The sequence below is a fragment of the Sarcophilus harrisii genome, chromosome 2, assembly GCF_902635505.1.
Source record: "Sarcophilus harrisii chromosome 2, mSarHar1.11, whole genome shotgun sequence".
Lineage (NCBI taxonomy): Eukaryota > Metazoa > Chordata > Mammalia > Dasyuromorphia > Dasyuridae > Sarcophilus > Sarcophilus harrisii.
Genome location: NC_045427.1, coordinates 42,989,476 through 43,133,654, shown reverse-complemented (window position 1 = coordinate 43,133,654; position 144,179 = coordinate 42,989,476).

The window sequence follows — 144,179 nt, the reverse complement described above, 5'->3', positions numbered from 1 at the left end:
TGGATTCTTTCAATGACTACTTTCCCCTCTGGTTCCAGTATATCAAGGCAGTTTTCTTTGATGATTGCTATCCAGGCTATTTTTTTGGTCATGGCCTTCAGATAAACTGATATTTAAAATTGATATTTTAAAATTGTCCTCAATATATTTTCCAGGTTAGCTGTTTTTCTAATGAGTTATTTAACATTTTCTTTCACTTTTTTATTCCTTGTCATTTGTTTTCCTGATTTCTGATGTCTCATAGAGTCATCAGCTTCCATTTACCCTGTTCTAGTTTTTAATGTGTGGTTTCCTTCAGTTAGTTTTTCTATCTCCTTTTCCATTTGATTAATTCTACTTTTCAAGGTGTTATTTTCTTCAGTGGATTTCTTTTTTGCATTTGTTTCATTGAATTTTTTAAGGAATTTATTTCTTCCCTGGATTTTTTTTGTATCTGGTCAATTGTATTTTTTTTAAAGGAATTGACTTCATTTTCCAAGCTGATGACTTTCTGTTACATACTTTTCATTTCTTTTCTCATTTTTTCTTCCATCTTTCTTGTTTGCCTTTTAAAATCTTTTATGAATACTTCCAAGAAGTCTCTTTGAGCTTCAGACCAAATTACATCATTCTTCGAGGTTTCTTCTATGAACATTTTGTCCTCATCTGAGTTTGTGTTTTGGTCTTCCCTTTCACCATAGTAGTTTTTATAGTCAAGGTTCTTTTCTGTTTCTTGCTGGTTTTTCTTCTTTTTCTTTTAGTATTTCCTCTTTTATGATTTTTATGGTCAAGCTCTGCTCCTGGGGTAAAGGCAGCACAGTTCCAAGTTTCCTTTGTGCTTCTGAGCCTTGGCTTTGGGAGCACAGAGGTCCCTTGAATAGCTTTACCAGCTCTTTCCAGGAAACAACCTGGTTTCCCAGAATTTGCCTTCTGAGCTGGTATTGGGGACTAACCCACTGAGCTAAAACTACTACTGAGCCAAAACTAAGGTCTCAGTTGCTGATATGCTATGTTTAAGACCTCGCATTAGCTTTCTCAGACTCTATCTGACCTGAGCTAAACACCCCTTTAACCTCAGTGAGACTGACCTTTTTTTTGAAGTCCTTCCAATCTTCTTGAGTTCAAGAGTGATTTTGTTCCATCAGATACTGTCCAGAGGCTTGGTTTCTTGTGGTTTTTGAGGGAAACTGGGAAAGCTTGAGCAGCTTCTTGGCTTCAGTGTGCCATCTTGGCTCCACTCCCGGAAGTCCAAAACATTATTTTATAGATCTAGAAAAAACAAAATTCATTTGGAAGAACAAAAGGTCAAGAATATCAATGAAATTCATGAAAAAAAATACAAAGGTCAGTGACCTAGAAGTATCAGACCTTAAATTCTATTATAAAGCAGCAGTCATCAAAACATCATGCTACTGGCTAATAAATAGAGTGGTGGATCAATGGAATAGGTTAGATACACATGACACAATAATCAATGACCATAGTAATCTACTATTTGATAAGACTCCAAACTTCAGTTTTAGGGATAAGAACTTAAGATTCCGTAAAGATTGGTGGGAAAACAAGTAAATAATATGCCAGAAACTCAGAATAGACCTATATAGCATACCCCATACCAAAAAAAGGTCAAAAAGATTAGATGATTTAGATGGAAAAGGTGTTACTATAAGCAAATTAAAAGAGCAAGGATAGTTTCCCTATTAGATCTTTGGAGAATGGAGATATTTATGAACAAAGAACTAGAAGATATTATGAAATGCAAAATGAACTTTGATTATATTAAATTTAAAAATTCTTGCACAAACAAGAGCAATGCAGCCAAGATTAGAAGGGAAGCAGAAATGTGGGGGAAATTTTTTTGTCAGTGTTTCTGACAAAGAACTCAGTTTTAAAGTATATAAAGAACTGAATCAAATTTATAAGAATATAATTTCCAATTATAAGAATATATTCTTCAATTGATAAATAGTCAAAGAATATGAACCAACAATTTTCAGATGAAGAAATTAAAGCCATCTATAGCTATACAAAAAAATGCTCTGAATCACTCTTGATTAGAGAAATTCAAGTTAAAACAACTCTGAGGTACTACCTCACACCTCTCAGATTAGCTAGAATGATAGAAAAAGATAATGATAGGGGGCAACTAGGTGCCAGAGTGGATAATCAAGCATCAGTCCTGAAGTCAGGAGGACCTGAGTTCAAATCTGGTCTCAGACATTTAGCACTTCCTAGCTGTATGATCCTGGGCAAGTCACTTAACCCCAATTGTCTCAGGGAGAAAAAAGTGAATTCTACAGTTCACAAAGATCAAAGTCAAAGTACATTTTAAGTACATTTCAGAACTGTATTTTTTGGAGGAATGTGATTTCTGGATATCTAAAAGATGATTGTAATCTGATGATAAGGTGGCCATATAACAAGATGCAATGAAATGTGTTCTATATTTGACATCAGAATACTTTGGTTTGAGTCCCATCTCTATCACAGACTAGCTTTGGTGCCTGTGGAAGTTCCCCTGACTTTTTGGTATCCTATATGTAAAATGGGGTTAACAATCACTGTTTACCTTGTAAACACCTAGTTATTTATGTGTTCTTTCTCTCATTACAATTCAAGTCCCTTGAGAGAAAGGGACTATGTTTTTTATTTTCTTTGTATCCCTAGCATTTAACACAGTGCCAGGTACACAATAAATTTTTAATAAATGCTTTTGACACTTATTTTCATTACATTTTGAAAAAAGTTGCTTTTGTAACTATAAGCCATTATATATAAATAACTTGCATAAATGATGTGTTTGAACAATTCAGGGATCTATCATGATACTGTACTAGACAGAAGTGCTCATTCTTTTGGCATTTTTGTTGCCTGGATTAAATGAAAAAAAAAATCTCTTGTGTAACTTTTTATCCCTGCTGAAAACTGACTGATAGATCCAGTGCTGCTCTTTGTGTTTTGCTTCTAATCAATTTGATTCCAAAGTTTGCTTGAGTTTGTGTCTTTTTTTTTAAAGTTTGAATCAAAATCAAATGTGGCAAATCAGAATCAAATGTTGACTGGGTGTCTGAATACCAGTGTTTTTATGTGCAAATCAGCCTAGTTTGGCTGGTCAGGAGGCTGCTGTTTTTGATTCTGACCTCTTAGGAGAAGCTTCAGTCTTGCTGTACTATGAATACTGGTCTGGATTATTCTGAGTTTCCCCCATCTTACATGATGCCATTGAGAACTTCCTAGTGAGTAACATATCTGGATGGTATATGCCAGCCACCCTCCATCATCACATTGAGTTAGTGAAAATAATATAAGTGTGAAATTTAAGGACTTAACCTACCAAACAATTTTAAAAGCAACCTTTTGATAGGCAGTTAGGTGGGACAGTGGATAGAGTACTGGACTTGTAGGTAAGATCTGAATTTGAATCCTCATTCAAACATTTATTAGCCATATAATCTTGGGCAAATGGGGATATCGCATATGGTACCTGTCTCTTGGAGTTGTTGAAAGACTCAAATGAGACAATATTTATAAGTTGTTTGACAAACTTTAACGGACTTTATAAAAGTCTAGGATCATCACCACTATCATGTTTACTATTGAACTTTGGGCCATAACAAAGTCTTGTTTGATGGAAATGCACTTTTCCCAATATTGACATCTGGTTTTCAACACATTTTAAGATATGGGGGACATATATGTGTATGTGTGTGGACTTTTGTTCTTAGTGACAAGTGTTTGGCTGGCAGAATTGAGGAATGCAGACCTATTTAAAGACCCTGAAAACAGAATATGACAGCAGTGGCAACACAACCTGACTCGTGTAATTTGCCTCCACTGCCTTCCATTCCTGCTTGATCCAAAGAGATCAATTTTAGAGTAAAATGATGAGCAATTCTGTTGTTATCTTCACTACTGTGACTGACAATAAGGATGTTGACTCCCCAATGGAATATTACTGTTTCAGCACCTGCCCACTGGAAAATTGGATGATAACCAAATGAAATTCACACAACATTAGGACTAAGCCTCCCCTTTTAGAAAAAAAAGGAAATACTAATTACTGGAATTTTTAAAAAGGTCAAAGGCTAAGGAAGGTCAGTTTGCAGGGTCAACAGAGACCTTAATAAGAGGTAAAACCTAGGGAACCCAGCTGCCCCATTGTTCCAAGGAGACAATGGTATTTCTCTCAGGATCTGTTTTGTAATTTCTGTGGTTATGATGACTATTCCTGACCCTATTCCCCTTGGGCTTAGGCTTGGGAAAGTTCAGTGGTGCCTGAAACAAGATAGGTGTGACTAATCCCTTTTTCCTGGATCTACTTAGGAGGTATGGTGTTTCTCCCACCTCTATCCTTTCCCCCATTCCTTGAAGTCTGAGCTAAGAAGGGATAATTGTTCAGAGATTAATGATCCCGGATGGCCTCTACGGTCCCTCCCAATATTGAAATTCTATAATTTTAAGAAAAGGAAAAAGCATGATGATTTCTAAATAGTGTCAGAGTGAAATGTAGATTCATTGTGATACTCAGTGAATCTGTCATCTTGTTGATGAGGACATTCCCTCCACCAAGGCTGATGACAAAGAACCCTGTCCATGTCTTTATACAAATCCTCCATAGAGACCTCTCTTCTAGAGGTCTTCCCCTGGTCTTTTGAATATTCTGTTGTTAGTAGCAAAGCATTCAGTTAAACAAAGTAGCCGATGAGCAGTTAGTAAGTGTCTCCTATAAGCCAGGCACTTTGCTAAGTTCTGGAAATACAAATATAAACAGAAAGTGTTGTACCACAGTTCCCTTCTCATTCAGCCCTGGGACCAAACCATGGATACATTTGGTCCCAGTAAATCTCTCCCTTTCAAATAAAATATTAAAAACTCTCTAATCTCTATCTTGCCTCAGTTTCTCCAGAATTACAAAAGAAGGATGATCCCTGACCTCAAGAAGCTTAAATTCTAACTGGGAAGATAATACACAAAAGGAGTTAACCATATTTCATTCAAGATTGGTCAGTCTCCATTTATGAATATATAATTGATGCTTTTTAATTAGACTTCTCATGTGTAAAACCTCACTGGTAACATTTTGCAGTTTATGTCCTGTGATCAAAGCAGTGGGAATTCAAAGCTGTTTTGGGCCACCACTAAGAAGCCATTGGAGTTCCTGGAAGCTGAACCCTAGAAAATAAACATGAATTTTTGTTAGCAACAGTTATTAAATAAGAATTTTTATGCTTTTGGATACACAGGGAATTTCTTAGCATGGTGGTGACTATACATCCTAAAGGCTGCAGAAGGAGTATGTGTAGAAGGATTTTAATCTTGATCCTCTTTCCATTATCTCCAGGCCATCTGTGGATGGCTTTCTACTACCAGTGGTTCCACTGCCCTGTGGGAATCACTTCTTGCTCCATTCCTAATTTGTACTCTTCAAAGTTAATCTTGGTTTTTACCAAGGTATAACCCCATGTGTTCTTGACCTCTGCTCATTTGATGCCTGTTTTTAAAGACACAAAGATGACCATTACCCACTAGAATATTTCTTAGAGAGTCTTTGAGCTTGAGAAGATTCAAGTCCCCAGCACAGCTGCCAGTAGCTTCCTTGGTTTTCTCATAGGTTCAACATCTAGCAAGCTGATCCCTATCATAGATGGGCTAATATTCTTGGTTCAACCTCACCAATCCCTTAGTCTTTTACTCCCTCAGTTCAGGTGATCAGGAAACCTACAACACTATGGATCTTTCTCAAGTTATCACTGACAGACTCCTTCACTTGTGCTTTCTGTGTAGCCACTTTTTATCTACTCTGATCTTGGTTTTTTCAGAGAACAATGAGTAAGTCCAAGGAAGACTGGACCTCACCTTCCTGGTACATCATGGCTAGTCTACGAGTTCCAGTGACTCTCTATTCCCTCTAGGACCAACTAGAAGACTTTTTTTGTGGTTAATGTCCACATCATGTTTTTCCTCTCTTTCCCTAGTCCAATTGAGTTATCTTCTCTATTCTTCCTATATTGATGAGTTGATTCATTTTGTTGAATTGATTAGAGTCAGGAAGAAAAGAAGAACTGACTTTGGGCATTGCTTCTATAGGAGCATATGCTTTTGGACAGGATAATAATTGCCTTTGACTTCTATCAAGCTTTTTTTCTGTTCTCAGGAAAAACAACCAAATATGATATATACACTTTCTAAAAGAGAACCAATTATGGCTATAGAGGGCATCAATAATGGTGAAGTTCTGTATTTTGAGTTTTGTATGTTGAGTATGTTTAGGGACAGCTGTTGGCTACTCTTGGAAATGCTAAAAGTCCCAGAATTGAAGCAATGAAAAGAAAGTAAGAAATCCTCAACATTTATCTGGGCACTTTACTGTCTAAAGAGGGCCTTTGACACAAGAGTTATATTAAAAGATGGATTTTAGGAATGTATTCACCATCCATTAATCTATCCATCCATTCAAAAACACTTATTAAAAATCTACTATGTGTCAAGATAGTTGTATTAAGACTGTGGAGATGGTGGTCCAAGTTCAACCGCATAATATCTCCAAGCATCTGTAGAGATCAGATTTTATAACAGAATGGAATCACTGAAACTGCTGCACATTTGCCTTTATTTGACCTACTTTTTCATCTTTATAAAGTCTTTATGAGAATGATTTATACATGTATCGAGAGTATTTTTGTTGAAAGTATGAAGAAAGAACAATCAGGCTTTTGCAGGAAATTTTATTTTATTTTATAACATCACATTTTTTACCATTATTGATGACAGGTATGCAGAATGCAACATCCTGCTCTGTTTTTTGTGGATTAAAACTAAATGGCTCAGCATAGCAAAATGCCATGCTAAGGTTCTCCCTTGACAAGGAAACTCTTGTTCATATATTAAGATTGTACAGGTCCCCAAAACATATTTCAAAATATTTTAATAAATATAATAATGTTTGTCTTTTCTTTTTTATTATAAAACAAATTTTTTTAATTTTCCTTCTAAATCAAATCACTTTTACAACAGTGATCCAATAAATGTATCTCAAGATACATAGTGTCATTGATGGTCTAAACCTGATCAATTAGTACAAAGGAATAAATAGGAGAAAAAGAACAAAAAGCTCCCAAAGGAAAAAATGTGTTAACTTAGAAATGGAAAAATGGGTAGGGTTACTGAATTTCTGTATAGAGGTGAAGAAACCTCCATCCCAGGATTGAATCAGCATCCTCAAATTGAGATAACTTTGTTCAAAAATTATTAAATTCAAGCTAGGCCTATAATAGGGAGATAATCCTCCAAAAAAACCCCCATATTTTTTCCTTAATAAACGTTTAACCAATAACCTTGTATTCTGTACTGGTGTTTTATCTTGATTACCACATCTACACTCTTGGCAAAGAAATCAATTATTTGCTAGCTCAGGTTGTTTCTGGGTTCAATAGGTTCTTTACTCTGGTGTTTATTTTCTATCATTTAATCATCCTTAAGAAATGGTGATAATTGGGATCAATATTGGTCTTTCCCCCCATTTCCCATTTTAAAAAAGGCACTAGGTAGTTTAGAGAGTTTAAATAGATTTGGTAATTCTATGCAGCATCTTCTCATTTTTGTCCATTCTTCTTATGTAGTACTAATTTTAATATTTACCCTGATAGATAATTCAAAAATGACTCTCATCAGTAATCAATTATTTCCTGTTTGTAAAGATATGTCCATTTTCTTGTTGTGTGTATGCAATGTTAGTGCTTGTCATACCAAAACTTTCTAATTATTTTCTGGAAGTGTCATTTTCCAAATTCTACTTTATTCTATATCAATTCATACAAGTCCCATTTTTTTGTAATGCTTTCTCAGTCTCAAGACTAGCACTTTCTCCCTGTTGATAATCTCTAATTTGTCCTACATATATCTTATTTGTATGGAGTTGTTTGCATGTTCTCTCCCCTATTAGAGTGCAAGACCCTAGAGAGAAAACAGTCTTTTGTCTTTCTTTGTATCTTCAGCACTGAGCACATTGCCTGACACATAATATACTTTAAATAAATACTAGTTGATTGACTGACAAGTATTAACTGACAAATATTGGCTAACAAATTTATTGATTCTTATAATAAAAATATTTTATTACATGCACAAAATAAAATTTGGTCGGCTATCCCCCACTATTGGGTATTCATTTTGCTTTTATGTCTTTGTTACCCTAAAACTACTAGTATAAAATGTTTTTTATATAAGAGATCCCTCTCCTCTTTCTTGGCCTAATATTATTATTTTGGGGATAAAAGTTATGTATATACATGTATATATATGTGTGTGTAAATATGTGTGTATGTATAAGTGTATCTCTCTTTATATATATATATATATATATATATATGTATGTATATCTGTGTCTATAACTTCTAAAAAATAATTCTAAATTATTTTCAGAGTGGTTGGATTGATTCACAGCTCTACAGTTCCCAGCAACACATTAACGTTACTATGTTCTGATACTCCATATAATATTTGCTATTTTTGTCTTTGGTCAACTTATCAATCTTATTGGTATGACATTAAAGTCTTAGTTGTGTTAATTTGTATTTTTCTTACTATTAGTAATTTTGGGCATTCCTTCATGTTGTTGTTGATTGTTTATATTTCTTCTTTTTAGGAGTCTTTTTTTTCAAACTCTGATGAATTTTTATGGAAATTCTTCCCATATGTTGGATATCTGATCTTTATTAAAGCTATTTGATGAAAAGATTTTTTAAACCAATCAAAAATATTCTTGTTTCATTGATTTTGTCCATGGAAACATCTATAAAGCTTGTGTAATAAAAATTGCCTATTTTTACTTTTATAATAATTTATTACTTTATCTTACATGACATTAGATAGGAAAATTTTATAACAAATGAGGTTTTAAAAGATGGTTTCTTACATTATCTAATTTTATCTAATTTACATTATCTAAATTTTCATATAAGATTATTTGTTCATTTTAAAGTTCTTGTATATGTTATGTAAGGCATTGGTATAAAAGTGTTTCTGCCAGAATGTTTTCTTTATTATCCCTGAAGTTTTTGTGGAATATGGAATTCTAATTTGAAGAGTTTTTGTTCTTGAATTCTTCAAACTCAAGGTAACTATGATCAATTGCTTTTCAGTCTTGTTCACCTATCAACTTATTTTTCGTGTATTACTGTATTTATTTGGAAAACTTCCTTTCTTCATTTCAAATAATAGCAGATTTAGGACTTAAACATATGATTTTTATAATACTAAAAAGTGACCATTCTATGTGTGTTTTTATAAAGTGTTTTAAAGCATAATTGAGTTTTGCTTTGTAAGATGCCTTTTTTACATTTCTTGATATAATTTATAAAAATTTAGTTATTTTTAATATACTTTGCTTTATGAATCATGTTGGGAGAGAAAAATCAGGACAAAAGGAAAAAAATCAGGACAAAAGGAAAAAAACAGCTCTCAGGGAGAAAAAAAAAAAACAGGAAAAAGAAGTGAGCATAGTATGTGTTGATTTATAGTCAATCTCCATAGTTCTTTTTTTCTCAATGCAGAAGGCATTTTCTGACCAAAGTCTATAGGGATTGCTTGGATCACTGAATCACTGAGAAGAACCAAGTTTTTCCATAGTTGATCATCACATATTTTGTTATTGTGTATAATGTATTCCTGGTTCTGCTTGTTTCACTTAGCATTAGTTTATGTAAATCTTTCCAGATCTTTCTAAAATAAACTTGTTCATCATTTTTATAGAACAATAATATTCCATTAGCTTCATGTGCCACAATTTATTCAGCCATTCCCCAACTGATGGGCATCTACTCATTTTCCAATTCTTTGTTACCACAAAAAGATCTTGCTACCAAACATTTTTGAACATGTGGGTCCTTTCCCCTCTTTTATGATTTCCTTGGGATACAGATCCAGTAGCTGTATTGCTGGGTAAAAGGGTGTGCATGGTTTTATATACCTTTGGGCATAGCTTTAGATTGCTTTCCAGAATGGTTGGATTACTTCACAATTCCACCAACAATGTATTAGTGTCCCAGTTTTTCCACATCTCCACCAATATTTCTCATTATATTTTCCTGTCATCTTAGTCAATCTGAGAAGTGTGAGGTGGTACTACAGGGCTGTATTAATTTGCATTTCTCTAATCAACAGTGATTTAGAGCATTTTTTCATATAACTATAGATGATTTTAATTTTGTCATCTGAAAATTGTCTGTTCATATCTTTTGACCATTTATCAATTTGGGAATTATTTGTATTCTTACAAATTTGACAGTTTTTTATTTATTTTAAAAATGAGACCTTTATCAGAAACACTGAATGTAAAGATTTTTCCCAGCTTTGTACTTCCCTTTTAATCTTTTTTGTGTTGATTTTGTTTGTGCAGAAGTTTTTTAATTTAATGTAATCAAAGTTGTCCATTTTGCCTTTCATAATAGATAGGGTCTAGTTCTTCTTTAGTCATAAATTCTTCCCTTCTCCAAAGATCTGATAGATAAATTATCCTGTGCTCTCCTAATTTGTTTATTGTATCATCCTTTATGCTCAAATCATATACCCATTTTGACCTTATTTTGGTATGGGGTGTGAGATGTAGGTCTATGCTGAGTTTTTGACATATTATTTTCCAATTTTCCAAGCAAATTTTTATCAAATAATTATTATTCTAGAAGCTGGAGTTTAGGAGATTATCAAATACTAGATTACTATAAGCCTTGATTATAGTGTCATGTATATCTAATCTATTACACTGATCTACTACTCTATTTCTTACTTAGTACTAAATGGTTTTGAAGACTGCTGCTTTAGATTATGGTGTTAGATTTGGCACTGTGAAGCCACTATATTTTTTAACATTAATTCCTTTGATATTCTAGACTTTTTGTTCTTTCAGATGAATTTTGTTGTTATTTTTTCTAGGAATATAAAATAATTTTTGGCAATTTGATTGGTATGGCACTGAACAAGTAAACCAATTTAGGCAGAATTGTCATTTTTATTATATTATTAGATCAGCCTACCCATGAGCAATGGATATTTTTCCTATTCTTTAGATCTAACTTTTTTTGTGTGAAAAGTATTTTTGTAACTGTGGTTATATAGTTCTTGGGTTTGTCTTGGCAAGTAGACACCCAAATATTTTATTTTGCCTACAGTTATTTTAAATGGAATTTTTCTTTCTATCTCTCGCTGGTGGGCTTTGTCAGTAATATCTAGAAATGCTGGTGATTTGTGTAGGTTTATTTTATATCCTGTAATTTTGCTAAAGTTGTGAATTGTTTCAATCAGGATTTTGGATGATTTTCTAGAATTCTCCAAGTATATCATCATATCATCTGCAAAGATTGTGATAGCTTTATTTCCTCATTGTCTATTCTAATTCCTTTAATTTATTTTTCTTTTCTTATTGCTAAAGCCAATCTTTCTAATACAATGTTAATTAATAGTGGTGATAATGTGTACCTCTGTTTCACCTCTGATCTCATTGGGAATGTGTCCAGCTTCTCTCCACTACAAATAATGCTTGCTGTAGGTTTTAGAAAGATAATGCTTATTATTTTAAGGAAACCTCTCTTTCTCCCTATGTTCTCTATCTGCCCTAGGAACACATACAGTTCTCAAGAGTTACAGATATCATTTTCTCATCTGATGATGTAAATACTTTAACTTCTAAATAATATACATTTCCCCCCTGTTTACTTTTCTATGCTTCTCTTGAGTCCTGTTTTTGAAAATCAAAATTTCTGTTTAGGTCTGCTTTTTTTCGATAGAAATGATTGAAAATCTCTTATTTCATTGAAGATTCATCTCTTCCCTTGAAAGATGAAACTCAGTTTTGCTGGGTAGTTAATTCTTGCTTATAATCCCAAATCTTGTGCCTTTTGGAATATGGTATTCCAGGCTCTTCAATCCTTTATTTTAGATGCTGCCAGATCCTGACTGTTGTTCCCTGATGCTTGGATTGCTTTTGTCTAGTAGCTTAAAGTATTTTTCCCTTGAGATCATAGTTGTGGAGTTTTGCAACAATGTCTCTTGGGATTTTCCTTCTAAGATCTCTTTCTATTTTGATAGATGGATTCTTTCAATAACTATTTCCTTATCTGGTTCTAGGATGTCAGGGCAGTTTTCCTTGATGATCTCTTGAAGAATGCTATCCAGGTTTCTCTTTTGGTCATTGCCTTTAGATTTCTCATGGATCTACTTTCCAGGATGGCTGTTTTTCCAATAAGTTATTTAATATTTTCTTTGATTTTTTCATTTTTTTAGTTTTGATGTCTCATAGAGTCATTAGCTTCCATTTGCCCCATTCTAGTTTTTAATTTGTGATTTCCTTCAGTTAGTTGTTGTATCTCTTTTTCCATTTGATTAATTCTGCTTTTCAGGGTGGTGTTCTTCAGTGGATTTTTTTTTGCATTTGGCCAATTGTATTTTTTAAGGAATTGCCTTCCTTTTTCAAGTTGTAGATTCTCTCTTACATATCTCTCATTTCCTTTCTCATTTTTTCCTTCTACCTCTCTTATTTGCTTTTGAAAGTCTTTTATAAGAACTTCCAAGAAGCTTTTTTGAGCTTGAGATCAATTCATGTCATTCTTTAAGATTTCCTCTGTGGACATTTTGACCTTGTCTGAATTTGTGTTTTGTTCTGCTCAGTCACCATAGTAGCTTTCTATGGTCAAGGTTCTTTTCTGTTCCTTGCTCATTGTCTTTTCTTTTCTTTTGGTATTTCCTCTTTTTAACTCTTATGGTTGAGCTGTGCTCCTGGAGTAAAGGGAGCACTGTCCCAAAATTCCTGTGTAGAGCTGAGCCTTGGCTTTGAGTCAGAAGTCCCTTGTGTTTGTAGGAGGTAGATTTACCCACTCTTTTCAGGAAACAGCCTGGTTTCTCAAGAGTTTGTCTTCTGAACTGGGACTGGAGGCTGCCCCACTGATCTGCTCCTCTACTGAACCAGGACTAAGGGTTGTCCTTGCTGTTTCCCTGTGATTTAGATACTTTCACTGGCTTTCTCAGAGTCTGTCTAAGCTGGCTTAAACATCCTTTTCACACTAGTGAAACTGATCTTTTAAAAAAATTTTCCAATCTGTCTCGAGCTGGAGAGTAGTTTCATTCCATTAGACTCTGTTCAGAGGCTTGGTTTCATGTGATTTTTGAGGGAAATTGGGAGAGCTTGAGCAGCTTCCTGGCTTCATGCTTCCAGCTTGGCTCCATTCCCAGAAGTCGCTCTTCCTTTTTTTTCCCCTTTGTAACCAGTGGAAGACAGTTTTAATGATTATTTCTTTATGATACAGATATTATAGACCTAATATAGATCTTACAATACTATTCTTCATTGATTCTCACGTCCCCCCATTATTTTTCTTGAAATTCTTGACCTTTTGCTCCTCTAAATGAATTTTGTTATGAATGCATTTAGTTTAATAAAGTAATCCCTTAGTAGTTTCATTGGTATAACACATTATAAATTAGGGAATGCCATATTTTGTATTATTTAGTCTAAGTATGAATAGTAACTATTCTTCTAATTATTTAAGCTTTCCTTTGTTCTACAAAACATGCTTTGTAGCAGTATTCCTATAAATCTTGAATGTGTCTTGGTAGGTTAATTTCCAGATTTTTCAATTATTCTGAATGAAACTAATTTCCCCCTATATTTTCTTTATGGATATTGTCAGTAATAAAAAATGTTATTTTTTGCTTTTATTTAATGATCTATTACATTGCTAAAATCATTCTTTTTTTAAAAAAAATTTAGGATTTTCTGGAAATTGGGGGGGGGTTAAAAACAAATCATCCTCAGTCATCTTCAAATATAAATTATTTTGACTCTATGTTTACTTATTTTTATTTTTTATTTTATTGATTTAGCTAACTTTTCTAAAATTGTATCACCCTATTGGAAAAAACTTTTTGGTGTTTTTTCTCTTGAAAATAATGCTAGCAAGGTAGCTAGGTGGCAAAGTGGTTAGAGAACCAGCCCTGAAGTCAGGAGGACCTGAGTTGCAGTCCCATAACTACAAGGCATTCCAGTTGAAAAGTGGTCGTTCAAGCTTTTGCATCAAGACCTGAAAAAAGTCTCTCAAATAAAGGAGTATCTACTTTTTCTTTAGGCAACTCATATTTTTGGACAGTTCTAATTGTGTGGATGGTTTTCTAGATGTTGAGCCTAAACTTGACTATTTTCATGCCTCATGCATTGATATTTGTTTTTTCCTCCTGGGTCAAACAGAACAAGTCTAATCTTTTTTTCAACATGATAGCTTTATACTTTAGTGCAAAGGGATTGTTGCTTCTAGTTTTGAAAAACAATGCCTTTCAATGCAGTCAAAGATCACATTGATCACTGAGTAGTCTCTAAGATATCTTCCAGCTCTAAAGCTTTGAATGAAAGCTATGAGTAGCTTGCAATTTTTCAAATAATGTCTTTTTGAACAACTGCTGTTTAGCCACGTTTTCCCCATCTTATTCTTCTGATGTTGATTTTTTAAATTTTCAAATATAATATTCTCTCTTCCTTTATCCTTATTGCAGTTCTACTTAATATATTTAGCTCTAAACTTGAGATGTTTTTAGATACTGATTCTGTCACTCAGTTGTTTTAGCTACCTTCCCCAGTTTGATGGCATCCATCTACGAATCTCTTGAATATTCACATAGCTTTGGATCATGTCTAAGATCTCCTTAAAACGGAATAGCAACGATATCCTGGAAAGGTTACCAAATATACGAAGTAGAAGACATCAGCTATAGGAAAAAGAGGGAAGGAAATATACATTTATGCCAGGCAGTGTGCTAAATGTTTCCACAAATATCATCTTATTTGATCCTCAACAACTTTGAAGAGAGAGGTGTTATTAAACTCATTTAACCATTTAGGAAATAAAGACAAAAAGAAGTTAGATGATTTGCCTAAATTCAGGTTTTTCTAATTCTAGGCACAGTGCTCTATACATTGTGCCATCATATGTCTCTGGACATTTTTTTGCATTACAAAAATGCTTAAAACTCCTCCTTCTCCTCCTCTGAACTCTTCGATATCTGATTTGTCTTTCTTGCTGCTTGCTATATTTTTCTTAGCCCTGGAAGTGACTGAATGTATTTTATTTTATTTTATCATTTTTTTGTTAATGCAATTGGGGTTAAGTGACTTGCCCGGGGTCACACAATTAGGAATTGTTAAGTGTCTGAGGCCAGATTTGAACTCAGGTCCTCTTGACTTTAGGGCTGGTGCACTAGCTACTCCACCAACTAACTACCTTGAATTTATTTTATTTTTAATATTTCTTGTTGGTCTCATGAAATTATTGTTTTTTCTTTGGATCATTTTAAATTTTATAATATTTGATTCTTGGCTGAAGTCAAGAGATGGTGCTAAGGTATTAATTGTTCTGGTCATTTTCCCCTTAGTATTTCATGCTATATCTCCTGGTGACTGGGATATTTTCCCCACTCTGATGCTCATTTATCCTTCACTGTATACTGCTCTGTTTATCACACTAGATCCTAAGTTCCTTGAGATCAGGGAAGTTTTTTTTTTTTTTTTTTTTTTTTTTTTTTTTTTTTTTTTTTTTTTTTTTGCCTTTTTTGTATCTCTAGCACTTGCACAGTGCTAGCACATATAAACATGTAATAAACAATTGTTGATTGACTGACTGGAAAATCATGGTATCTCAACTATGTTTAGACTATGACCTTGTTCCTCTTTGTACTCTTGATTTCATTCCAGACTGTACTTTTACTAAGTCCAAGGCTTCATTTAGATGTTGAGCCATTTTAAAAACTCAATTCCAAATTCCTTTATTCTCACTTTTCTCTATTGGCTATAATTGCCTTTTCTTCCCCTATTGGGAGAATTATCTATTGGTTGATTATCTTGGTCACTTAGAAGATAAAGAAGAGTTTTTCATAGGAAATGGCACCTCAGAATTAGGGTTCTACATAATGTTTAATTTGATATTTGCAACAACTCTATAAGATAAATGCTATTATGATCAAGCTTTTACAGATGAGGAAATTAAGTTTTAAAGAATCCATATGACTTGCATGAAATCAAACACAATTAATAAATATCTGAGGCAGGATTTGAACTCAGTTCTTCCTAAATTTAATTATCCAGTTTCTTTCTTAAATGTTTGGAAGAATGTCAACTTTGGGATAATCCAGTTTGGCTGGAATGCAGAGTGATTAATACAGCTCACAGTTTCATTTGGTAAGAGATGAAATACAGCTCAAGACAACATGAGGAAAGGACATGGTGAGATACTTTGCAATCATGTAAATCTTGATATATAAAGCCAAGAGTATTGATGTTTTCTCAAAACATAAAACATATTAGAAATTATTGAACTATATTCCTAGTAATTAGTGGAGAAAAGGAATCAAAAGCTTTGTTATTTTGAAGATATACAGCAGGTTCCAAGTTGAATGGAGCAGAGACCTGATTCCCAGTATCCCCCTTATTTTTTAAGTTGTTTAATTCTATGTCACATTCGAAAGTGGACTTTTCTGTTGAAACCAATGAAAATGAAAACCAATGAAGTGTCTATTTCATGATACACCTTAGAATTAAGCAAGTTAAGTCAATGGAAATTGATAGACTGTTAGGACAGCCAAGTAAGCCAGGTGTCAGGAGAGCAGCGAAGTAGTGAATTAAATTTTCTCTCCATTATCAGTGCATTTCCATGGCAGACCTGGGGCTTCATGGGTTCATTCAGGTGAGTAATCTACATGAGCTTTCTTGGTTTGAACAATATCAAGCCAATGTTCTTATATTTTTGCCTCTTGCCACAGGGCCTTCAAAGACTTTAAAGTTTGATTGAGCAGAACCTTCTCCAACAAGCTCACTTTCAATAAGTCCTGAATCAGGGTGTGTTAGAAGCTTCCTTATTTTCAAGGAGGTTTGCCTCCATTATGAACTGGGATAAACAAAAGCAGAGAATTTTTGCATTAGATCTTGTTAGCCTTTATGCTGATGCATTTAGGACTTTGTTCAGTGTTCAAAATTTTTAAAATTCATTTAACTATTAGGCTAACAAAGTTTGAGCAAGAACTCAAAACACTTCCCTGATAGATAAAAAAACTACTTTTTATTTCCTTCCTTCAACCCAACTACTCTATTTGTAAAGAAAAAGGTAGTAAGAAGAACTGAGCTCAGGGCACAGTGTGAAAAATGTAGATTAAATAAAAGAAATAATTTCTTGATAGATGTAAAACATTGTAATGGAATTCTGAGAAAGATTATGTAAAGTTTTTTTTCCCCCGGAGGACTTGAAACACATGATAGATTTCCATGGCTTAAAGAGCTTAAGAATGGCCAGCTCTATGGGAATGTGAGAATCTAGATTGGTGTTTCTCATTCTAAACTATGAAGGCTGCATGGTCTAGGGAAGTAAACTTCATCACATGTTTTTATTGTGCTCATCTATTTGAAAAAAATTTGTATGCTCTTCTCATATATATATTTAACATTTTTATCACACATATATATCACACACATATACATATCATATATACGTACTACTGTTCTAACAAAGTATTTCCATTATAAAACTGATATTAAACCTGATGACATAGATGCAATAAGAATTTTACATATAAAAATTTTATTAACTAAAAATTTAAAACCTCTTTTTTTGCTTTTGCTAAAATTTTATTATTAATTTAAAAATTATTTTAGAATGGCTAGGTAGCTCATTGAAGAGGATATGAGATCTGGCATTTAGAAGACTCAAGTTCAAATTTCGTCTGACACATACTGTCTTGGACAAGTTACTTTATTTTATATGCCTCAAGTTTTCTTATTTATAAAATGATTATAATAATAGATAATAATTTCAGTGCTTAGCATGGTATCTAGCACATAGGACCTGATTAATAAATATTTATTAATTGATTAATAGCACCTTTCTCCCAGGGTTACTGTAAGGATAAAATGTGATAATATTTTCAAGGCACTTTGCTAACTTCAAAGGGCTATTGAAATATTAACTACATTGTTATTATTAACTGTAACAATAATGAATGAATGAGGCCAACATGACTAACTGTGTCATTATTTTCCAAAAATATCTATGGATATTCAGGAAATGGAGCAGGTTTGTAAATGATAATTATTCATTTAATTTGATCAATGAAGCTAACCAAAAAAGTAGATTTCTTCCTTCCATTTTTTTTTCTTCCCTCTCTCCTTCCCTCCCTCCCTCCCTCCCTCTCTCCCTTCCTTCCTTCCTTCCTTCCTTCCTTCTTTCCTTCCTTCCTTCCTTCCTTCCTTCCTTCCTTCCTTTCTCCCTTCCTTCCTTCCTTCCTTCCTTCCTTCCTTCCTTCCTTCCTTCTCTCTCTCTCTCTCTCTCTCTCTCTCTTTCTTCTTTTATGTTTTTATTGAAAGCTACAGTACAACAATCAAATAACAGATCATACCAGTCTTTGAACAAAACAGCAGGAGTCTTGGTTCTCTGTGTAGATATTCACCATACACAATGAAAAAAGAACAAGTAGAAGTGAATTGTCTCTGATTTTAACTCAGCAGAAAGTTTTTAGTCTAAATCTATTCCTCTTTCTCTATATGGCTCTGCTTAATGACTGGTCTCCTACCTTGATTTCCTATTCAAGTTTGGATATATTTATTATGTTTTGGGGTGAGTGTGAGAAACAACAAGGCAGCTAATTTAGCTGGATTGTAGAATGTAAGAAGGGCTTTACATGACAAACAAAGGAATTTATGTTTGATCCTATAGTCAATAGAAAACCATGGGAATTTAGTAAGAGTAGGAAGGTAACATGGTCACACCTGCACTTTAGAAAAATCACGTTTGGCTTGAATCATTAAATGGTGAATGCATTAGAGTTGGGAAAGACTTGAGTCAAAGAAACCAATTAGGGGACCATTTTAACAATCCAGATGATTGGTGATGAAGGCATGAAAGCATCCATAGTTATGTCCGGTAAACTTACAAAAGGGACAGAGATGTGGTAGAGATAAATTAACAGGTTTTGACAGTGGTTGGGATATGTATCCCCACCTTTAAAGACCATTGGTGGAGTAGAAAGAATACTGAATTTGAACTAAGAAGATTTGAGTTCAAATTTTAATTGTTACTTGCTAGTTGTATGTACTTGGGTATATCCTTTTAATTTTCTAGGTCTCAGTTTTTGTAACTGTAAAATGAGGGGATTGGTCTAGATACCTACTAAGATCCCTTCCTGTCCTAAAATCTATGATAGCTTACAAACATTATCTAGTTTTCCTTTATCTTAAAACAAAATAAAACAAAATTTTGCTAATGAAATTTCTCTTTTCTAAGTAAAACAATTTCTTAAGTGTTAAATTTGATGACCTTTATGCAGTTGTCTTCTGCTCCGATTTCTTTTATTGATGTTCAAATCCAACCTTAAACACTCTCTAGTTTTGTGGCTCTGGGCAAGTCGCTTTACTGTTCTCTGCCTTGATTTCTTCATTTGTAAAATGAAGAAAATAATTCTCAGGATTGTCATGAGAATAAAATTTGTAAAACACTTTTCAAACATTAAAGTACTATATAAATGATTTCATTGTTACTTATTACATGTGAAAATAATGATAATCACAATTATTATTATTACTTTAGTTATCTCTTTAGCCTAGTTATTGTCTCTTTCCTATTTTCTTTCTCTCAGTGTGACCTCTCATGGGATCAGAAATTTTAAGACCTGGATGTTACCTCTGCTGCTGTTCAATTCAACATATACATAAAAAGAATCCCCATCATATCATATCTAATAAGTGGTCTTTGAGCTTTTTCCTGAAGACCTCTAAGGAGAAAGAAGCCATCATCTCTACAGGCAACACATCCTAACATTTCATTTTGGGGCAGCTCTAATTGGTAAGAAAATTTCCCTTACATCCACCTAAATTTGCCTCTTTGCAATTACTACCAATTACTCATAGTTAGGCACATTGGGACCAAACAGACTGAATTGAGTTTCTCATCCACAAATATTTTAAGACAGCTATCATGCCCTATTTTGCTGAGTATTTTTTCCAGGTCAAATATTTTTCAAAAGATGTTCCTATGAGATACATTCAAAAACTTTCATTGTCCTGGTTGCTTGTGGCTCTCAGAACCTGAATACAATACTTCAGATATATTGTGACCAGGGTATAGAATCAAGGAACTATCATCTCCCTCTCCTTGGAAGCCATATCTCTCTTAATACAACCCAAAGGCAGATTAGATTTTTTTTGGCTTTTACACTACAACTCTGCTGACTTGTACTGACCTGGCAATTTACTAGGACTGACTTCTCCATCATCCTTTTCAAAACAATTGCTCTCTGTGTTTTACTCTTCTTAGACTTCCAAGTTGACTTTTTGGATCTGACTGTGATAGTTTACATTTATCCCAATGAATTTCATTTTATTAGATTTAATTTAATATTCTAACCTGCAAGCTTCTTTTAGATTGTGGCACTATTATCCATTGTTTTAGTTATCCCTTTTAGCTTATTCATCTGTAAATTCGATGGGCATAATGTATTTATTTAATGAAAGCAATGATAATAATGCTGAAAAAGACCAAATACACAACTTTGGAATGGCCTACTGGAGAACCTCTTACCTCATAGTTCAGATATCCATCTAATTCTGAATCCAACTGATTCTAATCCATATCTTTCTATCTAACAAAAATAAGATGAGGAAAGCTTTTCAAAATTTGGAATAAAGTATAGTCACAGTATTTCCCTTATCTATTAGTTTAGTAATCCTGTCAAGAAAAGAAAATGAAGTTAATTTGGTATTCTCTATTCTCATTGAAGAATAAGCTGGCTCTTTGTAATCACCACTTTCCTTTTTAGATGTTTGCCAACTATCTCTGTAATGATCCATTATAAATTTTTTCCCTTGGCAGATTCTATTCTCTCTCTCCTTTTTAAAAAACTGGGCAATATTTGCCCTTCTCAGGTTTTTTCATGCCTCTCCTATTTTCCATGATCTTTCAAATATCACTGATAGTTCACCTGGACAAGGTGACATTAATTCATGAGTAGCTAGGTGTTCCTTTATAATCTCCCTACTTATCTTGGCTGTTAACTCCCTGTTAGTTATTTCTATTCTGTCATTTACAGCGTAAAGGGCATATTCCTTTGCAACAGAAACAGAATTCAATCTAATTTTCTAAGATTTGGTAATCATTAGCAATACTTTTAAAGCTCTTTTTGAAAGTGTCATTTGTGCCCATGTAAAGCACCCTAAGATTGTAGTTCCCATTTATTTTAATAAGTCATAATAAGTCATATTCTGTTATATCTTGGATACATGTCTCATAGAGACAACAAATATCTCTATTATTATCAGCTTGACAAATAGTTGCTTCAGTCCCCTTGAACAGTAAACCACCACAGTAAACTAGTACTATCTCTTCTTCCTCTGACCCTTATTGGATAATCTTTTACCTAATCGTTCCTATAGTTTTACCATATCAAACTTGAAGTTTCATCTTCTTTAGACTCTCTAGTTCTCTTTTCTTTAGGAAGAGCCTCAGAGTAGTTTTTAAGCTCTTTCTGCCCTTTTTTCTCCATGTGAGACACTCTTTTATCCTCTATCACCCTGGTAAGGGCCATATTTCTCCTTCACCCTCTCAATGCCTTTCCCCTTCTATTAAAACTGTCCTTCTCTATGCTTTAAGAATACTCTCTAATACCTGGAGTGTAGAGAAGCATTCTTCTAGGTGTTTACCCTTTCTTCCAGGAGGGATATTAGCCTATACTTATAACAGATAATAGTCACTTAACTGTGACAGAAACACAAACATGGAACACTGGATAGAAGTCACTGCACAACTTCCCTTACTAAGCAGTTGAAATATTTATCCCTGTTTCTTGAATTAGACTATAAGTTTCTTGCATAGATTATAAGCTCCTTGAGGACCTGAACTATTTTTTTCTTTGTATCTCCAGAGGTTGAGATTGTCCCTTACACATAATAGGTTGTAGAGAATTCACTCATGGCAAGTGTTCACAAGGTGGTCAGAAAAAATGATATAAGGACACTCTCAAGGTCCCTCTTAAGATATTTAGAATTGATTGTATGACTTGGGAGACCTATTCAGTTACTTCTATAGGCTGTATTTTGTTTAGCCATTCCCTAATTGATAGGCACTCCTTTTGCTGTGAGTACTTTGAAATCACAAAAAAGATCTACTATAAATATTTTTGGACATACAAGACCTTTTCTGCTTTCTTTGAGGTCTTTAAGATATTTGCATAACTCTTTTCCATGTTTGGAGTGTGCATCCTCCTCATCTCTACATTCCCAAATCCTTATCTTCCTTCAGGGCTCAGCTCAGATATCACTTCAAGAGGTAAAATTGATAGGAGTGAGGGTTGGGAGTCAGACTGAGAGATGGATGGGGGAGTAGGGCAGAAAGAAGAAAACGATTCAGGTTACTTAAAAAAAATTTATAGGTTTGAGGAGGTAAGAACTTTTGATAATAAAAGTCCACAATAAAAGCTGACATCAGATTGCTTCAGGTTCTGTGGTTGGAAAAAATGACTAGACAACCTCTTTAGGTCTCCTTTAGTCTAAAGAAGCAAATAATTTCAAGTAGAATTATTAATGAGTTGAGAATTAGATAGGGTACTAAAGGCTCTCTTTTATAGGCACTTGACTTATGCACTTATCGTATAGATTTTAATATTTTGCATAATAAAATCACTAGCATTTATATAGCACTTTGTGGTTTTCAAAGAGCTTTAAATATGTTTTCTCATTTGAAATCTTCAACAACTCTGTGAAGTAGGTGCTATTATTATCCTCATTTTACAGATAAAGAAACTGAGACTGAGAGAGGTTGTGATCTGCCCAGGGCTGCATAGCTAAAAAGTGCCTGAGTTTAGATTCAAATTTGGGTCTTCCTAACTCCAAGTACAATGCTCTATTGATTATATATCCAGCTGCCTTGGAGTGTTCACCTTGTGCTTTGAGGGGGTAATTAATATTTCACCAATGATTAAGGATTTACTAAGAAGTGGTATAGATGTAGATAAGTTGACTGGGATGTTAATGGATATAGAATATATTGTTTTTCCATTCTGAAAGGGGAAAGAGGTAAAAGAAGTCGGAGAGCACTGGGTATTGAAAGTAGAGAAATGGAGTTACTAATGAGGAACAAAATGGAGAAGCCTGGAACAAAGACAACAGCTTTCCCAGGAACAATAATTTTTGCCCAATGTACATTTTGTAAATGCAGAGCTGTAATTAGGAATACAGATATTTGGTACAAGTTCATTTGGGGAGGTGGGGAATAGAATCCATCCTGTCTAAAGTTGCCTTGGAAGGTTGATGGTCAATGATCACTCAAACCCTGGAAGACAACTTTGAAAGAGAGGAGTTGACTAGAGAGTGGATATGTTTGTGTGTGTGTGTGTGTGTGGGGGGGTACATGTGTGATTATGAATGTGAGTTTGGGTGGGATGGACAGGAAAGAATAAGAGAGAAAGGCAGGTTCTATGAGAAAGGTACGATCCTTGGGGGAATAGGTAATCCAAAGTCAGGCAAGGGAGCAAGATCATAAACCAAAAGAAGGACGCAAGGAAATATACCCTTGAATGTTGGCACCCTGGGACAAAGAGCTTGTTACCCTGGCTATTTAGGGCACTGTTAGGGTCAAAGTACATTGAAATTATGTGCAATTATTTTTGTCACAGGTAGCTACAAACACAGGGAACTCTGCTTCCCATGATTTATGAAGTTTCCTTGGTTTGTCTTTTTAACATGGCAGACTTCATTATAAAGAAGCCTTGTTCCCAAAGGCTTGGTTAATTGAGGTATTACAACAGTACATTGTTTAGACCACCATGAGAAATTTCAAGGACTGAGCCTGACCTGAACACTTATTGGGCATCTTTTCTGAACATAATGCTTTTTCTTTCTTATTGCTAATTTATAAAATTTAATTATGACCCTGCAGTGGAGCCACCTAGGATTTTCTAACCATGTTCTCATATGCACTTTCTGTTTCTATGTCACTGGCAGTAAACTTTTACTCCACGGCATAATTTGACAAATAAAGTCTAGACCTTGAAAATGGATTTAGTTCATTGTTTTAACACAAAATTTGTTCCAATACTTTTATACTACCATAGTACAAATCAGATTTAGATGCCTTTGGAGTCTTATTTCTGGGAAATCATTTGGCTTTTTCCCTAGTCGATCATTCCTAAGCTGTGTTTGGGGGCAGCCTACTCTTTTCTTCAAATCCTGCCCCCTCCAACTATCTCCTTTTGAATATGAAAGCAAAATTATGAGATTCTGTCTTCGGTTGAAACCCAATTTATTGTTGTAAACTTTGACTAATCTATGTCACTGTTTTAGGATATAAATTTCAAATTATCTATAAAAGATCATAGATTTAGAGAGAGAAAGATTCAAAAGAATCAAAATCCTCCCTGCTTACTACAGATGAAGAAACTGAGGTTTACAGAGGCTAAATGACTTGATCAAAGTCAAAAGGAAGGAAAAATAAACATCTATTAAGCACCTACTATGTGCCAAATACTATGTTAAGTCCTTTACAGGTATTTGATCTTTACAACAACCTTGGGAAGTAGGTACTGATATTATCTTCATTTTACAGTTGAGGAAATTGAAGCAGGGAGAAGTTGAGATTTATTTTTAAATACACAATTAATAAGTGTCTGAAGCTGTATTTGAACACAGAAATTCCTGACCCAAGGCTCAGCTCTATCTACCATGCCATTTAACTACCTCACAAGTTAGTAAATAGTTCTAAGCATTTGAAACCATGTCCTCTGCCTCTATGTCTAACTGCTCTTTTCATTGCTTCAATCCAATGATCCTAGTGATTCCCTTTACTGGGGCAGCTCCTTTCTATCATGTTCTTAACTATGGGGGAATCTGGGGAATCTCATTTCTCCTACTCACCCTTTACAGAACCAGTTGGATTCTTTGAAAAACAGCAAATACTTATGTCAAGTGTCTTCAATAACATTTCCTAATATTTAAACATGATTGTATAAATAAATGTATATGCCTTAATACAGTTGAATTTAATTTGGAGGCAACAATGAAATAAGGAAAAGAATACTGGTTCACTAGGAGGCTTGGGTTCAAATTCTGCTTTGATGCTGGTGAGATTATGAAAAAGTCACTCATCTTCCCTGAGCCTCAGTTTGTTCATTTATACAACAAATAAATTTTCCTGTCTTCTATAAGCCATCCTAATTATAGATATAGAATTACTTTTTGTAAAGCAAAAATCTTATCTAATCCTTCTGTTAATCAAAAAATGCAAAAGCTTTCTATTTCCTGCTAAATAAAAGGTGATGAGTTAGGGTTGTATCTTAGCAGTTCACATAATAGTTCTTAGCTAGGATTGATATGATGGGAATGGAAAGGAAAGGACAGACACAAAAGACATTGAGAAGATTCAAATAGTTGGACTTGATTTCTGACTCCATATTTGGGTGAAGGAGAAGAAAGAATCACAGTGACATTGAGGTCATGATGGTGGACAACTGAGAGTATCATGACACCATAAATAGCAACAGGAAAGTGAGGAGGACAAGAACTGTTTTGGGGGGGAAGATGATATATTGTTTTAGAGATGTTTAGTCACAGATGCACATAATTATAAGTAACAGTCTAGACAAGGCATAAAGGTTTGGGAATCATTTGCTTATGAGTGATTAGGTTAAAAATCTACAGGAAAAGTGATATTGAAAGCCACAAGAGAATATGAAACTACCAAAACAGAGCATGTAATGAATGAAGGGGAAGGAAATAAAGGCAAAGCCTTGTTTAATATTTAGAGGGAATTTGGGAAGAAGAGAAGACAGTGTAAGATTAATAAGACAAGCAAAAATAAAACAAGTACAGGGTGTCCTGAAGTCTTAGTGCAGTTGAAAGCTTCTGTAGCTTTCAACTATACTAAGATTTTTAGGACATCCTGTATAAAGGAGAAGGAGTGGGTAGCTTAGTGTCAAATGTCATGGAGAAGTAAAAGAAGATGAGCAATGAGAAAATGCCATCTAATTTAGCAATTAATAGGTTACCATTGACCTTTGAGAAAGCAGTTTCTATAAAATGGTGAAAATGAAAGTCAGATTACTGGACACTGAAGTATGAATAAACGCTTAAAGAAAGTAGAGGCAATGAATGAAGATTCTGTTTTCTGGAGGTTTGACAATGGAAAAAGATAGTATAGAGCTATAGCTGAAGATATTATGTGAAGCAGAATTTTTTTTTACAGATGCAAGGGAGAAAAGGATGTGTGTGTGTATGTGTGTACTGATGGATCATGATACAGAAAAATTTTAGAGGGCATGGACTCAAGGGTCCGGAAGGAAGGCCACCTTTAGTCAGGGAGAGAGATGCCTTTTTTTTGTTTTGTTTTTTAATATGGAAGGGAGAGAGATGCAACTTGATGAAGGCATTAAGAAGTTAGGAGATATGGAGAAAATAAGTTGATGGAACTCCTGTCTTTTCACCAGTGCCCCCTCAGGAAAGTAAAAGTCATTGTCATCTACTGAGAATGAGAGAGAACACTAAAAATAGAATAAAAACTTGATATCCAATTAATATATTTTATGATATAAATTATTAACCCAACATCCAGATATTATAGCAAGAGATATAGTTTTTGAGTTCATATTTTAGATTTCAGATAGACTTTAGATTGCCTGCAAACTATAGGTCAGTGAGTTTGCTTTGTTTCATAGAAATTTTCTACCATGTGTTATGAAAGGGGTGATTTATGAGAACTTAAGAAAGTCCTTAATGATCACCAGGAGCCAACAAGTCTCCATTGAACATTTTCAGTATGGTAGTCTAAAGGCAAAAAGACAAACAAACAAAAACCCACATTTACTTTTTGGCTGGAAAAAACTGTCAACCATGAACAAAATCCTAGAAGCTAAGATTTGAAAGAAAGCTTGAAAGAATAAATTCTACAGTCAGTTCAGCCATGTTTCAATCATGTCCAACTCTCTATAATCTCATTTCTTGACAAAGATACTGGAGTGTTTTGTCATTTACTTTTCTATCTCATTTTATAGATGAGGAATTAGAGCAGAGTGTGACTCAGGATCACACTACAAACACATATATGAGGCTGGATTTGAACTCATAAAGTTGAATCTACCTGAAGCTAAGACCAGTGCTCTTATCTACTGCATCACCTAATTGTCAAGAAATAGGTACATGGGTTGGTAGTTTTGTTATTCAGTTATGTATGACTTTTTGCAACTCCATTTTGGGATTTCTTGGTGAAGATACTGGCTTAATTTAATTTAATTTAATTATATATAATAAATTAATTTTATTAATTAAAAGATTTTAATTAGCTGCAGATGAGAAAACTGAGGTACACCGGGTTAAGTGATTTTTCCAGGGTCAAACAGACAATAAGTGTCTAAGACCAAATTGGACTTAGGTCTTTCTGACTCCATGGCACCTCGCCAAATTTGAGCCTCTATTCCTCAAGTTCTAGCTATTCTACCTAGTGTCCTTACCCTTTTCTGAAATCTTTTAAACTTAGAACCTTCCACATAGAAACTTCCATGGCCCATGCAACCTCATTAATTAGTGGTTCCCAGCCTGTGACATCAGAAAATAGGACATCAATCAAATGTGCCTTGGTAAGATCTTGTTTTTCCCCAGAATACTCATAATCTTGGATTTCCATTTTGATGAAGTAGAGGCTTCCGTAAAGGTGCCTTGGAGAAGGCTTTGCTATAGTATTTATTTTTGCAATGTGACCCTTAGCTAGGAGATGGTGATTCCCAACTTAGGTATGAGGGAGCGGTTTGTCAGTATACTGCCTTCATGTAATGGGCTGAGGCTTGAGTTGATGCACTGAGGTCCCAAGCACTTGAGGCTAAATAGTAATTGGACTATACTCTATTAATATACATGCTTGGATAAAGAATGGCCCCCACCCACTCTCTGTGCAAGTCCTGATGTGTTGTATAGGAAATGACGATTTTGGTGGGCGGAGGCAGAGAGACAGGAAGAGAAGCTGGGGGAGATTGAGCCTGGGTTCCATACTCCTAGCTGCTGGTCATGTGGCTGCTGATCTAGCTAGCTTCTTGACTCAGCTGCACACATTGCTATTGCCCATTCTCTTCCACCTCCGATCTTTCTTCATTGAGAATAAAGATTGATGATTTTCCCCTAACCTGAATTCCTGACTCCGGCTGATTTTAAAATACGCGGTCTTCACACCCTTCATGTCTTAGAAGAGATTCCAGTTATATCCCCCAATGGGATTAGGAAAAAGAACTAAAGCTCTTAAAATGAATATACTAAGAACAAGGGAAGCCCCTCTTTGGGATTATAATTGAGCATCCTTCCTTCTTCTGCCATGACCCAAAGATCATTGCACCCACTATGGTTAGTTATATCTATTTCTAAAGCCCCTATCTCCCCTTCTGTACTCCTTTTCCCTGATGTCTCCTTAAGTTTCAAGTCTTCATTTATGTGAGTTAAAATATACCAGTAATAAAAGTCCATTGTTTTATCATTACTGGCTTACTGGCTGGTCTGTTGCTTTTATAAAAAGGCCCCTAAGTCTCCTTAAATTGGCTGAAATGGACTGGAAAACAGATTAATGTCATTTCTTTCTTTTCTCTTCCTTCCTTCCTTCCTTTTTCTTTCTTTCTTTCTTTTTTTCTTTCTTTCTTTCTTTCTTTCTCTCTCCCTCCCTCCCTCCCTTCCTCCTTCCTCCTTTCTTCCTTCCTTCTTTCCTTCCTTCCTTCCTTCCTTCCTTCCTTCCTTCCTTCCTTCCTTCCTTCCTTTCTTCCTTCCTTCTTTTTTTCCCTCCTTCCCTCCTATTCTCTCTCTCTCTCCTTTTTTATATTATTTTGACTGGAAGATTGAAGAATGTTATAAATTAATAGTTTCAAATAAATTTTCTCTAATAAAATAAAAAAGAAACTGCTACCTCTCAGATTGTTAACCTAAATTCCTCTCTCTGACCTGAATTTCTTGTCTTACTACTTACCTATCTCTTCCTTATTCTTTCTATACATGCTCTTTACCTTTACCTATGATCTTTACACTTAGAATTTATAATGACAAAATTTTAGCCAAGTATTCAATAAGTCTTTCATGCTATTCTTGGGGAAATGAAGGAGGGAAACAAGCATTTTATTAATCACCTACAATGTGCCAGATACTGTCCTACTGTCTCGTTTGTCATTATCTCATATATTATCTAATTTGATCCTTACAAGAACCCTGTAGTTTTGTACCCAATGCTGTGTGTGTGCATATTCTTCCTTTCTTTGGTTCAGAGGAGTGGAATTGATGTGCCAGCTGCTCCTCTCAATTTCTCCTGGTTTGTAGAAATGTCTTACTTTTGCACTCTGATTATGTGAAATAATTTCTCTAACTTTCCTTTCCTTTCTTCCTCCTGTCTTCTAATAAGATCAAAATATAACAGAACCACTCCTAAACTTTGTCTAATAAAACTCCCTCTATGACTCTTGTCAGAAGGAACACATGCGTTATCTCCTTATATCAGACTATAAGTAGTTTATCCTTGTTTGATTCAGTATAATTGTTCATTCTTGTTTATCTATTTATGTTTCTCTTCATTCATGTGTTTGAACTTTAGTTTCTATGTAGATCTATTTTTTCCATCAGGAATACTTGGAAGCTCTCTATTTTATTAAAGATCCAATCCAACACCCTTCCCCCACCCCACCCCCACATTCCCCATTCCTCCACAAGATCATGTTCAATTTTTCTAGGTAAATTATTATTGAATATAAACCCATACCTTTTCCTTCTGGAATATTGTATTCCAAGTTCTTTGCTGTTTTACAGTAGTAGCTGCTAAATTGTATGTGACCCTGACTGCTGTTCTTTAGTATTTAGATTTTTTCCCCCTGGTTTACTGTAGCATTTTTTTTTTAACCTAAACTTTAGATTTTGGCTATGATGTAACTGGGAATTTTCATTTCTTTTAGGGATGATTGGTGGATTCTTTTTACTTTCACTTTGTCATCTAGTTCTAAGAGATCTTCAAGATTTTTTGGAATATGATGTTCAGGTTCTTTTTTTTTTGTCTCAGTATTCAGAAAGTCCAGTAATTCCTAAATTTTTGCATCTAAATTTGTTTTCCATGGTGATTTTGCTATAGAGTATCTTACATTCTATTTTATATTTTCAGACTTTTTACTTTTGTTTTAGTATTTTTTGTTGCCTCATGGAACCATTTGGTTCATTTTTAGAAAATTTGTTGGTTGGGCAAGATCATGTACTCTTAAGTGCTGTTAATTTCCTTTCCAATTCTTTCTTCATAGACGCTCATTTTTTTCCATTCCCCCGCACCCTCATGTATTCTCAATCTATTTATAAAAAATATTTTGAAACATTTTAAAAAAACCCTTTTACTTCACACCAATTTTTCTGCATATATGGTTCCTTTTTTTCTTTTTCAGAAGTAATCTTTTGGGACAGTTAGGTGGTGCAGTGGATAGAGCATTGGCCCTGGAGTCAGGAGGACCTGAGTTAAAATCTGTTTTTAGACACTTAATACTCACTAGCTATGTGACCCTGGAAAAGTCATTTAATTCCAATTGCCTCCAAAAAAAGTCATCTTTGAAATGGTTGACAAATAAGAAAGAATTGAGGAATATTTTTTTGGAGGGATACGAATGATTTTTGGTTATTGGTTTTATACCTTTAATAGTATTTCATTTTCCCCCAATTACATGTCAAGGCAATTTTTAGCATTTGTATTTACAAGATTTTGAGTTCCAAATTTTTCTCCCTCCATCCCTTGCCCTTTTCCTAAAATAGCAGGCAATATGATATAGATTATACATGTGCTATCATGTAAAACATATTTTCATATTAGTTACAGTTGTGGAAAGAAAATCAGATCAAAAGGGGAAAAAAAAACTAAAAAAAAAGTGTAAAGAAAAAAATTTAAAAGTATGTTTTAACCTGCATTTATAGTCCATCAATTTTTGTGAATCTTTTATATTTGTCTAGAATCGTTACATTGCTAAGAAGAGCTGAGTCATTCATAGCTGATCATCATACAGTGTTACTAATGTTGTGTGTAAGATTTTCCTGCTTCTGCTCACCTCACTCAGCATCAGTTCATATAAGGCTTTTCTGTAATCTGCCTACTCACCATTTTTTATAGAGCAATAGTATTCCATTTCATGTGCGTGTGTATATGCATATGTGTGTGTGTGTATGAGAGAAAGAGAGAGAGAGAGAGAGAGAGAGAGAGAGAGAGAGAGAGAGAGGTAATTGGGGTTAAGTGATTTGCCTGGAGTCGTATAGCTGGTAAGTCCCATTTATCAATTTGGGAATGGCTTAAATTCTTATAAATTTGACTCAGTTATCTATATATTTGAGAGATGGAGTCTTTATCAGAGAGATGTGCTGTAATAATTATTTCTCAACTCTTTGCTTTCTTTCTAATCTGGGTTCCATTGGTTTTGTTTATGCAAAAAGCTTTTTAATGTAATATAATCAAAATGATCTATTTTACATTTTTTAATGTTCTCTTCCTCTTCTTTGGTCACAAATTCTTTTCTTCTTCATCAATTTGACAGGTATATTATTCATTGCTCATCTAATTTGCTTATGGTATGATCTTTTATGTCTAAATCATGTACCCATTTTGATTTTATCTTGGTATATAATATGAAATGTTTCTCTGTATCAAATTTGTGCCCTATTATAGTTTTCCAATTTTCTGAGCAGTTTTTTTTCAAATAGTGAGTTTTTATCCCAAAGGTTTTGAGTTTATCAAACTCTGGGTTATTATGGTCATTTACTACTGTGTCTTGCGTTCTTTTTTAATGAATTTATTTATTTTAATACATATTGCTTTATGAATCATGTTGGGAGAGAAAAATCAGAACAAAAGGGAAAAATCAATGAGAGAAAAAAACAGATAAAGGTAGACTGTCAAGTATTTTATATTGTTTACAGTTATTTAAAATGGAATTTCTCCTTCTATCTCTCACTGCAAAATTTTGTTGGTCATTTAAAATGTTAATGATTTATGTAGTTTGATTTTATATCACAACTTTGCTAAAATTGATCATTATTTCAAGTATTTCTAAATTGATTCTCTAAAGTTCTCTAAATATATCATCATATCATCTGCAGAGTAATAATTTTGTTTCTTCATTGCATATTCTAATCCTTTCAATTTCTTTTCCCTCTTATTGCTAAGCTAACATTTCTAATACTATATAGAATCATGGTGGTGATAATGGGAATTCTTGTTTCACCCTTGATCTTATTGGGAAGGCACCTAGCTTATTCCCATTGCAGATAATGCTTGCTAATGGTTTTAGATAGATACTGCTTATCATTTTGAGAAATGCTCCCTTTATTCTTATGTTCTCTAGTGTTTTTTAATAGGAATTGATGCTATTTTTTGTCAAAAGCTTTTTCACCATCGATTGAGATAATTATATGATTTGTTACTTTTGTTATTGATATGATCAATTATATTGATAGTTTTCCTAATATTGAATCAATCCTTCATTACTGGTATAAATCCTACATGACCATAGTGTATAACTCTTGTTATATATTGCTGTAATTACCTCACTAGTATTTTGTTCAACATTTTTGCATTGATATTCATTAGGAAAATTAACCTATAATTTATTTTCCCTATTTTGACCCTTCCCAGTTGTGTCATAGAAGGTTTTGATAAGACTTTAATTCTACCATGTATAACATATATTGGACTACTTGCATGGGGGAAGGAAGGGAAAATTGGACACAAGGTTTTGCAAGGGCTAATGTTGAAGAATTGTCCACACATATTTTTTTAAAAATAAAAACTTTAATAAAAAAGTGTAGGGAAACAGTTCAGGGTAAAAAATAGGAAGATCACCAAATTTGGAGTAAGAAGACTCAAGTATGAATTATCATCCAATTGCTAGAAAGGCATTAAGTCATAGTGGATGTTAGACATCCCCTTTATAGAAGCTAGATAATTTTTTCTAGGAATATGACTGAAATATATAAGATCTATAGGATAAGGACTGGAAAAGATACTGGGGTTTTATTATTTTGTGATGAATGGGGAAGGACATATTCATGGAAAAGGAACAATTAGAATGAAGACTGGAATGGGGTGATTATGTGGATAATCTGCTTGAGGAGAGGAAATGCAATTAATGGCACAGGTTGAGGTGTTGGCCTTGACAAAGAGAAAGCAGTGACCGGAGTGATGAAAGAGAGAAAGGGAAATGATCTCAAAAAGTAGATGTGGGGAGGGGTGTTATGGGAGTATTGAAGAGGGAAAAAAAATTGATTTGGAATAGCCTCTGTGAGGACTGAGGTCATTTAGAGAAGATCAAAAGAATAACCTTGTTGCAGTGAGGGCCTGATTGAACTCAAATAGCAGAATTTGTAGCAGCCCTCATTAACTCAGTTGTGTGACTTCTTCCATCTTCATTCAGTAGCACATGAGTAGGAGCAGAAAAGCAGATGATAGAAATAATCCAGGAATGGGAATTTGCAAAGCAGCATACATGATAGCTTAAAGGTAAAGGACCATTAGAATAGAGGAAATGGTAAAGTTAAATTGTTTAATTTTAGAGTTGAGATTGGGAAAGGAGAAAAATGAAGTCAAAGTAAGGGTAAGAACCTGAAAAAAATATGGAAGGGCTGGAGGTCCTGATGAGGATGAAAAATAGTTTTAGAAAGAATATGAGATAGGAAGAGATAAGAAATTTTAATCAAATGAGGAAATTTTAGAGCTTTTGAATGGGGAAGTGAAACCTAGTAAGTGACAGTAATACCAAGAGAATGCTCATTTCTGTGTGCAGATAACGTGGAATGGAGGAGAAGATAATAAGAGTTGAATAGACAAAGACCTATCTGTGGGTTTAAGAATATTTGGAGCAGGGAACATCAACATGTATATTAATGTCTTCTAATATAAGGGAAACAGTGATGAGGAGGATTAAAAAGTAGGCACCAAACTCCTTGAGAAAGGAGAATAACTTCAGGGGTGTCTATGAATAACAGACATTTATTCTGGGACTTTGATTGGATAATGAACTTGGATAACACGAACTTGAAAATAGAAGAGATTCCTGATAATGGTGGCAGATGGAAAATATGGAAGTGGAATGACTGAAAACAAAGGTGTTCAAAAATGTGTCACATGAATATGCTCAAATATTACTATACCATAAAAAATGAAGAATTCAAAGAAGCATGGGAAGACTTCTAGGACTTGATGGATGGGGAACAATCAGAATGAAGAAGACAATATACACGACTCCACCAATGTAGATGGAAAGAAGCACAAAAATAAAATTGAATTCTATAATTATAATGACCAAGATTGGCCCTAGAGAAGAGATGAGAAAATTTATTTTCATAACTTCTTTTCAAAAGTAAGAATCTATTATGAACATAGCATATTGCACTGGATTCAGGTAATATAATGATGGGTTTAGAATGGATTTTTAACAAATTCTTTGTTACAAAGTATTCCTCACTGGGGAGAGGTGGAAGAGAAATATATTCAGAAATGAAAAGCTGTAAAAGGGATATTAATAAACATTTTAAAAGTTAAAAAGAACATTTTACAAACAGAAATATAATTTGTTCTATTAGCTAGCTTAGTAGTTCAAAGAGATGTCAGAAGTTGTGATGAAAGCAACATCAAGATTAAAGAGAAGAAAATCTCGAAAGAAATAGCAAATAGCAACTTATGACAAAATATGTGAATGGCTTGGATTCTCCCTTCAAATTAAAGAATTCCAAATGGCTCAAAAAGGAAAACCAATAATTTACTATTAATATTTAATGCCAAAATATATAGTTTTATTAAAATTTTAAAAGTTGATCTAAAATATATAATTAATTTGAATTCAAGTTTAATGAAAGTAGGAATATCAATAATACTATTTGGTAAAGTAAAATTCATACTAGACGTCTTTCCTAGGCAAGTTCCCCAACACTAACCACTCTCTCCTCTTTTTCCTTTTCTTGATACCTTGGTGAACCAGTTCAATTCTATGCTGTTCTCTTCTTGAGTTCTTGTCCAGTTGTTATTTTCCAAACCTCGGCTTTGCCATACTGCCACTACCTGCCACCATGTAATTATTCTAATATTCTCATTGTAGATTTTTGTTACACAACTTCAATGGAATACTCACTGCTTTGAGGCAATGATTTTAAATTTAAATGAATATCCCACCCTCTGCAGCAGCTCTTCTAGACCACTTTATGCCTCCTGGAACCTCTCATTGCTTCCCCTTCTCCTTTCCTTTTCAACTAGAAATCTTGTCTTTTCCTTATATCATATCATTCAGAGGCGTTCTACCACTCTCTCCTTCATCCTTGTAGCTCAAGATGAAGTGGCTTTATTTGCTACCAAGACTAATTCCTCTGTCTGCACAAATAATCCTTATTTCATTCTGTCTCTTCCAGCAGATATGCTTCCCCCTATTATGTAATTCTCTCTTATTTTCAGTCTCTCCCTATCGATGGCCCATTTCTTATTGCCAACAAATATAACCTGTGTCTCCTCCATCTCCCCCAGAACTTCACTCAGATCTTCCATCCCTGCTAACTATCATCCTATATCTCCCCCATTCTTTGTGGCTAAATTACTTAAAAAGAACATTTACAACAAGGTCCTTCACTTTTTCTTCTTTTATTTTCTTCTTAACTTTCTATAGCATGACATCTGACCTTATTGTTCTACTAAAACTTCTCTCTCCAAAGTTAAATATTCTTCTAGTTGCCAGATTCAATGATTATTTCTCAATTTTCATTCTCCTTTCTGGATCCTTTGACACTCCTAATTACTACTTTATGCTCCTTGACACTCCTTCATCTAGGTTTTTGGGTATACTACTTTTCTTGGTTCACTTCCTACTTATGTGGCCATTCCTTCTCAGTCTCCTCTGCTGGATCCTCCTCTAGATCATGCTCTCCAGTTGTAAAGGACTGATAGGATTTTGCCCTGGATCCTTTTCTCTTCTCTTTCCAAGTCATTTTATTTTACAACTCATTTCAACTCCAATGTATATAATTGCCATCTCTGTGTTGAGGAATCTGAGATCCACCTTTTTCTGACCCAATCTTTCTGCTAACTTCCAATCTCACATCTCCGACTGCCTTTCAAACATCTTGACTTGGATGTCTATAAGACATAGACATATTAAACGCACCATGTCCATAACAGAACTCCTTATCTTTCCCCCTAAGCCCTTCCCCCTCTTGATATCCCCATTACTGTCAAGGCAACACACTTCTTCCAGTATCTCACAATCACAATCTAGGTATTATCTTCAACCTCTCCCTGTCTCTCATCCCCCACATCCACTCTGTAGCCAAGACCTATTGATTATACTTCTGCAATATCTTTCCAATACAACCCTTTTTCTCTTCTCATATTTCTACCATGGTTGTTCAGGTCCTCATCACTTTATACTTTTAGACTATTGCAGTAGGCTGCTGGTGCATCTGTCTGCCACAAGTCTCTTATGATTCCAAGTCATCCTCCTTTTGTACAGTGAACAAAATGATTTTCCTGAAGGCCTGACCATGTTACTTACTCAATAAACCTAAGTAGTTACCTATTTACCCCAGGATCAAAAACAGCATTCTATATTTGTAGTACAATGCTCTTCATAGATTATTTCCCCCCAAAATTCCTCACTATTTTAGTTTTCTCATACCTCACTCCTTGTCACTTTTGTTTTCTGCCCAGAGATACTCCATCTCTTAGCTCTGAACATTTTTCTCTGAATGTCTCCCCATGCCTGGAATGCTCTCATATCCAACTACTGGGTTGCCTGACTTCCTTCAAGCCCATCATTTTTATGTGAAGCCTTTCTTATCCTCTCTTAATTCTAGTCTCTTCCCTCTTTTAATTATTTACTTATAGTTATTTTTATTATTTATATTATATATTATGCATATTGTGTATTGATTATAATTATTAATATATTAATATAGTGTGCATATGTCTTTGTTTGCTTATTGTCTTCTGCCTTAGATTGTGTTTCTTTAGTGTAGGGGCTGCTTTTTGTCTCTTTATGTATCCTTAGTGGCTGGAATATAATAGGTGCTTAATAAATGTTTATTGATTTTTAAATCAATAACTAACACAAATAAAATGAAGCAAGGATACTATATGAAAGTAACAGTGAAAGTGAAAATAGAAAAAAGACATTTGTACAAATTGTCAATTTACATTTCTTAATTTCAGTAGTTAAATTCATAAAAGACAGAGTAACTGTAGTACAAATTGAGCAAAAAGTGCTAGTAAAGAACTTCAGCATTCCATTATCAGAATAAAATAAGTCAAAGAAAAGACTGACAGGGAAGAAGTCAAAAAACTAAGCTTCTTGCTTAATATGTTGGGGCTAATAGCTAAATGGCAAGGAATAAAATAGGATTACCAGAGAAGTCATATTCTTTTCAAGTACTCATAGAATACTCCCCCAAACTGATCATTCACTAGGCCATGGAAAAGCCCTACATAAATTTTAAAAGGTAAACATTATATATAGTGAATTTTTATGCCACAATATAATACAATTAGAATTAAATAGCAAAAACAGGCACATGAGTAATAAAACCACGCAGAATCTGGAAAACTATTAAACAACAAGTTGGTTAAATAATAAATCAGAAAAAGTGATAACAGAATTTTTAAAAGACTATGATAACAATAACACTACATTTCAGAGTCTATAGGAGGCAGCCAAAGAGTTGGTAGAGACAATTTATATTATTGCTCAGTGCTTACATTAGTAAGAGTGAAAAGAGGAAGATAAATTCATTAATTTGCACTTAAAAACTCTTTAAAAAAAAGATAAAAGAATAATCCAAAGGATATTTTTAAATATTGTAAAAAACAAGAGAAAGATATTAGAAAATGAGCAATAGAATAAAATAAAAGCAGAAACTATTTTTTAAAAAAGACCTATGAATTTGGCAAATTATTAGCAAAAAAAAAAGAGAGAAAATTCAAGTAATCAAAATTACAAATGAAAAAGATAATAATGGCAAACACAAATTATATCAAAAGAAATTAGAGTTCTTAAGGAAAAATCAATGTTCCAATGTAATGGGATATTAACAATTTAAAGAAACCAATCTCAGAGGAAGAAATAAAACAACTCAAGTCATCAAAGAATTAACTGGCCAAAAACCCCTCTTAAAACCCAAAATTGCCCTTGGCCTAAACTGATTCACATATAAATGATTTCAAGAATAATAATCCTTATCTTATATAGAATCTGTGATTTTTGTCAGTGTAGATAATGCCTTTCACCAGACATATCACAATCTATCTGTGCCTTAATGAATTTATCCTAGAATATTGCTTAAGCCATACAGAGGTCAAATATATTCCCAGCGGCACTCAGCTAATACTAAAAATCCCAGAGGCAAGATTTGAATTCAGGTATTTGTGATTTCAACCTCAGCAATTAATCTACTATTCCTTGTTGCCTCTTCATCTGTATATTCATAATAATGATTCATAAATACAGAGAAATATAAAATACTACTCAGTACCTTTTATGATGCAAATAACGTGCTGATTAAAAACCCTGGAAAAAATCACACTATAAAAGAAAAATATTGATACATTTCCTTTATAGAAAGAGATGCTAAATATTAACTAAATTTTAGCTAACAAAAAGCAGCGAAATGCATTGAAGAAAAACATTCATCATTACCCACAATGGTTTTTATTAGGCGGGTAAGTCTGATTCAACATCAGAAAAACTATCAACATAATAAAACACTAACTTAGAAACTGGACTTTTCTACTCCTTTGTGACTTTCTAGTCCTCAGTTTCCTCATAGGTAAAAGAAGAAGATTCAATTACTTGATCTTTATGATATCTTCCAAATATGATCGTTTTTAATACATTCATGCACATATACTCTTACAAAATATTATTAATACATACAGAAAAATCTTCAATAAAACATAACACATTCAGGTTAAAAACAGTAAAAGAATTGAAAAAGAGAGATATGTTTTCCTCATCAAAGCAAAAAAAAATTATTTAAAAGTATCTACGATAAATCAAGAGCCAATATAATACTCAATAGAAAAACATTAGAAGAATTTCCACTAAAAACAAGGAGGAAATATTTTAACACTTTTATTTTTGATAGTATTGGAATTTCCAGCATATATCAATGTTTTACTTCTAAAAAATTTTAAATGATATAAAAAGATATTCGAGGCATTAATATTGAAAATGGTCAAAAAATGGCCGATAATAATTTGCAGATGGCATGAAAATTTGACTAGAAAATCCAATTGTCTCTGCCAAAAAAAAAATTAATACAAGAAATTAGTTCTTCTGAGAAGGATCAAAACCATGAAGGAACTAGACATTATAAAATAAGCTATTCTGTTTAAGAAAATACAAATTGAAGAAAACTTTCAGGGATATGTTTTGTTTTTCAACTGTGTATGACCCTTCCCTATTGGGGGTTTTCTTGGCCAGGATACTTGATTAGTCATTTCCTTCTTCAGTTCATTTTACAGATGTCAAAACTGAAGCAAATAGGGTTAAATGACTTGCCCAGGATTAAACAGCTAGTAAGTATCTGAGGCTGCATTCGAATTCACAAAGATGAGTTTTCCTAATTCCAGATCCATCACTCTATCCACTGGGTTACTTAACTACCTAGAAATACTAGTTAACTTCAATAATTTAAGGATCAGAGGCAGCTAGGTGGTGCAGTGGATAGAGCACCTGCCCTGAAGTTAGGAGGACCGGAGTTCAAATCTGCCTTCAGACATTTAATACTTTCTAGCTGTGTGACCCTGGGTAAGTCACTTAACCCCAATTTCCTCAGCAAAAAACAAACAAAACAAAAACAAACAAACAAAAGAACTAAGGCTCAGTCATATGAAAGAAGGATTGGACATGTTTTACAGGTTGGAGCTAGAAATAAAGGGAACTAACAAGTTGTAGAGAGGCAAATTTAAGTTTCACTGACAAGAAAACTTTTTTAAAAAATAGAATTATCCACAAGTGGGAAGAGCTACTTCATAAATTAATGGTTACTTGAGGACCTCAAATGAAGGATGGACGAACCTTTGCTATGGATTTTCTTGAGATCATTTCTGTTCAAATATGAGTTGGCTAAATGACCTTGGAGGTCCCTTAGAGTGCTAAGATTTTATGATTCTAGGACTATCCCTTTTGCCTATCTGCTAGAAATCTACTTTTCAATGTTTCTTCCATTGCTGGACTGCTAGATTCTGGATGTAAACTAGCCTTTTGCATTTGTTAACATCTATGATCAGATTTCTCACATACACGAGAAAATATTTTGATTAATCTTTCCTTTGAATCAAGCCTAACTTTATTCCTTGTGCTTTGTGACTTTGTGATTGAATCTACTTTCTCCTTGAATTCCTCCATTGTTTACTTCCTTCTGTCCTTTATGTAGCAAATGAATTTTTCTAGTTTCTTATCATCCACTTGTGTCTAGGAAGGAAGGCTGCCCTAGGTGGAATTGTGCCCAGATTCCTGACAATATGTGACTCCTGTCTTTGTACTGTCCCCATTAGGCAAAGCACGCTAAGGGGGGTGAGGGTGGGGAGTGACAACTCTGCTACACACCCACAGCTACTTGAACTTGATTGAAGGACAGTGCTTGGGGCCATTCCCAGGGAATGTGGTTACCCCTTAAATCCAAGGCATCTCCTTTCCACCAAATCCCTCTGAATCTCTGTAATGCTATACCCGTCACAGGAATTAATGCAAACTTAAGATACCATTTTAACACTAAAGCAGCCTCTTTTCAAATGTCCACTGGATTTAGCTTCAGTAAAAATCATAAGGGTAGTTTTTTTGTTTGTTTGTTTGTTTTGTTTCAGTGGGAACTTGGTTTTAATGTATTTCTGGAAATTGCAAATAGTTGTCCATTGCTAATTATCCACTACCAGGAAAAATTCTTTCTGTACCAAAGTAAGTTATTACAATATAATGTATCTTATTTTCCTCTACAGTAGCAATGGAATTATGTGAGTATACACATATACATAGACACATATGCATGTGCCTTTATATCTATATATCTGTATCTCTTTACTTTAATCTTCCCCTCCCTTCTCCTTTGCTACTTCCATGGAAATTACAAAGAACAGACAATTAACTCGGCTATTGTAAACACTTGAATTTTTAGCACTAAGACTTGAGTAAAAACATGACATTTAAATAAAAATAATGCATAACTATTTATCCTCACCAAATCTTCTCTCCCATAGAGGATGCAAGCTGTCTCTTTAATAATGCAAAGGAGTAGTAAATTTCAAGCTGAGGATGGGCAATAACAAGGAGAGTTATTTCCACAATGTCCTAATGTCAGTGGAGTGGCTTAGGAGCACACCTTATTAGGTCTAACAGGCTGGTTAGCATTGGGTCACCTCTGTGCCTCCATCTCCCCACAGCAGGGTCACTCATCTCCCGGCTGTATTTGGGGAGGAAAGAAGTGAGGGGGAGGGGAAGAAATATATTTAGAGCTTCTCTCATCTCACCAGTATTTTTAGAGCTGTTTAATTTTATTTGTTGTGCAATCGTCATAGTCTCATCATCATCATCATCATCATCATTATCTCTCTCTCTCTCTCTCTCTCTCTCTTTCTCTCTCTCTCTGCTTCCCTCCCTCCTCTCTCCCTTCCTCCATTTCTCCCTCCTCTCTCTCTCTCTCTCTCTCTCTCTCTCTCTCTCTCTCTCTCTCTCTTTCTCTCTCTGCTTCCCTCCCTCCTCCCTCCCTTCCTCCATTTCTCCCTCCTTACTCTCTCTCTCTCTCTTCCCCCTCCACCCCTCTTTCCTTCCTTACCATTCTCTTTCCCTCCCTCCTCACCTAGTATGTCTTTGTGGTCTGCATAAATTCTCTGTGTTGCATAAACCCCTCCCATGTGCCAGTGAATTAAGGCAGAAACCATGTCACTGGGGTTTCTCATCAGTAATTCTTTTTAATAGAGAAACCATCTGAATTAACTTTGGTTTATAAAATCTGGGTGTGGGGGGGAGGAAAATATTTATTGAGCTAAAAATATTAAATGGAAGAGGCACCCAATATAGCTAAGATCCCAATTTAGTTGGATAGCCAAAAGCAACAGAAGAAATCTACATTTAAAAATACATACCTTTCACGGTCTTCAAGATAAGTTTGGATCTGTTCATTTGTTTGTTTTTAATACAGGAAAGTAATGGAACCTTGCTTAATACCTAGAGATCTTTTTATTTTTAATATAATAAAAGGAAATATTTATTAACTGTCTTGAGTTAAAAAAAATGTATATCTGTGCTGTGCATTTTTTTCTGTCATAGCTATAAACATCAGCCCCTTTTCTTTCCCCATCCCCCATCCCCCATCCAAAAATGAATGCAAAGAAATACTATTAGGCTGTCTGGTTATGTATTTTTTATGAGGCCATACAAGACACTGCCTGACCCCTTGCAGCTCATGTTATAACCACACTGAAGATGCTTTTCATTTGGGTTTTGCTTTTCAGCCTGGATGACCTCTATTAAATAAAAAAAAAGGGGGGGGATGGCCTAATATGTGACCCATGGGACTAGTAGCTTCAAGAATTACATTTAATTCATATGATAATATTGAAATATAATGTTCCTGTGCCTAATGTTTTGGATATTTTTCTCTTTCTTTCTCTTTATTTCAAAACTCATTGATGAGTCTTGCCATAGATATTTTTCATCATTTTGGGATAGAGAGCTGTAACTCATGTTCTGTGGTCAGATCCTTAAAATTAACTTCCCCTCTCCCTTTTCTTTCCCTCCCCCAACTCTTGGAAGACTGAACATGAATATAAAATTTCTTTTTTCATCCTGTCTCTTAGAGAGACAGACATATACACAGACAAACAAAAAAATAATTTTTCTAAAAATAAACCTGCCAAGACTTTTGTTTTAAATAAAGGCACCATTTTTATTTTACTGTTTAACCCATTCTAAACTCCTGACTCTCCCTCCCCCAACTTCTCCATTAGTAGCAAGGGTGACATTTTTCTTTTTTAAACTCTGTCCTTCCTTTTCAACAAAATCAGTTGTGCCTTCATTACAGTATGCATGCTAATGCTGGGTATGTCACCATTTAGCTAACATCTTGCATATTTTGAGTCCATAAACAGGGTGTGGAGGCTAAGTCCTGTAATCTATACTTCTAGGAAGGTAGGGGGACTTTTAATGGTGCAATAGTGTTCTTTCATGCCCGTTAAAAGGGGGTTTATATTTTAACAAAAAATTCATTACGATTGTAAGTCTCCTCTCACTCTTTTAAAAAAACCAATTTGCAAAAATATCACTGTTTTGAAATCATGTACGAGCAATTTTTTCTGAAGTTTCTGGGCTTGAGATGTGTCTTCTGGGCCACTGGAAATGAATGCCTTCAGAAATGGAATTAAATCCTCTGAGTGGTTTGGGATCAGCTTTATTTTGAAGGCATTTCAACTCCCTTAATTTAAAGCGTTGATGGTTGATTTCTTTAAAGCAGCTACTTACTGCACACAGAACATGGATTGTTTCCCACCAGTTTCAACTACAAGGGTTTTAAGTGGGCGGAACTAGTTTGTTTGAGTATTAGGCAGGTTGCTCTGATGGACAGTAACATCATACAGGAGCTAATAAAACCTATCAGGTAAATATGATGTGGTGGGAGGCTAGAAAATGAGATGCATTTTAAAACAATTGCCCTGTGTGCTTGCACATACCAATCTGATCCTATATGAGGAATATAGAGAGCTGCTATTGTCAATTGCATCCATTCTGATCCCTTGTCATTTCATACCTCCCCCCACCACCTTTTTTTTTTTTTTTTTTTAAGGTTATTATAAGGAAAAAGGCAGAACATTTTCAGGCATGTTATCCATATTTCCCCAGCACAAAAACGCTGATGAAAACTGATCAAAGGCAAGAGATTCATTGCACTCACTTGGATGAAACCATATCCGGGACCCCGGTCCCTTAGTTTTCAGGTACTGCCATAAATATGATTCAGCAGGTAACACCCCACCCCCCAGCTGTTTTGTCCCCTCTGCAATCCTGGGGCAGCAAAGTGGATTAGAGATGGAGTTTCCACTCAGGCTCATAATTTTCTTGCATTTGTTTCTGTCACTGTCTTAAACTCCCTGACATTTGGACTACTGGTGAAAATATACATGTTTGTGCATATATTCGTTTCATGGGGTTTGGTGTCTCAATTAGTCATTTTATGTGAGAGAGGTTTTCAAAAATAGAGGCTTTGGGCTCTCCTTTGTAAAGCATTAAGCTGTGACCCACCCCTCCTCCTTTCCCTCCCCCTGTAGCCCTAGACTTCATGATGCCCTGACTGTTAGCTTAACATGGAGTTGTCTTTTTATTTTTTTTTTTTTTATAAACCCAGTCACAACACAGAAAGAGGAGGAGGAGGAAGAGAGGGAGTGAGAGAGAGAGAGAGAGAGAGAGAGAGAGAGAGAGAGAGAGAGAGAAAGAGAGAGAAAACTAAAAACCCTGAAGGATGGTTCTCAAAAATTCTAAAGGAACCACAGGGAATTCCTTTTAAAAGCAACAGAAAGCAAGCTAGCTGAGGTAAGACAGATTTAGCTCACCCTTTCTTTCTTCTCTCTCTCTCTCTCTCTCTCTCTCTCTCTTCCCCCTCCTTCTCTCCCTCTCTCCCCCTCCCCCCTCCCCCCCTCTCTCTCTCTCTCTCTCTCTCTCTCTCTCTCTCTCTCTCTCTCTCTCTCTCTCTCTCTCTCTCTCTCTTGCTCTATTGCTGTTTCTTTATGGAACGGGGAGGGTTGGTGGGTGGGGAAGACACCTAACTTCTTCCCTGCTTAAGCAATCTGAGAATGGAACTCATGTGAATATGCAAATAGGACTGGCTGGGCTGCGTTGCTGACACGTGTATGTGTTGTACCCTTCTCCCCACCTCCCTGTCTTAGCGTCTGATCTTCAACAGATTGCCTTGTTTCTTGTGATCACCAGCACTGCGTGCTAGAAAGAGAAATGGGGGTGGGGGGGATCGGAGGGAGTGTTGTGGGGCTGGAAGGCATGAAATCATGACATGATTGCTGTGACTTTTTTATATTAATGTGTGGCTTTTTTTTCTAGCTCATTTGCATGTCAAAGTGGCGGAGGTGTGAGGGCAGAGATTAGTATGGAGATGACATAATGATGCAATGAATTAAATGTGATCACTTCTGTGAACAGGGGGTGGGGTGGGGGGGGGAAGCTGCGAGGGGGTGGGGGCAGAGAGGCAGGGAGGGAGAGGAGGGAGGGAGAGGGGAAAAGAAAGAGGCTTCTGATTTTCACCACACGGTTGATTGATGTCACGGGCTAACAGAATGCATCTTTTTATTATGGTGGTGGCGATGATGATGATGGTGATGATGGTGATTGCAATGATTACACTTATCATTAGTGTGAAATTTGAATTTTAAGTGGTCAGTGCTGGAAACTCAGAGTGCACGGATGTGCTTAGTATATAAATGTAAACCCTCGAGTGTGAAATTAAACTGCCATGTGTTTGTTTTTGTTTTATCATTATTATTATTTTAAAAACCTGCTAGGAGCACGCTATAGGATCCAGAAAATTATTAATTGATGATCCACAGTGGACTGAGTTAGTTACAAAGGGTCCCAGTGCATTCTGAGCATGAAGAGATGGAGTGGGGGGGATGGGAAGGGAATGGAAAAAGGACACGTTCCTTATCGTAAAAAATCTTACTTGGGACAGGAGGGCTAGAGAAGTAAAGATTTCAGTAATTTACAAGAAGTAAAATTTCATTTCTTTGCTCCTCTGAGTGTTACCCGTATTTAATAACAAAACCAAATCATGCTAGTTGCTGAACAAAGCCAATTCAGAAATGGTTAGGTACAGGTCTGGGGAGGAGGAAAAACCTCGAATTTTTCTCTTAAGATTTCCTGGCTATTTTATCTTCAGCACCTGAGAATATACACAGGGTAATTGGAGGCGTTTTTCCAAATAATTAAAAGAAGGGGAAATTTTTGCAACAAAAACAACAAAAAATGACAATTTTAGATTCCATGGACTTTTTTTTTCTTCCTATCATGGAATTAAAAATCATTAAAAATCCTGTTTCCCCAGGAAGTTTTCCCCTGGTTAGTTTTGTCTGCTGATTCTTTATAAGGATTGACTGATTGCTATGAAGCAATCAGTATAGAAATTTAGGACAGAGTGTAATATGGGCAATAACCCTGATGATATAAATGACCACTCAAGAATCCACAGAACATCACTAACATTAATTTATTGAAAAAGAAAATCCAAAGCAACTCCATTAGATTTTCCCTGTTATTGTTAAGGACTTTAAATGGATTTCCTAATTGAATAATTTTATTCACAAGAATGATACACAAATGGAAAAACAAGATCTAACCATTTGGTGGAGAGGAGGAAAACAAGTAGAAGGAGGGGGCTTAGAAAAGTACACACACACATACAAGAAAGTATAAAACCCTTTTGAAGGAGCAAGCTCGTTTAGAAAGAGTGTTTTTAATCTGTTTAAAAACAATTTAATAGATAAATCTACCTTTACTCAGTTCTGTGATTTTGAAAGCAACATCTATATTCTTAGTTCCTTCTTTGATCTCTGATAGTTAAAAATAGGCTCTCTTTTTAAATCTTTCTGAGGAATGACTTTTGTTTTTGAAAAATTACTTTATTTATACTTTTTCTTTTACTCCCATTGCCTATGAATTCTGAATTTTATATCGTTCAGGTCTAGCACCTTGGATCAGCTTTGTGTTTGGTTCTCATTTCTTTTTCTCATTCTCAAGCAAAGTGCAGGTACAGGTGTGTCTATAGAGGGTGAGGGTGGTGAGAAGATGCTGTTCTCACTATGCAACATTTGTTTCAGCTCAGTATGTAGGAAATTCAGCCCAATCTGATGGCTACCTGGAACCTAAAGGTTCTTAACTGGGGGTCCCAGACTCCTAGATTTTAAGGGGTTAGTGAATGTGGATGGGGAAAAAACACAAAAAAAACCCCAACAACTATGTTTTTATTTCAATATAATTGGCTTTCTTTGTAATCCTGAATATTTTATTTTATGAATTTAAAAACATGATTTTGAGAAGAACTGCCCAAGGGGGTCCACACCAAAAATGGCTCCTGCTTTAGCTATAAAAAACAAGACTGCTTTCTATACACCTCTCCTCCCAAAGAGAAGGAACTCATGTCTTCTTTGAGACCAGAGAAAACTTGGGGAGTTCGTCCTGGGTCTGGAGCAGCCCCCTTAGCTTCCAGGAAGAAGCACCTGTATCCTTGACACCTTCCTGGATGCCCAAAGTTCTCTGCCTGTTTGCAACCTCTTTCCCCCCTCTGCCTCAGTGTTCTGTGCCAATAAAGAAGAAAGGCAGGGATGAGGATTGTTCCTATTGATCTGCCCAAGGGGATCATTAGGCATCAGTATCAATCTACAAATCAGTGGGCCTGTGTTACTTGCTTGGGCAGTCACTGCCAATTTGTTCCTATTAGATTGCCCAGCCCGGAGGTGTTTGATGAGGAGATTGGCTCTTTATCTTAGCAATAGAGTGCATGCAGACTTGCAGATAGACAGCAGAGGTTTAAGGGATTTTTTGGGGGGTGGGAGAGGGAATGAGGAGGGGTCAGTGTGTTTGTCTGGCTGAAATCCGTCTGCACATTAACTGACCTTCCAAGGTGGAAGTTTCTCTGTCTGAAATCTGTCTTTAGTTAAATTTAGCTCAGAACATTGCTGTATTAAGCATGGAGAAGAAGGGAGACAGACATTGCAATGTATCTCCTGAATTCTCTTCTCCCCCCCCCCTCCCCTCGATTGTACAGCTTCAATAGGAAAATGCACACACAGAAACACAGACACACACAGACACACACACGAACAACAAAACCTATTCTGGAGGCTTCTTTTGTTATCTTTTTCAGGTCAGGAATCAGAACAATTGAAACGTAAACAATTTTTCTTTCACTCTCCCAGCTCTCTTGTAACAGAAATAAATGTATTTACTTACTGTTGAGTAGGTGACATTTTCAGCTGGTGTTTTCTCTGTAGTTCAATTAGATCAAGTTAAAAGTTAAAACTTCAGATAATTTTGTTTGGGAATGAAGTCTTCCATTTTGCTCTCCTCCCTCACCCCCTCCCACTGAAGTTTAAATGAAAAAGTGTTCTTCCCCTACTCTCAAGCTTTAGAAATAATAATATGGTAATTATAAGCGTCATGGCTAATGATTTTTATCTGTATCTTTTGCTTTTAAGAAAAAAAAACAAACAACTAACTATTGGCCAAAGCACCCCCCCCTCCCCTGCGTGTTGATGTAGAATAACAAAAATTATAGTTCATTCAAAGTAGGAAGGGGTTGAGACTGTAATGGATGAATATGCACAGCTCATGTCAGTATTACTGTGATCATGGTATCTCCTCTTCATTATTTTGTGAAAACCTCCATTTTAAACTGGGTTTTACTCATTCCTGACATGAGTATCATTCAGTATAAATATCTGTCCATTATCAGACCTCAGTGATGCTCCGTTATGGCATTTCTAATTTATAGCTCCAGTTGGGGAGATGGGGAGGGGGGAGGCGGAGGAGGGAGCTGCTGGGGGAGAGGGAGTTGAAAAGGCTTTGTCCACTTCCCTGTTTTTTCCTACAGTAGTGTGCCACCTGGAAATATGGAGCCCTTTCTCCAGATTGAAGAAAATAAAATAACCCAGCCAAACTTATGGATTTGGTCTGTAGGCCTTCTGTTGAAATTTGTATGTCCTTCCAGAGCAATGTGGGTGGGGGGCACATTTTTAATAGCCCTCTTATTTTGAATGTTAGTAGTGATGAGATATATATCAGAAACCAATTTGCAAGGATTCATGGTCTGGCTCTTTTCTTTCTTTCTTTTTCTTTCTTTCTTTCTTTCTCTCTCTTTCTTTCTTTTTCTTCCTTTCTCTCTCTCTCCTTTCTTTCTTTCTTTTTCTTTCTTTCTTTCTTTCTTTCTTTCTTTCTTTCTTTCTTTCTTTCTTTCTTTCTTTCTTTCTTTCTTTCTTTCTTTCTTTCTTTCTTTCCTTTTTTTCTTTCTTTTTCTCTTTCTTTCTTTCCTTGTTACCCAACATACTTCAAGGGACTCTGAAAAATCTAGATCCTCATTTTAATTTTGGAAGTTTTAAGAAATGGTAATTAGTGCTTTTCTATTGATAGACTTCCCATATGGGGTCCTTTTTCCCTTTTTCATTTCAATCTTATTTCAACTCATCTACTGCAAAAAAACAAAACAAAACATTTCCTTCATTCTGTCTGATAAGTACCCGCCTTGTTGCAGAGTTTCTAGCTGTATATCTGTGTGTGGGGTAATTACTGTTGGATGCTAAAGTATTTTTAATTTATCAGGAACTATGGCCAACTAGCCAGCTTTCATCTTTACATTGCAAATATGAAAAAAAAACAATTTGGAGTTAATTCAGGGGAATTTTGTAACAGATAAGTTTTACAAATATTTGTAGGCCTTTATTTTTATAGTGGAGTTCCTATTTTTTTTTTTTTTAAAGATCTTTATACCATTAAGGGCAGATTTCATATTGAGGAAAATCTTGCCAAAATCCATTGTTTGTTTAATTGTGAGGGTTTGGAGTTGAAATTTGTTCAGCCCCTCATACACTTCAAAAGAAAGAAGTATATGAGAAATAAATTCCCAAATGCCCTAGAAATAAATTCAGGGCATTTGACTCTTCTGTGGGTTACCCCCCTCCCCCAACCAGAATGTCACAGTGTATGAAACCAAGAATCCAGGTACTTACCTAGGATTGCATCTTAGTGATGTGGACCCCCTATCTATATTTCGCTTTGGTGCATTGCCTTTCTAAAGAAAAGGTACCATTTTCTCATCCCCAAAGTGCTTCTAAGGATGCTGACAGCATATTGCAACTTTATAGAAACTTTTAATCAGCTCACACTCTGCATCCTTCAGCTCTGAACATTTATAGGTACCAATTCGCCTAGCCCATATACCAGGGATATTACGATGATTTCTTTCATAGTAATGAAAAAAAATTCCTCTTCTTTATACAGTTTGTTTATCTATCCATATATCTCTCTGGTTTTTCTTGTTTTATTTAGTGGAGCTTTCCATGCACCATCTCTCCATGAAACAGTGGCTACATTCTCAGCACGCTGTTGTGAGTAGGAAAAAAAACCCTAGATTAATGGTCAGTGTCTCACACACCCAAATTTGTGTTGTGATACTACAGAGAAGCTGCGAATTACTGACAAGATCTAGAATAATTCCTAATGCTGTCGAAGGCTTCATTTTCTCCTCCGCATGATGGATGAGGCATAAGAAGTGCTTTCTGAGATCATTAATGTGTATCATTCTGTTAAGTGTTATTAAAGTCCGTCTGTCTTAGGCAGCAGAAACAATATCTTATCCCTTACTTTGCCTGTTCATTGTTTTTTTTTTAAACTGTAACTGCAGATCCTCTTTCCTATTAATGTGAGCTTTTCCATGACCACTGGATTACAGATTTGAGCCATAAAATTTGGTCCATTTTCAGGGTAGTATTTTTCTTTCTACTTAAAAAATCTGATTATATTCAGCCAGAAATTGATTCTGGATTTTGTTATTATTTCTCTCTTTAGTGTATATATGTATGTATGTATGTATATATATATATATATATATATATAATATATACTGAGGGAAACAGAACCAGAATTTGGGTTGTAGATTTTTTAAAATCTCTTTGAGGATAAGAGTGCTATCTCTCTGACTTAGACTGAATGGACTGACTGTTCATAACTCAAAAGAAAAAAAAAAAGTTCCCAGAGTTCCTATCTTTCTTAGCCATAATTATCAGCAATATTGTTTACAATTTGAGTTACATTGATTTAGTTATTTCAATTTCACTTTGGGCTTTTTAATTGAAGGACTGCTTGCAAGGATTCTTCCCTTAATACATCTACTAACAACAGATGCAGGGGCAAAACTTTTTTTTCTTTTCCATTCCTTGGTCAGAGACATTTTTTCCCTTATGTGGTATGTACATTTTGGTGGAATGGGATAGGTATATTTCAGTAGGATATTTGAGCACTTGTCCTTTTTGGATGGTGGCTGGAAAGGGGGTGAGAAAAGAGGGAAAGGGAGAGGGTTAGTAGAAGATGCTTAAGGGAATAGACCAGGTAGATTACAGATGGCTCATATTAAATCCCAAGCAATTTTACCGAAACAGGAGAATTCACTTTAAAGGTTTGTAACCTCTCTTAAGAGGCAGATTTCCCTAAGCTCTATGATAATAAAATGCAGTCTAGTTTATAGGACATTTCCCTTGCTGGGCAATCCCCCCACCTCCTATTTTTTGGCAGTCCTTGGAAACATCTTTAAAGCATGAGGATGATAATCAATAGAAAACAAAAAAGAAAGAATTGATCATGACACGATTTAGAAATATTACTTCTCTTTGCCAGATTCAGATCTGCCCAGAAAGCCTCATTTTTATACTTTTAATAGAATTATAGAAGTTTGAAGCACAGCTGGTAAAAGCTCAGCCATCCACAGCACAGCTAGTCCTTGAACGTTTAATTTTATATTTGAATAATTCTCCAGATCAGGCTATAATCATGAATGTCATATAAAAAAAGATTTTTTTATAAATTACATTATTTCACAGATGTGCAAATACTTCTGAGAAAAAAATTACATTGATCAGTTTTTAATACCCCCCTGTCTCACCCTTCAGTCAAAGGGAAAAATAGCTTTTTTCCCATCTTTGTCTTCAGAAAGGTGCTAGATTGTAAACATGTGAAGGAAATGAAAGGGGGTTGGCCAGTCCACCTCAAACTCTTTCCAGATTTTCGTTCCTTTCAGCAACAGCCTTCAGTTCTCAGAAGAGAGGGAGGGACTGGGGAAAGAAAGAAAGAAGATGTCTCTGTTTATTATTAAAATTTTAAGTGAAAAGCATTGATATAACTGGATAATTTGGAATCTGCTAATTTCAGGGGCTTGAACAGCAAGAGGAAAAATTTAGACAATGTGTGTGTGTGTATATTGGAGTAATTTGGAAAGATAAAGCAGTTATAGCTAATTAAGATCTAATTCTGGGCAGAAGACAATGAGCAACAGATGATTTTCTTTTCCCAAACAATAGAATATAGATAGTCTTTTTTGAATATCTAGACAAACAAAAATAATTTTCACATGGAAAAATTAATTTTTTCCAGGGAGTGTTTCTGAAGTAAGCCTTTTCACTCAAACTGATTTCATATTTTTATCAGTTGTGATTGAAATTCAGATTTGAAATTTGCAATTACAATTGCAAATAGAAAAACATTTTTGTTCAGGATCTGAATATCATCTACTAAGAGAATGCTCACCTGTGGGCTGCTTTGTCACTCTGATTGTTTTCCTTACTGAACAGGTGCTTTGGAAAACCCAATAAACAATCACATTCAAAATCACACATGCATTTGTTTCTGTACCCTGCTTTTCACCCAACCAGACTATTTAATGGAGGATAGTTTATGTGGGCATTATACTGCATACTTTTTATTATCTGGATATGGAATATGTAGGTAAAACGATATTTTGAAAGTAGCAAAGATGGCATTCTTGTTCAGCTCAGTGATGACCAGCTAGATAAAGTATATTTCAAGGCTTCCTTAGTTCATACTATTTAACTCTTTAAAGAGAAGAATTTTTTTAAAAATCACCTTTTCAAAATAAAATAAGGTGTTCTTAATATTTGCTGTGCCCACTTGGTCTTAAATCAAGGTGCCCCCTCCCCCTTTATTTTTCAAAAAACAGAAAAAACCAGATGCCTTATGTGAAAGTAATGGCAAAGAAAGTTTATTTCCAATATGCAAGCGGCATAAAAATATGCAAACTCTGATCACAGTGCTATGGAAACCCCTCCACAAAAATGTGTAACGAAAGCCGTTACCCTAAGTGTGGCTCATGTCCTGGAACAGCTGTGACTGCCTGATATAGTTGAACACTTGTTCAATTATAAGAAAAAGACATTCAGAAGCAAACTTGATTTAGATAAGAATTTTAAATAATTGTTGAAATTCTCCCAATAACCTTTCTTTCCCATTAAAGAAACACTTCTTTTCTAGTTTTGAGCCTACCCCTATTCTCTTCATTCTCTTGGTATTTTGGCATACTTTTTGATACCTTAGGAAGTCATGGCTGACAAGTCTTTCTCTGCTTCAATTCCCCATCCAAAGCCTGAGAATGTTATGGTTCCCCCCCCAAAAAAAAAAGGATAGATATTTGCATATTTTTCAGGTGTCTGTTTTTTTTTTTTTTTGCAACCACTTAGTTAATTGTGAGGGGAAAAGCATCTAAGACCTGACCCATAGTTTTCAGTACATCCACTTTTGGGGTTTCCAAGTGATTACACTGTACTTTTGTGACAGATGCATTTTAGTGAATGTAAGAAAGTCTGCCCCTGGCATTGCTACCAAATCTCCAGTCCTGGGAATCAGAGTATGTTACTGGGCTCCTTTTTATCAGATGGATGTTTAATGTGGGTGCCTCCAATGTATGAAGTCCCCTTTTTCTGTTGGGTTTGTTCTCTCCTGAAATGGATGCCTTGAATGCAGAGAACATATGCTCACAAGCGTGAAAGTACTTTTGTTTAATTTTTTCTCTGGTTTAAGGTGGTGTTGCTGATATGGTTTCCTTGCTTGTGTAGGGTTTCACTTTTTATTCTGCCTCTTCCTCATAGTTTCCAAAAGCAGGGATTTGATGTCACTTGGAAATAGCCCCCAAAATATACCCCAAAGCCAGCTCTGAAGTTAACAGGATCACATCTCTATATATAACACTTCTACAGTCTTTCTTTTCTTCCCCACAAGCAGACATTTTGCATCTCTTAAGCCACCATACTTACAAAAAAATCAAACCCCAAATAATCATCTCAGACAGTTTTCCTGAAAATCCCTGTGTTTATGGACATGGGCTGCTGATTGATATTAATGAGGATTCTGGGTCTGAATCAAGGGCAATGAATGGCACCCAAAACCTGCATTTTTAAAAGTTGCATAGGATTTAGCTACCCTGATTTCCCATCAACTTTAATGGAGGGCATATGACTAAGTCATCGAATTTGAGAAAGATTAACCATAGACCATTTTTTGGCAGGAAGGAGAAACTTTTGGGTGTAGTGATATTTCTGGAGGTTTAAACACATGTCTATTCTCTCTAGTTTCAGAGTAGGGATAGAAAAAGAAGAAAGGGTGAAAGAGATCTTTTTTCATTTTTTTCTACCCATTGGTATGGGGGCAATTTACAATGGGATCCTGGAATTTCCAGACCCCAACTCTATCTTCTGAGTAATTTCTGTTACCTGGAACAAAATGTTGCTGCAGAAATTATTGACATAATAGTCCCCATGAGAACTTGCAACCATCAAAGTGGAGTCCCACAATAAATTCAGAGGCCACCTGGAGAACAACCATTAAAGAGCCTTTTTAGTGGAACAAAACTTTAAAAGCTTAATTCTTCCTAAATATAAAGTTCAGTGATCATATTTCTATGCCACTTTTGGAGAGTTTTCATTCTCTACTTTTAGCTTTGTTAAGTAATCCTTCAAAGCTTCTTTGACAGTAAAAAAAAAAATGTTATGTTTTGTATGGATGACATCACCAGCTGAACACGAGCAATGCTGAAAAACCAGGGGTTACCCAGCAATAAAAAATCAGGCAGGATCTCCTAGCGTCTCAGGGCATAAGAGAAGGTGAGCCTCCAGTGATCTGTGGGACAAACAAACACTCTCATTTTTAATAGAAGAAACATTATGGATCAGGGTGGGGAGGGAGAGAGTGGGGAGAAAGGGAACTCCACAATTTTTAAAAGCTAATTAGTCTTTGCAGAATAAAGTAATGAATGCCCTGTTTTACACTTAGCACTTATGCTGGTGGTTTTCATCTTCAAAGTGCTTTGCAAACATTAACTAATTAATCATTAGCTAATTTAGCGACTGATGATAAAAGTTGGTCAGTAAAGAAGCCATATTCTTGCAAGCATTCCGTGCCCCAAATATCCCAGTGAAGTCAAAGGAAGTTATGAGTTGCTGCTTGAGGTCTGGGGGTTGGGCTTGTATCATTTGCAGGGCAAGAGGAGGTGGGGGTGGGAAACTGGTCAGGTAATAAATATAGAGAACTAAAGGGAGATCAGAAAACCTTAAAAACAAAACAAAACAAAATAAGGAGTTATCTTCCTCCCTCCTTCCCTCCCTCCCTCCTTCTTTCCTTCCTTGCTTGCTTGCTTTCTTCCTTTCTTTTCTTCCTTCCCTCTTTCTATCCCTCCCTCCCTTTTTCCTTCCCTTCTTCCTTCTCTCCCTCCCACCTTCCCTCCCTTCCTTCCTTCCTTCCTTCCTTCCTTCCTTCCTTCCTTCCTTCCGTGTTCCTTCCTTCCTTCCCTCCTTCCTTCCTCTTTTCTTTCTTTCCTTCCTCCTTTCCTCCTTTCCTTCCTTCCTTCCTTCCTTCCTTCCTTAACTTATTCTTTCTTTCTCTTTCTTTCTTTCTTCCTTTCTTTCTTTCTTTCTTTCTTTCTTTCTTTCTTTCTTTCTTTCTTTCTTTCTTTCTTTCTTTCTTTCTTTCTTTCTTTCTTTCTTTCTTTCCTTCTTTCCTTCCTTCCTTCCTTCCTTCCTTCTTCCTTCCTTCCTTCCTTCCTTCCTTCCTTCCTTCCTTCCTTCCTTCCTTCCTTCCTTCCTTCCTTCTTTCTTCATAAATTGGTGTCCATGAAAACCATTTAGAGTTTGTGGAGACAGTGGAATTTTAAAATTTGTTTAATTCCATTAAGATTTTTTTTTTAAATCAGGTAACAGCTGAACAGTGATTCTAGGAAATACAATTTTTCCTCTTTGGAATTTTGGAGATTTGTCTTAAAGTGTAGGATCATGGGGCTTTTTTTTCTGGGGGAGGGAGGGAAGGAGTGCAGCACTGAGAGGTGAATATGTGTGATTTTAATTAATAAACATCTCTGTAGGCAAATGCCGCATAATCTCTAAATAACGTCCGGTCAACGAGTTTGGTTTGGGGAGCTTGATGCAGAAAAAAAAGTAAGAAAGTAAGAGAATCTTCTTGCATACTGTGACAAACTGAATAATTTCCAGAACGCTTGTCTGCTTTGCAGCTCATCCATTCTGTGAATGAGATGTGAAAATAGTTCCTTGTTTCTCTGAGATATCAGCAGACCGCACAAGCTGAGTTCCTTTAAAAATACTGGAGCCAGTTCATCTATAGACTTATTCTGAATGAGTGAGTATGTGTGGTCCTGCTCATTTAAAGAAAAGCAGCACTCCACAAAAGCCACTGGTATTACAGAACAGGGGATCCAGGACTGCATTTTTTGAAGATTATTTGACCTCCCTCCTTCCCATTTCTTCTGAATCCAACATATTCTTTCCCTTTTCCTGCCACAAAGAAAACCGAGGTACCTAGAAAATTTTTTTAAATGTCATATGATTGTAATGCAGTAGCCCTTTATTCTAGCCTGGATCATGGAAGAGCCGGTGGTCACTCGAGAATTGGAAAACAAGTTGCTCGCTAATGCAGGTGTTTTATGATATTTTCAATGTGAGTTTTGATGCAAGAGAGTCAGATTGTTGAAAACTTCCCCAACCAGCTAACTTCCCTCTCACATGGAGGATGATGGCATAAAACAATTCAAAATAAATTTCACAATGCATAGCTAATATATATTTAAAGGGACTGCTAAATTAGACTGTGTTCATTGAGAAGGAGTTTAAACGGAGCTTTTGCACATGCATCCTGGGAAGGTGGCTGAGAGACATCACTACCAGTTGTAAGCATTCTAGGTTAAAACAAATCTTTACTATCCAAATAAGGGAATTAGATTAGGATTTGAAGATAATACAATCTTCTGAAAGAATGTCCAGTTCCACCCATCTTTTCTTGGTTTTCTTATTCATCTTTCTTTCAAACTTGTCATATAATGCTGATTTTCATTCAAACAAAATAAAATATCCTAACAGGTTTTATAGGTTTAGAAAAGCCACTAAGTTAGAAAAGACTTTCTTCTTCCCCTTGAAGTTTCCCCCTATCATTTGTATTTAACCAGTACTTACCTTTTGGGGTTACATTTGGTTTAAACTTTTCTATGAAATCTTCCCCCCCTCTTTCCCCTCATTTCAATGAGATTTTTTTGGGGGGGAGGGGAAGGTTTTGCTTCTGTGCTTTTTATTACAAGCTTTTGGGGATATGATGTCAAATCTGACTGACAGCTGACGTCCAGGAGACACCTGCTACTCCCAGCCCCCCACCTAGATCTTGAAGGGGAGCTCTTTGTAAAGGTTAAGGGCAGTGGATAGCCCTTGGGTTAAAGAGACTGTCAGAGAAAGCTGCTTCACTATTCACATCTCTACCTCCCACATTCTTGGGTATTTTAAAAGCAGTGATTTTTTAAAACTTGGGATCTGTGAACTTCCTCTTCTTCCTTTTAATATTTTGATGGCTATTTCAAGAGAATTGGTTTTCTTCCTAATTTTATAAATTTCATGTATTTTAGAAACATTATTCTGAGGAGTCCATAGGCTTTACCAGACTATCAAATGGGATCAAGATACAAAAAGTCAAAAACAAAGCAAAACAAAATAAATATTTTATGGGCTTGTTTTATTCACCGGTGTGCTTTATAATCAATTAAAACCTCCAGTTAGTTATTAATTTTTGCACACTTGTTCCTATACTCTCTTGTTCCTTTCATAATATAGATACAGATTGCGAGTAATATTTGGTCAGTATTGTCTTTAGGTCTTTCTGAATAGATATCCATTTTCACCTTGTGAATCTCTCACCAACCTCCTTTTTAAAGCTTACCACACAGTGCCTATTTAAAAAAAATAAATGAAATGAAATGAAATCCTTCAGCAGGGGATCTAAGTGTACTGGTTCCTGCCTTTAAGTAGAGACTTACTTTCCACTTAATTTTTGCTTGTAAAATAAATCCGGCTTTAATTGAGGTCATAGCCCACCCTTCTTATAGGGTGTACTCATCAGAGCAAATAGTTTCATGGAGAGATCAAGAGACAGTGACCCTTGGACTTGACCATCTCCCAATTCTCTAAATCCTAAAGCAAGGAGGCTAGTATAAAAAGGGTTGAGCAAAGAAGAGGCTACTTAGCATGAAAGCTGTACACCATGTTTTCCCCTACCAAAAAAAAAAAAAAAATGAATCAATGCAATACTTATAATATAGAAAGATACCACATTGGGGTATATCCTCTTTGACCATTCCCAAATCAGAATCAAGCTTGTATCACAGTAATCATAGATAATTTTTATTATTTTCATATTTTGTCAAAGAGATTCTAATAAATCTGCTTGTAGGAAAAAAACCCCAAAACTCAAATTGAAGATTTCAGAAGACTCCAAAGCTACTCAGAGTTATTATTATTATTGTTATTATTATTACTATTATTGTCTAAGTGCTATTAACTTTTTTCTACAATAGTGACTTGAAGGGAATTTTAAAAAGAGACTTTAACTAGAAATTAAAAAGCAAAATGTTGGAGGAAAGCTCAGAACATACTAATCTCTTAAAGGAACTGATGTTTCAATAAAAAAAAAATTCTTTTCTATTTAGGTATGGTTCAGGATAGAGAATTGGAGTCTTCCTTCCACCGCCCCCGCCTCCCCCCCGCCCCCCAGTTAATTCTTTTACTCCTTTAAATAAGTTATTCTAGCTATACCCTAACTCCACTTTCCCAGTAGATGGCATTGCAGTCTGTTTAGTAGCTGATTCTGAGCTTCTCTAACCTGTTCCACATTGTGGTTTATTTCCCGCCTCCCTCCCCCCATCTTTTTTTCCCCCTTTTTTCCTTTTTTCTTGAGCTTCTTCCTTGATAATATCCCCCACCCCCTTAAATTAAATACTAGCTTGGGGTTATAAATAAGAACCTTGTTTTTGCTAGTTACTCGCAACTCTCAAAAGGTTTGATTTTTTAAAAATATGGTATAGTAGATAATTTAATATCCTTATATCGAATGGGGGAAAATACAGAGTGAGTCTGGCTGTATGGTGCGTGGGTAAAATGTGAATTCATGGAAATGTTTCAGGCTTAGGGTTTCTGAAAATAAGAGCTGCCTCTTGCCTTATAAATACACTTTTCAACATCAATCCATTTGCATGTGGCATTTTAGTGTCTCACTGTTGAAAAGGTCTGAAAAAAGTTTGGTTCCACGTCAAGGATTTTGCATACACAATGTGTTCCCCTTGGCTGAAACCCTTAAAACTTCTTTAGATCCTCTCTAGTCATCGTGTGTGTGTGTGTGTGTGTGTGTGTGTGTGTGTGTTTGCTCTTCCTTTTAAAAAAATCTCCATGGAATTGCCTATGGATTATAGGTGGGACCAACTAACTGTATATTTATTTCTGTTGGTGATTAACTAGGTTCTTATTATTTTCTGTTTCATTATTTTGAAGGACCACCCCTACCAATTAAAAAATAAACACCCGGCATTTAGTTCAGAAAACATTGTCTGATGAGAGCAAAAGGTGCCAGTAAGTGGATGCATTACTGTATTTTTAAAATTTTGTTTAGTGTGAAGTGAAGGTCCCCAAAGAGCATTAAACTGAATTTCAGCCAAAGGGAGATATCAAGATATGGAGACTAGATATTTTGCTTCTAAAACCATTTTTAGTGATAAGAATGAGTTTTTAAAATGAAGAGGTTAAAAACTTAAAAAATGAGATACCCCTAAAGGTTTTGTTTTTTTCATGTTTGGGTGGATTTTGAAGTTGAGCCTGATATATATTTTTCTCTCTAACAGAATATTTCCCTCTCAATATTTTTTCAGTTTTTCTTCCTATGAAGCTTACATATTTCCCCCCATTCTCTTTCTTACTATTATTAGAATTAGAAACTTTTTTTTTCTAAAACAAAAAAAAATGTTCTATGGGTCAGATGCAACGTTTTTTTGAAAACCAGCTTCTTGGTGACATCATTTGCTTTCCTCTTATCAATATTACTTCTTTGCATTTTTTAATCACACGATTATGAGCTGTGTATTTAGTTATTATTTAAGCTAAATGGTGTCTTTGACTGTTAGCTTAGAAAGATAATGTCCCAATATCAGGATTAAGTTTTCATCTGTATCCACTGGCTTAAAAAAATACCCAACTTGATTCTGTTTGAATTAACCGAGTCTTATTTTATTTTATTTTTTTTTCAATATCACCTATCACCATAGTAACCACTAGCTGTCAGTTCAGTTTCTGACATTTTTCTCATTTGGTAAGATTTCAGAATTGCCATCCTCCCCGCCAACATGTCATGAACAAGAAAAAAAAAATTGCATGAAAAATCTAATGGGTGTCTGGTCTGATTGTCCTCACTCGTGGCAGGAAAGACAAAAACTGATGAATTGTGAAATGTATTCAGAGGGATTCAAGGAAAGCAAGTGCCTGGGACCCCCCTTCCCTCCTCCCCAACACCTCCTCGTTTTCATCTTGTTATGCTTGATGCGCCATACATGCTTACCCTGACACTTGGCTTTGTAGAAATTTAAGATTAACAGTTTTTACATTCACCCTGCTGATCCCACCCCTACCTTGTTTTTCAAAAAGTCATCATTAAAAATAAAGTTAGCAGGGTTCATATTTAGCATGATTTCTCACTTGTATCAGAGATTTCAGGGAGTCCAAATTGGTTTCAGATATTTAAAATGTTTTGATTGTAAATATACAACAATATTTGGGGGCTAGCTGTGGATTGTGCATCCATCTCTCTCTCTCTCTCTCTCTCTCTCTCTCTCTCTCTCTCTCTCTCTCTCTCTCTCTCTTCATCCCCACTAGGCCCATATGAAATAAGGAACAAAGCTAGGGCTGGACACTTGGCAACGAATTGCTTTCTAATGAAAAAGTTACTTTCAAATACTCCTTTCCCCCTTCTATTTGGCAAATTAATGAAGAAAACATATGTTAATAGATTACCATCCCAAAATATCTTACTGGGCAGCTGAGGAAATGATGCTGCGAGCATGTGGAAGTTGGAATCCACTGGAAAGGTTAGATTTACTACAACAAAAAGAAAAAGGAGAGGGCAGGAATGTGAGAACAAACATTGGCTCAAAGAAACATGCAAATGATGGAACGTACGTTAGGGAGCTTGTGTAAAGACAAAGCTAGTACCCGGAGATTTATACCTCACCAAGAGTCAAACACATACGTATGATGTGCGTGGGCTGTGGATTCCAATGAACATATAGACCATATTAGCATGCATGTTTATGTGCATATAAACATGTCTACAGTTAATGTATATTTTTATAGTCTAGACATAGATTTGATAAAACTTGTGCATCTTTATAGAGATTTTGTTTAGGGGCTAGATAAATCTTATAGAATATATATAAATATACATATGCATGAATGTACATACATATGTATATATATGTGTGTGTGTGAATATATATATAATATATACATTATACACACACACACACACACACACACACACATATATATGTATGTATTTTTTTTCTTCCTGACAGTCTACAAATTCAGGCTCAGCAGCAGGAACTCATTTCAGAAACATAAAACTGATTTGATAAGCAGCTGCAGTGTTCAATTCCTTCTCACTAACGGGTGGACAACCCTAAGATCTTGCCTGCAGACCTCGGTACTATTTCTATTTCATATATTTCAGATGGTACAGCTTCAGCGTTTAAAAAAAAAATGAAAACAAACCTTTGGACAATAGAGGGGATTCTGTAGTATTTATTTTATGAGGGTTTCTATATTATACATATGCAAAAAAATTACAAAATATCTCTTTTATGTAGAAAAAAAAAGCCTCTTTCAATCCCAAAGGCTCTTCATTTAAAAAAAAATAGAAAAAGTAAAAGCCCCCTCCCAAGCCTATAAACCTTCAGTTTCTGTTTGGGGCTCATTTTCCTGTGAATAGTAAAAAAAATGCTGCTACTCAGTTTATATAAATTGATAAGCATGATGTTGATATTGATGATTAATATTGGCATCTGGAATATATGCTCACATATATGCACATATGTATATGGATGCCACATACGTGCCTGTCACACACACAACACACATATATAGTACACACATATACGTGTGTGTGTATATATATAGCTGTTCATAATGTCATTGTGGCTTATTTTATTTTTTTTTTAAATCCCAGAACTTTAGAGCAAGCAAAAATAAATAAATAAATAAAATCTGAATGTTTGCTACTATTATTATGAACAGATATAACCCTTGAGAAATAACTAGAAAATTGATATTGAATTTCAGCACATATTTCAAACTCATGTTTAGAGATGGAAAATAGAAAAATATTTTTGAAGACTTGTAAATAAATTTTCTCCATAAAGTTAAAAAAAATCCCAACCAAGAAAGTATAAATCTTTTAATAAGAAACAATAATGTTGTTGTGTGCTGTATTTTAGAATGAATGGTATAAACAGAATATACCTTAATGTTTTTATGCTTTATAAGATTTATCACAATAATCAGCAAAGCCTTGTAACTGTGTTTGCACCTTGTGAGCCTTCAAGCCATTGGATCTTACACTTAATTGTATAAATTCCATACACTATGGGAAATCATGATGTATCATTTATATGCAGCGTGTGTCAGGTGTATAAATATTAAAATATATTAGCCAAAAATGGCTGATTATCCCTCAAACATTTTGTGATAAATCTTATCTTTTTATGGTTTGGGGAGAAGATGGGGTGGGGGGACTAAATATTTTATGTTATTTGGAAATATTCTTTAAACAACCTAGATTTATTATTAATGTTTTAAACATTTATAACAGCCTTAAAATATTCGGAGGCTTAGCTCACTTTATGGTCATATACTCAGATAAAGTTATTTTTGTATGCTGCATATACACAAGAAGTCCACAGTGCAGGGTTTATCCAGTATTACTGCTTGTTCAGCCTTTAACACTGCAGTGCTCATAACTATTTATAAAATACAGGTTTGTTTGGCAATGTAGTCAGAGATATATGGTATCACTGACACTGGGAGAGAGATGAGTGTAATGGTAATGTACACACCGGAATATTTTGGAACATTCATATATGAATTTTCATCAAAGACATTTTTCCCCATTAGCAGGTCCTAGGTAGAGAGACAGTCCAGACGAGGGTTTCTGTATCCGGACAAACAATTAAATGTTTACGGTGTGCATCCTGAGAAGGGATCCAACAATGGGTGTTTGTATGTGTTCAGATGTCCATGTCGCAGTCAGATGGATGGAGATTCCACATGGAGGGATGGCAAGTGTATGAAAAGAGGCTGATGTGTATTTGTTGATCCTAATGTATATGTATAATGAGCCAACCTTGGTTTGGGCCGTGTTGCAAATGCATTTGGCAACTGCCTGGGCCAGTGAATGTGTACATTTTGAAGGGAGGAAATGTCAGAACATGGTTTTGTAAATACATGCGACTGGAAAGAATAAAATAAAAAATGATGACTAGCGCTGACAGGCAGACTTGGGGTGTATGATATACTTTGTTCATTTGATTCTTAGAACTCAGTCGGGGGTTAAATTGGAATCCAGACATCAAAGAATTCTTCCACCAGACCCAAATTTTGCCCATATAATTTTTTTCTTACAGTTGTCATAATTTGAACTAATTTCACAATGCAATAAATTTTTCTTGTTTGAAGTTTTTTTTTTCTAAAATATACACATAGAATGTATATACAATATTTCATGTGTATTATGCACACATATTATATCATGGATGCATGAACACATAAATTATGTACATACACACATATATTTTATACACACACACACTCATATCCAGATGGAGAGAAAGAGACCCTTGCCCACATATGTACCTAATCTTGACATACTACTGGAGGAAAAGGCTAACTGGTTTAAATAGCAGCACCTTTGTGTGTCTCAGTCTCTCTCTCTTTCTGTGTCTGTGATTATTTCTGTCTGTCTGTCTGTCTCTGTCTCTCTTTTTCTCCTTTTGTGTCTCCTTCTATGTCTCTTTCTCTCTTTTTCTCCTCTCTCTCTCTCTCTCTCTCTCTCTCCTTTCTCTCCCCCTCGACTGTTGTCTCTGAAAATGCTGGGAACATGTGGTGCCACATAGTTGGTGGGTTTGCAGATTTCTGTACGATTTGTATCTGAAGGTCAGGGCTGGGGAAATACATCAGGTTGCTATTTGGGATGTTTGCCGTTTGCCATTTAGCCTCGCTCCTTCTTATCAGATCACTTTGTAGCAGGGGTCTAATAAAACAGAAAACAGGGTGAGGAAGAGAGAGTAGGAGGAAATGTTTTATTTTTAGGTCATTTTCCATTTCAGGGGCTTTCAGACTATATCCACATACATAGAAACACGGACATATAATTTATGTATATACATATAAATATATATGCATGTGTCTCCCCTGTTCTTGGCTTTATTTTCCTTGAGGTGCTTTAGCTTATGCAGGCCATTCCATTCAATGAGGTTTTCCATTTGCATTTCTCAGTTTTTTAAAGGGAAAAAAATATGCATTTCCCCATAAATGAATGAATGAATGAATGAATAAACCCTACCCCAGCATCATCTCATTTTACATCCATACCTGTGAGTTCTCTCCTTTTTATTTTACCTGAATGTGCTAGTTACTTAAAGCATCTAGTAAATGATAAATTGAGATAGTTTTTTTTCCCTAATATTTTTTTTCCCAGAAGAGACTTGAAAAGCTTGTTTTGTATGGCCTGGACTCCCCTATTTTCAGATGAGTAACAGTGATGTAGGCCTGAGCTAATTCACTTTCTGCACTGGGGAAGGCAGAACCCAATTAAACAAGATGTGGCTAACCTACCACCAAATTAGTATTGTTTATGGAAGTTTCAGATAGAGATTTCTCTTTTCAAACTGTGAATGACCTAGATTAAAGTTATTAAAGCAACCTGCCCAATCTCCATCACTTCTTGTAGTAGTCAGTCCCTTGACATATATAGTCAATGAAAATGAACTTTCCTATCCAAGGCAAATAAGAAAGATCATTCTCCCAATTTACATGGTGAAAGATCAGAAGAAAGAGAGCCTGTTGGTGGAAGAATATTATTAAGGCTGAGGGCTAGTCATTTTGGGAAAGGGGTGGAAGGTACAGGTCATAAGTATGTGATTTCTGTCTTGCTTACTAATTGTGGTTCTAATTTATACCAGCCATTCTCCATTAATTAAAAGCAGCTTGTTCCTAGATGCTTATCTGTAAATGTCTACAGTTGATACCTCTGGAATCATTTTTAGGTGACATTCATTAGAACCACCTATCCATTCTTCTGGACTTGCAGTTTTCACAGAGCATTTGCTGATAGAGTAGATCGGGTTGGGGATTCTTTGAGGAAACCCAATTTTCTCTCTTCCATGCATATGCAGTTCAGGTAGTTTGGAAATTGTTTGTTGCTTCAAGGTAGTTATTTATGTTTCCATTTATACAAAGCCACCCCAGCTGTGGTCTCAGCACAAAATGCTTAGCGTATTGTTGCCTTGTGGCTAGAGTTGTCCGACAAGGACTTAATTTTTTTTTTCTTGGATGAAGGGACGGTGGGGGTGGGGAGATTTTGCTAGGAATGGAGAGACCACCATAAGCTTTTATTCAGCTGCTTTTTGGAGAAAGATAAACATTTGCTTCTGATATTGATAACATCCTTTCAGTTTATTATTTGGTCACTAATTTATCTCACCATTAGCAAATTAAGGCAGATTACTGCTTGGATGCATTAAAAGGCACCACAGAGTTGTGGGTCCTTGTGGCTATTTCGGGCAAAGTCATAAGCGTACTCTTTTTTTTTTTTTTTTTATTGTCCTCCCAGGGAGCAGAATTTGAACTTAATATTCCATGAAATAAGCCATTGTAATCACGTTGGGTTAATAGAAGAAGTAAAATTGCCTCTCCTCTCACAAGACATTAGAGCAGGGCTGCATTATTAAAGTTTTCTTGCGGACAGGAGGTTTAAAATATATCCTCAGTGGCTGACGCACGTCCTTTCAGTGGGGATGACAGCTTTTCAGATCTTAATAGGCTGCTCATTTCTGGCCTATGAGTTTTCAGCATTTCTTCTTTTTGAGTCGGGCTATGACATGATAGCTAAAAATTGACATAAAGATGTGCCATGTACTGTGTGAACCTTTATCTACCGAGTGGCTCCACTAGATTTGTGTCAATAAGAAAACAATTAGAATTTAAAAATTAGGTTTCTTTAAAATCTTTATTTTTTTAGTCATTTGACCAACATCTCTCTCTTTTTCTCTCCTTCTTCTCCCTCTCCCCTCTTTTCCTCTCCCCTCTTTTTCTTTCCTTCTTCCCTCCTCTCCTCTTAATCTTCTCCTCCTCATCCAATTTCTCTCCTCCCTTTCTCTCTATTCTCCTCTGTCTCCTCCCTCTTCTTCCTCCTTTCTCTCTCCTCCTCTTTCCCATCCATTGGTACATAGAAAGGCTCAATGCCTTCTCATAGAGGGATTTTGTTTGCTCTAAGTCGTTCCAAGATCCATTGAGGCTACATAACTTTTTGACCAAAGTTTTGGAGTTAAATCAGAAAGTAACACTCGTTTGTACGTTAAGCTAAGTTTAGGAAAATGGTATGAACAAAGAACAACCTTGTTTTTCTACTTCCGTCTTCTTCTTGCAACTGTGTTAGCACATAAAAAAGGAAGCAGAGAAATTACCTGGTGATGGTTTTCAAGGCTGACCAATCATCAAGGCAACAAGTATAAGAGGGTCAGCACTGTCTACCAGCCATCTTACCATACTGAATGTTTCTCAAGTTTTTGATGAATGTGCCTTTCCCAGCAGTTGGTGGTGATAGATCTCATAATAGACCTCCTTTTTGAGGGGTGTCAAAAAGGAAAGGAGATCGTTCTTTCTATATTTTTTTAAAATTTTATTTTATCTGGCTTTGTCGGGTAATGTCCAAGAAATATAGAGAAAATGTTATAACTCTATCATCTCTGTATTTGATTGTACTCTCTCTCTCTCTCCTTATAAGAGGTATCTCTATCTCTCTCTTTCTGTCTTACTCTATCTCCATCTATCTCTATGTGTCTCACTTTCTACCTATCTGTGTCTCTGTCTTTCTCTGTCCGTATCTTGCTATTTCTTTGTGACTCTCTCACTTTTTTCTCCTTTCTCTCTATCTTTCTGCATATATTCCTCAAGGCTCTCCCATGTGCTTCTGAAAACTGTGGACAGACTTACATTTTGTTTTTACTTTTTCCTCTTTCTCCCTGGTTTTCCATAATGCACTGTTTATCTCCCTTTCCTCTCTGTGACCAAGCAGATGAATGACCTGCTACTGTAAAGGTAATACCTTCATGGCTCCAAGGATTGGCTGGAGGCAATGCTTTGTTATAGGGCATTGCCTTCAGCCTCCTTCTTGAGACAGAATGGCTAACCTGTTCTACTCCTCCAGTGCCTGGTGATGTAAGTGAGATTACTCCTACCTTCCCCAGCATTGTGGTCTAAGGATGTTGTATAACTTAAATTATGTCAGGCAAAAAATAGGGCATGAATGCTTGGGGTAATGTAATTGCTAAATGAGATATATGAACTGATATGTTTACATTTGAGAGAGGGAGAAAAGAAAGAAAAATTGGGCTTTGAATTTCTTTCTCCATACATATAAAAATATACATGTATTATTACACATATTATATGTACCTGTATTATACATGTGCATATTTATATACATGTATGCATTTATATATAAATACTAAGTATTGAATAATAAAAATTGAAAGGGTAATTAATAATAGCGATAATAAACAATAACAAGATAGCACTTTCAGGTTTACAACATACTTTGCATATCCCATTTGAGCATCACAACAACTCTGTGTGATATTATTCCTATTTTACAGGTGAAGAAATTGAGACTTAAGAGCCTTGCTCACAGTCACAGAACCAGTAAATGCCAGAGCCAAGATGTAAACTCGGGTCTTTATGACCCAGTTCTAACATCCTATCCAGCAGTACCATTCAGCTGCCTTTAAAGCCTCATTTTTATTTAGAGTTGGGAGAAATGGCAGAGGGAGAAATCGTCTAGTTTAACCTCTTTCATTTTACAAAAAAGCAAACTAAAGAATAGGGAGGGGGAAGGTACTTGTTTAAGGTTACCTACTTACTAAGGGAGCAGAGCCAGGATTCTGACTCAGGTCTAGAGATCCCAAACCCAAGGTTCTTTCCCCTATACCATGATATAAAATAAAAATGGTGGATTATTTCCTAGGGAATTGATAAATAAATACCAAGACCTCTCAGATCAGCACAATTCTCAACATTCTGGGGGAAGCAAAAGCAGTGTGAGCTGTGGTCCTTACTGACCTTCATTTTATAACCTCTCTTCTTTCCTTCCCCCCCTGCCTCCAAGGTAATAAAATGGTTTGGGGACTTTCCGAAAAGGAGCGACTGCCATTCCAATACAAATACCAAATATGGAGAATCCTGTGTTCCCGGATTCCCATTTTACCATTGGGATAGAATATTTCTGTAGTGAGGAAATAGCCACATTTATAGCTAGAAAGCTGGTCAACAGTTTTCTGTGACATGTGTCTTCTGCATATTTCTTTCCAATGGTGATCCATAAAATCACCCATGCAAATACACAGATATGTTATGTATGTATCTCCCACATACTATAAAGTCTTTTTCACTATCTTCTGTATGGGTAAACCTTTGTAGTGGAGGCTTATTTTATCTGTAGTGTATAAACAGCCAGCTCTATGCCTGGAAAACGTTTGCTGGAAGACAGTTCTCTGTAGCTGCTTAACTTTATGTCTCCACCTAATTCATTCTCAGCTGATAAGTTTTAGCCCCCTTCCTCCCAAACAGCATTTGAAATTTAACTAAACATCCCCATTGTGTTTATTCTTCATTTGATTTGGGTGGTCAGATCTTTCTTTTTATCTGTTTGCTTATTCATGAGCAATATTTAAAATGCTGCCTTTTCTAATGTACCCCTTAGGTTAGTCTTCTCTGAACAAGTTTGTTTTTTTCCCCCTTGTCATAGAAATTGTGTAGTGGGATCAGTGTTCTGACCATGATGTCACTTTTTTCCCCTAAATATGATAGGTATCGATTGGTCCTTGGGAAAGGAACATAACTAGTTCTTTGAGAAGCCTAACCCAGACTAAGGGTCCAGGAGCTTTTCCCTTAGTCCTGGCGATTTTCGTCCAAACTTAAATTTAATAGGATATCATTGACAGTTTTTAAAAAGTAAAACTTCCATGGAGGGGAAGGGGTAGAAAGAAGATTATAAAATCATGGAGAAGAATGAACTTGTATTTTAAAACTCAAATCAATAGTTGGCACAAAGCCCTGGATTATAGACTGATAACGATAAATATTGAAATTAGAATGGGGAAAGGAATGTGAATGCTACAAATATCCAGAAGGGCCCCAAAACTCAGCCCATCTTTTAAATAAAATGCAACATATAAAGAAATACTTCTGAGGATGCTAAGTAATTTTTGTGCCCTCTCTGATTCTCTCTGGATTCAAATGAAAAAAAAATTGGTCATTAAAATAGGACTGTTGACTGCCTGAGGGTTGCTGAGTGGCACATTTTGCATTTCTGGAGTGAATTGGGGTGAGATGCAGAGCCCACATTAGAGAGGTGGAAAATTCTTTTGAGACTTTAACCCAGCAAAATGATCTGGTAACTGTATTCCATCAGTGATCTGAGTACCGAGGCTAAATGTATTATAATTTCACTCTGAAAGAATGTTTTTCTTTATCTGTTGGTGTTTTTTTTTAATTGTATACATGGCACCGAGCTGAGGACTGTACAGTTGAATTTAAACAGATGTGGCTCCAGGCAGTGTCTAAAACTGTCAATGTTCACGGGAAGGGAATAAGCATTTATTAAGCTCCTACTAGGTGCCAGGCGCTGTTCTAAGAATTTTACAAATATTGCCTCATTTGATCCTCACAACTTCACAAGATAGGGATGTTATTATCACAATTTTACAGCTGAAGAATTTGAGGCTGGTGGAGATTAAATGACTTGTCCAGAATCACACAGCTAATAAATGTCTGGGGCTGGTTTTGAACTCAGATCTTCTTGATTCCAGTGCTTTACCCACTGTGCCAATCAGCCAATCACATTTATTTCTGAGATTGCATTAATCCAGTGTCAAGAACTTCGGTGACAAGAATTCTCTTTCTGGTCTTCAGTAGCCGTGGGACAGTTAAGGAAGTGGGTGACCATGTTACCTGGGCAGGTCCCACCTTAGTCTGAGATGGTAGCAGCCTTGGTGATTTGGAAGCTACTCCTATTTCTGCATTCAAAATCCGTCTCAGAGAGCTGACTGTCTTTCAGATCTGGAACTTAATATCTATCCTGGGGCTCAGTTTCCTCATTTGTAAAATGGGGAGATGATATCGCTCAATTCAAAGATTTGTCATGTCATTCAAGTGAGATAATAGAAGTAGAATGTTTTATAAACTTTGTAGTATTGTATAAATATCAGTTTTTACTTATTCTATAACCATTTGTTACATCATCATTCATTTTAAAGAGGTCCATGACATTATGAGTGGGATATCCTGACTTGCAAAGCTACAATATCCAAGGTTCTGCTAAGCAGTAAGGATTCTAAACAGTTCTCTCTTTAAGGGACTTATTTCTAGAGAGAGGATGTAACATTCAAACCAGTGAGTGAATACAAGATAAATTATGGAAGAATAGAGTGTCAATAACCAGGAGCATGAGAAAAGACTTTTGGGTAAAGGTAACATCTTATTTGAGCCTTGAACTAAACTGAACAATTTAAGAGGTAAAGGTTAGGAGGAAATATAAACCAGGAATGAATGGATATTAAAAATCATAATTTGGAAAAATTTTCTTTTTCTTGCCATTAGTCTCCACTTCCCCATTCTTCCTTTTCTTTTTTTTCTTACACTGTTGTCTCTCAAATTTCCTTCTTCTCTTCTTATTCCTTCTCCAATTTTCTCATCATTTGTTCCTCTTCTTAGTTGTTTTTATTGTTGTCATTCATCTTATTTTTTCTTTCTTTCCTAATCCTCAGTACAGCATAGTGAGCATTCATACTTTCCATGTGGCCAAGAAATACTAAATAAGGCTGGAATTCTTTAAGTTGGGGCCTTTGGTTTCTATGGATTCATTTCAAAAGGATCTATGGATTTGGATAGGAAAAAAAATCACCTCTTAATTTTTACTAATCTCTAACTAAAATTCTTTCAATTAAGAATGTAGGCAACAAACATTATTTGAGCAGGCCATAGGCTTCCCAACTGCCGAAGGGAGTCCATGACATAACATCAAGGCTAAGGAACCCTGTGATAAAGACCAAGTCAAGAATAACATTCTTGAATTACTTAACAAGTAAACATTTATCCCATGAAGAATTAAGTGTTCACTATGCAAGTATGTTAGAAATGAATGGAGAAGAGAAAAAAATGAAGGCTGTCAAGGAAAGCCTAAGACAGTTTTCTAGAAGTATTTTGAGGACTGAAAATAAGGTCTTTTCACATAGAGGAATGACTTTTCTGAGTTCAGAAACTGCATGCAATGGCATCAAGTCTCAGTCTTTAGCCAAAGGCATTTCCTTTGTCTCAACTATCAAGTTCATCATCAGCAGATCTGAAAACAAGAAAATAAAAGACAAATAGCTTGTCTCACATCCTTCTCTAATTTGAATCCCCTTTGGTTATTGGGCATTGAGGAGACAACAGCTTTATAGCAGAAGAATTTAGCAAGAATTTGCATAAATGGGTTAGGTTCTACAGCTTACCTAAATCACAATCTATTTTTTCCTTTCCATTTCTCCAGACTATTCCTTTCCATGGCCATTATACTTCAACTTTTTCTTTATTTTTCTCCTTACAGGGAGTCTAACACACAGTAAGCAATTAATAAATGCTTCTTGACTCAATGGATCATTGTTGAGCTTTTCCCCCTGTTTTTAATCAAACAGTATGCTATCATCTCTCCTTCTTCCCCAATCTTGAGAAAAGGCTACTAATCACATCAAATAATTCCATTTCTATTAAATAATGTATTCATATATGGATAAGAAAATCATGTGGCCAGAGCAAGTCAAATCAATAGAAATGATGAAGGGATTCCCTTTCTGGGATGTCCAGAGTGGCTTTTCTGTATGTGTATAGTTATTTTTTTTTCTATTAGCTTTTAGCTTTCTCAGGTATTGCTAAAGTTGCCCTTTATATGCCAATTTTAATCTATTTGTAGAGTGGAGCATGTCCCTCTAGACACCTGGGTTTCTTGGCTTATGTGAGACGTGGTTAGTTGGAGGGGAAGTAAGTAAGTTTGACGGCCCTCCATTTCCCCTTCTTCCTTTCTTCATTTGTCCTCTTACCCATAAAAGTTGCAGCGCCTTCTCAATTCTCCCTCTGTGTTTGGAAGGACCTTTCAGTGGCCTAGTTTTACCTTTGCAAGATGGTACCTGCTCTATTTCTATCTGCCTCATTCTCCCTTCAGGAATGTAGTCCATAATTGACCTCACTCACCTTGCTCTCTTGGGAACGATCAAAGACATCTACCCCATCCTAAGTTGAATGAATCTTGTTCATGACCTTCTAAAAATCAGAGCATCTATCAGATTCTCTCTCAATGTTTTAACATTTCTTGGATACTTGGGTCATTTTATGGCCATTTTATTTTATTTTTTAATTCCTTTTTCATGGACTTAATCATTTTCCTTTCTGATCATGTGCTTCCTGGAAATCATCTTTTAGTCACTTTTTGCACACAGGTAATCAGTAGGCCTTCTATGAATCCTTTCATCTCTCCAAGGGTGCCCCAAATTTTGTTTTTCTAACATTCTATCTTGGCTTTCTATTCCCATTAAAATTCTCCTAGGCTGAAGGCATTGTACTCTGCTACTAGATCAAATAAACCTAATTAATTAATGAAATTAATACTTATCAGTTTAAAAGTCTTATCCTTAACTGGTAATTTTTGAATTTTAATACAGACTTTCTAGAAGCCATTCTTTTAAATAAAGGAGAAACTCAATGGGTGGCTCTATGAGATCTGGGGCAGACAGATGGGAGATTTTGGAACAGGGCGATCTTTTGGAACTTTTAAAATCCAATACATAGGTATGGTCTCCTAGTCCCTCCTACGTGCTTAGAAGATTGGATTTGTATATCTTGTATTTTTCTTGTCCTTCCTGCCAGTACCTCATCAATCTGTGATGAAAGGAAGTAGCAAAAAAGCAACTTTGGATCCAAGTCTAGGAATTGATGTGGAATGATTTGTGAGACATGATAGCTAAATTTTCATTGCATTTATACTCAGAAATTGGCAAATGCTACAAATCAGAGTTTCATTTATTATTTTGTAAATTTGTTTGCGCTTATGAAAGTGATGGAGAAAATGTAAATGATGTAGATTAAACCTCAAAGTGCATACTATTTGAACTTTTTTTGAGAGCTGGTTGTTAAACATTTACTAGCATGTCATGAATAAAGTGACTTTCTCCAAAAGCATTAGAAAAAAAGGAAAAAAAAGGAAAATATCTCTATCTGCTTGTGAAGAACTAATTGATTCTCCTTAATTATTTTTAGGCACACGGAATAGTACTGCGTCTAGAATTAGAAAGACTTGAGTTAAATTTTGACCTCAGACACTAACTCTTTGACTCTGAGTAAGACAATTAACAACCTCTGTCTGCCTCCATTTCCTCAACTGTAAAATTGCAGTACTAATGACACCTATCTCCCAGAGTTGTAGGATCAAATGAAGCAATATTTGTAAAGAGTGCTCAACTGTGGTTGATACATAGTTGGTTCTATATAAATGTTTATTCTCCCAATATTTCTTCCAGCATCCTCCCTATCTCCTTCTCAGTGACTTGTCCCATATAACATACCATATTTAAGAAAAACGAGTAAGAGGAAAAAATCCACCGATACATCAAAATGTTCTCCACTTATGGCCCTTCCTGCATGCCAAGGAATGGAGGAGTGTCTTCTCTTATCTCTTCTTTGGGGCTATATTTTTAATTTTGTGAAATTCACTTTTAATTGTTCTTTCTACATACATTGTTCCTCTTGATTTTTAAAAATTATTAATATCTTAAGTCTCTTTGTCTCTGTTTCTGTCCCCTTTTTCTTTCTGTTCCTCTTCCTCCTTCTTCCTTCCTTTCTATCCTTTTCCACTTCTCTTTCTCTGCCCCAACGTTTCTCTCATTTTAAAATCTTTTTCTTTCTTTTCATCTGTCTCTCTCCTCAGAATATCTTGTATTTATGCATCAGTTTTACATGTTCTGTTACCAAGTAGAATGTAAACTCTTTAAAGGCTGTGACATTTAGCTCTTTTTTTTCTTTTCTTTGAATTCACAGCATCCAGCAAAATACTTTATATATGTATTTATTATTGTTCAATTGTGGCTGGCTCTTTACAAGATCATGGACCAAATACCCACGGGGTTTTCTCAGCAAAGATACTGGAGAGGTTTGCTGTTTTCTTCTCCATCTTGTTAGACAGATGAGGAAACTGAGACAAAGAATAGTTGCCCAGTGTCACTCAGCACGTAATTGTCCAGGGCCAATTCAACAGCTTCAGCGCTTTAACTATCCACTCTACACATAGATGGAGTTTAATCAATGTATTAATCAAGAAGCATGTATTAAACACTGATTGTGTGCCATGACACTATGCTAAGCATGGAACAGAAAACATCTCCTGCCCATGTATGTGTTTTTTCCTGGTGGAAAAAAATTGTACATAGAAAAGTAAATATGACAAAGATTAGATCTATGAGTTCATTGCCTCAGGGAACTCCCAGGTGAGGAAGCTCTCTCTACCAATGTAGATTGCCAACATTCTCTAAAACTTTAGAATCTTGAAGATTTGCCTTTGTCACTGGCAGGTTTAGTGATTTACCAAGGATTATGTATCTATTTTGTGCCAGAATTGAGGACTTGAACCATGTCTTCTTGCTTCTGAGCCCTGATCCCTATCCAGTAAGATACCATGCCTCTTAACATAATGTATATATAATACACATTTAGATTAAATATTCTTAAGTTAATTATACATATATGTGTATATATATGCAAAATAATTTCTGGGATTTGTGGGGGAGAGAGTTGTGCTAAGAAGAGACAGATCAGGCAAGATCTCAGAAAGATGGTATCTTTAGGAGACAATATGGGAGAAATATAAAACAGGTCTGAGCTTTGTGCAGGGTCTGCCTTTTTTCACAACTTTTTTTTTTCATTCCACCAGGAAATAAGTGAGATCTCCTTGTAAAGCCCCAAATGGCTCCATCAGAATTCCTATATTTGACAAGAAGTCTCTTACTCTATGTGATGCACTTGTATTAAAAACACATGTTGGAGGCTAAAGTAATTTTCTTTACAGACAGTGAATCTTAAGACTGGTTTTTAACAAATTTTCTTTACTTGAATGGTTTACCACTCCCTGCAATTGGGTGGACTGGGAAAATTAAAGGGGGGAAAAAGAAAGAAAACAAAAGCAGGGACTGAATGAAAGCTTTGGAAAAGCTGCAGAAAATCAGGAAGGACCTGGATCCTTCAAAGGCCAGAGAGAGTTTTAGCTCAGGGTCGGCTGATTATATGTGACTTGGAAAGTTTTGGTTTCAGTCAAGATACCATTTAGATAAAAATTAACCTAATCATTTTTGACAATTTTCAGTCATTTGACAATTTCTTCATTTAGTAATTAGAAAGAATGAAGGCTTAAAAAAAATCCAGCACAGCTAGCCAGTGATGGGGGTTTAGTAACGGCTTGTAGGTCAGTGTTCCGTCTAGCATCATCTTCTCTGCTGAGGGCGTTTTACTTATATTACGAGGATGGAGGCAGCATCTTGAAACAAGTGCCAAGTTATACTCGACCTCCACTGTCAGACCCGATTTGGCCTGGCCTGCAGCACTTTGCATTTTATTTTTTAAATTAGCTGTTCCCATCTCTGGCTGTTTGTCTGTAGGACCCTTGTACCGCAGGAGGAAAACATAACAACGGGATGGTTTTATTTCAGAGGATGATTTCTTTATCCTTATTTCCACATTGGCAAATTATAACACAGGCTCACCTTTTAAAAATGCCTTAAACAGCTGCGATTTGCTGGCATCTTATTAGTTTTACATGAAGGCTTTATTCATACATGAGACAGTCTTTCTTTTGTGTGACTTCAGACAACTTCTCTTAACATTTTTTTCTTCTCTGTCAATAGAGAATGTTTTCTCTTTTAGCATCCATCTTCCTTCTTCCTTCCCTCTCTCCCTCCCTGTTCCTCCTTCCCTCCCATCCTCCTTTCCTTCCTTCCTTCCTTTTCTTTTTTTTCTTCCTTCCTTCCTTTTCTTTCTTTTCTCTTTTTCTCCTTCCTTCCTTTTCTTTCTTCCTTCCTTTTCTTTCTTTTCTCTTTTTCTCCTTCCTTCCTTCCTTCCTTCCTTCCTTCCTTCCTTCCTTCCTTCCTTCCTTCCTTCCTTCCTTCCTTTCTTCCTTCTTTCCCTCCTTTCTTCCCTCCTTCCTTACCCTTTTTCCTTCTATAATAAAGCACTAGACTTGGAGTCATAAGGACCTGTGTTCAAATTCTGCCTTAGAGATTTACTAGCTGTGGGAAGTCATTTCATTTCTGTTAGCCTCGGTTTTCTTATATGTAAAGTAGGAACAATAATAGCACTTACCTCCCAGAGTTGTTGTGAGGATCAAATGAAATAATTTACAAACCTTATGCAAACATATAAGCCTTAAAGCACTGTATACATGTTATAATTCTTTTCAACCATAATGACTTTGAGTTTTCACTCTCAGGTATTTGTGTTCCATCTAGGAATTTGTTTAACCAGACTTACTTATATTAACATATTCGGTAAGGGGAACCATTGAAAAAAGAAGGATATTTAAGAGTCCTGGTTCTTATCATTCTTGGGGTTTTTGAGTATTTGAGGTAAGTACTTGAACCACATGGTGTGAAGCTGAGCCAGAATGACTCTAGCCTTACCTCTGATACTTACCTGGGAGGCTCAGATGATATTTGTAAAGTGTTTAGCACAGTGCCTGGGACACAATAGTTGTTATATTATTAATGCTATATAAATATATTATAAATAAATATATATTACTAAATGCTTATAAATCTCATTCTTATTTGTGACTAACTGTCTAACCAGGGACAAGTCCTTTAATGTTGCCAGACCCCAGCTTTCTTATTTGTGAAATGAGCTCGATAATACCTTAGTACCTGCTTTATGGAGCTGTTGAACTGAGACAGCCTGTCATGTGCTTGGCAAGCATTAACCGTCAGCTGGGATTATTATGATCATTCTTGATTCTGGGGGTCCGGGGCTCATCTTGCCATTTTTCTTGGTTTCCCTTCTTTTCGAATCATGGATTAGGAGCTACTAGGCAAGCCTGCCCCCAAGGACAGTTTCATCCTCCTTTAAACAGACTGGCCACAGGGTGCCCAGGGGCAGTCTATCCTCAGCTGGAACCTGCAGAAAGCCCCTGGGGATTCCAGGAAGCCCTCTTAAGCCCTTTAGAGCATGATATCCTCCTCCATCACCCCCCACTCCCACCTCCCCCTCTCACAGGCTGAAATTTGGAAACGGTTCCTAATATCCAGCTGTACAAATATTCCACCAGGGGACAAGACAAGGATTTACAGTCTCCTCATATCCCCTTAAGTAGTGCTTTTCTTCTATTTTGCAGCAGATAAACTGGGTTTACTCAAAGAAATAAGTACAAACAGGCAGGGACTGCAAGGGAAGGGGCAGAAGAGGACAGAAAGGACATTTCCAGTGTCTGGGTCAGCCTGGAAAGCTTGAGTCAGAAGGAGGCTTCCACGCCCACCCCCACTTTTATTGTCCATGGGTTATTATGGGACTCTCAAATCCATCAGCACAATACCTTCTACCTTGAAACCTCCTATTAAGTCCAGATCAGACTGTGACCGCCTCTGACTTTCTGAGACTACCTGGAAATCTTTTGTTCTGGTTTTTGTGTTTTTGTAAACCAGCAAGTTTAATAGTCAAATCTATCTCGCAAATAAACATGCCAGATTAATCCATATGTCATCTATTTACATGACACTTAGTACATTGTGTGGGATTTTCTTCCCCCTTCTGGGTGAGACAATATGTATCTTATGAGAACGCAGGAATGCCACGCAGGTTGCTAAAATACAATGTAATTCCATGAAACATAATAATCATTTCCTCTCAAAATGGCAAATGTGGCTTCAGCGGCTCCTATGCAACCTGATTCTGGCCATTGTTGTCTGTAGAAATCTCCTGTCGTCATGAGAACATCGAAAAACTGCATGGCGATCAGCAACAGCTCTCACCAGAAAAGTATATTTTTCAATATTCAGACCTTCTCAGGCGTGATTTGACATGGTCTGATCTGCTTTCTATTTTATTTATCATTCTGTCTGGTTATATTGCTATTTACTGGATTTATCCTGAGTTTTGCTAGCAAAGGACGCCCAGATACATTGCCATGTACCCTGAGGGATAGATGAGTATTGCTGGGCCAGTCCCTTTGCTGGGAATTTTATTCCCTGTGCTGCATCGAATATGAGTATTAATCGAATACCACGGGGCACTGAGAACCCTATGCAGAGATGACTCACGTCCCACCGAAGAGTGATTTTCAAGTACTACCAGTCTGGGTTAAAAAACACACACATAACTTAACCAAAAACCCTTGCTCCACAGGAGATTCCTACATATCATGCTTATTCAAATTTAGACAGTGCTTTGCTGAGTTCCCATAATAGCATCCTCTCCTTTGACATATATTGCACAAGTCCTATAGGATTTCATTGGGGTGAGTTTTAAGAAAGCCATTGTTTTCCCTTATTTTCTTGGTCAGTGGTTGGAACATGGAGTCTTGAAAACAAAGAACAAATGTGCTAAGGTAAAACTCAAGAGGATTAACATCCTAAAAAAACCCCAAAAAACAAACAAAAACCCAAAATAAAACAAAACAAAAAAATGGGAAGGAGAGATGTCTTGCTCGTAAAAAGGCTTGTCATCCCTGTGACCACTCAGTTCTCAGAATGGTAAATATATTTAGGGAGAAGTACATCGAGATGCCATCTTTACTCATTTATTTTTCAAACTGTAATGCAGCACATTTTGGGTTTCAGTATATTGCATTTTAAAACTAATGATGCATTCATTCTCAGAGCAAATCTTATTTCTAAGCCCTAATTTAATAGAATTAAACTCTAAGCGGAATTGGTTTTATGAGATAAAACTCTGAAGTTGATAACTGCATTTAGGAAGAGTTCAGGTATTGAGTTTCTCATTTGCTTCCTGCACGTGGAAATCCCTCAGATAATCAATATTGACTACCTTTAATTGGTAGGAGAGGTCCTTGCTGAGTTTTCCATCTTCGGTGGGAGAAATTACTGCTATTGGAAGAGCTGTAGTTTCACTGGACTGGACTGCTGCCTGATTGGTTACATATCAGCAGGCGTGATCTTTCCATAAAACTAGAAAATGGCTCCTGTTTCTGACCAATTGACCTGTTTTTGGTCAATTGTTTCTAACCACAGCCATAACCAGTTATGCTAATAATTCCCCTTGCTCTTATGGGGACCTGCATAAAATTCTCTGGTTGGTTCTGATTTTCTTTGTGGAACCTATATTTATTCTTTACCCAATAGACATTGCCTGCTGTGGAGGTGGAGAATTTTCAGATGAGTGCAGAATGGTCTAAACCACTCTGAAAACTGTTTTTCAATTCTGGCTCTTCCTCTGATGAATACCCTGATAATCTTGGAATCTAATGTTTTCAAATTCTGCCCACTGTGGTACTTGAGAGGTAGATCTAGCCAGACTGTACAGAAACCTTATATACCCTTGCCCTGGTATAGGGGAGAATGGATTTCAAATGTGAATTTGGAGGAACTTATCAAGTGAAAAAATACATTTCTTCTCTGTGGCTATATGATCCCATTCCTCTCATCCCTGATAACAGACCCATAAGAAAAGGCAAGCATTTTCCAAACAGCTGGTGGATTATTTAATGGAATTGGAATTTTAACACCATAAAAATGCTACTTGATCCAACCTCATTTTTCTGATGTAAAGCAGTTTTTTTTTTGGTTCTGCACTGTTCATGTATATGGAAACTCTTGCTGAAAAGGATGACATTGCTTTCACTGTGTGTTCTGTATTTCCTCTACCTTCCCACTCTGTACCCTCTGTTCTTTATATCTGAAATTCTTGGTCATGATCATGAAATGTTTAATACATTGAGGTCATGTGCAAAGTTAAGTTTGGCTTTTAAACCCTCTTTTTCCAGTTAACAATTTCTGAACTGGTTTTTCTCCCTTCCTCCCTCTCCCCCCAAATCAGTTGGCTTATTCTCACCTAAAATTTTTCACTAATTTTAAAGTATACTATTGCAGGACTGATCTGTGGTTTGGTACTGGGTCAAGTGTATCAAATGCCTTCCCATCCCTCCGAATTACCTTGGATTTATTTGTATAGATTTGATGTTGTGTAGACCTATCTATGTTCATGTTTTCTGGCTGGATAGGTGATCACTTTTGTCATCTCTTCAGTGCTTAGTTCAGTGATTGGCATAGAGGAAGAACTTCATAAATTTGGCTTTATTCAGAGATCTAGTTGCATTACTATGGAAGAATCCCCCTGTGCTCTCTGGCATTCTCCACCTACTTCTGGTGGTAGCCTGGGTACAGCCTCACACTGGGGTTTTTTGCAAGCCTATCTTCCCTGGGGGATCATCATGAAAGAATACTCAATCGTGAAACCCAGTTTAGCAAGTTGAAAAAATAGATGTTGGATCTGGCACATTTCAATGCAAATTGATTGTACTCTGGCAGTTCATTGCTCTGAATTTCACTGTGAATGTGGGGCACCAAACAATTGGCATTTGACAGTATAAGAAAGGAAAAAAAGTGCAGAGATTCTGATCCAGAAGACTGTAGGCAGGCAGCCCCTGTAATTGCTGCTTTCCTACTTCTCCATGCTTTTGGTTTTCCCAGTTTACTTTTTTTTAGATTCTGAAAGTGCTTTTTTCTCTTTCCTCTCACCTTCCCTCCTCACCCCTTCTTCACACATTAGGATTCTTTCTAGACTTCTAAGTTCCACAGAATGATATTTTATAGAAAGAGAGGTAGAAAGTTATTCTATTCATAGGATCACTGATCTAGAACAGGTAAGGACCTCAGAAGCCACTGCATCAATTGATTCATTTTATAAAAAGGAAATCGAAACTGAGCCTCATTAAGTGACTTTCCCTAGATCAGAAGGGTAGCAGTAAGATCTCAGAAACAGAATTTGAAACCAAGTGCAATGCTCTTTCCAATATATTATAATTGAGTTCCTTGGAAAATGTCAGATTTTGAGTAGAGAAGTCAACTTTCTCACTCACCCACTTCTCCTGGTCTGGGACTTCTGGGATAAGCATCCTTCTCAAATGGTCCTTGTCTTCTGATCTTTTCCCAGACTAGTTTTGTGACCTCAGATGAATCGTTTTTCCCTTGTCTGAGTAAACATGCATTTCCTTTCCAGTAAAATGAAAGGCCTGAAGCAAGTGATCATTACGTTCTCTTCCAACATTAATATTTTATGTTTTGAAGAATTATTTAGCTTGGTGGTACACTGAGTAGAGCTCTAGGCTTGGGGAAAAGAATACTCATCTTTGTGAGTTCCAATCCAGCCTCAGACATTTACTAACTGTATGATCCTAGGCAAGCCACTTAATTCTATTTGCCTCAGTTTTCTCATTTATAAAGTGGTGATAATAATAGTTACCTACTTGCCAGGATTGTTGTGAGGATCAAATGACATAATAATTGTAAAGCACATCATTAATGCTATATAAATATTAGCTATAATAATGACAATAATAATGTTATTATTACATTCATTCTAGAATCAGATCTCTTTGTGGCTTCTTTTATTTGCTCATTTCTCAGAAATACCTAAGAAAAAACCCAGGAAGAGGATGGCAGACACCAATTTTTGTTATTCAACAAAATGATTTAGGAAGTTTGTTTTTTTCTCTAAAACTGAAGACTGTTTTTAATCTTTTTTTTCTGATGAATTTCTAAGTCTGATCAGTAAGGGTAACTATTCCCATTCATTGTCATGTGGCCAGACAAGGACACCAAATTTATGAAGCACAAGTCATGTATGAGTACATTCCCATCTCATTTCTATCATGTGGTGGTTTTCTGTTCATATCAGGAGCAGTATTGGCTAACTTTCAAGTTACCTTGGCTAACAAGATAGAGAAAATCTGGATACTTTTTATAGAAATTATAGTAAGGACTTTGTAAGTAATAGATGAGATTTGAAATATCAATTACGCTATTAACAAACAATAATGGTAAAAGCTCATATTTATCTTTCACTTCAAGATTAATGAAACGCTTTACAAATTTTCTCACTTGAGTCCTGCAACAAACTTGTGAGATATGTGCTATTAAAATCTCAGTTTTACAGATAAGGTAACTGAGATGGATTATGTGATTTGCTCAGGAAAGCAAAGTAGGATCTGAGGCAGGATTCAAAGTCAAGTTCTGCTGACTCACAAGTCCAGGGCACTATCTTCTGTACTAATATCAACATCATCCTCATCATATTGCCATCGCCATTCTTGGAGTCTTGGGGTCGTTTCCATCCTTTTCTCTCCTTCACTTCTTATATCTAAGCAATTGCTATGTCTTGTGACTTTTATCTCTATTACAACTCCTTCAACCATTTTCTATGGCCACTATTCCAAATCAGGCCCTCATTGCCTTGCACCTGAACTATTGTGATAGCTTCCTAATTCATTTTCCTGCTTCTAGCCTTTCCTCTTTCTAATCTACTTTCTATAATATTGCCATAATGTTCTTCCTAAAACATTTGTCTGTCTGAATGTGCCAATCCCCATTGAGATGTCTTCAGTGGTTCCCAATTATCTTTTTAAAAAAATTTTTTTTGGTTTCTAATTATCTTTAGGAAAAAAAGTAACTCTTTTGTTTGGTATCTCAAGTCCTGCCTGACCATGCCAATTTCATATTATTTCCTTCTTTGGACTCTAACAAGACAGTCAACTCTTCCCCTATATCGACATCTCCCATCTATCCTTTTGCACGGCTATCTATCTTCCTCTTTGGAATGCTTTCTCTTTTTATCTCTGCTTCTTCCAGTTCTTAAATTACCTCAAGTAATTACTTCAGCTCAGGGTTACCTCCTAGGAAGGGGGCGGGGAGGTAGCTCTTTCCTGATCAATCAAAAAACATTTACTTATTAAGTACCTACTTATGTTCCAGGTGTCATGCTGGACCCTGAGATACAACAAATGAAACAATCCTTAGTCTCAAGAAGCTTAAAATCATCCAGAAAAGTATATAATAATATAAAATTATATAAAATAAATAAATAAAATATAAAATAAAATAAATATATAATAATATAATAATCTACAGCTACATATATATCTATGTGTGCGTGCATGTATATACAGGATAATAAATATGCACAGAATAAATATAAAATAAGTACAAATATGCAGTGTAGCTATGCATAAAGATAGAGATTGGTGAGAAAAGGTACCCTTAATTAGGGGGGTTGGGTGGGGAATCAGGACCAATTGTCATCCTTGCCTTCTTTTACAAATTACCATGCCCCTTGAATTCTAGTCATAATTCCTATCTCTTATTCTTTGAAACCTCTCACTGTCCCTCTAGGACAATGGGCTCTGATAGGTGAATTTTCCTTTATTGGCGAGGGTGGGGGTCGGGGTGGGAGTAAGGGGGTTGGGGGGATGGGGGTGGTGGTGGTAGTGGAGGAATCAGACATCCATTTAGTACCTCTTAACTCCCTACTCTTTTCAGTTCCATTTTGTGTGTAGTCTTCTCTCTTTGGAATATAAGTTCCTTGAAGGCATGGACTGGCTTGTGTCTGCATCCTCAGATCTCCCTACTCAACCTGATACATAATATATGCTTGCTAAATCTACTGTTTCTCTGTCTATCCAACTGAAAGCCTGTATTTCAATCTCTCTGACTTCATCTGTCTCTATCATCTATCATCTTTCCCCATCTATCTATCTAATCTACCTTAATTTGTCTATCTAATTTTTTTCTCTTTCTCCAATCCTTTTGCTCTTTTTCTGTTTCTCTGTCTCTCCTTCTGTATGTGTGTATATCTGTCTCTCTTTCTCTAGTTCTTTCAGGTTAGCGCCTTGTACATTATTAGAATTTAATGCATGCTCAATGAAGTATGCTGTATGGACTGAAGGTCAGAAAACCTGAACCCAAACATCTGTGTCCATAGTTTGTGGGTGGGAATAGAAGGGAGTTATACCCTTGCTTTTCTTTTGAGAATACAAAGCCTCAGTCTTCCCAGGCACTCTAGGCAAAGGATCCTTGATTTTGGTTTAAAAAAAGGTATTATTGGATATTGGCAAGGGTGCGATTTGCTACGGCACTTTTCTTGCTGTCTTGACTGATATGGGGAATGGAGACAAATGACTAACCTGACACGTGTGTTAATGGGAGATCCTTGGAGAGTGATGGAGACCTTTTCAGTTCCCTGGCTTAAAGCTCAAAATATGCCTAAGACCCTCTCTGAATCGGGGCACATTACTGAAATGAAAATATGGATGCTGCCTTGGGGCCATATTAGTGAACTCTAATGTTTGTTGTGGGGGGAGGGAGGTTGAGACAAAGCAGTGATCTTTCTGGAGCCAAATCTAATCCAGGAACTATACTGGGGGAAAGGGGGAGGCTGGCAAGGGAAAGAAAACTGAAGCTTCTGAATTAGATAGCCAAGGTGATAATGATTAATCCACCCCCCTCCCAAGAATTAGGGGGATGGGTAACAGTGCAGAAAATGGGGGATCCCTTAAGAGAGATATAAATCTATATATGCTAATGGATTCCAGTTTCAAGAACTGTGTTGTCAAACTCCAACATCTGTGTTGAGACATCACATTGCTCAATGGAGAATGGTCATCACAGTGAGTTTTTCAGTAGGAGATGAGTTTCCCCAATCTCCATCTGTTTTCCATCAGTCACATTCTCTCATCCATATCCCATTTGCCCTGTATGGAATTCCCTCCAAGGAAACTTATTGAGAAAAAAGGAAAATGAGCTCAGGAGAATGCGATGATGGGCATTCCTCTCCCCACCTCCCCCAACTTAAAAGGCTAATGACAGCAGAAAAAGATCTTGCTCAGAATGTACAGAAGATAGTGTCTTAAGCATTGAGCATCCCTTTTAGAACACCCAAGCTTCTTATTTCCATGCAGATTGTGACCCAGAGAATGCTTTATTATGCCTACTCTACCACACTCACCAGTGGTTCCTCCTTTCCCCCCCACACCTTGTCTCCACACTGAGTTCTATATTTTAATCTATGTTCAGGCTCTTTGTAGAAAAAAATAGTTTGTAACCATGTTTTGACAGTAATAAGACAGACTGTAACTTGGAAGTGGAGATATTGTGGTCTTTAGTAATTGTACTTAATCACAATATATTTCAACAAAAGGAAAGTTTAAATAGAAGAGGAAAAAAAAGATAGGAGATGATAATAGAGGTGGCTCAAAGCAACATGTGTTCAGCCCAGGAGGCCATATATAGAAAATGGGTCCAGGACTTGAAAGAATTCATTGAATATTTTTTCTCTAGGCAGAAGTGCTTGCCTATCAACTCAGTGGGCAGATTTGCCCATTTGACTTTGCTCCATGTTCCATAAGGCTGTTATTGCTTGTAATGGTTAGAAAGTGGAAATATCTAGGATTTTGTGATAAATAGGTTAAGAATTTGAATTTTCATGAGCTGAGATGTTTCCTTATTTGCCCAGAATCTTGAGTAGTTTTCCAATTTGTTAGCAAATGTCACCTTAAAGAATGAGTTCTACAATTGTAGCATGATGATGCTAGGTGGCTTTGACATCATTTGGATGATGGGATCCAAAGAGGAATCATTGATTGTAAGGTGTCAACTTGGAGGGTGGCCTCTGCTGAATAGTCCTAGGGATCTATTCTGATCCCTTTCATGTTCAACATTTTATTGATGACTTAGTTGAAATCATTGACATGCTTGTCAAATAATACCTAGGTGACATGAATCTTGAAGGATAGGGAACATTTTGTATGACAGAATTTGTATCCATAAAGATCTTGACAGGCTAGAATGATGGGTCAGATAGAATGAGAAGGAATTTAATGGAACTAAATGAATAAGTTTACATAGGGTTTTAAAAATCACTTTACATTCATTTATTCATTCAACAAGCACTTATAAAATGCCTAATAAATGCCATATATTATGAAGATGCTGGGTATAGAAAGACAAAAGCAATCAATTGATTGAGCAAATAACAAATATTCATTAAACACTTAAGGTCCAATGAGTATAAGATCACAGATCTGGATCAGGAAGGGAATTAGAGGCATTTAGGTAGGAAAAATAATAACTTTGTATTAAGTACCTATCACAAGACAAAGGGAGTAGAAAAGGAATAGAAAAAGGGAGGTATATGACAGTCCATAGCAGGAGTATAGCTATGTGGAAATGATGGAAAAGGTGACCTGAGCCCCTGCCTTAAATAGAAGTTTAGGAGAAAGAGAGCTCTCCATCCTTTTCAATCAGAGGGATGTTGAAGTATGAGTATGAGTGAAACTATCTTGTTGCATGAAGTCAGACCCACTGGGTCATTATAAAATCTAGAGAAATGCAGCTGGGTAGAAAATGAAGAGATGGCTAACCTGGGCTCCCTACTTAAATGAGATTTCACTTAGTTCCCGCTAATTTTTCTAATGAGAAAACTGAAGCCAGGAATGATTCATTGGAGTTTCCAAGTTTATGACGGTAGGAGCCAGAGGAGACAGACTTTAAAGTGGAGTGCTCTGATTCCTGATCTTGGTTCTGTACCCTCTCATAGAAATGATGGACGATATTCCATCTGGAACACAGCATTTACCTCTGGACACTTATTTTTTAGGAAAGAAGGGGTTGAGTGAAGAGGGAAGCCAGAATGGTGAAAGGAATGGAAGACAGGATTGATGGAAGGAACTGGGGATGCCTAGGGAAACATGATAGTCATCTTCCTTCAGGTATTTGATTTCTGTCATGCAAAAGAGGTAGTAGATTTATTCCTCTTGACTGCAGAGTGTCCAATTAGAATGAATGAATGGAAGTTATAAAGAGTCAGGTAGGATTAAAAACTGACCAATTAGAGCTATTCAAAAATGGAATGGGCTTTCTTGGGAAATACAGGGATCTTTATTGGAGTTTATCAAGCAGAGTATGAATGACCTCTAGTTGGAGATACAATTGGAAGATTTCTTCTACATCTATGAATCATACTAAAGAAACTCTAAAGTCCTTTCTAGCTCTTAGATTTTTTGATTCTATAATGCCCAGTTATCTGTCAAACATATCTATGCCAGTGATTTCCAATATTTTTAATTATTACTCAGGCTGAGTGATCTATCCAATGGACTATCTTGCTTTATTTGCCACCAAAATCAAATAGCTTCCCAAAACATATAGGAAAACTGATGTTGCTTTGGATGAAGTATCAATTAGGTGATATTAATTTTTTTTTTTTTTCTGAGGCAATCGGGATTAAGTGACTTGCCCAGGATCACACAGCTAGGAAGTATTAAGTGTCTGAGGCTGGATTTGAACCCAGGTCCTCCTGACTTTAGGGTCAGTGCTCTATCTACTGTACCATCTAGCTGCCTCTAGGTACCATTTATTAAAAAAAAATTTACTATCTTTGACATCATGACCTAAGTGTCAGAATATTATATATGAACTATATACCATAGATTATAGACCATTGGAGGATCACTATAGAAAGAGAATTGTCATTCTTTTTTTTTTCTCTACCTTAAGTAATTATAGAATTTCAGGGTTCAAAGGGAACTCAAGGGTCATCTAGTCCAAATTATAATAACAACAAAGAAAGTCCTTGATAAATGATCATCTAATCTTTCTGCTTAAAGATTTCCAAGGAGTAGAAACCCACCAATTCCTCAGATGGTTTATTCTATTTTGGGACACCTCTAATTGCTAGGAACTCTGTCCTAAAAAGAAGATCAAATTTGTTACTTTGTCACCATTTCTCACTGCTTTTACTTTTAATTTTTGGAGTCAAAGAGGGAAAAAAATCTCTTTTCAAATATTTGTCGTCACCTAACATCAGCCCACCAAGTCTTTTCTTCTTTAAGCTAAAACATGACCTATTTCTTCAACTGATCTTCCTGTTACATGGATGTGAGGTCTTTTACAATTCTGGGTTGTTCTCCATTGGATTCTCCCCTTTTGTAAATATCCTTTGCTGAGTCTTCTCTGTATCTCACACTTCTGATGGTTTGCAGAACCAAGCATACAACCTTTTGGAATGATTTTTCTTCTGTTTTCATTCAAAAAACTGCTCACCTGAACTTACCTGTGGTCCCAGGATTAACTCTCTCTGTGTCTCTGTCTCTCTATTCAATCCTGTCATTTTTGAGGCTATTAAGACTCAGGAAATAAGTGACTTGCCTATGGTTATAGTACTAGTAAGCATCAGAAGGGGGATTTGAATCAGTGTCATTGGTATATGACAAGTCTACCATGATTCTTTATTTCTCTGATAGGGTTTAGCTACTTACCCAAACACCTAGGCAATGACCACTTTCTATTACGACAGCTTAAACCCAAGTTTCCTGTTCAACTTGACCTCTGTTCTTGGTCTTCATTGCTGGTCAACTGTGGTAGGTGGATACTTAATGTATCCTTGATTCTGTATCCATTTTAATGGCAAACTATCATCTTTACTGAGTAAATTTAGGGATTTGCTGGGACTTTGCAGAAGAATGGTAATCTTTTGGCTACAGGAAGAACCTTGTAAAGGTAGATTTCTCTTTTTTTCACTGTAGACCAGACAACATAAGACTTACTTTATGGCCCTGGGAAGCAGATCAGTTGTAGAAGGCATGTGTAAGCCTGAGGACATAGGACCCTGGGACTACTTTGATGGAGTCAAACTTTTTATCACCTTCTTTTCCCCCTGAGTTCTGACACAATTTGAGCTCTGTCGGAACTCTATGATTTGGTTTTAGCTCTCCTAAGTCTTAGTGGGGTGGGAAACTATTGTTGGTAATATCATGGAGTGGTGATATATATTGAAAAGCAACGTGGAATAATGGAGAGAGTACTGGATCTGCAGTCAGGAAGAGCTGGTTTCAAATGTAGCCATGTGATCATTGACAAGTCATTGCACATCACTAGACCTCGTTTTTCTCATTTGTAAAGTGGGAATAACAATGTTTCCAGTGCCTACTTCACAAGGATTTTATGAGACTCAAATAAGGTAACAAAAAACACTTGACAAACTCATGACATCATATAAATGTGAGGTATTATAATTATATTTAAATGATCAAGCATTTATTAAATACCTACTATGGGCTAGATACTTCCTTCTTTCCTTTCTTCCTTCTCTCCCTCGTTCCTTCCTTCCCTTCCTCCCTCCCTCCTTTCTTCCCTCTCCTTTTCCTTCTTCTTTCCTTCATTTTCTTCCGTCTTCCTCTCTCCTTCTTTCCCTCTCCCTCCCTCCCTTCTTTACTCCCATCCCTCCCTCCTTTTCTTCCTTCCTCCCTCCCTCCCTCTCCCGCTCCCTCTTGCACCCAGAATAGAAATGACCAATCAGTGGCTTGATCCCAATCCTGATTATTGTGGATGCTTCTGACCTGCTCTGTTTCTGTCTCGGAGGACGGCCTGGTAGCCCTTTGCCACAGGAGGCTCACCACAGCTGGATATACTGCGGGCACCCGGCCGGCTCGGTCTCCTGCAGCTTGGCCCTCTCGAGCTCGGGGCCCCAGCAGCCTCCCCGCCCCAGCAGCCTCAGCCTCCCCATTAGCAGCCACCCCCAGCACGCATCATCTCAGGAACGGTTCCGTCGGGGGAGGCTTGGGTGGGATTAGCGGAAGGCTAGAGGCCTTTTTCTTTTCCCTGAATGTCATTTATCTATACATGTGGCCTCGGGGTAGATTGATGCAGTCTTTACTTTATTATGTTTATGTTTGAGAAGCTGCCTTTTCACTCACAGGGCGTCAGGCCGGGGTCTCCCCATTCTCCCCACACCTTTCCGTTTGGCTTGGGTGACGAGACCCACGCCGGGGCCTAATGAGTTGCACCTACGTCCCGGCGGACGAGTAGGCGGCAGAGGGAGGGCAGATGTTTGGGACGGCTACGAGGAATCTCGGGCTGGGGCGGACTCATGCATATTTATGAGGTAATTAGTTGGCCATTCATTCATTAGGAGGTATTTAAAGGGCTACTTGTGAAAGCTTCCCCCGCTGCAGCTCCCAGAGAAGGGACGCGTCCAGGCCGACCTGGAGGGAGCGCGGGGACGCCCGGGAGTCTGGGTTTGGCTCAGCACAGACTCAGGGTCCCGGAAACGAGGCTGAACTCCTGCCCCCAGAGAGAACGCAAACACCTGAAGCACGTCTTCAGTGAACCCACTTTTCCTCCCCAAATGGCACCCACAACACGCTTGCGGCGAAATTGGGGAGCACTGTGGAGTATCCCCCCTCCCCCCCCCGCCCCAAAGCTGTTTGTGCCCAGGAAGAAATTCCGGTGGCTTTAGAAGGGAAGGGAAACCTGATCTCATCTGAGAGGCAGCGAGGATGAGGAGGGAGGCCGCGAGGCTGAGGGGAGGGAGCTGGCCCAAATCTAACACCCGTTGCCTAGGAAAGTCTCGGCAGGTCTCCTTGTTTGTGAGCTGCCGAGAAGGGACCAAGCTGAGGTCCTCCTGAGAAAGTCGGTTTCTGTGAAATTAAATCCACGGGCCTGAGTCCTATCCATATGCTTGAAGGAAGTGCTTCAACAAGTCCGATTGAAAAGTTCTCTCTCTCTCTGTCTAATTGTTTCTCCCTTCCTCCTCCCATTGCGCTTGTGCTCTCTCTGTCTCTGCCTCTCTGCCCTCCCCATCTCATTTTTCCCTTCCTCCTTTCCTCTCCCATTGCATTCTCTCTCTTCCTCCCTCTCTGTCTCTTTCTCTTTGTGTCAATCTCTCTATCTCCCCCCCCCCCCCAACCCTGTTTCTCTCCCTTTCTCTGGGTCTCTCTCTGTATGTCTCTTTCTTTTTCCCATTGCTCTCTATCCCTTCTTTCTCCCTTCTTCCCCCTATTGTACTTTCTCTCTGTCTCTCCCTGTTCCCACATAAATACACACTTATGCTATATGTACATACATATGTAAAACAAATATGTATGAAAAGCAATGCATCACAAATGTTTACATAAATATTTGTGTTTATATGAACATGTACATGTTTGTGGATAAGTATTAAAATCTATATAGTATACACCTGACATAAAAGTAAAAATATACATACTTGTTATAATATACATACTACAACCTGAATATATAGTACACATAAAGATCTACCATATAAATACACTTACATGTATATACATATATGTATAATTATTAATGTGACATATTACATAAAATATTTATAAAATATAAATGTTTTAATAAATATTTGTATGATGTTGCTCCTTTTTATCACCAGTCATCATGGCAATGTAAAATGGTGGTTAGCTATAATTTCCCTTACCTAAGATGCTGACATTATCCAGATCACAAAGAAAAAAGAAAGGCATGTAGTCAAAAAAATAGAGGATACAACATGGAAGGGGGGATAAAAAAAACCTATACAAAATCATAAGCAAAAGTAAATGATCCAAAGTACAAATCTTGAAAGATTGTCCCTCCCAAAAGAGAACATAAAATTTTTGGGGGGGTGTTTATGGGTTTTTATATTTTATATATTTTCATATACACATACTCACATATACATGTATATATAAATATATGTATAAATAAACATATACATATATGTCACATTTATTTTATTACATAGATGTGTATTTATAAGAGGATTTACAAGAGGATGCAATGTGCAAGACCTAGAAGACTGGCTCCCTTTGGAGTTCAGAAGGCCTGAATTTTAGTCTTGCCTCCATAATACATACTGACCCTGTGACTATGAGAAAATCTCTTAAAGGCTCATTCTATATTCCCACCTCCACCCCTACCCCATCCCCAGAAGACTCTCTATATCAGCCCAGTTGTGGATCCTCATTGATGGAAGACATGCTGGGAATATAGCATATGGTGAAATCACACATCGTAGGCTCATGGGTTCTGGGGTTATAAAGAATAGTAGGTCATTTAAGTCATTTCCCTTGTTTGTAGATGAAGTAACTCAGACTTAGCGATAGAAAGGCCATACAAATAGTGTCAGAGTTGGGATTTGAACTGAGGTCCTCCTTTCTCAAAAGCCAGGACTCTATCCCTTATACCATACCCTGTCCCTCCTCCCTGACTTATACTTCCTTTCTCCCTGAAACAGAAAACAGAATATTTTAACAGAGACACTGATTTTTTAGCAAGGCGAAGAAGCATTCAGAGATAAGCAAAAACAAGCAGGTAGTTACCTGGTGGAAATTGGGGAAAACTAAATTATGGGGTGGGAAATTGGGGGTGATAGTGAATAGAATCAATATGAATAAATGGGGTCAGTAGTCAGGAGGCAGTCAGTGTATCACTGGCCCATGATTGACTTGGCTCTAATTATTGATTGTTAAGTTTTCTTTCATGTCAAAAACAGGAATGATGTTTCTCTATTTTAGGGCTTGGTGTGAATTAGTGACTTTTCTGCGATTCATCCCTTTCGTACCCCCCGTCCTAATTCTTTTTGGGGTTCTCGGTATAAAACTAAACCACATTAAACCCTTATAGTTGAGATTTCCAGTGAAGGAACTTGTCCCAAATAGTTTATGTTCTGCATTCCATATGAGATCTTCTTCAATATCAAAGTAAGACAGTTTGTTGAACCTGTGTTTTTGAAAATCTGTCCCTACATTAGATCTGAGGGAAAAAAAGTGTCTAACTCTTCAAATCATCTTCACACTTGAAAATCCCCTCTGAATCTTTGTTTTTCCCTGTTCCAGATACTATGCCAGCATATTTCTTCTGGTCATATGGGATATTTCAATATTGAAGTCCTTTGGTTATTTAAAACTCCTTCAAATTCACTTAAGGGGAAACAAAATAAAACAAAACTTGACCTGAACCAATGATTGTTTGGTGAAGACGCAAGGAGTTGACTCTATATTTAACCAGGTACACAAAGAAATGACTCGGTGTCTCCATCATTTGCCTGCTCAGTATTTCCTGTTTTAGTTTTGATTTTGGGCTGCCTTTTTACATTCACTGGTCACCTCCATATACACTCTATACCCTTCTTTTAGTAGTAGTCATATTATTAATAACAATTCATGATGACTTTTTCTTATTCTCAGGGTTAGTGGATGGAATGGCTGGGCTCATCTTTTTGAGTTCAAATCTTGCCTCAGATCCTGGACAAGTCACCCTAATTTGCCTCAGTTTACTCATCAATAAAATGATCTGCAGAAGGAAATGGCAAACTATACCAGAATCTTTGCAAGAAAATCCCAAATGGGGTCATGAAGTCAGACAGGATTGAAACAACTGAACGACGAAATTTCTCATTCAGATATTTTCTCATTAAAAAAAAATTATCTTGTTTAATCATCTGTGACAAAATATTCTTTCTTTGCAGTTATTTGGGGTCATTTAAAGATGATAAGGAAGGTTTCCTCCAGATATGTTTACCTGTTTTAGATATTTAGACTTTTGTTCCCCTTTTCTTTAATGGAACATCATCCCTGCGAAGAATTCTTCAGTTTTCTAGCTTCCCTGAAAACCTTTTTCTTGAATATATCTTGTTTGTAATTCAGCAGATCATTCAACAAACATTTATTAAGCGTCTACTATATTTTCAATATTATACTTGACTCTGGGGACACCTATTAGGTTTAATTGTTGAATTGTTTTTGGATTATTGCTTACAGTCTTGTTCTAACCCCACAGATGAAATCCTACCTCAAACTTTAACTTCTGTAGGCAGCCTTTTCAACTCTCTCTGCTTCTACTTCCTCACTGAGGTGATCTCTCATCCATTATGCATATAGCTTGCATATTTTTTCACTTATTTTTCAGTGGAGTCCAACTCTCTTTGACTCATTTGAGATTTCTTGGCAAAGTGGTTTGCCCTTTCCTTTTCCAGCTCATTTTATAGATGAGGAAACTGAGGCAAGCAAGGTGAAGTGAGTGACTAGCTGAAATTAATACAATTAATGGTATCTGAAACTGGATTTGAACTCAGGAAGATGAGTCTCCTTGACTCCACAGCTAGCATACTATTAACTGCGCCATATACCTAGCTATTTGCATTAGACTGTAAGCTTCTTGAGGGTAGGGCCTATATTTTTGCTTGGGGCTAAAAAAGCTTCAAATTTATCACAAATAATAGGCATGTGGTAGGTTCTTAATAATTGTTGACCAATTAGCTGATTGATGAAAAACAGATTTTAGGTGGAGAAAACTGGGCTCGAAGGAAATCTTCTTTATAGATTCATTTTCTTCTGTTTTCAAAGAGGATTTCATTCTAAATATAAGGACTTATAACATTTTCTGAGGTTTCTTATGTTTAATGCTAATTTGCATACAATTTTTAGATTGATTTCAGCTTTCTCCATTTAGTAGTAAGAGTCATATTCAATGATGTTTGAGCATCAGAATTCTTTGAGAGTTGTTCCTTTCCTCAGCCAGTTTGGTTTTATGATGTGTTGTACCTTTTCCTGAATTCCCTTTGTTGATGCTCAAGAAAACTGAGTGATATAGCAAGGAAGGAAACAAGCTTTTTATTCAGTGTTTATTAGATGCTAGACGCTATACAAAAATCTCATTTTATCCTTACAACTACTCTGGGAGATAAGATGTTTTTATTATCTTCATTGTACTGTTGACATAACTGAACCAGAAAACAGCTAAGTGTCTTGCCCAAGGACACACTACTAGTAAGTGTCTGAAACTGGATTTGAACTCAGATTTTCTTGATGGTAGGTGTAAATTTTATCTACTGTGCCACATAGCAGTAGCTACTACTACAACCACCACCATAACTAATACTACTTTTTTTTATTATAGCTTTTTATTTACAAGTTATATGCATGGGTAATTTTTCAGCATTAACAATTGCCAAACTTTTTGTTCCAATTTTTCCCCTCCTTCCCCCCACCCCCTCCCCCAGATGGCAGGTTGACCAATACATGCTAAATATGTGAAAGTATATGTTAAATACAATATAAGTATACATGTCCATACAGTTATTTTGCTGAACAAAAAGAATCAGACTTTGAAATATTGTACAATTAGCCTGGGAAGGAAATCAAAAATGCAGGCGGACAAAAATAGAAGGATTAGGAATTCTATGTAGTGGTTCATAGTCATCTCTCAGAGTTCTTTCACTGGGTGTAGCTGGTTCAGTTCATTACTGCTCTATTGGAACTGATTTGGTTCATCTCATTGTTGAAGAGGGCCAGATCCATCAGAATTGATCATCATATAGTATTGTTGTTGAAGTATATAATGATCTCCTGGTCCTGCTCATTTCACTCAGCATCAATTCATGTCAGTCTCTCCAGGCCTCTCTGAAATCATTCTGCTGGTCATTTCTTACAGAACAATAATATTCCATAACATTCATATACCACAATTTATTCAGCCATTCTCCAATTGATGGGCATCCACTCAGTTTCCAGTTTCTGGCTAGTACAAAAAGGGCTGCCACAACTAATACTACTGTTACTACCACTACTACTCTTACTGCCACCTCCACCAGCGCCACCACTGCTTTTGTTCTACTGCCATCACCACCATTGCTCTACTAATGCTACTACTACTATCACCATCCCTACTAGATCTTAGCTTTAAAAGACTTTCTTCCTTCCTTCCCTCCTTCCTTCCTTCCCTCCTTCCTTCCCTCCTTCCTTCCTTCCCTCCTTCCCTTCCTTCCTTCCTTCCCTCCTTCCTTCCTTCCATTCCTTCCTTCCCTCCTTCCTTTCCTTCCTTCCCTCCTTCCCTCCTTCCTTCCCTCCTTCCCTCCTTCCTATCTCTGTCCAGATAGGGTATCATTCCCTTCTCTATACAGACTTTTAAAAGCATTTCCCCTCTCCTTTGCCCTTCTGAAACCTGCCAAGAAATCTTGGGGTTTACTGGCTAAAGGACTAGGCCTTAAACCAAAACCAATCTGGGCACCAACAGTCCTGGGCCAAACCTCATTTGGTCATTGTGTGGGTCCTGATTGACTCGGATGATTTAATGTAAATAGCAATCATTTCTACTTTGGCCAGAAACCCTCAGGGCCTTCCCCTCCCAGATTCATTTATCTATTTTTTTTTTCTGACTAAGTGAAACAGGAGGTTCTTTGCCTCAACTGCCATTTAGACTTAATCACTGAATGGGTGCATCCTCAGTCAAACTGTTGAAGACCTTGGCTTAAAAAGGCAGAGGTCTTCCATTTCACTCAGGCCCATCTCCAGTCCTCCTGATCTGTATCTGGCCGCTGGACCCAGATGGCTCTGGAGGAGAAAACGAGGTGAGCTTGCCCAGCCCTCCCTCTCTTAAATCTAATTCACTTGCACATCATGGCACCACCTCCCTGATATCATGGTCATATTATATATTCTCATATTCATGAGAATGAAAGGACAAACCACCACCACTACTACTGTTCTACTACCATCACCACACAGTTCTACTATAGCTACTAGTACTACTACTACCACCATCCCCACTATTATTAGTTCTACTAGTATTACTACTACTATTCCCTTTACTAGTACTACTACCTCACCTTATGATACCTTACAGTTACTACTACTATTACTACCACCACTACCAGTATTATTATTACTACCATCACTACTGCTACTACTAGTATTACTATTCCTCCCGCTACTACTACTACTATCACTATAACCACCACCACAATTGGGGTTCTTGCCAGTCCTTTATATGTTTCTACATCTCTTCCAGAGATCTTCTAGATCTCCATGAAGGAGTCACTCCCTTCCCTCATTCCCTTCTCAGGAACCTTTTCTATTTCTATAGGTCTCAGGACTTATTTTCTCAGCTGTGAAATATAGGGTTCTTGGATGAGGTGATTTCTGAGATTGTTTCCAGCTTTAGAGCTTTGGTCCTGCCATTTTGTGATCCTCCCAGTGGTTCTCAAAGTATGATCTAGAGAATCCTGGGGATCTCTGAAACCTTTTTAGAAGGTCTACAAATTCAAAAATAGTTTTTATTTCCAATATAGTAAATGTCTATAAATATAATCCAGATAAACAAAAACGCTTTGCAGAGATCCTCAATAATTTTTAATAGGATAAAGATACTGAAAACAAGTTTGAGAACCACTGCTCTAGACCTTTGTTTCCTCCTTTGTAAATAAAGGGATTGGCCTATATGATGTCTGGCAAAAATTCTTTGCTTTGTTACATTCCTGAGTCTGCGGGCTCCTTGAGGGCAGCACTTTTTTGGTAGTTAGGCTTCTTTGGTACCTAGAACAGTGACATCAGAGGCAAACTGTATTGCTGAATTGAATTGTGGAAATGTGCCAAACCTGCTTAGATAAGAATTTTTAAAAGACTTCCTGGGCTAGAGCAAGGCCTGCGCCACTCATTACCTTTTGGAAATGGAAGGCCATGTGAGCCTTTCATTTAGATCATAAAATATTAAATTTGGCTATCACACAGCTGCCTCTGGAACTTTAAAACCCTCCCCAAATCCATTTAAAGTGAGTCTCTGACACCTCTCATCTAATGCTTTGATGGGGAGAGTACATGAGAAAAATAGTAAAAGTTTTGAAAGAACTTGTGTATTTGCCAAAATCTTATCTGTAATAATTCTGTGTGTGTATATGTGTATATGTGTGCAGTTGAGGAAACCAAGAAAGAATAAATGACCTTACATTACAGAAATGTAACAAAATATAAAAAGTATTTTTTTTCTTTTTTTTTTTTCCTGAGGCAGTTGGAGTTAAGTGACTTGCCCAGGGTAACATAGCTTGGAGGTATTAAGTGTCTGAAGTCAGATTTGAACTCAGGTCCTCCTCAGGGCTGGTGCTCTATCCACTGCACTACTTAGCTGTTCCAAGCATTTTCAAATATAATTAAAATTCAGCAAACAATTATCAAATACTTGTGACGCATAAAGTTCTGTGTTAGGTACTGGGATGGGGGGAGAACATAAATAAAACATATTGTACCTATTATTTACTTATTTCTCTCAGAATTATCTTTGATTTGCCACGAGATTATAAGGGTTCTAAAGTCAAGGGGATTTGTATCTTCATTGATACCCAACACAGAACACTATACAGAGCAGTTTTTCTTTTTAAAGGATAAAGTCATTTAATTTCATTACTCTTAACTTGGACATCAAAAAATATTACTCCTCTATTTTCAGTACAACAGAAAAAGATGGTTGCATATCCTCTTACATATCTTTACATATGGGACTTGCTTTTTAACAAGGATATAATAAATTCAACATAATACTTTCAAAGCTTTCCTACTTATCTGTGCCTCCTTCAGAACTTGTTTCTCTTCTCATTCATGTATTTTCTTTTAAAATCTTCAATGCATCTTCCTTCTCTTCTCTTCTCTTTCTTCCTTTTTCATTCCTCCCTTCTTCTTTCCCTCCCTCCTCCTCCTCTTCCTCCTCCTCCTCTTCCTTTTTCTTCTTCTTCTTCTTCTCATTCTTCTCCTTCTCCTTCTTTTCCTTTTCTTTTTTCTCCTTCTCTTTCTTTCTCTTCTTTCTCTTTCTTCTCCTTTGTCTCCTCTTTCTTCTTCTTCTTCTTCTTCTTCTTCTTCATGTCATAATCATTGTCTTCTTCGTTTTCCTCTTCTTTTTTCTTCTCCTCCTCCTTTTTTTTCTTCTTCTTCTCTGCCAGTGGAAGAGAAGAAGGAAACAGGGATTGTGCACCATGCACTGTGGTGAATGCTTTACAAATATTATGTCATTGGATATTAGCTAACCTACCTCTATCCCCCATATCTCACTAATTGAAAAATAATATGATAAGGAATGTTTATAATAATTAGGTGGGCAAAACAAATCAACACATTGGGTAGGTCCAAAAATGTGTCTATTTTTGCTTCCTGAGTTCATTCATCAACTTTGGAATTATGCTTGGTTGTTGCATTGATCAGAATTTTAAAGCCTTTCAAAATAGTTTTTTTTTTACAATATTGTTATTATATTAATTGGTCTTTTGGCTCTGCTCACTTTAGTATACATCATTTCATAAAAGTTCCCCCCCGACTTTCTTTGAAACTTTGTCCATCATTTCTTCCTGTTTAATAATATTATAATTCATATTTTCATTCATTTGATCCAATTGATGGACATAAAACCTCTTCCAGTTCTTTACTACAAATAAGAGATTCAATGAATATTTTTGCACACGAGTCCTTTTCCTCTTTTTTTGTTTTTTGTTTTCTTTGGGTTATAGGCCTTAGGGTAGATAGGTTGTAACAAAAGGAATGCACGGTTTCATAATGTTTTAGGCGCACTTCCAAAGTGTTTCAATGATTAAGCCAATCCACAGATCCATCAACAGTACATTAATGTGCCTACCCTTGAGCACCTATTTAACAACTGCAATTTTTATTTGGGGGTTTATTTTTGCTAATATGATGAGTATAAAGTAAAACCTCAGTTGTTTTAATTTATATTTCTTAATTATTAGCGATGTAGAACATTTTATATGGCTGCTGATAGCTTTGATATTTTCTTCCTGATTATATCCTTTGTCTCTATCTATTAAGGAATAACTCTTGTTCTTTCATACTTTAATCAGGTCATAATATCTTAGTGATGTCAAAGAAACTTTCTGCAAAGCTTTCCTTCCTTTCAGCTGTTTGTCTTCTAGTTTGAACATAATTGGTTTTGTTTGTGCAAAAATTTCTCAATTTATGAAATTGAAATGATTAATTTTATTGTCTATGATGTATCCAGGGTCACATAGCCAGTATATGTCAGAAACAAGACTCAAGACTTATATTTTCTTGGCTGAGAGATGAGGTGTGTATACACTTATTTCATGCTACTCTGATAGTGAGAATTGTTAGAAGGAGGAGAAGGAGGAGGAGGAGGAAGAGGAGGAGGAGGAGGAGGAAGAGGAGGAGGAGGAGGAGGAGGAGGAGGAGGAGGAGGAGGAGGAGGAGGAGGAGAAAGAAGAAAACAAAAAAAGAAGAAAAAGAAAAAAGAACTGCTTTTTTCATTTTTATGAACTGCTTTTGTGTCTTTTCCTATTTCCTTAGCCCACGGTTTTCTCAACAGTGATTTCTTCAGAAGTAGGCTCACATTGGAGTCATGGTATCTCTATCTCTACCCATGAAGGAGATACCCCTGGTAGCTCTGTCTCTACCCTACTCCCGCTACCCCTCCTCTTTGTCAATCATGTGGGACATTATTTGTGATGGCTGTCTTGGATACAAAAACTCTTACTTATGGTTCTGTCCTTCAATTAAGTACATTCATTTACCCTTAAATGCCTAAATTAAGCTTTAGGATAGGGAGGAAAGAACATAATCTTGTTCTGGAAAGCCTTGGGATCTCTATGTGGCAGCTCTGGGCTTGCATTTATAGGGAGAGGAAGGGCTGCCGGGATTATAGCAGTGATCTTGTGAGGAAACTTTATCAGCTCAGAAGTCTGCTGTGCTCCCCGTCAAGGAGGCTGCAAAGGGAAATGGAGCAGCAATCAATCCAAAGGCATCCTTGGCTCTATGGGAGGACTGAAGTGTCTCTTTTCCTTCCCTTGCTCCAGGATGCACATAATTGCTGCTCCTCTTTTTGTCTAACTCATCCTTTCCTCCTCCTTCTCTCTCTACTCCCCACCCCCTTCCATGAAAGGAAGAATTGAGTTGAATGTGTAATACTTTTTGGTGGGATAGTTTTACAAGTGAGGGTTGTGGGATTGCCAATTAATTTATAATTAGGTATCAGATTAACTGTCTATTTGAAGGAAAGTCAAGAAAGGAATTTTCAAGGGGCTGTATAATCTGAGTAGAGTGTTAGCGTTACAATTCCCATTAATGCTAATAAGGGTTGTGTAGATAAATCTTGGAGTGCTGTACTGACACATTTTCTCAAAACCTAGCTCTTCCAGCTGTCACATTGCCCATACACATCTGTTTCTTATGCTGTAATAATGATAGCTCTAATTTATATAGCACCTCTCATCCTGATGGATCCCCAACCACTTACCCGCTAGGGTTGGCTGCTGTACCAACTCCTGAGGGATCACCTACTTCCTTGCCAAAGGACAGCTACCTCTCCCTGGGAACACAACCCCCCGCACAGGGATGGCAGCATCAGATTGACTTGGGATGATCATGTCTAGAAGGGTATCATTATAACAGAAAAACCTTTGAGAGTTCCTTGTCAAGTCCCTTGAGTATTGCAAGCTGAGGCCCCTTTTGCACAGGGCCATGAGTTAATATCAGACAAATTATGACAATAGGGATTACATGTTCCTACTTGAGACAGCATCGTGTGGATCTGATTGCTTTTCCTTATTTCTTTTTGGGAGATGATGTGTCATTGTGGGGATGGAAAAGTTTCTGGTTTAGGTACAAGTTAGAAAAGATGGACTTCTGAGCACTCTTCTAATTCTGAGATTCCAGGATTCTGGACAGAGTTCTGGACATGGAGGTGAGAAAACTTGATTTCAAATCTCACCACAGCCCGTTAGCAATGGAACCATGGACAAGTCAAATTCTGTTTGAGCCTCAGTTCTGAATCATAAAATAAGGCAAATAATATATTAAAGTAGATTTGTAATTATCTGATAAATTAAATTAGGATTATTTTGAAAGCATGTATATTATTCCATGTGGAATTATTCACCTTCACCTCTGCCTTTCTGGCGTCATTTAAGGCTCAGCTCACACATGAGCTTCTTTAGGAAGTCTTTCTTGGTCCATTTACATCAATCAATGCCTTTGTCTTTAAGGCCACTTTTGTCTACTTAACATATATCTTACTTTGTGTTTAATTATTTTATGTATCTCTCCCATTAGAATGTGAACTTCTTGAAGGCAGGAGCTGTTTTTATCATTCCTGGTTTCTTTAATGCTAAGCATAGTCCCATGGATGGAGGACCATTTCAGTCAAGTCTGTGGTTCCATTTGGGGGTTTCTTGGCAAAGATACTGGAGTGGTTTGCCATTTTCTTCTCCAGCTCATTTTACAGATGAGGAAACTGAGGCAAACAGGGTCAAGTGACTTGCCCAGAGTCACACAGCTAATAAGTGTCTGAGGCCGGATAGGAAGTAAGGTCTTCTTTACTTCAGTTCTATCCACTGTATCACCCAGCTTCCTGGTGCATTAAAAAATGCTTAATAAAAGCTAACTGACTGAAATAACTTGGCAGGAAAAATGTGCTTATGTATGTGTGAACTCTTTCTTTGCTGTCTATTTATACAACCAGCAAGTCTTTAATTGTATGTACATACATATCCCATATTACAATAATTTTATGTCATATAAATGTATATGATACAAATATTTATTAATACATTCATAAGGATTATCTCAATCTCTATGTAACTGGTTTACAAAAATCTCTGGGTCCATTTTCAATAGCTTGTGGAAATGCCATGTATGACAGCAATTAGCATTGGTAGGCTAAATTTGTATATGCCCAGAGCCAATAACTTTAGTATTCAGAGTTTAAATTTTCCAATCATGTGACTATTTCAGTATGATGCCTTGTAATTTTTTGCAGTGTGCTTTGTGCAAATTTGATATACAAAACTGTGCACTCAGCATGGATAAAATTAGATTACTAATTCATTTAACAGATACTGAAGTGCACTATGTTTGGAAAGTTGGAAGATCATTGCCTTTTAGTCTAATCACTTAAATGTTATCAAAACATACACTAAAAGTGAATGAGAAACAGCAGAAAGAGTTCTGTGTTTGGAGTCAAAGGAACTGAGTTCAAATTCATACTCTACAGCTTACTGCCTGTGGGATTTTGAAGTAGCAATTTAATCATACTAGTTTTCAATTTCTCATCCACAAAATTTGAGAATGGGTATAAATTTCCTTTAAATGATCTTCAGCCGTGAATCTATGATCAAATGGTTTGGTGTTTCCTTCCCTGGCTCATTTTACAGATGAGGAAACTCAGGCAAACAGGCTTAATAGACTTGCCTTAATAGACTTAGGGTCACAGCTAATAAGTGTCTGAGGCCAGATTTGAACTCAGGAAGATTAGTCCTTTTTGACTCTAGACCCAGCACTCTGATTGTCACTTAGCTGCCCTCAAAGTTACCAGGACTTCAAGAAGAAAGTCAGGGATTCCTAGCTCTGGGATACTATTATCATTATTGTAAATAATAATAGCAAAAATAACAACAAAAATAATAGCCAGCATTTATATAATGCTTTGAGGTTTTCAGAAAGTTTTATAAATATTATCTCATTTTATCCTCATTCTTAATTTATACCAATCCTATGAGGGAAGTGTTATTATTTACCTCCATTTTACAGATGAGACAACAGAGGCAGTCAGAAATTAATTGACCTTTCCAGAGTCAGACAACGAACCAGTATTGAGACCTAGGTTTGTACAAGCCTGATCCTTAGCACTCTTATCTAATATGCTACTAAGCTGTCTAGAAAAGTCACTCTACTATGGGGAATAGGTGCAAAGATAGGCATTGGGGATGATAATTATAATAGTCCACTTTTATATAGTACTTTCCAGCATACAGAGCACTTTGTTATTGTTGTTATTCCTCATTTTGCATGGAGTTTACAAAGAAATGATCCTCAAACCTTTCACTGTCCTGCTTTACTTTTACATTAAACACTCTTTGGACTATTACACATGTGGACACAATGAATGTTTTGTTTTGTTTTGTTTGTAATTGAAAGTGTTGGGATGTCAGACTATTATCTGTTAGTTCAGTCAAAGCATCTTTAGGGTGATTCCAGCAGTGGACAGGATGATGGGAATGCTCTTGACCTCATTATTGCCACAGAATTTTGATTTCACTAGCTATAGTTTGAGAGTTTTTCTTTTCATGTAGCTTGGAAAATATGAGCCTTTTATATCCGTATCTATTAAAAATGTTGCTCAATTAAAAAATAAATCAGTATTATTTCTGGGCAATTGTGTCCAACTATTTTTGTCTATAATGAAGTTTTGTTGTAGAACAATTTATTTGTTGAAGGCTCAAGGACATTTTGAGGTCTCTGTGTGATGGTGATTTATCATCTGTTAATTTAGACTAGATAGTGAGCTTCTGATATATAATTCTAGCTGCTGTTTTAGATTGTGTTATTTTTTTAAGTTGGAAGGAAGAGTGGGGTTAAAAATAGCAGGTGGGACCATTGTTAGGAACTAGCTGGAAAATGGTGTGATGGGCTGTTTAGATGAGATAGATAAGATGAAAATTGAGAGTCTAGGTTCTAGGAAAAGGAAGAGGAAGAAAAGAATGGTATCAGCTTGTTTGGAGCTAGCAGGGAAATATCAGGGATGATTTCTATGACTAATTGGTTTAAAATGTTACATCTTTTAAGGAAGTGGTTTTAACTATTATGGTTCAGTTTAAAATTTCTTTTCCTCTTTAGAACTACCACAGCTGAAGAAAGCAACTATTCAAGTACCCTGATATGTGTTGTCTTCCCCCACTGGAACATAATAAACTCCTTGAAAGTATGGAATTATCTCGCTTTTTTATATTTGCATCCCTTTTGCTTATCTCAGTGCCTGATGCTTATTGCTGTTGTTCAGTTGTTTTTAATCAGTCTTCATTTGGGGTTTTCTTAGCAAAGCTAATAGTTTGCCATATCTTTCCCTCCAGATTATTTTACAGATGAGAAAACTGAGCCAAAAAGCTTAAATGACTTGCCCAGGGTCACACAATTATCTAAGATCAGATTTGAACTCAAGAAAATAAGTCTTCTTGACTTTTTACCCAGCACTCTAGCCACTGTACCACTGGGCTACTTTCCTTAAAGAAACAAAAAACAAACAAAACCCCCCCCAGACCAAACATTTAATAAAAATATCTTTTTCATTCATTCATTTGCTGCTCATTCATTCTTGTGGTTGGTTAGTAGTGTATATCTAATAGAGAACATTTTGTTTCACATTTTATAATCTAGTATTGTCAATGTACTTAGTTCTTTTAATATATTTGCAGAGTATGAACAAGGAATGAGTGCAGAGCTGTGTTCAAGGCTTTGTCATCTTTAATAAAGGCAATGCAAATGTTAATCTTTTAAGTAGCTTGTTCTGTACTTACTAAATAGATAATAAGTTATTCTTTATATCCTTGCCACTTTTTGGCACACTCTTTTTGCCCTTCAGCAAAAATATCATTTTCTTGTAAGAGTTTAGAATATTTTTTGGGTTGGGGTATATGTGGGATATAATCTATAATGTATATAAACCCATAATTTTCCAGTATTCCAAGGGCTCACTTATATTCTCACTTTTAGTAATAATTATCTTTTGTTAAGAAACATAAATTGATCATGCAATGAGAGGAAGCTAGATCTAGTGATCCATATACTAGAGTGAAGTTTAAGCAAACACTTACTGCTTTATCTGGTCCCCAGGACTTCCAGGTTTGCAAAAAAAAAAAAAAAATTAGAGTTTGTCACTTTTCTTTAGATAACAGTTCCGATATTCATTATGGCATAAAACATTTCTACTCTATTTATAAGGGAGAAGGGAAAGAGAAAGGGAAGGGAGTATTTACTTAATGCTTACAGTGTGCCAGAAACTATGTTAAATGTTTTATAAATATCACTTTTTATCTTCACAATTCTGAAAGGTAGATGTTATCGTTACATTCCCACTTTATATTTGAGGTAACTGAGACAAACAGGTTAAGTAGCTTGTCTGAGTTTGCATGGCTATCTGAGGCTAGATTTGAACTCGTCTCCCTGCCTCCTGGCCCATCCAGCATCTGTCTCCTGAATGATCAACTGGATTTCCTCAAACTATCTTGGTAAACCATCATGTCATCTGCTATCTTTATGCTTTTAATTCTTTCTCTTGTTATTGATTTTGTTAAACTTCTAGGAAGAGGAATTAAATACATAATGATATATGTGCAACATGTATATATAACGGTATGCGATGTGCATATATAAATAATAATTATATTATCCAATAATCACTTGATTGATTTTTTGTATTTATTGGGAAAGGTAGTATTTCCCTCAATGTATATGTTTATTTTAAATTATAAATAATTTTTCACCATAATAAAAAGTCTCTCTATACTCTAACCTATACTTCTTAGAATTTTGGGGGGGTCACAAATGAGTTGTATTTTGTCAAAGGCCCTTTTTTATATTTATTGAGATAATCTGAATGCTTTTGTTTATAATAGAATTAATTATGCATACTATTCTATTAATAAATGAACTATTTTAATCTTCATGGTGTAAATCTAAGTTGGGCATATGAATGATTTCTTTGATAAATTGTTGGGTTTTAGCTGTAAATTTATTCTAAAATATTTTAATGCATAATCATTGATGAATTTGGTATATGATTTTCTTTCTTTATCCTTTCCTGCTTTGGGCATTAGAATCACATTTGTTTCATAAGGTGAATTTTGTAGAGTGCTTTCTTTTGCATTTTTGACAATATTTTTATAATCTGTATATTAATTGTTCTTTAAAAGTTTGATAAAATTTTCCTATAATTTCATTAGGATGAACTGGGATTTTTCCTCTTCTAGTTCCTTTTCAGCTAGTTCTAATTTCTTTTCTGAGATTGAATTTTTAAAGAATTTTACTTACTCATTTTTATTTTATATTTTTGAGAGTAATCATTTGTTCTTTTGCATTTTCAAATTGGGGGCAGTATAATAGGTTTCAATAAGTCTTTTATGTTTTCTGATTTGTTGTGATTTCACTTTGTTCATTTTTTTTATTTTGTTGACTTTATTTAAACATTTCTTTTTAATCCAATTGACAAAGAATTTTAATTTTATCTTTTCCAGTTTTTATCAGTTCCACCATATTTTTTGTTTCCTATTTTTACTTCTTTAATTTTCAAATTTTTCTTATTTTATGTTTGTTTATTTTTGTGTTTTCTGTTATCTTAAAACACCCATTCAGTTCATTGATTCTCTTCCTTTTTTCTCTTTAATCAATGAACTTTGGGGGGGGGTATGTTGTTTTTCTTATAAAGAATACTTTAAATACATCCTATACATTCTGGTATGTGTGCCATCATTGAATTATCTTTCATATAATTTCCAATTGTTTCCATGGGATATGTTTTGATCCACTAACTATTTTGAATTTTATTATTATGTATCCATTTAGGCATTGTCAAAAAACAAAAACAAAAACAAAACAGTAGAATGCCTTTGTGAAATCTAGCTTGTGAAGTCTGTTTCCATTTTTGTTATTATATCATACTGGTGCATAATGAAAGTGTTTACATTTTCAATCCATTTTGTATGTGCTTATGTTTTGTTTGCCTTAGCTCTCTGAAGTATTTTAGGTAGGTGAGATACTCGCATTTTCTACTTATTCCATTAGACCTTGCTTTCTCCTGGTAATTGAACATAAATGAACCCCACCTCCTCTATCAGCATCCATGGAAAGCATAATTATAATGTTTTTGATCAAATGAGATACGGTATAGCCTGAATGTTCTTCCCTGAGATTCTCTTAGTACGCAGAGCTATATCTAGCTATTTAAATGTGTAAGAAATCCTGAATACCACTAAATCAAAATGGCAATAAATAAACAAAAGAACGTCTAACAATGAAAGGTACTATTAATATATAGATGTACCTATTTGAGCTCATTTAATTCTCACAACAACCTTGTAAGATAGGTACTATTATTATATGACAAATGAGGAAACTGAGCCTCAAACAGTTTAAGTGATTTGTCCAGAATATATATATATATATATATATATATATATATATATATATATATATATATATATATATATTTGCTGAGGCCCAGGGTCACACAGCTAGGAAATATTTGGTGTCTGAATCCAGATTTGAACTCAGGTCCTCCTGACTTCAGGGCCAGTGCTCTATCCACTGTGACATCTAGCTGGACCCAGAATCATATAATTTTTATTAAATATCTGAAATAGGATTCAAATCCAAATTTTTCTCACTCCAAGTTCAGCCCCACCTAGTAAATACTTACTTAGCAAATGCTTTTTATTCATTCATTCATTCATTTGTTCTGTCCCTTAAGACAGAGAATTCCCTGCTTCACCTTGCCATAAAATGCCCTGCCAATGATTCTTCCATCATCCGAGCCTAAAGGTTGCATGGTATAACCTCAGTCCCAAAGCCCAATGCTATGAGACTCTCTCCTCATTGGTGAAGATCAATGCTCCAATAGATGTGCAGGCCATTGATCTCCACTGCTGAGGAGAGAGTCTCATAGCACTGGGCTTTGGGCCTGGGGTCAGGGACAGGAATTACAATGGACTTTAAGCTGTGATTCCTACTGACACCAATGAGACTTTTGTAGCTAACACCTCATGTCATTTTTTAAGACTTCATCCCAAGGGTTTGAGTTGCTTTAAAATTTCACCCAACCAAGACTATCAGGCCAAACCTTCAGAATAACATTCATTTCTAGCCAAGTGTCCCTCAATATCTTTGTTTAGCAGAACTCAGCTAGATTTCAACACTGAAGTATAAAGCATTGTAACTTTCTTTGGTATTTCCCTCAGTTAAAAAAAAAATGAAATGTATGTTTTCAATGACAGCATAGCTGGGGAAAAAAATAACCCACCAACTGGAAAATTCTGAGTTTAGATGCAATTGTGTTATTAATTGTGTTTTAGGGCCTTTTAAAGAAGTCATAACTTGGTGAACTTGGGATGAATGGATGCTTTAATGCTGAATCTCCCATTTCTTAGCTAGTGGCGACTTCATGTTATTGAACCATAGCGCTTCCTGAACTATCATAAGGAAGAAAAGCTTCCCATTCAGGGCAAAGACTCTCCAGCATGAGATTCAGGCGGAGTTTTTGTCCTGAGAGCATTTCAAAGGATAGAAGGAAAACTTACTAGATTTGAAGCTCATAGAGAGGAAATATTAAGACCATAGAACTCGTTATCTGTTGTAGTTCTGAACCTTGGATAATATTAGCCTTGGGGATCTTGGGCTCAATTTCTGGGTATGTGTGAACTTGGTTAGGAAAAAAATCTTTATTTTTACTAACCTTTGGCTGAAATTTAGCATTTCTTATTTCAATATATTGTTTTGAAAAAGGATTCTGAGAATGCACTGTATTGGGGCAGAGAACAGTGCTGGTCTGACCTCAGACATTGGGCATGGGACCCTGGTCAGGTCACTTTAACTCTGCTTGCTTCAGTTTTCTCCTCTCTAAAGTAAGCAGGACAAAGAAATGGCTAACCACTCCAATATCTTTGCAAAGAAAAACCCAAATGCACTGTAATAAGTATTAAGGATGCAAAGAAAGGCAACAGGCAGTCTCTGCTCTCAAAGAGCTCAGTCTAATATGGGAGATGGGGTAGGTAGGGGTTAGAGACAACTATGTTCCATATTAATGCCACTGTGTCTGCAAACAACTATGTATAAACTAGCTATATGCAGGACAAATTGAAGTTAATCAACAGAGAAGACATTAGGATTAAGGGAGATTGGGAAAGGCTTCTTGTAGAAGGTAGGGTTTTAGCTGGGACTTAAAGACAGAGATGAGGAACAGAGAATTTCAACCATGGAGGATAGTCAGAGAAAATGCTTGAATCTGAGGGATACATTTTAAGGAGCAACAAAGAGAGCCAACACTGGATTGAAAAGTTTGGGGTGGGGGATTCTGGGACACAAAACAGGAGTCCCAAGTTAAAGAATGATCCTGCAGTAATGGACCTTGTTAATGCTGAGGTTCATCGTTACTAGCTAGAATTTACACACTGTCCCCAAAGCGTCTGACAATAACCTTCTGGGTTCATGTTGACTGGAGGTGACCTTCCTTCATATGTATTGAGGGTGTAAGGTTTTAGGTTGAGTGAGTGTTCATGTTCAAGAACCAGGAAACATCCAGAAAACTTTAAAAAAATCACAGGCCATGTATTAAGCATGGGTCTCATTGATCATCTTATTTTTTAAATCTGCCTCCATGGGAACAGCTGGAGTGCATGCCAAAGTTGTGATTCTAGGATCAGTAGGCAATGCTCTGGTGTCTTTTTGGCTTCTATTGCCCTCAGGAAATGGCAAAGTGCTTCAGCTCATTTTACAGTTGGGAAACTGAGGCAGACAGAAGTTAAGTGACTTGTCCAGGTTCACACAACTAGTATCTGAGGCATTTTTGAACACAGGTCTTACTGTCCTCAGACCAAGGACTCTATCCATTGTGCAACCAGATGCCTAATTCAGTTCCCTGATGAGAATGGAAGTAGTTCAGGATGGCTGGGGATTGACTTGGATGCAGTGGAAGACCTCGGCCTTTTAAAACTAAGGTCTTCATGTCTGGACACTGAACCTAGATGGCTCTGGAGGGGAAAATGAGGCAGGGGACTCTATCGAGCCCTCCCTTACTTAAATCCAATTCATTTGCACATCATAGCATCATCTCCCTGATGTCATGGTCCTCTTCCAGAATGGACAAACAATTCTCTTTGAGATCTTGATCAATCTTCTATGGGATTGTACAATGGGAGACTTGTAGAGTCACATGGGAAAGGTAAAAAAAAAAAAATTCCTGACTAGTTCCTGAGTGCAAATATACCTGTTTAGGTGTATTTCATGGAAAATACACCCCTGCATTGTCCATTATGTCTTAATTGTAGTCAGCAGATTTTAAAAATGATGTCCTGGTGTTTCCTGAGCTCTACGGAATACTCAGTGGCTCCCCCATCCCTGCCTGTTAGAAAAACCCCCCGAATTGTTAGCAATTAAAGTTTTGAAAACAAACCCTTGTACAATTTGAGAGCAAGTTACTGAACTGTGAGCACTTTCTAACACAATGCACACTGTTATCTTCCTTCGCTTGAATATATTTGCTGTTAATCGTCCTTCATTTCACCAGCAGGGACCCCAAATGAATCTCTTTAGAACCAGCTGCTGAATTATAGGAACTAAGTGTGGGTGTCTGTTTATTTAATGCTTTGATGTAAAGTTTAGTACAGTTGCCAGAGGTTTGAAACCCTGCAGGACCTTTCCTGCTAGAACATGGGGGTTGGAGCCCTGTGGGAATTGAGGCTGATCAAATATAATAACATTGTGTTGGGGAGAAAGACCTTCACACATGTTATTTGGGTATAAAATAGCTTCCCCTGAAAACCTATCCATCTCTGTAGTATTAGGGTGGGATTGAAGTTAGCATCAAACCAGGCTGTTGCCAATCATTTCAGAATGAACCTCCTATACAAGTTGGACTTACGTGGCTGGGGCTCCGTTCCATGCTGAGCTCTTATATTCCCTCCTCCATTCAAGCTGCAAGATGCCAGGACCGATCCAAATGAAAATTCCCTTTCTTTGGCCAACATGGAGATAATTCTTTGGCTATAAACAGTCACAAACGATCAGCCCAATCAATATTTGTTAATGTTATGATGCCGAAGCATCTACCAGATACGCATGGAATGATTTATAGACTCCAGCATTTCAAGCTTGACCCTGGTAGGTCCCAGAAAGCACTTAAAAAATAAATTTACTCTGGCCTTTCTCACCCCATTTCAAAAAGGGTGACAAAGATGAAGTAATTTATAAGTCACACTTTTATTAATGCTTTTAACTTTCATATACTTGGCTTTGTTGCCCTCCGAGTGGCGTAAGTGCAGCCCCTGGTCGAATGGTAACCTCCGGCACTTTGAGGGGGGCTCTGTACAAATGATCAACTCATAAATAGGTGCTGGGCTCCGCATTATCCTGCCATAAATTCACAGGCCTTTTCAAGTCCATCAAGAAAGAGGAACTTGAACTGGGCGTTTGGCTCCGAGTTTACTGACTAATGCAGTACTAATGAGCCTCTGGGCAAAGGGTTTCCAGAAAGATGTCTAGCACTTTGCCGTGGGAGGCCCTGCTTAGTGCCTGGGAGAGGTAGACCTTGTAACGCCCAGAGCCATGGGGACAATAAGCCTCTCTGGGAGCGTATTGGAATGGATGCTCTTGAGTTCAATGGGACTTCCTTTGCTAACACGATGGGAAATGTAGAAATTGACATGAACTTCCTGATCTGTCTGTTTTCACTGTTATTTTATTTAAAAAAAATTTTTAGTGACACTGTTAGGGTATCACCACTAAGGGTGGGAGGAGAGGACATCAGGTAAAGAAACTCTTCTGAAGATTAGAATAGGTATCTGTTGGCCCGAAGACCTCCAAAGGATGCTGTTGTTATTTCCTGGATTAGCAGGAATAGGATACTGAGCTGACAGAGCAAGTCAGCAGCAGCAGAGCCAGTGATGTGTGTGTGTGAATGTGTGTGTGTGTGTGTGTGTGTGTGTGTGTGTGTGTGTGTAATCTGGTGAAGAATTTGGTGAGTAACATTGATTATAGCAGAACCCCCCCCCCTCCCCAGCAGAGATTGCAGGCTCTGTGCTTCAGAATTAAGAATTAGTTTGGATTTTTTCCATGGCATGAAACTTTCAGCCCCAGTTTTTATTCATGAGCTCTTGAAATTGCTTGCTGGTGAAAAGGGTGCTGATTGAAAGCCAGAGCATCTAGGGGTTTTTGTTTTTTATTGAGACTTTGCCACTTAGTTTCTCTGTGCTTCAGTTTTTCTCATCTGTAAAATTAGGGTATTGCCCTAAATTATGTTTAAGGACCCTTCTGATTCTAAAGTTTTCTAATTAAGTGTCTCTGTATTAAATATTTGTGTATCTGTGTATGTATGTATGTATTTATATATACACGTATGTGAGAGTATATATATATATATATATATGGATGTATATGTATGTGTGTATGTGTATATTTATATATATGTGAGTATAATGTGTGTGTTTATATATGTGTGACTATAGATATGTACATATTACTGTATGTGTACATTTATACATATATGTGTGTGAGTATATACATGTGTGTATATTGTGTATTTTATATATATATAATGAGAATATATCTGTATGTGTATATGTGAGTATATGTGTGTGTATTTATATATGTGTAAGTATATATTGTGTATTTATTTATATATGTGTGTGAATGTGTGAGTGTATATTTGTATTATGTCTGTATACATTTATATATGTGTGTATTTACATATATAAATATGCACATATTTATATATATAAATACATACTCATATATTTATATATAGCATTTATATATAGTGAATTCATTTATGTATATATTTATATGTATATGTGTGAGTATATATGTGTATTTACATTCATGTGAAAGTATATATATGTATTATGTATATATTACATATAGACACATAATTAATTGTATGTTCTTCCAGTGTGAGAAATCTTAGAATTGTAACCACCGCAACAATAACAGGTTAACATCTATATAATACTCTAATGGTCCCAAAACACTTTGCCTGTGTATTTTCATTTGATTATATATCATCCTTTTTTATTTCCTCTTATCCTTATGTTGAGACATTTATTAAGTCCCAAATGAGGGAGTTGAGCAAAATGACTTCTAAAGACCCCTATAGCTCTAAATCTATGATTCTTTGATGATCTGTTGATAATCCCAATGTCTACCTCCAGTATCCCTACTATTCCTAATACAAAGGAGAGATTGAGGGACATTGGAATGAATGCTGGGTTTGGAATCTGAGGAACTCAGCTCAAATCCTGTTTTGCTGCTTAAAACCTGTGTGATGTTGGGGAAGTCACTTAATTTCTGGGACTTGGTTTCCTCATCTATACAATTAGCCGATCTCTATGCTCCTATATAATTCTTGATGTATGACCCCTATGAAACCCCAGAGTATGGATTTTTCTCACCTCATGCAAAGACTGTCTCAATAACCACTTAACTAATTTCCACTTTCCCATCTATCTTACACACTAATCTTTTAAAATCTTGAGTCACAATGTATCACTCACTTTTAAAAACTGAACTGACTAAATGTTGCTACTGTAGTCAAGTGATATGCTTGGTATGCTTTTGAATCAGCATTTAAAATTTCTCTGAGTATATTTTATCTTTTTACTTGGATTGGATGTTATTCATGACACACACGCACATACACATATATGTATATATGTGTGTGTACGTGTGTATCACACATAGATGGATAGATTCTTTTGCTGGTACAGATAGCAGCTCCTTTTCCTTTATCCCTACATTCCCATAAGATGTTGCTTCTGAAATCATGTTCTTCATGAAGTGATGTCCCAGTGTAGAATTTAGTATCACAGAAGAACATATATCTGTAATTAACCTTAGAACTCATCTAGTCTCTCCTGGATCAGGAATTAGATGAGGAAATCAATGAAAATAATGTCTCTTTTTAGAATCTTATTAAATAATGTTTGTCTACTTTAAATAATTTGGAATTTAAGCAATTAAGACAAATGGAGTAAGTGATTTTCCATATAATTCTAATGTTTATCTTTCTTTAAAGTCAGTATATAAGATATCTTAGGGTCATAGGTTTCACAACAGCATCAAATGTGGCTAAGAGTCACATTAATCACTCTGGAATAGATTGTAGATTGACTAGACTTGAAAAAATTACCACTTATGTTAATTGGAGATATAGATTCAGAAAGGAGACTCGTTTACTGCCATAGGGGCATTTTCCCCTTACCAACCATTATCTTGCTCTGGAGAAACTTCAGAGCTGAATCTATACTGTCTGATTGGTTGCTGCTTCTCTTGGAGCACTGTTTCAGAAAAGCAAGCAAACTTATCTCTGTTCATCCAAGTCTGTCCTCTCAAGCTATTTCCAATTGCTCTGACTCTCTCATTTTTCCTTCCGTTTCTTTTAATCTCCAATAGGTTCTACAACCTCAAGCCACAACCGAATCAACTCTACCATTATTCTTTTATGGGATGTATCAATATCTCTCAAAGTTTGACGTAGTATTCCTGTAACTTTCTGGGCCTAAGTGTTTCTCTCTGGCCAATAATCTTTTTGATCAGAATGGAAACTTCTTGAGGTCACAGAGTATCTTTGCTTTTATATTAGTATACTCAGTGCTGATCACAGTGTTTGACTTATAGCAAACACTTAGTAAATGCTTTGTCATCCATTCATTTCCCCTCTCCCTGCCTCCATGCTCTCCACCTCTAACCTCCAACAGGTCAGCAACTGATACTCTCTAACTAGAGTCAAAGGAGAGGTTTTAAAATGCACATGATGCTGAGATAGAAACTGCTACCCAATCTTATGTACCATATAGCTTGCTGTCACTACATGGAGGTGATAATGCTGTGGATAGAGATGAATTGAAATCCTGTCTTGATACCGACTAGCTGTATGACCCTGGACAAATCATAATTTTTTGCCTTGGTTTCTTCAGCTGCAAAGTGGGAAAAATAATACCATTTACCTTATAGGGTTTTTGTTTGAGAATAAAATAAGGTTATATTCACAAAACACTTTGCAAATCTCAGACTGCTAGATATTATTAGTATTATAGTAGTCCATTAAAATTGTTAGGTGGAAAGAACATTGGTTTGTGAATTAGAATATTTAGTCTCGAAGCCAGATCCTTCCACTCATAACTTACCGGACTGGGCATGTCATTTAACTCCCCAAGCTTCTGATTTCCCCTCTTTAAAATGGGGACAATGATATTTGTTCTATGTATCACAAGGTATTGTTGGGGATAAGGTGTTCCATAAACCTTGAAGTGCCATATAAATTTTTTTTAATTTACTGTTTCTCTAAAACTAGTGATTTTGTGCTTATTTTTCAAATTGTCAAACTTTCTTATTTCCCAGAATTGGTTTGAGAGAGATAAACATCAGTGCTTTAGTAAATATCAGAGGCATACACTGCACTCAGTAGGAAGCACAAGGTCAAGAGATAAGACTGTTACACCGTGCTCCTTACTCAAGAACAGACTTTATATTCCCCCCCGCCATGTTCAGAAAACAATCTTTAGAGTATGTCTACCTTCTGGGCAACTTTCTCATTAAATCATGGAGACCCTAAGGTTGGGTCTTCAAATAATTAAATCCAAGGAAATCACAGGAACCCAAATTATCTCTGTTTGGCTGTAAGCTAAGTGGAAGCTTTAAAAAAGGAGCAACAACCACCATTACAACGTGTTTGATTTTAGTCTTACAAGATTTACAGTAAGAATGTAGGATTGCCTGTGACTAATAAGCCAATGGTGGTAGGAAATAAACCACACGAGTAAAAGCGCCTTGTTATCATTTGCCCTGAAATGAATGTAACTTGTAAACAAAATGTCTTTAAATGAGGGCTTTAATCTAAAAATTACAAGTTCTGGATTATATTCTGAGTCTTCATGGTCCAATGGCTTTCCCCCAACCATCACTTTTTTTTCATTGATTTTTAAGGGAGTAATACTGGGCCCCTGAAGACTTCAAAACAGTTATCAGAGAGGGCAAAATCACATACAACGTAAGAGTTAGACCCAGTCATATAAGATTGAAAGCAATGAATTGTTACAGTGAACTAAATTAAATTCAGTACAGCTAATAGTAGATTAAGCAAACATTACAAATTAAAACCAAAGCCCCAGACAAACAACTGTACAAATCTCACTTGGTGCTAGAGGCTGCCATAGGACCAAGATGACATCCCCGATTTATGCCCTCTCCCCTGAGAGGGGGCCTTTGAATAGCAGAGGATTTATTGGCCTGGGACTCCAAAAGGGATAGGAGTTGTGTTAATAACCATTTTGGTACAACTAGCAAAGCAAACTTCTAAGTTAGGGAAAGCATCACAAAGATCCAATTATTGTTCAAAGAATAGACATATGACAAAAAAAATGTTAAATCTGTCACACTGCTTAGATATGGGGAAAGTAGTAAAATGAATTAAAGAGCTTATATGTTTCTAAAAAGGAAAAAGGGTTTTCCATGTTCACTATTCTTTTTGTTGGACTATTTTATTCAAATTTGCCAAATTAATTTGGTTCCAATCTGTGCCATCACTACATGAGACTCTCCTGTCTATACCCCTAACTCTGTCCCTTTGGGGGAGTTTATACAGGCTTACTTCTAGAGGAACATCTGGATATGAGGTGGGAATTGGGGCAGCTATATCACTCTCAACTTTTTTGAGGACCTTCAGCTCTGAGGGCAGGAGGAAAGGGAGTCTCATGTCATGCTGGCTATATGGAAAAGTCTTGGATTCAAGAAAACTTGTGTATAAAACCTGCTTCAAATACTAGCTGCTTATATCTAGAAAAGTCACTTAACCTCTCTAGAATTGTTTTTTCATCTATAAAATGAAGAGGCTAGATATGGTAGTGACTATGAAATATTAAGCTCTTTATCTCTAGAAAAGTCACAACCTCTCTAGGTTTCTTTCTTTCTTTCTTTCTTTCTTTCTTTCTTTCTTTCTTTCTTTCTTTCTTTCTTTCTTTCTTTCTTTCTTTCTTTCTTTTTTTAAAATATAGATTGAAGGAGCTAGACATGAGGGCTGCTAAAATCCCTTCTATATATGTATATATAAGGAAATCGGGAGGGGTATTTCTGCCATTTTGCTCTGGGGTCTGGTGAAATTTGTGAGTCAGGTAGTTGTTACCAGCTGAGTTGGACCTTCCCCTCCTCTTTTTTTTCACATAGGCACTTGACTCCTTCGGGAATCAACAAACCTAAATACACCTTACACTCTGAACATAGGATCATTAAAGCTAACGAGTAGCCACACACATCCTGGGGACAAGGACCAGTAGCCTCAGCTGAGCTGCCCCAGTAACCTTAACCTCCCATTTTAACATTAAAACATTAAAAAGGCATCTTTCTTCAGGGGAATGGGAAGGAGATGGTCTATATTAAGAGTTGAGTTAAAAGGTATTTGTAGCCACCAAAAGGAAAAAGCTGAGAGCTACTTTCCCTGTGCTCAAATCTGTGTATTCCGTAGCTCCATCCACATTCACAGTAGGACTGATATCTAGCACTTAGTGCAAATAATACCTTACAGACATTGACTAATTATTTCATGAAGCACCCCAGTGAGAGGTAGTTAAGTATTATCATATCAGCTTTATAAATTGAGTTAACAGGAATAAAGAGATTAAGACTGCATCCATACTGGCAGTTTCCTAGACTCCTGAAAGATTCACTACCTTTCCGTGAGCTTCCTGGACCTTTGAACTATTCAGCAAATCCCCTTGGCTCTTTGGACAAAGCATTTGGAGATGTTCTTACAGCAAGTCGATATCAGGGTGACTTGGTCAGTATGGAAGGCAATGATGGCTTTTTCTTATACTAGGGTTTCTCATTAGCGAGGAAGTTTGCTAATACCCATTCTCATTCCCATCTCATGTCCAGTTCATTTTAAGAGTAATTGTGGTAAATGCTTTAGTCAGTTTGCTAAATACTATAGAAGAAAAAAATTAAGACAGTGGTTTGGGTGGGAAGGGAGTAACAAGATATCTAAATGAGAGAGAACACATGAAGTCATATGATTCAGTGAAAGAGTTCTGGATCTGGAGTAAGAAGTTCTAGGTCTCATACTTAATTAGCATAGCCCTAACCTTTGACTAATTGTCTCCTTGCCTTATCTACATTTACTTATGTGGGTTGTTTCCCTAAATTATAATGTAAGCTCCTTAAGACCAGGAACTGAATCTGTTTACTGAGTAATGGGGGACTAACCAATGGGGGATCTCTCTGGGATTGGAAAGCATTTATTAAGTTCTTTGATCCAGTGGCAATGGTCTTTTTGCTATTTCTGGAACAACAATTTCATCTCTCAGCTTAAAATATGTTTCCTGACTAGCACCTAAACCTGGAATATTATTCTTCTTCAACTACTGGCTTTCTTGGTTTCCTTCAAGTCTCAATGAAAATCCATCATTTATAGAAATTATTCCCTAACTCTTCTTAATTCTAGTGTCTTCTCTATATTAAAATTTTCCCATTTTCTTGGTGTACAGCTTATTGGTATAAATTTGTTTGCTTGCTGTCTCTTTAGAGTGCAAGCTCCTTGAGGGTAGGTTTGGTCTCTTGCCTCTTTTCATATCCCTAGCATTTGGCATAGTGGCTGGTACATAGTGGGTACTTAATAAATGTTTTTTGATTAGCTAACTGCTTACTATAGGCTAAGTACTGTGTTAATCACTGGGAATAGAAGCAGACTTAATAGGTGACTAGCCAACATTGGCCAATTGCCTTTAATCTGTGTGCTTACTATGGTAAACACTTAATAAATGGTTTTTAAAATATTTTATTCCACTCTCTGGACCTCTGTTACCTCATTTGTAAAACAAAGGTTCCCAAGATGATCTCTGAGGTCTATTTCAGCTCTAAATCTTTGATAGCCTGAGACAAGAAATCCTTAAGGGCCAAAATGAATAGCACAGATGCTGAGTGGTATGGAGATTCAGCAAAGGAAGAGATGGACATGTAGGAGTAAGGATGGTCAAGGAGATTAGGGAACACAAATCTCATAGAATCAGAAGGAATTTCTGAGATGATGCAACACAACTTCCTCATTTTACAAGTGAGGAAAATAAATCTTAGAGAGATAAATGAATTTGTTCAGAGTTTTTGGACTCCAAAATTTCTGACTCAAAAGTCTAGTGAGTTTTTTAATTGTCTATTTTTTACTTGCCTGTTCATTTATTTATTTTTCCATCCATTTGTTTGCTTCTTCATTTATTTAATTATTCATCCATCCATTTGTTTGTTTACTTATTTACTGTACCATACTTTCTCTAATGGAGAAAGTAGGAATTCAAATTGGAAAGGGTGACTTCTGAACTACAATGGCTATCCACAAGGAATCTCCACAGACTAAGGAGATGAAACCATTTCCTGAAGACTCCCAGTGATGGGACCATTGAGAACACAATAATGAGATAGTATGAATTGAATTATTCAAAGTCACACACCCCATCAGCAGTAATGATAAGAATAAGCCAGAAGCCTGTCCTCTCAACATTAGGTCCCATTATTTCCCAAAGTACCCAAACTTAGCACGGAAAATGAATTGACGTTTTCCTCTTGGGAGTCAGTGAAAGTTTGGTGTATAGCATTGGAGCCCTTAAGCTGGATAAATCCAAATTAGAGCAATGGTATTTGTGCTCTTAATGTACTTTGTGGTTTTTATGTCTTATTGCCTTTGAGCAGTTGAGAAATGTGTTAGGTTTCTCTTATAAGACAGACACAGAAAAGCTTGGGAAAGATTAAGAAGATCTTACCAATATCATATACTGTCATAGCATTCATTCGGGTCTACTTCAAAGGTGCCTCCCCACCCACCTCTTCACCCAATTCTCCTAACAATAGCACTGGGCCCCAAAATCAAAGAATTATCTCAAACTGTTCCAAGGTCTCAGGATGCCAGTTTCCCCACTGACTACATGAAAAGCTAACTTCATAAAAAATCAGATTAGGCTGCTTCCCCCAGGAATATCCTGCGGTCTCATCTTTTGCCATGAAGTTCATTCATTAGCTTTAGATCTTTAAATTTTTTCTTCATGATATTGAAATTATTCTCTCAGTATATTCAGTGACCTTTTGGGCGGCATAGTAAATGAATAGACTATTGACCAAGAAGCCAGGAAAACCTGAATTCAAATCCAGCCTCAGACACTAACTGTGATTCTAGGCAAGTTGCTGACCTCTCAGCCTTTGTTTTCTCATCTCTAAAATAGAAAAGTGAAACCTTATGTCCTCTCAGATCCTTATTAGCTCTAAACCTCTGATGTGAAGTTCAATTTCTTCTTTTTAATCTTCTCTTCAGCTGTTGAAACTTTTTACCACTCGGTACCCCTATTGGATATCATTCCTTGCTTTGGCTTCAGAAATATCACATTCTTCTAGCTTTTCTGTTTTTCAGATGTCTCTTGTGTTTCTCACTAGCTCAGTTCAATTTAATTTAATTCAACAAGTATACAATATATACCTACTATATACATCGCATTATAATAGATATTGAGGAGACAAAGAAAACTTTCTCTGTCTTGAAACTCTACCTTCCAATTTTTCTTTTTGAGCATGGAATGAGGAAAGAAGGGAGGAGAGAAGGGACAATCAGTATCATTGTACAATATATACAGCAGCAAAAAAAAAGTCTATACAAAGTAATGTGTAATAATTTCAAGATGAAGTATTTGTACCTGGGAGGATCGGGAAAGACCTTGTGTAGAAAGTAACTTTTGAACTTTTCTTCTGAAGAAAGCTAGGAATTTCATAAATTAGAAAAAAAGGGAATATATTCCAGAATTGGAAATGTATTTGTGCAAAGGCAAGGGGTGGAATTTAATCAGACTGGATAACTAAGTAGATCTTAAGACAAGATATTAAGGAATAACTAGGAGACACTTTAGCCCAAATAGAGAATGCATGAAGAGGAATACTATGAAATGATACCGGAAAATAAGGGAATAAGATCCTGGGAGTCTTTAAAAAATAGGCTGAGTATTTTGTATTTTATCCTAGAAGGTGCTAGAGAGCCACTGAAGACTTCTGAGTAAAAAAGTGACATAATTAGATTTGTTTTGTAGGAATAGGTTTTGTATCCTCTTTGTTAACCCTTAATATTGGTTGTTACCTAAATGCTTGGAGCCCTTTTCTCTTCTATTTCTACATTTTCTTTTTGACAGTCTCAATTACTCCCTCAATCAGTTTCACATTCATTCATAATCCTTGTCATTATTCCTAAACTTTTTCAGATGTTTATTTTTTTTTACTTTGTAAAATAAATTGATGTGAGGAATATAATTAGAGTTATTTTTACAATTTTCATAACTTTCTAATTACAGTTTTCTAACTTTGAAATAAATACCTGATTTTGTTTTATTATGTCATTAACTCCATCTGTATCCCTTTCTGAGTGTCAGACTCCCTATCTCCAATTGCTTATGAGATATCACCATCTGGGTGTTCCCACAACACTTAGCCTCAAAATATCTTAAACCAAGCTTATTATCTTTTACTCTAAACCTGCTCCTCTTCCTCTTGACCTCAGTCTTATTTTTCTGTGAAATCCCTTTTTCTCAGTTCCCCATTTCACACTTTATTATTCTGAATTCCTCTTTCTCTCTAATTTTTCAGGTCTACTTAAATATCCAGTTGGATTGAATTCCACTCCTGAAACACCTCTCCCATGTGATCCCCTCCTCAATGTTTCCAACAACACCACCTTAGCACTGCCTACCTAGACTATTTACTAGATCTCTAACTTCTACCAAGTCATTTTGTCTCCATATTCTCTCCCCTGACCCATTTCTCTTCCTTGCCCCAAATATTTTCACTTGCTACCAATGTTAGGATAATCTCTTATGCTTAACCTTGATCATATCATTCCTCTGCTCAAAAAGCTTCAGTAATTCCCCCAGCCTATGCAGTAAAATTTAAACTCTTGCCTAAAGTTTGAAGCCTTCCACAAATGGATACCACCTTGTATTTAGCTTTCTCTCATATTCCTCTCCCACATGCCTATCTATTCCAATCAAACTGGACTATTTTGTGTCATATGAACATGACTCTATTCCTAGAACATCTTCTATATAAATATTTCTCTTGTGTAATTTCTATTCCCCTTTAAATTCCAATTCAAATGATACTTCTTTCATGAAGTCTTCCTACATTGCCCTACTTATTAATAACCTCTCCCCCATTATGAATAGTATTTTTGGTTAATTTTATTTATTTTTGGTTCTGAACATTTCAAACACAAGCTAATACATGCATAGAATGTTGACAGAGTAAAACAGAAAGGAGGATTTTATATGTCATTATGAATCTTTCTTATTCATGACTTGCTTTTCTTTTTAGGTATAATAAATTCAACATGAAAATTTCAAAGTTGTACTGTTTGAGCTTACTTTTGACCTGTTCTCTTCTGTACATAAAAAATAGTTCTCTCTTGCACACATAATGGATATTGTTATATCTGCATTTTAGGACCCTAATAGATTGTCAGCTTTATGAGGGAAGAATAATGTCTTCTCTAAACTTTTTATATTGCTCGCTGCCTGACACTGAACATAGCAGAGGCAGTTAAAGAGTATTTCCTGAATGAACAGAGACATGAGGAATAGAACTAGTGCTTGCCTAAGGTCACTCAAGAAGATCCTGGACAGTCAATAAATACAACTCAAATCATAAAATCTTAGGGTTGGAAGGGACACAAGTTGTGATGACCTCATGATTTTGATAAACTCTTTATGAGGCTGTTAGATTTTGAGTCTAAATCCTTCTGACCCAGCTGTGCCTTGTTAGAGACATATTTAAGAATTATTTCTGGCATGGTTCTCCTTTGTGAGTAGAATGTCAATTCCTTGTGGATGGGGAAAATTTTTAATTGTCAAGTCAGGTCAACAAGTATTTACTAAGTGCTTATTGTATGTCATACACTGTGTTAAAGCATGAAGAATATAATTTAAAAGAATGACAGGTCCCTGTCCTCAAGGATCTTACATTCAAGTAGGGAAAGACAAAGAGAGAGAGAGAGAGAGAGAGAGAGAGAGAGAGAGAGAGAGAGAGAGAGAGAGAGAGAGAGAGAGAGAGAGAGAGAGAGAGAGAGAGAGAGAGAGAGAGAGAGAGAGAGAGAGAGAGAGAGAAAGGGAGAGAAGTCATACAGGAGAGAAAAGTAAGGAACAATGGAATAATTCCCAGAGAGGACTGAAGACATAGCTAACCTGGCTGCTTTCCTTTAGATGGAGGTCCTGAGAGGGAACCAGCCAATCTGAGGAAGAGTTTTCAGGACTTCCAATGAAAGAAGCCCAGAACTGGAGTAAATGCCCAGGGTGAAGAGGCATTAAAAAGCATGGTAGACAAGGATATAGCTCTTTTTAGTTTGTGTCTATAATATCTAGAATATCCTTCTCACCTCCTCCTTTTGATGTCCTTTGAGACTCTCAGTTCAGATGCCACCTTCTACGTGGAACTTTTTCTATTCCTCCTAGGTTTTAGTTCCCTCCATTCCCAATATGACCTTATATCTCTTTTGAATATACATATGTATATATATATATATATATATATATATATATATATATGTATATGTTGTCTTTCCAAATAGAAGTCAAAGTATCCTGAGGGCAGGAATTGTCTCACTGACTGTATCTTTAGAGTCTAGCTCAGTGCCTGGCATTTAATAAATGATTGTTGGACTGGATTGGATTGGACTGAGTCCGACACAATGTACTAACCTAGGGCTTCTGCTTTGAAACTTCTTCAAACTTTTTCCCCTATCTTTCTGTAAGATTCTCAGTCCACAAGCTCCCCTAGCAAATGTAATTCTACTGTTAATAATTTAAATGATGAAATAGACTCAATGGGAAGAATAGCCATGAGAGGGACAAAAGTATGTTGAGCAGATAATAAATCTGTGAAAACTCAAGACTGTGTCTTGGAGCATTGGAGTGGATGATGGCATGTGTGTAAGGAAGCCTGCCATAAGTGGAGACTTTTATTTTCCCTAAGGGAACCTGTGAAATTTTCTCAATATCATTTCAAGTCAAGGGTTCAAGATATCACCCGAGAGAGAGATAGAGTATGGGCTGAGAAAGGAAACAAACACAATAAAGAATCAAAAGTCTGTTTTTTTCTACCAACTGTCTTTTTCTCATTGTAGAATGACTTCTGAGCAAAGAGCTGGCTCTGTTCTGGGTTTCTGCTATAACACCTTTTTCAAGAAATCCAGAAATTGTTTTCTTGTGCAGCTCAAGAAGTAATTGACAAGTCATCTTAGACCATCTCAATGCTATATGATTCCATGGGCGCCATCTGTGATGTTCCTGTCAGCAACAAATTAATTAACAAACATTTCTTAAGCATCTGCTATGTGCTAGGTATTATGTTAATCAATAGGGATATAAAGAAAGGCAAAAATCATATTTTTTACCCTCAAGGAATTTATATTCTAATAGGGAAAATAAGCAGGAACAACATATAAGTTGTATTTAGAGTAGATGAAAAACACTATCAGAAGGAAGGCACAAGTAGTTACAGACTCTGATACATTATAGAGCTAAGTCTAAAAAGGAAGTCAGGAAAACTAAGGATGGAGCAGAGGTGAAGAAGGAGAACATTTCAAGCTTGGGGGATAGTTAGAGAAAAGCCACAGAAAATGGTGAGCCATAAGTAAGGAATAAATAGGTCAGTTGCTGAACCATATGGTGTATGGAGAGGAGTAAGGTATAAAAAAAACCTGGAAAAATAGGGAGTGGACTTGTAGGATAGGGCTTTAAAAGGCAAATAAAAATAAAAAAGGGCAAATAAAGTTATACATTTGATCTTGGAAGTGATAGGGAGCCGCTAGACTTTACTGAATAGAATAATCAGACCCACACTTAAAAAAAAAATTTTACTTTGGCAGCTGATAATGGTGATAATGATGATGATGATGATGATGGTGAGAGCTTGCACAAGTAAAGATTTTTTAAAAACATTTTTCCAAGGGACTTTCCAAATATCTCATTTAATACTAACAACAACCATCTTACAGATATAGAAATGGAGGTTGAGAAAATTTAAGCAACTTCTCCAGGCAGGCAGTTAATGAATATCTCAAGTGATGCTTGGATGAAGTTTTCTTAGGATGAGGCTTTCTTAACTTCAAGTTCACTACTCTAACCACTGGCCAAAACTGCCTCTCCGATGGACAAGGACTCCTTTTGAGACACGGTCCTGTGGCTAACCTCAGATGAGAATAAATTGGAAGAGGTGGAGTGTGACATTCAATAGAGAGGTAGCCCCAGTAGACAGAGTCTTATACCTGGAGTCAGTGCACAGGTTTGCCTCTGATACTTATTATCTGTGTGACCACGGGCAAGTCAAACTCTTTGAAGCTCATTTTGAAAAAAAATCTATAAAATGAGAGTAATAAAAATTGTACCCACCTCACAGAGATACTATGAGAATGAGAAATACTTAGGAAATATTAAAGTGTTATTTAGAAATATTGAAATATAGGCTTCTTGTGAGTAGGAGCTATTAGACTTTTATTCTTGTGGGCCCAGTCTCAGATGTAATATATGCTATACAGGTGATTAATAATATTTATTATTATTCATTTGATTGTTATTTTTAATTATTAGTGCATCCACTAATAATTTCACATTTGATTTACATACCTATATTCATTAGTATTTGTGGATTTCCACAAGAGGAAACACAGCATAGGAAAGGGCTGGCTGTAAGATTTGGGTTCAAATTCTGCCTCTTTGGTTTATATTGGATGTGCAATGATGAGTTAGTCATTTACACCCTCAGTGCTCTAGGCAACCTTCTAACACCATTAATTACAAATGAGTAGCCCATCAATCTGCTTCATTGGAGGGGATTTCCACTCCAATAGTTCCCTTCAGGGATGAAATCACAGATCTGGACCCTTCCTTCTCATCTACTTCCCACTTCTCACCCCTCATAAAGGAATAGTCCTTAAGCCTTTAAGGCTCCAAAAGGTTCTTTCCTAAAGACAGCATATCTCCAGTGTCTTTGTTAGGATCCTATAAGTTTATTTAAGAGATATCACCAACTATCTATTATTATTCTCAAGAAAGGCAAGAAACAAGGAGACAGTTGCTGACTGTAGTTGTTCATCACTGCCATGGAAGGTGATCTATTTAAAGTCCAAAAAAACAGAAAAGGGATTCTCCATGGATGATATGGTCTTTGTGTGTTCCTGGTTGAAAATGAGATTGTTTTGATTGCATCAAGTCCCAGAATACCACCGTGTCTTCTCAATGACATCCATAGTCACTCAAAAGAGATCTGATCAACAACTCTCTCAGGAAGGGCCAAATGACTGAAAAAAGACCCAGAATATGATTTATAATTAGGACGTCAGTGTATTGAATAAGTCCATCACTTCATATACTTTGGGACAATGAGTTGAATAGGTGGAATAATAATTGCCAACATTTCTCTAGTGCCTAAGAGTTTGCAAAATACTTTATAAATATTATCTCATTTTATCTTCACAACAATCCTAGGACATCAGTGCTATTTTTATCCCTATTTTACAGATGAGGAAACTGAGGCAGATAGATGTTTGATGACTTGCCCAGAGTCACAGAGTTAGTAAATATCTGAGGCAGAATTTCAACTCAGGTCTTCCAGACTCCAACTGTGGGAGTCTAATTGCCATACCACTTAGCTGCCTGGATGAGTAGGATTGCATGTTAGAAATTGTACAGTAATTTTTAGTGATCTCAAGCTGCTTGTGACTCCAAAACTCATCTAAACACCAATATTATCCTGATGATACCAAATGTCTGTGAGTCATAGAATGCTACAGACTCTATAGACTCAAAATCTTTCCTACCATTTAGGACAGTTCCTGGCACATAGTAGGTGCTTTAAAAACACTTATTAACTGATTGCCTGGCAACATAGTAGGTTTTAATGAATGATTGTTGATTGACTTGGATTGGACTGACTAAAAGCTGTGGGTGACTCCAAGAGCAATGGAGAGAAGCATAATGGGTATGAGTAGTCTGCACAACATGCTGCCAAGGATGACTTGAATGCAAAAAGAGGCACTAAGGATGTTCAAGAGCTCTGTGATTGGAAAATGAAGTAGGTTGGTTATATGATAAGGGGATAGGATAACTCCATGGAAAGCTTAAGTAAAAAACCTAGGAGAATATCACCAGCAATACTACCAGCATGTTGGCTAGATCCTATGGGAATATCAGAATCATTCAGCATGGAAAGATATGGCCTGTGGAAGGGCATATCCACAATAATGAGATCACAAATATGATGATCAGTGATGATAGTCTTGGTTCTTCCTAGCAATTCAGTGATCCAGGGCAATCTCAGTAAACTTTGGATGGAAAATGCCATCTGCATCCAGAGAGAGACCTCTGGAGACTGAATGTGGATCAAGGTACACTGTTTTCACCTTTTTAAAAATTTCTCATGGTTCTGATTTTTCTCTCCCAATCTAACTGATATGGAAATATGTAAAAAATAAGTGTACATATATAACATAAAAATAAATTAAATTAAAATTTTAAATGAGATCACAAATACAATGAAGGCTGGAAAGACATTCTGTTAAATTCTGCTCCAATTCCTCATTATCATATGTAAATCATCCTTGGTTCTTGAAAGCCAGACCAATGGATCTTAAGGTTTGAGACATGATACAAGGTTGGAAGAAAGTATCACATGCTTTTTGAAAGCAAACCTGCTCCAAAGAATTGTCTCACTAAGTTTAGAGAGAATTATCACTGATCTGGCTTCCCAGTGTTTGATTTTTTAACCATTGTCACTCTGTTCTGCCACTATCAGCATTACCACCACAACCACCATGACCACTATTGTTGTTCATCCTTTGTTCTTGAAGAGAGCCAATGGCATACGGAAGGTGTTGTTTTGACTTATAAGTAAGTTTGTATTAAGGGAGGCAGAGCTGCTGAAAGTCATCAGTCTCACTTTCTCCTCCAGCATCATCAAAGTCCAGTGGTGAGACAAAAATCAAGATGGCTGGCTATAGCTGACATGACCACTATTCATTTGCAGGGCCCCTCACCATGGACATAGTAGTAACATTTTTAAGTTTATGTCGCATAGGCTATGATTGAATTTGAATTCTTCTTTGAGCAAATCATATAATTATATTGATACTACTACTCAAAGATATGGGTCCAAATATGCTGCTATAGAGTCTACAATATTTAAAGCTGGATGATGACTAATGAAAATTAAAGGTTTGAGCACTTCTGGAGGGCTAGGTATTGTGGAAGATATTTCAGTGCTTTAAGGACCTGTGATCAATTCACTGTGTAAACTCCCTCTATTGATGCAAATCATTCTCCCTCCTTCCTCACTCCCACCCCAACCCTGGTCAATCTCTGTAACTTTCCATCGCCAAGAAAAATGATTCTATGAAAACAATTAGGATTATGTTCCTAGTTACTTAATGGTGCAAATACTATGACATTGCAATAGCACTACTGGATCTAATCCTGAGGAGCTTAAAAAAAGAGGAAAATGATCCATATGTACAAAAATATTTTCTAATAGATCTTTTTTTTGATATCAAAGAACTGAAAAGGCACCCATCAATTAGGGAATGACTGTATAAATGTAATAGAATAATATGCCATAAGAACTAGTGAAAGAGATGATTTCAGACAAATCTGGAAACATTTTTTTGGAGTGATGCAGAATGAAGTAAACAGAACCAGGAGAACAATTTATATTATGATGATAACACCACAAAAATATACAATTTAAAAAGATTTAAGAACTCTGACCAATGCATTGATAAATCCTGATTGAAGAGGGTTCACTATGAGTCACTTCCTGCCAGAGAGATGATGCACTTAGGGTTTAGAATAAGACATATTTTTTGAAAAAGGCCAACATAGAACTTGTTTCTTTTTTGTGTGTATTTGTTAGAAGAATTTTGTTTTCTGGGCTTTTCAATAGGGGATAGTGAAAATAAGACTTTTGTTAATTAAAAAAAAAAGAAAAGAAAAAAATCATCTAATAGTAGTAAACCTTCTGGTGAAAAGCATCCAACAATTTAGACTGGATCTCTGTTAAAATGACATTTATCACAGAGCCTGTCTTTGAATCCTTTATAGTTTCATAGGACATGATAGATTTGTGCTCCATGGCTATACCCTTCAAGAATTTGGGACTGAATTCATGCCCCATTGAGGAATTGAAGCAGAGGCCATGGAGTTATAATGGACATGTTGTTGCTTTTAACAGCCTCTCCCTCAATCCCAATATTCATTCTTTTAGCAAACTGTTGGCTCTTCCTCCACAATAATTCTTTCAATTCTTTCAGTCCTCTAACGGCAGAGTTTGAGTTGTTTTTCATCTGTGTATCTCCAGCATTTATACCAGTGTCCTGCACATAATAGATATCAAATAATGTCAAATTAATTGTCAAATAAACCAAACAATTAAATTGAAATGCTCCCTGCCTTTAAGGAATGGCACTCCAGTTATTCATGCCACAACAATAACAATAACAGCTAGCATTGATACAAGTAAGGTTTGTATATAAAGTTCTTTATACAAATTGTCTCCTTTTGTCCTCATAAAATTTCCTGACCGCCACCAACAGGCAAGTAGGCTCAGGAAGCCCTCATCCTGCTTCCAAACCAACCTTCTCAGTCATTACCTGGGGTTCCTTTGGAAAGAGGAAAGCCATCCCTACCAACTGCATTCAACGGCTACTAATAGTCCAAGCAAGCCAGCAAGAAGGAACTCTGAAGAAGAGATAGAAGGCAATGTATGCCAGTCAGGTTAAACTATCATCCTGACCATTATCTCCCTTCAGACCCTGATAGAGATAGCTCAGGAACCTGAACCCAAGATTCTTTGAAATAGTAATGTTTCCAGTTCAATATCTAGTCATCATCCTGAGAAGTGGTTCCTATGGCAACTACTCCTGCAGGTGCTACATCCACATCTATTGAAAATTCAGAACAGAAAGTTCTTGCACCAAAGCAATCCCTTAGAGCTATCAAATGGTTCAACATAAAAAAATGATCTGATTCTATTAGTGGAAATGAAATTTAAAAAGAGGCATTAACCAGCTTTGCCTCTGCATTCTAAGGATTGTGGGACTTTTTCAATCTGACTTGTAGATGAAATATTCTATATGTATTGTCTCCCTCACAAGAATATGAGTACCCTGCATTCCCACTCCTTGGCAGAGTGGTTTATATATAGCAAGATCATAATATTTCCTGAGCTCCTTTCATTCATTTATCTATCCTATCATAAGTGTTATTTGGTGGTGTTATTGCTATCCCCATTTTACAGATGAAGAAAATGAAGCCCTTAGAGATTAAATGACTTATCCAAACTCCCATAGCTAGTGTCTGAACCAGATTACAAACTTATTTGCTAGACTCCAAATCCTGCCCTCCAGTCACTGATTTTCTGACTCTGAGACTAGTTCTCCATTCACTATTGTACATGACTTTTTGAACAATTGTATATCATTATAAAATAATACAAAAGCAAGTCAAAAATTATATGTTCTATAATCTAATAGGGGAATCAGAAAAGATAAAATTGGAGTAATCTAGGAAGACTTGATGGAGGAGGTGGGACTTCCCCTGGGCCTTGAAGGATGAATTATATTAGCCTTTTAACGACTGAATTCAGAGATGTTCCCATAATACTCATTGCCATTAACTCTCTTCAAAATTAATTATGCAGTGAAGTTTAAAGCCCTTTCCACTCTTAAAGTATAATTTTCCCTCGGGCCTTTCTTTCTTTTTTTCTAATCTAGGAATAATCTAAGCCTGGCAAAAGTTCAGGAGCAATCTGCCTCCCCCAACTCCAAGTCTCTTCTCTGCTATTATAGCACTAATAGATGATTTTTCAAAAATTCATGATTAGGGACTTTGCTGATAATATGCCAGCAGTGAGTGAGAAGTGGCACAATATTGGGAGTAGCCATCAGAGAGATGAGCAGAAGGATGGCCTCCAGACATATACCAGCTGGGCAACTGGGGACCAGCCACCTAACCTCTGAGTGTCCCCTGGTGACTTTCTAAGACCATTGGATCAATCTGAAGGCTCTCTCCTTGAGGGCAGGGGCTGTCTCACTCTGGGATTTACATACCCAGCCCTCAGCCCAGTGACAGTGCTTAGGATAGACTCTTAAGCCAAGGCAAGATGCAGCTCTCCAGCATTTGTTGTGATCAAGTGTTGGAGACACAAAGAAAGGCCAACCAGCCAAAGGCAAGACACTAACATGCAAACAACTATATAGAAGCAAGATATGAGGTAAACATGCAAACTATATAGAAGCAAGGTAGAAGATAAGTAAGAAATAAGTGAAGATAATCACAGACAGAAGAACCAAGGGTTACCTGGGACTGGGAAGTCCCAGATATAGGAGGTAGGATTTTACCTAGGACCAAAAGGAGGTTCCATGAGTGGAAGGAATTTCTAGTCAGTTCATTGACAAATATTAAGTATTTATAATGCTCCCAAGCCCTGTGTTAAGCACTGGACAAATAAGGAAAGGCCGAAGCATCAGCCTTATTGCCAGTAATAGTTTCCTACAACAGTGACATCATAAGTCATGATCAAAACTAAGAGAGCATCCATGTGCTTGTATGCCTGACGTCCTTCTACTTGAATGGATTTATTCTATATATGTGTGTATACATATGTGTGTATAAACACACATACATACATTTATACACAGTCACATATATTTGGATATACATGTATATACACATATTTCTTTTGTTCAGTTTTTCTGACTCTGACACTGGGATTTATTTTCTTGGCAAAGATATTGGAATACCTTTCCATTTTTTTCAGCTCATTTTGCAGATGAGAAAACTGAGGCAAATAGGGTTAAATGAATTGCCCAGTGTCACTCTGTTAGGAAGTGCCTGAGATTGGATTTGAACTCAGGAAGAGAAGTCCTGATTCTATGCATCTCTATATACATAGATGAGTTTATGTATACCTGTATCTATGTGTCTCTGTATCCATATCCATATGTTTACATATACATGCATGTCTATCTATCTATCTCCCACATCTCTCTGGTCCTATGGGATCATACCGAGCCACAGACGGGATGAATCACCAAATGTTGTGATGCGTTGGAAAGCTGAAGAATTTACGGCGTCCCTTTGCCCAAGTGCGGCGGGGCCGGGTGATTAGCCCAGGTGAGACTGGGTGTCCTGCATGATGCACATGTTTGTCAATTACTGGCTCGTATCTGGTGGGATTTTGAAAGCTTTTAATGGGCCTGGGAGAGCTGCAAATCTTGTCAAATGCTTTTCCAGTTGCTGAGCTTTCTGATATGGTCCCAAGGTCAGAATCATTTTCCTGTCTCACCTTGTCACATGAGCAAGTCTTTGGAAGTGGGGGTAGGCGAGGCTTCTTTTAGGGGCTGAATCCTTATTTTGGTTCCGGATTTAGGGCCTGATGCCCCTTTGTACCTCAGAAATCTCCCACATTGTCCCTCATCTTTTTTTCTTTCTTTTCTCTGACCAATTTTCCTTGAAACTTACAGGCCAAATACAGAGCCCCGTTTCCTATGACCTGGCTGCTCCTGCTAGAGATAATGTGGGGTCCCTGGGTGCATGAGGTGAAACCCTTGAGGACAATGGTCCTCAAAAAAGGAAAGGAGCCTTCCCTTAAAGCCCAGGTCTCTTCCTGGCCGTGGGAAACAACTCTGTGTCTCCTTGTTCAAAACCTGATCCTGCTCCCGGTTCCCTTTTGGATTGTCCGAGGCCCCTCTCACTGTCAGGAGCCTCCTGAAAAGGGGGCCATCAGAAATGACTCTAGTGACTGTATTCCCATGATTGTGAGAGTTTGGATTTTAGAAAATAAAATCAATTTAATTAAAGTAGGACATATGTTTTAAAGGACAGACATTGATAATGTTTGAATGTTCTATCCCTCTTGGCACTGAGGAGTTTGGAGTATCACCAAGGTAACTGATTCATTCATCCCCTGCAGTACTCTGGCTAATGCATTGTCCTTCATATTGTGTACAAGAATGGCTTTAGCAGGGCATGCACTCTGGACTGTTTATCTAACAATGGGGATTGATTTGTGTGGAGCCTCGATCTTCAGTCTCTTTCTCCCCTCAGTCTTCTTGTGGCCAATGGTACATTTTTGCCGGATGACTGATAAGGGGGTAAGGATGCAGCTGTGGGGGATTGGGGACAGTAGAAAAATGAAAAAAAAACATACCGATCTGATTGGATGTCAAACCTATGTGCTTCTCCTTTTTGCTAGGATGCCCTTACCAGATTAGCTACCCAACCATGGTAAGAGATGAAAAGCAAATAGCCATTTATTACAATAATAATAACTGATATTCAAATACTACTTTGGAGTTTCTACATTTTCTCATGCACAAGCACCCTGTAAAGTAGACCAGTGGATCAAAAAGCATGTATTTTTCCCTGTGTAGGACATTGTGCTAAGTTCTAGGAATATAAACAAATTCGAAACAGTCCCTACTTTCGAGGAGAGAAAACATTCACATTACTAAGTGCAAACAGGATAACTATAAATATACATTATAGATAGATGTATCTCTATATTTCTACATATTGAGATAATAAATCAAAGGCAGTCTCAGCAGGAAGGCATTAGCTTCCTGGAGGACTAGAAAAGACTTCCTGCATAAGGTGGGATTTGAAAGGTGAAGATTTTAAGCTAGGCCAGAAGCTAGAAGAGTAGAACTAAGGAATGAGAGTGGCAAGTTATAGAATAGGGGGAATAGAGTGAAGAGCAAGGAAGAAAAAGGAAGTCAAAGTAGCTGAATTTGTAGAAGATGTGAAAGATAGGAAGGAACCAGCATGTGAAGGATTTTAAAGGCAGAGTTTTGCATAACTTTCCAAGTGGTTTCTTAATTGTGAGTGGGGGTAAGGGAGAGAACCTAGAATTCAAAAATTTTAAAGACAAATGTAAAACCTTTTGTTGTTGTTGTTTTGAGTGTAACTGGGGGAAAATATTAATAAATAAAATAAAACAGATTTTAAAAGCCAAACTTTGTGTTTGATCCTGGAAGTAATAAGGAGCCACTGGAGTTTATTGAATGGGGCAAAAGGCGGGGAAGGACAGAAACTCAAACTTTAAGGAAATCACATTAATAGCAGAGTGAGATGTAGATTGGAGTATAAAGGCTTGAAGCAGGGGAACTAATTAGAGCCTCTTGCAATGGGACCAGGTGAGAAATGATTAAGAGTCTGCTCTTGGTCTTTGTAAAGAGAGAGGGAAATGTGTATAACAGATAGCTGTCAAGGTGAGACAAGATTTGACCTCAGATTGGACATGGAGGGGGATAAGAGAGAGTGAAGAGTCAAGGATGATACCAAGATTGGGAACCTGGAGAAAATGATGGTGTCCCTCAAAAGTAATATGAAGAATAGGAAGTGGGGAGGGTTTAGAGGGAAAGATGAATCCTGTTTTGAATGTGTTGAATTTTAAATATCAATAGGACATCAGTTGGAGATGTTTAAAAGCCATTTGATTATGTGGACAAGAGCTTTAGAGAGAGGTCAGGGCTGGATATACAGATCTGGGAATTATTTGCACAAACAGGTTAACTGAATACATGAGAGCTGGAAAAGACAGCCTAACAAAATTGTATAAAGGTAATTGAGAAGAGAGTATGGGGTACACTCATAGTTACTAGATGTGACGTGGATGGATATCCAGCAAGGGAGACGAAGGGTGAATGGTCAAATTGGTAAAAAGAGAAGCAAAAAATACAGTGTAATTTCTGAATAATGGCAAGATCATGGGGTATATACCTGAGACAAAGCTGAGGTCATAGGGATTGAGTATATTGTGAGATTGGGAATTTGGATATTTGAAGAAATAGTAGTATTTAAGCTGCAGTCCCCAGTAAGGGAGCAGGAGTTGGGAGTGGGGAAAAAGACTGAGATAGTAATGGAACTCACCAAGGAGAATGCCCTGGAGATTGCTATATAAAGGCTGGAAGAATCTGGATTGAGCAATTAATTTGTATCATGTAATAGACTTTCTGGCAAGGCTGGGTTGAATGTCTCTGAAGAGACTTAAGTTGCTAAGAACATGGGAGTGACCAGGGACCCCAACCTATTGGAATATTTTATTTGGTAGCACTCCACTTCTATAATGACTTTCAAAGACTTTACCCACTTAGTTTCTGAGTCACAGCTAGTATGTATGTAGCATTTTAAGGTTTACAAAGCACCTGATATATTATGTTGATTCATTTGTTTCTCACAACAGTCCTATGAGGTGGCTGCTATTTACAGATGAGGACATGGGCACAAAAAATTTAATGTCTTGCCCAGGTTCACATAATTATCCTGTTAAGATATCAGAGCTGAAATGAGGTGGGGTGGTTTCAATCATACCTTTAAATACACATGAGGATGGGTTTTTTTTGCCCCGTTTGTTCGGATTTTTCTTGTACTACATGACAAATATGGAAACATATTTAAGAGAATTGCACGTATCTTAACATATCATTGCACATATCAGATTACTTGCTGTTTCAGGGGAAGGGGGAAGTAAGGAAAGGAGGGAGAAAAATTTGGAAACACAAAGTCCTACAAAAAATGAATGCTGAAAACTATCTTTACATGTATTTGGAAAAATAAAATATTATTGAAAAATTTAAAAAAAGAAATGGAAAAAATGGAAAAAAAAAGATCTAGATAGGTTCAGTTATCCAGGGCTAGAAGAGACTCCAGAGGCTGTCCTTTGGTCCAATTGCTCCATTTTACAGATGAGAAAGCTGAGGCAAAATCAGGGTCAACAGCTTGCCCAAGAGAACAGAAATAGGTCTAAGTAACAAAGCCTCTGCCTCTAATTCTGGAATCCTTTTTCTGGCCTCTCCTGCATTTGCTCTTGTGGGTGCCATTCAGTTAGTTATGAGTCAGAGGAAAGAAACTTGCTTGTGATGTGTGTGTTATAAAAACAAACAAATCTGCTCTTACCACTTCAGCTAAAAACACATACTGTATAATTGGATGCAAATGCAAAAAGCACACATTTGCCCCTGCCTGTTTATCCCAGCTTTAATCTTCATCTAAACTGTGACATTAATTTCTAGTCAGAATTTCACAACATTCAGGGATTTTTTTTTGTTATGGGGGCGGGGGAGCGAGGAGGGTGGAACATATAGTTCATTATTAAGATGTCACTAAAGCAGAGGTTCTAACCTTTTATGTGTCCTGGCCCTCTTCAGTGGTCTGGGGAAGCCTTGGACCCCTGTTCAGAGTAAGGCTTAAAAATTAATAATTGAAGTAAAAGCTAAATTCTACTTAGAGGTCAGTGAAAATAAAGATGTAATTTTTCCCCCATCCAAGTTCATGGCCCCCCTGAAATCTATCCCTGGGCCCAAGGTTAAGAACTTATGTATTTGAAAGTGAGAATCTCTATACTTATGGTTATGGAGGTTGGCTAGGGGCCAAAGAACTAAGCCACCTTAGAGGATTGGCCTTTAATAGTTGACGTCTTTAGAAAATGGTGTGGTTCTTCCCTGTTAGATTGGATAAACTACTTGATCACTTTCTCTGCTTCTTTTCTTTTCTTTCTTTTTTCTTCCTGTCTTTCTTTCTCTCTCTTTTTTCCTTCCTTCCTTTTTCTTTCACCCTCCCTTTCTTCCTCCTTTTCTTTTTCTTTCTCCCTCTCTACCTTTCTTTCTTTCTTTCTTTTTCTTTCTCTCTCTCTCTTTTTCTCTCTTTTCCATTCTCCCTCCCTCTCTTCTTTCATTCCTCCCTTTCTTTCTCATTCTTTTCTTCCTTCCTTCCTTCCTTCCTTCCTTCCTTCCTTCTTCCTTTCTTTCTTTCTTTCTTTCTTTCTTTCTTTCTTTTTTCTTTCTTTCTTTCTTTCTTTCTTTCTTTCTTTCTTTTCTCTTTCTCTTCCACTCTCCCTCCCTCTCTTCTTTCATTCCTCTCTTTCTTTTCCTTCCTTCCTTCCTTCTTCCCTTCCTCCTCCTTCCCTCCCTTTCTGCTTCTCCCCCTTCCTCCTTCCTCTCTTTCTCCCTTTCTCCCTCTCCCTCCCTCCTTTTTCTCTTCTCTCCCTCTGTCTCTTCTTTCTGTGTATGTCTTTATCTGTCTTCTTTTCCTCCTTTTCTTTCTCTTCTCTCTCTCTCTCTCTCTCCCCCCCCCCCCCCCCCCCTCTCTCTCTCTCTCTCCTTCCTTCACCCCCCCCTCTCTCTCTGGAACCTTCTTTTTCCCTTGACAAGCCTCCTAGGCACAGCACTGACTTCAGGCCAGAAGAGATTCCTGGATTCTGGTTTGGTACCTAAAGGGACCTTGAGGCAGGGCAGCTTGGGGGACAGTGGGACCTGGATTGTCTCAATCAGTGAAGGAGAAACGACATTCAGGGAACGACATCTTTGTGACGCAATTGGGAAAGGGTGCTGGCGTTTCATTATGTCGATCTTAACTGGCATGAGTAAAAGTTGTGGACAAAAAAGAGGGAAAGAAGAAAATGGAGGAGGGGAGAAACCCAATGGGATAATAAGTGTATGGACCACCAAACATCATACTTTTCAAATCCCAGACCCCTTAATAAATAAATCTTCTCACTCACTGTGACTTATGAGGTTGTAAGAATCCTTATAGTCATGATTTCTGTACCAGGGTGTTATCCTGTGTGTGTGTATCTTTGGTAATGAAGGGCAAAAATCAATATTGGGCCTTTTGATTCTTTTAATAAGCAGAATCAAATGCTGTTCCTCATTCCCCATCTTTCAGCGCTCAGCTGGAAGTGGTTTCAAAACCTATAGATGGTGGTACTGCCTTTGGGGCTGATTCTTCCCTCTTCCCTGTCCTGTTTTTGAGGCCTAGAGAGCAGAAATGTGGTAGTTCTAATTTAGCCATTTTTCCCTGTGATCTCTTTTCTTCCTGAAAGGAGCAACAAGGAGACTCTTTCCCTCACTCTCTCAAGGTCTGTGGAACAGCGGTGTTGCCTCCCTCATGTTAGCTGCCTAGGGCCTGTGTGAAAGGGGTAGGGGTGGGGGGCAGGATAACTGCCTGGTTACTTGGGATAAGGAACTCCTGGTGGAGGCGAGCTCAAAAGCTCAGAGACAGGAAGGGGGCTGCTTTAATAGATAAGAACTCATGTTTGAGGAGAGTAGCCTTTTGTCCTTCACTACCCTGGAAGGAAGCTCAGACCCAGGAATGTTATAGAGTAAGGAGAGTACCAATATCCAAGTTTGGAGGGCATTGGAGGGAATAATGTGGCCGAGTGAAGCTCTTTGGGTCTACTGGGGCCCAGGGCTATGCTGGTTGAACAAGTGAAAGGGTTAGCCCAAATGGTCTTTTCCTCCAACAAAGTGAAATCTCCGAAGGAATCCATTTTCAGGAGATCTTTTAAGTTAAGAAATCCCTAGTTTAGGCGTTGTGTTTGTAGAACTTGGCACAATGGGGAGCATCTTGGGAAGTTCTGGATGAGTTTTCTCTCTCTATCCCAGGAATATTGTTTCTGTTTTGTATGAATAGTAGTAATAATAATAGCTAGCATTTATTTAGTACTTTCAAATTTGCAAAGCCTTTTGCAAATATCTCATTTATTCTCACAGCAATTCTGGGATAAAAATGCTATTATTACCCCATTTTACAGTTGAGGGAATCGAGGCAGATAAAATTAGTTTCTTGTTCAGGGTCACATAGTCAGCAATGTCTGATTTTAGATTTAAACTTAAGTCTTCCTGATCGTAGATCCATGGCTCTCCGTACTGTGCCACTTAAGTTGCCTATCTCACAGCTCAACTACTATGAATACTGAGAATGAATATGAAGAGGAAAAGAAAAAATCTAGAGGGAATTTAGCTTTGACTACTTCATCATCACCACCATCATCAGTAATATCTCACAAATCTTAGAGGAGTGGAGGGGGGGAGAGAGAGAGAGAGGAGGGATGGAAGATGTGTTGATGGAGGAAAGTACCATATTGTGAATTTCTTGCACCAAGAAAATTGCAGGTCTAGACCAAATACAATACTTCACAGTTTCCTATCTACATTTGAGCAGCTAGGTGGTGCATAGAGTACTGGTCCTAGAGTCAAGGAGACACACCTTCATGGGTTTAAGTCTGGCCTCCAACACTTCCTAGCTGTATGACTCTGGACAAGTCACTTAATCCTGTCTGCCTCAGTTTCTTCATTTGGAAAATGAGCTGGAGAAGGAAAGGGCAAACCCCTCCAGTGTCTTTGCTAAGAAAACCCCAAATGTGATCACAAAGAGTCAGACACAATTGAAATCATTGAACAACAACAAATAACTTTTATGCACATTGCTTCAAAGATATTGTGAAGTAGTCAGGGAAGCTATGTCCACATTTTATTGATGAGGAAACCCAGATGGAGAGAATCATGAGTTGCCCAAGGTGATTCCAGAAATACGACTCTTGCCCTCACCCTCTGTGCCAGCATGACATCCAGTCCATTCCCCAGAATTGATTGTCCAGTGTATTTCCCCGAGCACCACAATCAGACGGCAGGCTGGCTCATTGGCACTGAGACTTGAGAACACTAGCCATCTCCCAATACAGGTCCCTGTAGACAATTTCCATTTCAAATAAGCTCTGGATTTTGTTTTTTTCCTCTCTTTTCAGCAACTCAGACACATGAATATTGTACCCAACCGGCTGAATTCCACATAGGAACCATACTGCCTGTCCCTGGTGGGTACCTTAAATTGAAAAATGTCCCCAACCTTCTGCCATGAATTTGGATGATACATTTGAAGGGTGAAAACATTGATACTCAACAGAAGTACCGAATGTCCCTTACTTTGGCCCACATCTGAGTCTTTTTTTAAGACAGGAACTTTTTGCTTCATTTTTGTTTTCTTATTCCTGGGCTAGTGCTTTCTTAAATAGTTTCTGTCTTACCCCTACTATTTCCTGAAACTGTTTTTATTCTGTTTGTTGATTCTCCAAGGGATGCTCTGCCTCTCTTTTCATGTGCTTGTAACTGGGAAGCTGAGATCCCCATCAGAGCAGCAGGGCAGGGGTTAAAATCATTTCACCCTAAGGATTTCACAGAGGAGCTATGATCCATTTATTCTGGTTCTCCTCCCCATTCTTTTTATGTAGTTTCCTGTTCTCTGCATTCTCTCCCTCCCCCTCCAGCTTTCCTCCTCCCAAGAATGCATTAGCTGGGACCATTCCCGAACCAATCAGCAGAGGGGCCATGACCCTCCAGCTAAGCTCACGTACGCTGATGCCCTGTCACCAGCTCCAATTACAAGAGCCAGCTATGGCAACTCCAGGTCTGCCCGCCTTTCTCCTGTGCATGCTGCTGCTCCATCCCCAGCTCCTTTCAAAGGCACTGGCCAACTTCTCAGTCCTGTCGGCATTTTTCTCCCTCTGTGACATGTGTACTCCCTCAGAAATGAAATATCCAAAGCTATTCTTGGGCTCCCTTCCCGGCAAACTGGGGTTTTCCACTGCCCATTCTGATCTCTTTAGGAGATGGGATCTGAGAGGAATTACTATGGAGATTGGGCTGTTTCCTTGATGCATTGGCAACTTGGCTCCCATATATTGCTGGTTGCCCCTTGTCAAAGCGTCCCTGCTTCCATCTTCATTCCCAAATTAGCCATGGCTATGGGATTCCAAAAATGGTGGTGTTATATGTGTGTGTGCATGCACATGGATATGTGTACGTGTTGCTCTGTACAGACACATACGTGCATACAGTAAGTACCATGTACTTGTATACTGTAAATACATGTGTCACATGTACATGTATCTATATCCACATATATGTGTATATGGACTTCATTGCATGTGCACAATATATGTATATATAACCAGATGTTTGTATATGTATATAATCACATTATGTATATAATCAGATATTAAATATTATGTTAAATAAAAGATAAAAAATTTTTGATTTATGTATACACAAGCATACATACTCCCCCCAAAGATTTTGGAAGAATGTATAAATGTATGCATGTATGGAGAGAAAGAGAGACAGAGACAGAGAGAAAAAGAGAGAGAGGGGGAAAGAACTGGGAGAGATAAAAGAGAGAGAGAAAGAGGCAAAGGCAGAGACAGAGAAACAGAGAGAGAGAAAGAGAGAGAGAGAGAGAGAGAGAGAGAGAGAGAGAGAGAGAGAATGAAAATTGGTGTTAAGTGACTTGTCCAGGGTCATACAGCTAGGAAGTGTGAAGTGTCTCAGATTTGAACTTGGATCCTCCTGACTGCTCTATCCACTGTGTCACCTAGCTGTGTGCATACATGATTATATAAACAAAGATTTGTGTGCATACATACATATACACATGTATGTATTAGTGCATATATAAAGATATATATATAGTATTTTAGTCAAATATTTCTTTCTAAATAAAAGTAATAAGAATGAAGAAAACTTTTTCAACTTACTTCTCATCTTAACTGTAACAGTAATCATCATCATAGCTGTCATTTATACCATTTTAAGTTTTTTTTTAAAGCATTAATCCATGTGTTATTTTATTTGATTCCCCAAACAAGAGGGCAGAGAGAGAGAAATGAAGGGAAGTTACTCAGGGTCACTCAGGACTATCTGCAGCCAGACTGGAATTTACTTGGACAGCGCTCTGGATACAGTGGCGCCATCTTGCTGCCGCCTATGTGGGAAACATTTTGCTACTCTGTAGACCATTATTTCAGATGCTAGGAAAGATACAGTTAAAAAGATGCAGTCTTTGTTCTCAGGAAGCTTCTTGTCTAGTTCAGAGAAAAGGTCACACAAGTAGCTGAGCTCCACAGAATTCTGATACTGGTGTGATACATTTTGTATCAGGAGGCCAGCTTCTGTGGAGGAAAAAATATCGTGGTTATTTTCTCTTACAAAGGATGCTCTTATGACGTTCTCTCTTTCTCCAGATTCTCGGTAAGTTGTCATGTATTTTCTAGAATCAGACATCAGTGTGCAGAAGATAGCAAAATAGAATCACACTGGAATAAGAAGCCTTGAACGCCATTGAGTCCATTCCCTTGTCTCCGGGCAAGATAACACTTATATCATTCCGGGAAGATACTGATCAACACTTGTCTTGAGAACTTTCAGAGAAGGAGATTCTGAATTCCCTGGTACAATCTGAGAAACTATCCAAAAACTATTAGTGAAATAAAATGAACAAAGTCTGAAAATCCAGCTATGGTGGGAGAAGTCGTCCCTACTTCTATCGGTAAACAAGGCTAGCCAAATGAGAAGAGCCCCTTCCATTGCAGCTAGGAAGACATAGGGAGATCTAGTCTCAAAAAAAAAAAAAAAAAAAAAAAGATTTTTTTTTTTCCTCTAAGGTTTCTTCCACTTCTAGATTGTTGTTATTTCTTTTTGTTGTAGTTTGTGAGAGGCAGCTGGAATTAAGTGACTTACCCAGAGTCGCACAGCTACTAAGTATCAAGTGTCTGTGGCTTAATTTGAATTCAGGTCCTCCTGACTCTAGAACTGATGCTCTATCCACTGTACCCCCTTGCTGCCCCTGTTACGATTTCTTAATTTAAGAAATACCCAGTATTCCCTGTGACCTATATTTGTATGGCCAGTCTCCCTGAAGAAATTTTTCCCCCTACAGCTAAATATGTGTATTTTTTGCCTTCTGCTCTGTACACAATAAGACACAACTTTATATAGCAGGAACTTAATACAATGTTCACTGGATTCAACAGAAGGTGAAGAAAGGTTTTCATTCTTTTATTTAACCTTATTTAAAAAAAAAAAAAAAGGTTATTTACCATGAATACTCTGCTCTTCAAATATATTAAATCAAAAATTTGGAAAGACTTTTGCATTCTCTGTCAGGTACATGATGAGGACAGTTTTCACAGAGATCCTTCTAAAAATCAGAACAAATCTATTCAAAATAGGCTGTTGATAACAAGTCTTCCTACAAATGTGGATTAATCCCATGAACATAAGATGAACCCAGTAGCCAGTAGTGGCCACAGAAACTGGAAGGTCCTTAAATTGTAAGACAATAGATGGGTTTTGTTCTAATCAAAATGTCCTCAGATAAGGCAAACTAATAATGAAAAGACCCCATCAACACCAGATACTTTGAGTACTTGCTCTTACTTATTAAACCTACATACATATCTCATTCCCAGCTGGATCTACATCAGAATGGGTCACTTCTCTCAATTTCCATTTGGTTCTCCATAAAACCAACTGATTCTGGTTTGGAGATCTTATCTGAGCACATAGATGAATTCCAATTCTGAGATTGTGTTAAAAGGTTGTTCTGGGGCAGCTAGATAGTGTAGTGGATAGAGCACCAGCTCTGGAGTCAGGAGGATCTGAGTTCAAATGTAGCCCTGGACACTTAATATTTCCTAGCTGTGTGACCCTGGGCAAGTCATTTAATTCCAATTGCCTCAGCAAAATAATAATAATAATATAAAATAAAAGGGTTGTGTTGTATTGTTAACCAGGCAAACTAAGTAAGAGAAACTTGGAGATACAGTTTGATTAATAGGAAAGCTCAACTTTGGGTATACAACTTAGATTTGGAAAAATTGTGGAGGCATATTCTTTTATCCATTTTACTAGGAACTGAAGAGGTAGTCTATCCTCGTGGATAGGCAACTGGCCTTAAGAATCAGCAAAAGCCAGGTTCAAGGTCTTCTTCTGACTTATTTTAGGATGTGACACTGGACAAGCCATTTCCCTAGATAATTTTCTAAGTCTGTAAGTTAGCCATGGATTGCTGCTCTGTATCATGTAGTTGTGTGTGTGTGTGTGTGTGTGTGTGTGTTTATGTATGTGTTTCTACCCAGAGATTTCTATACATGCATGAGTTATA